The 131,966-nt window shown below is 42.5% G+C and overlaps 2 protein-coding genes and 1 long non-coding RNA gene across 5 annotated transcripts in view; 1 reads left to right on the top strand and 2 right to left on the bottom strand.

The window, feature by feature from the left end:
* Positions 1–23,171: 23,171 nt before the first annotated feature.
* ATOH8 (atonal bHLH transcription factor 8) lies at positions 23,172–77,937 on the bottom strand. Of its 3 annotated transcripts, XM_072994801.2 has the most exons (5): positions 76,669–77,937; positions 44,925–45,116; positions 29,685–29,762; positions 29,376–29,508; positions 23,172–23,605 (listed from the first exon to the last, which is right to left on the bottom strand). In XM_072994801.2, exons 1-3 carry the CDS (start codon positions 77,389–77,391, stop codon positions 29,757–29,759), a joined length of 921 nt encoding a protein of 306 aa, XP_072850902.2. In that variant the 5' UTR covers positions 77,392–77,937; the 3' UTR covers positions 23,172–23,605; positions 29,376–29,508; positions 29,685–29,756. The 3 variants fall into 3 exon arrangements, with proteins under 3 accessions (XP_072850902.2, XP_078246811.1, XP_020652727.3); XM_078390685.1 differs by lacking the exon at positions 29,376–29,508 and having other exon boundaries at positions 29,551–29,762; positions 76,669–77,936; XM_020797068.3 differs by lacking the exon at positions 29,376–29,508 and having other exon boundaries at positions 76,669–77,936.
* On the top strand, positions 23,560–29,209 carry LOC144588234 (uncharacterized). The gene is made up of 2 exons (XR_013543681.1): positions 23,560–27,798; positions 28,078–29,209. It is a non-coding gene; the product is annotated as an uncharacterized LOC144588234 (long non-coding RNA).
* Positions 77,938–104,403: 26,466 nt separating the features above from the next.
* LOC144588123 (uncharacterized) overlaps positions 104,404–131,966 on the bottom strand; it is a 395,823-nt gene continuing 368,260 nt past the window's right edge. The window contains exons 2-3 of the mRNA XM_078390267.1: positions 110,411–112,665; positions 104,404–104,413 (exon numbers count right to left, since the gene is read on the bottom strand). Coding sequence (XP_078246393.1) covers positions 104,404–104,413; positions 110,411–112,476 — 2,076 coding nt within the window. The 5' untranslated portion in view covers positions 112,477–112,665. The remainder of the gene's footprint in view (positions 104,414–110,410; positions 112,666–131,966) is intronic.

The following is a 131,966-nucleotide window of genomic DNA, read 5'->3' as shown; positions in this document are numbered from 1 at the left end:
GCCTTAAACATATCACATTTCTGCCCCAGATAAGTATAGTGTAACAATACTACTAATACTCCTAACTGAATGTTTCTTTCATCCATGGACCTCCACTTAATATTTCTGCCCTTCAAATACAGTAATAATAATTGTGTGCCATCAAGTGAATTCCAACTAAGCAGCTTCATTCTCATGCCCCTTAGTGTCAAATTAGTTCTTAGTGCTTCGGCTGCAACACTGAGCTTCTTGTCACTCGGCATCACATGGGCCATTTGCTTGCTTGATTTCCTCCCTTTGGCCTGATGAACAACTTCAAGGGCTACATGCCATCCAGCAGTGGAGGCTCTGTATCTTTGGAGGTTTCCAGAACTTCAAAAGTAGAAAGCACTCGGAATTGGTTTACCATTTCCTTCTTCTGGGGCTGCTCTAGAAAGGAGCTACTTGCCCAAGGCTACACAGGCTGGCTGTCCTCCTGAGAGGAATTGAATTCCTAACTTCTGGCTCCACAACTAGATGCTTCAGTTCACTGAACTATGGAATAGCTAGATGGAAAAGGGGTCAGGACTTCTGCATCCTTAGTATAAATGTACTCATAATATTTCCTTATTATGTTCTGCATTCTCTTTCTCCAGTCACCCTCCTCCTTCTAATCCTGCTGCTCTGGTTTAACTCCTAAGCCTAGTTCTCAAAGTTCAATGCAGATATCTGCATTTACTCACAGTCATCTTTTCTGACCTTTGTCTCTCTCCTCTCCCTCCTTTGACTTTTTAGTGTCAGAATTTAGATGCTACCTGGAGTAGAGAACAAGGATTTGTTCCAGCTTATGAAACTGTAGAAAGTTAATTGCATACTAATAGCACCATTTAAGGAGTCAATTAAGTTGGAGCAATGTATGACTATCCCAAAGATAAGAATACTGTAACAGATGGTTGATGTCAAATAAGGTTGAAGCAATTCACATCCAAAAGTTATACAGTAAATTTTTAGAGAATGCTGGGAGTTGGCATAAAACAAAACAAAACCAAAAAAATCCTGAAGTGCATAACCATAGCAATAAGTTTCAATAAGTTTTATACTTATGGTAGGCTAGGTAAAGGTAAATGTTCCCCTTGACATTTAGTCCAGTCGTGTCCGACTCTGGGGGGGTGATGCTCATCCCTGTTTCCAAGCCATAGAGCCAGCATTTGTCCGAAGACAGTTTCCGTGGTCACGTGGCCAGCGCGAGTAGACACGGAATGCTGTTACCTTCCCACTGAGGTGGTACCTGTTACATACAGCACTGATGTTACCTGTCTGTCATGGGTTTGGAGGGAAAGTTCCATCCTATGGGGAGTGGAAGGCGGGACATCAGGAGGAGGGGCTGTACTGTATAAATATGTGATGCGTGTGTGGTGAGAAAGAGATGCTGAGACAGACACTGAGAGACACTGGGTTGTGACGAAGCAGCAGCTGGGAAGAAGAAGCTGTTGTGGGAGTCTGTGTGTCAGACAGGGTACTTCTGTGTGTCAGAGTACCAACCTGATAGGTTCAGGGGTCTGTTGGTTAGCCAGAACTGATAGGTTCAGGGTCTGTGCTTCAAGTTAAGGGTTCTGGGTGAACCAAACTGTATGCTTGTATGAGTGAGAATAAGCCACGTTACTTTATCCTATTCACCTGATTGTTTATTTTTCCCTGTGTGTAATTAAATAAACCTTATTCTTTTTATGGTTTAAAAATCCATCCCTGGTCTGTGTGACTTCTTACAGGGAATGGTTGGTGGCAGCTTAGTGAAACTGTGTGGCAGATCCCAGTAGGTCTGGGTTTGTCACATTGATTGGTGTCCAGCGTGTGGGATACGACTGGTCCAGTTGTCCAGTGGTCCAGCAAAGCCTTGGCAAGTGTGCCCAGAGCAAGGGGGGTCTAGTCAGGGACAGTCTGAGGCGCGTAGGTAATCTTCTAGGTGTACCTCACGGGGAGGTGCGCTAGTAGAAGAACGTGCCAACTGGGGAGACTTAGATTAAGGTGCTCTGAGGCAGCCTAGTTTTGGCGGGAAAACGCTGAGGCAAAACTGCGTAGCAACAGCGAGCTAGCTTGCCAGCTGAGAGGCCCAGCAGAGGGGGGTAGGCTCTGACTCGATACTGTTGCAAGTTAGTGCTGAAGAACAGCAGCAATCTCTAGGGAGAGCTGGTTCTGAGGCAAACAGGAAAAAAGTGGTCGTTTTATTTTGAGGCTTGACTTTTTAAAGCAGCCTGTTCTGAGGGGGGATTATGCCCTTGACTCGAAGCCAGATAGCAGACATGAGTGAAGTGAAAGACCCCCAGATTGACCAAGGTTCTGAGGATGAATTTGGCTCAGTGCAAGGTGACAGCACAGGAGAGCAGAACCCAGAACTTAGAAAAATACTCATAGCCCAACAGCATGAACTGAGGGTGAGGGAAATGGAGAACTCAAAGGGGGAGGACTCTATTGAGTTTAGCAAATGGGATCAACAACTAGATCCAACCTTGCAGCAGTGCTTTAAGATGGTTAGCAATTGTCCAGTAACCCCTGAGAACCGTGAGAGATATTATTGTGAAGAAGGCCTTTTATGTAGGGAGATCTTAATAAACTCCACGAAGGAAAAATTGCTTGTAGTTCCTTCTAAATATAGAAAGAAAGTAATGGAAAAATGTCACACAGACACCCTATCGGGACATTTAGGGATGGCAAAGACTAAGCAGAAAATATCCCAGAAGTACTACTGGCCAAAAATGGGAAAAGAAATAAAAGAATTTTGTCAAAGCTGCACCACTTGCCAAATGAAAATAAATAGTGAGGAAAAATCCAAGAGGGATGATGACTGGGATAGGTATATGGAAGAGATGAAAAATATTGACAATATATTTAAGCAAATGGAAAATAGACATATTGAACAACTGAAAGAGAAACAGAGGTCTGGGTTTACTCTATTAAGGCAAGTTTTTAAGGATGCATACGGCATAGATGAGTTTTCTGAGGGAAAAGATTTACAATCCAAAGTGGCAGTGGATATGGTTTATGAGTGTGAAAGAAAGATAAAGCCACAAACTATTCACCAGATAAGAAAGCCCTTAGGTGAGGGGAAATCTGTAGGTAAACCCAAAGAAACCTACAGCAAGTACTCTCAGGGACCAGGGAAAAGCCAGCAAGGGGGAGGGGCCCATGGTGAAGGGAAGCCCTCAGACATGAAACCAAGACCTCAGATTTTGGAGGGAAAACCAAAACAAGATGAGAGAGAATCAAAATACACCAGAAAATGCTATTTCTGTCAGGGAAAGGGTCATCTAATCTCAGAGTGTCAGAAATTAAAGCAGCTAAAAGGAATGGTGCCTCAGGAGTCTAGTGGAACCAAGCCAAAAGCTGTGTTCTGTGTCCAGAAAGAGCAAGGCTCAGTGTCACAGAGGGAGCCTGTTGCCATGGCTACTCAGTCTGGGACAGCTGCCTCTGCTGATCAGGCTGAGGAAAATGGTCCTCTTATAGAGGTAAAACGCTGCTTGCTGGTAAAAACAGATTCTCAGTTGTTTGAGACAGCAGGGGTGGACGTAGGAATACTTGACCGTCAGTATAGGGGGCTGCGGGACACTTGTTCCCAGGTAACCCTGTGCCATCCAGATATCATCCCTAGGGAGTTTATAATCCCAAATGAGAGCATGAAGGTGGCAGGGATTGAGGGGCAGGTAATCTCTCTGCCAGTAGCAGAGGTACCTGTCAACTTTCAAGGCTGGAGGGGAGTTTGGCGGCTAGCGATTTCATCGACTCTGCCAGCAGCCGTGCTCGTGGGAAATGACCTGGCTGAACATGTGAAACGGGTGCTAGTGATTACACGCTCACAAGCCACCACAGGGACAGTTCAGGGGGGTAATGATGAGCCAGAGACGGAGGCAGAGGGGAGTTCAGAAGCTGTGGTGGAAACCTTAACCACAGACAGCAGATTTGGACAGGAGCAAAAGGCAGACGCCACTCTCCAAAAGTGTTTTGAACAGGTGACTGACGCCCAGCTAACACCTGAAACCCCAGTGAGATTTCTGGAGGAAAAGGGGATTTTATATAGAGAAACCCTGAGGAATATCTCAAAAGGGGGAGATGGGATCAGAAGTCAGCTGGTGGTACCTGAAAAGTATCGCCCCATGATCTTACAAAGGGGTCACTCTGACATGTTTGCTGCACACTTAGGGGTGAAAGGGCCTCTTGATTTGATCAAACAAAATTGGGAGCAGGTCACCCAGGATGACCCACAAGACGTTGTGACATACATAGACACCTTGATGAATGACCTAAAGAAAAATCTAGAGCTGGCAGCAGAAAACCTGCAAGCTCAGAAGGTCAGACAGAAAACATGGTATGACCACAAAGCTAGAGAGAGGCACTTTGACCCAGGGGAGGAAGTGCTTTGGCTTAGGCCCTGCAGAGAGAATAAACTGCAGCTCAAATGGGCAGGACCATATAGGGTCATTTCCAAGATGTCAGACCTGAACTACCTTATAGAGCAGGAGGAGAACCAAGCAAGGAGGGTGGTTCATGTGAATGCCCTAAAACCCTACTACAGAGGGGAACAGAGGGTTTTATTCGCGATAAAAGCAGCTGAGAGTGAGGAAGCGGAATTACCCTTCTGGGAGGGTAGAGGGGAAGTAAAATACAACCCAGAGGAGGTAAAGATCAGTCCTGCACTCACCCAAGACCAGCAGCAAGAACTAAAAATGCTGCTTAGTAAATATCAACAGGTGTTTTCCAACAAGCCGGGGATAGTGAAGGGAGTGATGCATCGGATCCACACAGGGGATGCACCCCCGCAGGCAGTATCCCCATACCGAGTAACGGGACCCTATAGGGACAAGGTGCGGAAGGAGCTGGACGAGATGCTGAGGGAGAACATAATCGTCCCCTCTTCTAGTCCTTGGTCCTCTCCGATAGTCCTTGTGGACAAGCCTGATGGGAGCATTAGGTTTTGTGTCGATTACAGGAAATTAAACCGTGTAACCACTCCTGATGCCTACCCAATGCCCAGGCTAGACAACCTGATTGAAACCATAGGGGGTTGTCGGTTCATCTCATCATTGGACCTGGTAAAGGGATATTGGCAATTAAGAATTGATCCCAGGGATCAAGAAAAGACTGCTTTTTGCAGCCCTTTTGGTCTCTATGAGTTTCGAGTCCTGAGCTTTGGTCTCAGAAATGCACCAGCCACATTCCAAAGGCTGATGGACCAGACCTTGGCAGGGCTCAGTGACTTTACAGTGGCCTACATTGACGACATAGGGATCTTCAGTAATACCTGGGAAGATCACCTGATACACCTGGAGTTAGTGCTGCAGAGGTTAAGTGCAGCAGGGCTAACAGTAAAGGCCAACAAGTGTCAGCTGGGTAGCCCAGAAATAAAATACTTGGGTCACATGGTAGGGGGAGGAATGATAAAACCCCTGGAGGCCAAAATAGAAGCTGTTCGTGATTGGCCTAGACCCAACACCAAGAAAAAAGTCAAATCATTTCTTGGGTTGGTGGGCTACTACAGAAAGTTCATCCCGAGGTTTAGCGAGATTGCGGCTCCGCTGACCGATCTGACGAGGAAGAAGGCTGATGACCGCATCCCGTGGACCAGCGACTGTGAGGCGGCGTTCCAGAGGTTGAAGGAGGCGTTAATCAACTATCCTGTCCTGCGTGCTCCAGACTTCGACCGGGAGTTCATCATCTACACCGATGCGTCTAACAGCGGGGTAGGAGCAGTTCTGTGCCAGGAGGATGAGAATGGTGACCAGCATCCAGTGTCCTACCTGAGTAGGAAACTTCAAAAAGGTGAGAGACATTTGGCAACCGTGGAGAAGGAGTGTTTGGCCATAGTCTACGCGATCCAGAAGGCCAAGCCTTACATCTGGGGAAGACATTTTATTCTGTGTACTGACCATTCACCATTGCAATGGTTAAAGACAATGAAAACCCACAATAGCAAACTTATGAGGTGGGCTTTAAACCTACAGGACTATGACTTTGAAGTGAAGGTGGTCAGAGGGTCAGTGAACTGTGTTGCTGACGCCTTATCAAGAAGACCTGAAGAATGAAGACGGCGAAAGAACATGGACTATGTGTATATAATGATGACAAAAGGTAAATGTACCTGGTTTTGAATTTGGTTTGTATGAATAAAGGTAAATTGATGTAATGTATATGGAAAATGTTTAAATGCCTATTTGCTATGGTTAACTTAGAATGTAAGTATAAGTGAGTATAATATGGTATGTATAACTGTTTTTGTGTGTTTTATTCAGGTTGTTTTTTGGTGAAAAGCACCTTAGCTTTCCCCCTACAAAACAACTTATAAAGAGGGGAGGTGTTACATACAGCACTGATGTTACCTGTCTGTCATGGGTTTGGAGGGAAAGTTCCATCCTATGGGGAGTGGAAGGCGGGACATCAGGAGGAGGGGCTGTACTGTATAAATATGTGATGCGTGTGTGGTGAGAAAGAGATGCTGAGAGACACTGGGTTGTGACGAAGCAGCAGCTGGGAAGAAGAAGCTGTTGTGGGAGTCTGTGTGTCAGACAGGGTACTTCTGTGTGTCAGAGTACCAACCTGATAGGTTCAGGGGTCTGTTGGTTAGCCAGAACTGATAGGTTCAGGGTCTGTGCTTCAAGTTAAGGGTTCTGGGTGAACCAAACTGTATGCTTGTATGAGTGAGAATAAGCCACGTTACTTTATCCTATTCACCTGATTGTTTATTTTTCCCTGTGTGTAATTAAATAAACCTTATTCTTTTTATGGTTTAAAAATCCATCCCTGGTCTGTGTGACTTCTTACAGGGAATGGTTGGTGGCAGCTTAGTGAAACTGTGTGGCAGATCCCAGTAGGTCTGGGTTTGTCACAGTACCTACTCGCATTTACATGCTTTCGAACTGCTAGGTTGGCAGGAGCTGAGACGAGTGACGGGAGCTCACTCTGTCGTGTGGATTCGATCTTACGACTGCAGGTCTTCTGACCTTCCAGCACAGAGGCTTCTGTGGTTTAACCTGCAGCACCACTACATTCCCTTAAGGTAGGCTACTGCCTTGTAAATAATGTAATTGTCATTCTCAGTTTCCCATTTCATTTAGATCCTCACTAGAGATGGGAACAAATCAGAAATAATAGTGATTTGTTTTGATTTGTGATTTCTCAAGGTTGATGAATTAGAAATTACAACTTTATGATTTTTTTTATGAATCAGTGAATTGATTTGTCAACTTGTTTTTGATTTTAGAATCTATTAAAACAGCCCCAAAGCAGCTAGAGACACCAAAATTGCAGGGATGCTTCCCCCAACTTTCCTCTACAGTTCCCCCCAAATTTCATGAAGATTGGGTTTTACATATCCACTCATAAAGGGGATCCCCCCAGGAAAATGCCCTTTAGCAGTTGATTTGAGGAAACCCACTCTTCACCAAACTTGGAGGGTTTGTACATGAGAGCCCGTAGAACAGTGGTGTCGAACTGTGGCCCTCCAGATGTTCTTGGCCTTCAACTCCCAGAAATCCTGGCCAGCAGAGGTGGTGGTGAAGGCTTCTGGGAGTTGAAGTCCAAGAACATCTGGAGGGCCACAGTTCGACACCACTGCCGTAGAAGCTTCTCTATGATTCTGGTGTCTCTAGGTGCCAAGATGTACTTATTTTAGATTGAGAAGATAGGTGGGGTTTGAGGGGTCAGGGAGGCCATATATGTGCATATAGAAAATCCCTCATTCAACAGGGGTGGAGGCCTTAGATACAGTTTGTCTCCTAATTATCATGCTGCCCTTTCATCTATCCCCAGAAAGATTAGGACCACACACCAGAAAGGCCACTGTTAATGATCCATGATAATGAGTGGAGAAGGACTGCAGAAGTGGGATTTTCACTCACCCCTTTGTCCTTCTAATGAACCTATTCAGACCAGGGGGAAGTGAAACCAAGGTGGAGGATATATCAGGGGTCTCCTACCAACTCCCTCAGACTAAAGAAGCTACCTGGACGAGTAGTTAAAAGTTTCAACCTAATAGGAGAGAAGTCCAGTTGCCCTGGTACAACTTCCAGGTAACCTCACCTGGATGACTGAGAATCTTCACAGACAAATGGAGGAGGTACAGGAAGAACTGAAGAACCTGGGAAACTGATTTGGATCTAGCATGACCCCACTATTCAGAGATGCTGCATATACAGTTGGAATGGTCATTGTGACATCCAATGTCTGACAGAAGAACAGCAGGAGGAATGTTTTCATATAATCAGCAGGAGCCACAAGGTGGCACTGTAATGCACAATCTAACCATTTTCCAAACCAGCAGAATTTACAGTCTATTAAAGCAAAGATAATGGCTTAGGTAATTCCTTGGATTTCTGTGTCCACCTAATGAGCAAACAGAACGAAGGAAACATTTTTCTTGTAGGAACTACTGAAGTATTAATTTTAGCTTTATGATTTATGGTGTTAAGGATTTTTTTTCTTGTTTTTCTTTTCCACTAAGAATTGAACAAGAAAACAGGCCTTCTGTTGCACTCTTAGTTTTCTGGGTGTCCCAGCTTCCCAATTATGTACATGTTGAAGAAAAATGGGAGGAGCAGATTGAGGGCAAAGGTGTGCACATGACAAAGGCAATCCCTTACATCTCTATGCAGAGCACAAGACTGGACAAGATTTTTTGACAAAGGCGAGTCTGGATCAGAACCTCAACCGCTTGTATCAAATTGAGTGTGACAGATATCATGCGGGAGTTTCTGCAGTGCTTTTATTAACAAAATCATGACATCCAATGGCGTTTAGCAAGAGAAGGCTTCATCTGTGTGTGTTTAGTCATTTAGTCGTGTCCGACTCTTCGTGACCCCATGGACCAGAGCACGCCAGGCCCTCCTGTCTTCTACTGCCTCCCGGAGTTGTGTCAGGTTCATGTTGGTTGCTTCGCAGACACTGTCCAGCCATCTCATCCTCGGTCGTCCCCTTCTCCTCTTGCCATCACACCTTCCTAACATCAAGGTTTTTTCCAAGGACTCTTTTCTTCTCATGAGATGGCCAAAGTACTGGAGCCTCAGCTTCAGGATCTGTCCTTCAAGTGAGCATTCAGGGTTGATTTCCTTTAGAACTGATAGGTTTGTTCTCCTTGCAGTCCAGGGGATTCTCAAGAGCCTCCTCCAGCACCACAATTCAAAGGCATCAATTCTTCGGCGGTCTGCTTTCTTTATGGTCCAGCTCTCGCTTCCATACATCATGACAGGAAAAACCATAGCTTTGACTATTCGGACTTTTGTTGGCAAGGTGATGTCTCTGCTTTTCAAGATGCTGTCAAGATTTGTCATCGCTTTCCTCCCAAGAAGAAGGCGCCTTTTAATTTCAGGGCTGCTGTCTCCATCTGCAGTGATCATGGAGCCCAGGAAGATAAAATTTGACACTGCCTCCATATCTTCCCCTTCTATTTCCCAGGAGGTGATGGGACCAGTGGCCATGATCTTAGTTTTTTTGATGTTGAGTTTCAGACCGTTTTTTGCACTCTCCTCTTTCACTCTCATTACAAGGTTCTTTAATTCCTCCTCACTTTCTGCCATCAGAGTGGTATCATCTGCATATCGGAGGTTGTTGATATTTCTTCCGGCAATCTTAATTCCGGCTTGGGTTTCTTCCAGTCCAGCCTTCCGCATGATGTATTCTGCATATAAGTTAAATAAGCTGGGGGACAATATACAGCCTTGCCGTACTCCTTTCCCAATTTTGAACCACTCAGTTGTTCCATGACCAGTTCTAACTGTTGCTTCCTGTCCCACATATAGGTTTCTCAGGAGATGGCTAAGGTGGTCAGGCTCTCCCATTTCTTTAAGAACTTGCCATAGTTTGCTGTGGTCCACACAGTCAAAGGCTTTCGCATAGTCAATGAAGCAGAAGTAGATATTTTTCTGGAACTCTCTGGCTTTCTCCATAATCCAGCGCAAGTTAGCAATTTGGTCTCGAGTTCCTCTGCCTCTTCGGAATCCAATATAAAGGAAGGCTTCATCTGCTATCCTTAAAATCAGGGACAAATAACACATTATAGGGATTGTGGTGTACATTTCTTTGCAACTTTTTTCGTCAAGTCAAAGCAGCCAGTGGAGACTACAATACAGAGTGGGAGGAATTAAGAAAGAAGCGAGAAGCTTAAGCCCTTCCTTGCTGACACAAGATCACCTTCTTTTTTCAGGCTGCTTTTTGGCCAGTAGGCAAAAAGGGTATAAATGGAGAAAAGCCCCCAACGATTGCCTCTGATTTACAAAAACAAAGAGGAAAAGATGCATGGAAGTGGCAATAGCACATGGACTATGATGTGTTTGTGTGCATGTGCATGTGCCTCATCCCAAAAATTTAGGGGGGAAACTCTCTGCCCTGGTCACGAGCTAACCTCAGATGAAAGATGCATACATGGAACTACAGTTGTGTGAGAAAGGAAGTACAATCCCTTTTAATTCTACAGTTTTACCTATCAGAAAATAATAAAAATCACCTGGTCCTTAGCACGTCTGAAAATTACATAAAGACAACCTCAGATTAACAACAACAACTGGTGACATATGGCACACTGCAATCATTTATTTTACAAAAATAAAGCTGAAATGCAAAAGCCATATGTGAAAAACTAGGTATAGCCTTACTGCTTCCATGGGAATTTAGAGGTTAAGTAGCAGCCAGGTGCTGCTAACCAAATGCCCTTGAGTAATTGATCATCAGCAAATGTGACCACCTCTATAAAAGTCAAAGTTTTAGCAGTTTGCGGGTCTGGAGCATTTGTGTGTGTGTGTTAACACAATGATGAGGAGACACAGCAGCAATGATTAGAGAGAAGCAATTGTTTCTGCCTGTCAATCTGGGAATGGTTAGAATTTTTTTAGAAATTAACGTCCATCGTTCTACAGTGAGGAAGATGGAAAACATTCAAGACAGTTGCCAATCTTCTCAGGAGGGGATGTCCAAGCAAATTCACCCAAAGGTCAGGCCGTGCAATGCTCAGAGAAATTTAAAAAAACCTCAAGAAGTACATCTCAGACTCTACAAGACTGAGTTAGCATGCTAAATGTTAAAGTTCATAACAATGCAATTAGAAATAGACTGAACAAGTACGGTTTGTTTGGAAGGATTGCCAGGAGAAAGACTCTTCTCTCTGAAAAGAACGTGGCAGCATCGCTTAGGTTTGTGTGAGTGGGTTCAACTTTGGGAAAGCCCCATTCCCCTTTTTATTCCCCCCAAAAGGGGGGGGGGATAGGCCTTCTTCATAAATGTTTCTTTTATTTTTAAACACCGGAGAACCATTAACAACAACTTCATTTGGACCAACGGGTCCCTCAGTTTTGCTGCATTCAACATAACAGTCCCTTAACTCAGGTGTCACAAGAGAGTTCACCATTGAGGGTTCCCTCCAAACTGTTTGCGATCTGTGGGTTTTCTCGTGGGCTTCCTCGGACTGGGACATATGGTACCACAACAGGGGTGCTAAGCCCACTCTCCCTCCGTGGGTGTTTCTGGATGCGACATCACCACTGGTTTGGCTCCCTTCTTCCATTTATCTTCCTTCTTGGGAGACACATATATTGTCCATTCTGCTGGTTCTGGTTTCCCCAGCTGCACTGCCAATCCTTCCTTGCCTTGCCTGTTCAGCTCTTCTCCCTCTTTTCCTATCTTACTCCCCTCAGGTCTCACCTTGTGATATTGCTGTTTCCTTTCTATTTCCTCTAGGGGCAGTTTCATTTTAATATGCTCTCTTGTCCAGGGGTCTTACATTTCTAACCAACCCCACCCTAGAGGAATGTCTTCTTCCTTCACCTCCTTTCCTTTCTTTTTCTCCTCCTCCTTTTCTACCTCAGTCTCCCAGTCTAGCTCTTTCCCTTCTTCCTTCTCCTCAGCCCCTGTCACCAGATATCCCTCTACTATTGGCTCCTCCCCTTTCTAGCCCTCCTCTCCTTTCCCGCTCTTTTTCTCCTCTACTCTCAGTTGAGCCACTGCTGGTATCAGCGTATACTCTGTCCCGTATCCCTCTGTTGTGGGTGCTTAAGGGGACGGCTCACACTCCTCTTTTCTGTTGGGAAGTTGTTCCTCCTCACAGTTTGCCAAGTTGTATCTGGACAATCCATAAGACTTATGGAGCAGTGTCCTTTGGACAGATGAGACCAAAGTGGAGATGTTTGGCCATAATGCACAGCGCCACATTTGGTGAAAACCAAACACAGCATATCAGCACAAATACCTCAGATCAACTGTTAAGTACAGTGGTGAAGGGCTGATGATTTGGGCTTGCTTTTCTGCCGTAGGACCTGGGCCCTTTCAGTCATAAGTCGACCATGAACTCCTCTGTACACCAAAGTATTCTAGGGTTAAACGTGAGGCCATCTGCCTGATAGCTAAAGCTTGGCCAAAAATGGATCATGTGGTAGAACAATGATCTCAAGCACAAAAGCAAATCTACATCAGAATAGCTGAAACATAAAGGAATCAAAGTACTGGCAATGGCCCAGTCAAAGTCCAAACCTCGACCTGATAGAAATGCTGTGGTGGGACCTTAAGAGAGTTGTGCAAATGCCTGCAAACCTCAATGAAATGAAGTGATATTCTAAGAAGAGTGGGCAAAAATTCCTCCACAGTGATGTGAGAGAATGATAAAGTCATTCAGAAAACAATTACAGTGGTGCCTCGCTTAGCGATCGCTCCGTTGAGCAATGACATCGCTTTGCGATGGACTTTTGGCCATCACTGGAGCGATCGCTTAGCGATGTCCTCTATGGCTAAAATTCGCTTTGCGATGATTGCAGGGGAGCGATCATGGCAAAGCGAACTTTTTAAAACAGCTGATCGGCGGTTCCAAAATGGCTGCCGCAATAAATGGCCGTTGCTGTTTTGCCTCGCTGTAGAGGCACCCAAAATGGCCGCTGCTATGGAGGAATTTCACTTTAAGGTAAGTTTTTAGCCCATTGGAACGTATCAAATGCGTTTTAATACGTTCCTATGGGCTTTTTAAAATCGCTTAGTGATTAAATCACTTAGCGATGTTTTTTCCTGCTGCTAAAGGTGGTTCTACAAGCTATTGAATCATAAGGTGTACTTCATTTTTCAGACACGGCTTCTCCAATTTGACTTTATTTTTGTTAAATAAATTATGACGTGGTGTAATATGTTATGTGCTGTTGTTCATCTGAGGTTGTATTTACCTCGTTTTCAGACCTGCTAAGGACCAGATGATTTTTATTATGTCCTGATATGTAAAACCATAGAACTGAAAGAGGTTGTTCTTTCTTTTTCACAAGACATGTTACACAGACTTCAAAGGCAAGTGTGGTTGATAAATTTATTAGACCATCACCAAATTACAATTATAAGCTAGTTTTTGATCCCATACAGATCATGGTCATATTGAGTATCCTGAGCTGTGGGTGGTAGAGAAAAAAAAGTTCCAAAGATTGTGGCCAGCTGTACATGCTAGTTTCCCAGGTTAAACCCAGTTTTTAAAATTAGGGATGCAGACTCAGGTCAGAAGTACGATAGGTTTCAGATTTCACCTGTGGTGGAGTGGATTGGAATTGCTCTCACAGTCTTAGAAGAAGTAGCTGTGTTAGTCTGTGCGAACCTATCAGGCAAAATCCAAAGAAACAAAACAAGACAAAAGCATGGGGCACCTTAAAGACTATTATATTTTAATGTGAGCTTTTGTGGACGCCCACTTCATTTTTTCCCATATATTTGAGGAAGTGGACTTGTTCCTGCAAGCTCACTTTAAAATGTAATAGTCTTTGGGATGCCACATGTTTTTGACTTGTTTTGTTTTGTTTCTTTAGATCTCACAAACTCGTAAAACAAAGGCTTGCCAGTCATTCAGCAACCACCACTGCCCATTGCTCTAGTATGCAGAATCAAGTATATCCCTGCTTCTCTGATATTGGGTTGGCCATATTTCTGGGTTCCTATGTTCCCAGCCAAATATGAACTTGTGCTTCAATACAACCTTGGTGCCCAGCCTGATGAAGACTGAAATGGGGTTGAAAGCCGACTTCTGGCTGTACATTTTTAGCGGTCTAATAAACATACCACCCACTCTTGCTGTTGTGTACAAGAATCACACAGCTTCTCCTCCCCCCCCCCCTTTATGTAATACACAATTACTCCTAAAGAGAATGTGGAAGAATTCTACCTTCCTTTCTTATAAGTCTTTGGCTTTTCACATCTCTAATGAACTTGTAAAGTCTTTGACTAACTGTAGTGCCCAAGAGGAAACAGTCACTATCACTTCCTTCCAGTCCAAAATGTTTTAACAATGGGAGGATGTGGTCATAACGAATCCAAAATGAGATGAAAGAGGACTAGGAGTAAGCTGGAGGTGAAGAGTAGAGCTAAGAAACCAATTGTCCTGTTTTAAGTTTCAAGGTTTTCATGGTATTCTTGAAGGCTTTGCTTTGCTAGCTTCAAGGTTTTGTTTAGCTGTTTTCTGTACCAGGCAAGGTAATTCTTGTTAGCATTATCAAAGACAGAAAGCTCCAATTCACCTGTACCACCTTGGTCATCAAGTACTCATTTGGGATTGAAAAGTTAGGTCATTTGAGAGAGGGGTCAGGAAGGCCATATATGTGCATCAAGAAAATCCCTCACTCAACAGGGGTGGAGGCCTTAGATACAATCTGTCTCCTGTTGATCATGCTGCCCTTTATCAGGACCGCACACGAGAAAGACCACTGTTAACAACCGATGACAATGAGTGGAGAAGGACTACGGAAGTGGGATTTTCACTCCCCCCTCCATCCTTTGTCCTTGTAATGAGCCTATTCAGCTCAAGCGGATGTGAAACCAATGTGGAGGATATATCAGGGGTCTCATACCAACTCTCCTCCGACTGAAGAAGCTACTTGGATGAGTAGCGAAACGTTTCAACCTAACAAGAAAGAAGTCCAGTTGCCATGACTCAACTTCCAGACTGCAGACTTGAAATTGCTTCAATGTGACGAGTAATTTATTGGTGGTTGTCCCTGGTGGAAGAAAGCTGAACAAGGATAGGCGAGAAGCTCCAGTTCTGCACTGCAGAGATCCCAATTGCTGCCCTGTATTTCTAGAATTGATCATAGCAAATATCTTAGCCACCTTGTTCTATCTTGGGATCAGAGCTTGAAACACACCACTCGCTTATGATTATGAAAGGAAAGCACGGAGAAGGTGGTTCATACTTGAACGGGAGACCATGAGGGTATACCAAGGGTCTCCAGGCATGACTAGGGAAACATCTTGTTGGAAATCCTGGAGAGGTACTGCCAGTCACAGCCAACGACTCAGCATGAGGATGCCACAGTTTATACATCACCTGATAAAATGTTAATATCATCAGAGGACATTACTTTTTAACAGAGAGAACGCATTTGGCTGGATGTGAGGTTCCCCCCTCCCTGCACATTGACGAGGCAATACTAATATGATGAAACACCATTCAGCAGGAAGCTACTGAGGGAATGTATACACTGAAATAGCAGCCGGATAATTTTTTTCAGCTACATCCAACTTCTGTTAGTTTATCCTTGCACAATCAATATAATGAATGCTTTTATGTGGAGCCTAATTATTTTATATTGCCTTTGCCTATGATTCTTCTTTGAGATGACACTTCCTCTGGCTATTTCTTCCAGAGAACTTTAGAGACAGAAGAGAGTCTGCAAATCAGGCCTAGGAAAATTTCTGGTAAGAGTGTTTTGTTCAACCCACTGTCGACATAGCTTGCTCGTTTGTAGCTCTTTCTTGCACCTGGATCAAGTAAATTTTAGAAGTTTCGTTGGTTCTTCCAAGCAGCTGAAGTATACATGATTCTTTAAAAACAGAGCAAAAGAATCTTGTGATTTCAGAATTTTAACTGCATATATATTGTTTGTGAAAGTATATGCCTTCACATACAATGAATCATGTAATACTGTAAATCAATATTTGGCTTTAAAGAAACACTGTTTCTAGCTGAAGTTTCAATATTATTTAAAGATCCCAAATGTTCTTCATAAAGAATTGAGGGTGTTTTTCTCCAGGAAAAAAAGAATCAGTCCCCCAGCCTTTAAATGGGATATAGCTTTATCCATCACTGAGTTCTTAATTTTCATGGAATTTCTCCCCCTCTCACAGACAGAAGTTGTACATACAGGATTTTAGTATTTCCTCTCTGGCTCCAACCTCAATTTGAAGGACTGTAAAACTCTGACGGGATTCCAGTCCTGCGTGGTTTGCTGGCCTTGGCTATGCAGCAGATTCAAGGCAGGCTGTGCAGTAACAGGCAAGCAGTAAATCTTCACAAGGAGTATTTCCTTTCTTTGCACACTCACCCGCAGACCTGACCCTGTCATTTCAAAATGCCAGTGTCTCTACAAGAAAGATCCACTTAATATTCATTGGAAACCATTGGCCTTTGCTAATGAGCAGAGCACAGTGTGATCACCCTCCTAGACAATAAGCTTGATATATCCAGTGCTAGCTGGGGGCTGAATCAGCTGTAAATGCTTCAAATTAGAGCTTGGGAAAGTTCCTTTTTTTGGACTCTGTGTCCTGTGTCACCCAGTCACATTGGACATACGTTGTAGTTGTTATGTGCCACCAGGTTGCTTCCAACTTACAGTGACCTATCAATAAGCAGTCTCCAAAATGTCCTATCCTCAACTGCTCAGCTCAGCTCAAGCCTGTGGTTTCCTTTTAGGAAGTCAGTCTGTCTCACATTCTGTCTTCCTCTTTTCCTGCTGCCTTCCACCTTTCCCAGCATTACTGTCTTCTTCAGAGAAACCCGTCTTCTCATCATGTCGCCAAAATAGGACAGTCTCAGTTTCAACATTTTTGCCCCTAGAAGTAGTTCAGGCTTGATTTGCTCTAGGGCCTACTTGTTCCTCTTTCTGGCAGTTCAAGGTCTCCACAAAACTATCTTCCAACACCACATTTCAAACGAATCAATCTTTCCCCTGTCAGCTTTCTTAATGCTCTAGCTTTCACACTGATACATAGTGATCAGAAATAGAAGAGTGTGGATGATCCTGGTCTTCATCTCCAGTGACACATCCTTACGCATGATAGTCTTTTCTAATTCCTTCATTGCTGCACTTCTGAGTCTCAGTCTTCTTCTGGTTTTGTGTCTGCTTTTGGATTGATGGTTGAACTAAGATATACAAAATCTTTTATTTCAATTTCTACATTGTCAATGCAAAAGTTGTGTAGTTCTTCTGTAGTAATGATAGTTTCTTCTTAATTTTCTACTTTAGCCCTGCTTTGGTACATTCTTGTTCCACTTTCACTAAAAGTCATCTCAAGTCATTGCTGCTTTCTGCCAATAAGATGGTGTCATCTGCATATCTTTAATTATTGATGTTTTCCCACTAATTTTCTCTCCTCCTTCATCCGAGTCTAATCTGGCTTTCCGTATGATATGTTCTGCATACAGATTGAACATATAAGGAGATAAAATACATCCTTGTCTGATACTTTTACCTATAGGAAACCATTCTGTCACTCCATATTCTCTCCTAATGGTAGCTTCTTGTCCACAATGCAAATTATGCATCAAGACAATCAAGTGTTGAGGGACACCCATTTCTTTCAGAACAAGCCATAGTTTTATATGATTTACACAGTCAAAGGCTTTGCTGTAATCTATAAAGTATAAATGGATCTTCTGAAATTCTTTGTTGCTCTTCAGTAGCCAGTGGATATTTCCAGTATGATTTAAAATGCCTCTTCCTTTTTGAAGGATCATGCACTTCTCACTCTACATCAGATGAAAGACTTCGTTGCAATACCTTGAGCATCACCTTGGTTATATGGGAAATTAGAGCAATAGTTCTATAGATACTGCACTCCTTGGTATTGCATTTCTTAGGGATTTGAGTGTATATTGAATCTTTTCAGTCTGTGGGCCATTGTTTTGTTTTCATATTTGTTGACATAGTCTTGTAAGAATTTTGACAGATTCATTTTCTGTGGCTTGAAACAGTTTTATCAGTATTGTGTCTATCCATAGTGATTTATTTCTTCCGAGTGCTTTCAGAACAGCCTTCACTTCACTTTCTAGAACTGTAGGCTCTTCATCATGGGATTCCTCTTCAAAGGACTCTGACATCCTCTTATCCCTTCTGTATAGGTCTTCAGTATACTGTTTTCACTTTCTCTTTATTTTCTCCTGATCAGACAGTATGCTTCCCTGTTGGTCATTCAGTATTCCTAACCAAGGCTTGAATTTCCCTTTGATTTCTTGGATTTTCTGGAAGACATCTCTTGTTTTCCCCCTTTTGTATCTTCCTCTATTTCTTTAGACTGGTTGTTGCAGTAGTTCTCTTTGTCTCTATATGACAGTCACTGAAAAACTTCATCAGGGTTCTGACCCTACTTCTGTCACTTTTTACTTTTGCTATTTGTCTGCCCTTTGCAATTTTGAGGGACGTGGTGGCGCTGTGGGTTAAACTGCAGAAGCCTGTGCTGCAGGGTCAGAAGACCAAGCAGTCGTAAGATCGAATCCACGTGACGGAGTGAGTGGCCTTCACTTGTCCCATCTCCTGCCAACCTAGCATTTCGAAAGCATGCAAATGTGAGTAGATAGTGACCACCTCGGTGGGAAGGTAACAGCGTTCCGTGTCTAAGTCGCACTGGCCATGTGACCACAGAAGATTGTCTTCGGACAAAACGCTGGCTCTATGGCTTGGAAACGGGGATGAGCACCGCCCCCTAGAGTCGAACACGACTGGACAAATATTGTCAAGGGGAACCTTTACCTTTACCTGCAATTTTAAGTGTTTTTTCCATAATCCATCTAGGTTTTTCCTCTTCTTTTCACTATAGGAATTGTCTTTTTGCTTTCTTCTCTGATAAAATATCTGCCTTCACATTTCTTCTAGTTCATGGTCAACTGAGTTTAGTAATGCAAATCTGTTCTTTGTGTGGATCCTAACTTATTCTGGAATGTTATTCTGATTAATTTTGGCACTATGGTTCTTTTGGTGTTCTTTTTCAGGTTTACTCTAATGTTGGATATTAAGAATTCATGATCAGTACCACAATCCACTCCTGGTTTTGTTTCGGCTGACAGAATACAGCTTCTCCATCTCCTATTTCCAATTATATAGTGTATTTGGTTTGACCATCTGGTGATATCCACGTGTACAGTTCAGTTGCTTAAAGTATGCATTTGCAATAGATTGTTGGGTTCACAGGACTATAAGTCATTCTCCTGCTTCATATCTGTCCCCTAGAATGAATTTTTCAGCATTTGTTTCTGCATTGTTCCCCACTTTTGTATTCAGTTACCTATAATTATAAGCATATTTTGTTTTGATGTGTGATTAATTTCCTATTGGATACTTGGGTAAAACTTTCAATTTCATCTTCTTCACATTAGTAGTTGGAGCATAGGCTTGAATGATGGTTATGTTGATAGACTTCCCATGGAGTCTGATTGATTGTTCGGCCAGATTTTGCATTATAATACCTAACTGCCTCTGTTTTTAATTTCATTTTTGTCTCACTTATAGCAAATGTAATAGAAGTTTTTAAGTATGTGAAATACGTAAAGACTGGTTTTACAAGTGCTGTCCCCCCTCCCACCATCACCTCATGACTTTCTATGGGCAAGCAGGAATTCAAACCCAAGTTTTCTGAGTCAGACTGTCCACTACACCACACTGAGTTTTCGGTCTAAACTTCTAAAATCTCTCTTAAACTTGTCCCAAAGCAATATTTTACATTACAGTTTCACATGCCATATGTTTGCACACAACTTGCAAACTGTATTTACTAGGTTGCATTGCTCTTTGATAAATAATTCCATTGCCACCTGATTTTGGATGTATATCAGTGTGATTACATGATGATCATATCACATGAGTCACGTCCTCCTTTGGTCACCTAGATGAACCTGTTAATCGTTAATTCATTAAACAGGATGCTAGATGGTTGTGATTCTTCCTTACAGTATTCAGTTTGTGACCAATTCCAAATTAAGTCTTTTCTCTGTCGAGAAATAATTTCCAACCCAGAAAATACCACACTGGTAAAAGATTTTGTCAGTAGAGGTCTCACTGTCTGTTGCAAAGTCTCTTGAGATACATTCATTTGGCATCTGGTGGGCACTAGTATCTCTAGACTAGGTTGGAGTGATCGACTAAAAGTGAGTACACTTCCTTATTGCTGCTTATAAAACCACCAACCTCCTAGAGCAGAGGCACAAAATCTTTCTCCTTTGACTCCAACTAGGCAAAACTGTCAGTGGTAGAGGTAGTTCCTTTGGTGCTAACTAGATTACCCCTAATTACTGTGTTGTACATGCTTTTTCATTGATGAGCTATAACCCTGTGCTGTTGTTGGTGAAACAAAAGGAAGGCGCAGTCACAGCAGCAAGCAAAACAGATGGAGAGATGGAACCCGAGAAGGTAGTGTCAGTACATGCTTGCCAGACATTGCTCAGACAGCTGTTAGCACTCTATTGCTAGAAGGCTGGAAGGTGGACAGAAAACCTGGCTTTCCTGCCTCTCCCATTTCTTTCTGAGTGCCCTACTTGCCACCATGCCAATGTGGAAATTGCATTGATCTGGCTGCCCAGGGAATTGTCCACTTAATTATAATAAAACAATTGTTGCTCCATTGTGGCTAGTTTCTGTGAAGATCAATTCAAGGTATATGTTGGCTCATAAGAAGGGACTGTGTGAATGAGTGCTCTGACATCAGAATTCTCTTGAGCAAATTGGCAGAAAATGGAGTGAAGTTGAATAAAAGTTGGAAGTTCGGTCAACTTACCTGCCCAGCAGAAGACTATCCTGCACACCTTCCTTCTGGTTGTCCTAGTTTCTTGTGTAGCATTTTGAGATTGCCTATGTCTTTTATGGAAGCTCATTGTGGAGATAACACACTGTGGCTGTGCATAATGAAATAATTCCTAATCAAAGGAAATAATTTCCATATTTGTCTGCCTTTCCACAATCAGTTTCATTTTCTTTCTTCATAGAGCTGGTGAATATTCATCCCAGCCAAATATTGATAGAATTTTCTATTCCATGAAAAGTTCAAATAGAAAAAAAATCTCTTAGAAAAAGTTGTATTACTTTAATGCCAATGTAAACTCTGATTTTCTTAAACATATTCAGTCATACCTGTTGTCATTATAAACTTCTTCCTGCACTTAGGTTTTACTTGCCTTTCTAGGTTGATGCTACAGGGAATTTCTTTTTATATACTACGGTCATTGTCATCAGTGGAGAGATCTTTTTTTATATAAACTCTTTCTCGTTAGAGTTTTGTGCTATGATGACAGCCGCATTCTAAAATTTGGTTTATAACATATTGGCATCTCTAGTCCTTCTTTTAGTGTTTGTTCTTCATAGATGATGGTTGGAGCTTAGGTTTCTAATAACCCCCCAAACCCAAGATGATACAAAATATAGATCATGCTCCCAGATCCACTGTAACTTAGCAATGGACTTGGCTGAACTCTTTGACTGTGGAAAATACAGTAAAGTTCAGTGAACTATCCATATTCATGCTCAGAGTGAGACTGTAGCCATCCTATAAAAGCCAGACTAGAGATGGCCTGCAACAGCTTCCTTTAAATGAATGTAATATGCAACAAAAATTACAAGTGGCTTTAAGAATGCCCCTTGTACAGTGTTGCATATTCTTAATTCTACTGTATGTCATGGAATCATGGACTTTCATATAGGTGAACGCATGTGGATTTATTGCAAAATAATAAGAATTTCATGAATTGGAACGGCAACCAATGAAGAGGGATCAATGAATTATTACAGCAAATGAGGATGAAGACATAAAACACATGGAGTGAAGAAAACTAGAATCCTTTAGTCATGTAATGAGAAATTAAAAGGACAGATTGTTGCAGGTGATTATTTCAGGTAAAGACACGCAGGAAAAACGTATTGGCTCAAAATCCTTGGGAATGACATAATTGTTTAGAACTGCCAAATCTAAAGTCAGAATGGTCACAACATCTTATCTCAGGTGGGAGTGGAACACCAAGATGGTGACTCTAAATCAGTGATTCCCAACTTTTCAAGTTGCTATCCCCTTTTATAATAGCCAAGGGACCTGTTACCCTGTATATTTGCATTAAAAATACATTTTTAATGGTGGAAAGAAAACACGTTATAATAGAATTTTCAAATTATAATTATAACCCAATATTTAATGTGATGGTTGTACTTGCATCTGGGCAAATAGCTTCGAAATTCATGGCTGTTTGTTAAAGCCACTCCCTCTCTCTGACAGCCTCTTAATGAGCTCTAGGAGGTGGAGGTAACGATGGTGGGTTAAAACTGGGTTTTACTGGATGAGGGTGAAATGTCCCCCAGGAAGGGAACCATCATCCTTTTTGTCCTCTCTTGAGACTCCTCCACCTCAGCCATCCTCCCTAAGATGGTGGCAGCAGTGTGCAGCTGAGGCCACCATCCTTTGACTCCAAGGGGCTTTGGTGGCAGCAGCAGCAGTGGCCTTTTTCATCATCTTCCGCCACTTCTCCTCCAGCCTGCCATGGCTCCTCACCTCTCAACCCTTGCCATGGCCAGCCTGGATCACAGAGACTGCAGATGGGTCCCACCTCTGGCTCTTTCCCCATCCCAGTCCCCTGCCCCAGCCAGCCACCAGAGCCGATGAGGAGCTAATGCCACTGCCGGAGAATGAAAATGCACAATCAGGGCCCCTTAGTGCCCGGGAGCCCCAAAATGGGTAGCAAAGAGAGCTTTCCAGGAGGGGGTTAGAAGCGAGGGAAGGGACAAGGTGCCTGCAGAAAGGAGCAGGTTGAGGGTGATGTGTCCCACTCCTCTGAAAACTACAACCCCCCCCCGAAAACACATTGCAACCCCTTGGGGGGGTCATGACCCACAGGTTGGGAACCAGTGCTCTAAATCAATACAAATATGGATCATTCCTGGCTGGCAGCTGAATGTTGGAAATGACTATTGAGAATCTTGTTTCGAGTTGACATTTTATCAATATCAATAACACATTATCCACATAAGTCATGAATGTCTGTAAACCAACTTGCAATGTGTGACAGGAGAAATTCCATATATGGTAGGAGTCGGGTTAATCAAGAAACAGTAAATGCAGTGTGGACTGGCTATTGATAAATGATTAACTGTGATTTAGCAGTCATCATTATCCCTGAGCCAGTTTGATTACAAAATGCTTGTAGAAAAACAATTAGTATGGTAAGGATGCCACAAAACAGACTGCCTGTTCACAACTTGCAAATTTAAAGTTTTATTTAGTTCACAGTGGTAAAACATCTGTAACATTTAACATGTGTGTATGCCTTCTCTGTTGTTTTTTTAATTTTATATTGTGAAAAGCTTTCTGCATTTAGAACTTTCCTTCTTACATGGAGCAACGATTGTCTCCAGAGGGTGCTGTTAACAAAAAAATGCTAGAGATTTCTCAGCACCACCTTCTTCAACTCCTAGGAAAACTCCAACAACCACAGTTTTTCTCTCATTTCAAGAAGGGCATCTTCAGCTAGCCTCACTTTGTTCATTTGGAGATTCTTCAGGAAGGACATTATACAGTACTGCACTATTAATCTACCATTCCAACATGAAAAGGAAAAGTGGAAGGTATGTAGGAATCCTTCACAGTAGCAAAAGGGAGGCAATGGCATCTGCAGAGTGCAGAAATCTGAATGCTGAAAATTGAGAAGGATATGGTCAGACCCTGGAAGTAACTAGTTGTGTCTCATTATTTTCTTTTATCAATAATGCAGGTACAACTATACGACACTGGCCAGAATCCTATTGCCATTCATTTAAGGTTTGCATAACTTAATGCTGGCTAATTGATGAGATCCTTAGGTGCATCTTGGCAATGTGCTGGTCATTTGTGGAACTGTGCATCTGAGATACATCTCTCCACCTTGGCAGGCAGGTTTACTCAAATGCCAACAGGAGTCCAGCCACTACCTAGCATAGTAACTACACAAGGACGACATCACTTTTTTTGCCTTTTAAATTACATTTAGGACAGGAATGGGTAACTTCTGGATATTTGTGGGCTGCAAATGCCTATACTCGCAACCTTGGAACATTTACTTGTTCCTGCAGTCCCTCACCAAGATATAGTTTTATATAAAACATTTTAAAGCCTCCTTGCACCCTCTAGTACTTTTTACAATTAAAAATCTTTGCAAATAAATGGTTTTCTTTTCTTTTGTTCATTTGTGGAGGCACTGGGGTGGAGTTGCTGGGGACACATTTAGGCTCCTGGGGATGCACAAAGCTCATGGGCCACACTTTGCCTAGGAGAAATATTACATGATTTAAATGCTAGCTCAAGCTGTGCCTTGGGCTGCTGCCTTATGCTCTGTTGTGGGTGTTGAGGCAATTACAAAGTGGGCAGGAGACCGGCTAACAACATGTAACATTCAATTAAAAGAACGGGGGACCCAGCCCCTAACATTTTAGTTATTTCTGGATAATGAAAATAGCAAAAGTTTATTTTTTAAAACATTTACTGGTGTGAGAGTGAGTGATTACTTTTGGTGATCTTGCACTATATCAGGAACTAATTTCTGGTACATGGTAAATTTTCAGGCTCTAAGTATGGCCTTGTTCTTCCAGATTCGTAAGGTCTCCCAGCCGAGAAGGCACAAAGGGCTGGGTCTTCAAATCCATTACATTTTATGAAAATAAAATCATGAATACACTCTACTAATAGAGAAATAATAGAAAGTTTAACTACAAGGCCAATATATGTGGCCATTTGACTAAGATATGACAATCTTTTTTCTTCAGAAGGCCATGTTACTTTGCTGTAACACTGAACCAGATTTTTCATTATTAGCAAATGTGACATGCATTATTTATAAAGCCTGCTTACTCCAAGTGAGTTTCTTCATATCTTTTTTTTACTTCAATTTGAAGTGAAAGATAACAACACAGAATTCAAATGTCTTTGCATTATAAGGGTTTCTTTTTTAACATTTCATTCTTTCAAAATTCAACTTGACTAACAGTTTTAGAATAGTTCTGCTACTTTACACCCTGGCTGAGGGATAAAAGCTTATCCTACACCAGTTCTCTCTCTCTGTCTCTTGTTATAATCTGTGCATGAGTTTACACAATACGAATCCTGCCAAATAAACAGAACAACCAATTTCTTCAAATAAAGAAAATTGGTCCATAACTGTGGAACAAATACTGCTATGGTTGCTCCCCGCTTCAAATACTTGTTTCCCTGTTTCAGACTGAGAGGTTACTTACCTGTAACTCTGGTTCTTCGAGTGGTCATCTGTGAAGTCACACTAATGGGTTTAATCTGCACTTGTGCAGAGGTCTCTGGAATATTCTAGAGCTCAGACATGCATTTGCTAGGACCGCCCCCCCCCCCAGTACACATGGTCTGCCCGTCATGGTGATTACCTCAGTTCCTAAAAAGCCGCTGCCTGAAATAATGAAACAGACATGACGGAAGGAGGGAGGACGAGCGGGAAGTGTGAATTCACAGATGACCACTCAAAGAACCAGAGTTACAGGTAAGTAACCTCTCTTTCTTCTTTGTGGTCTCTGTGAATGCACATTAATGGGTGATTAACAAGCTTATCTCACAGGTGGAGGGATGTCACGGCAAAACCAAAGACAAGACTGCAAGACCAAAAGCCGCATCTGACTTGGCCCTTACATCCAAACGATAATGGGATGCAAATGTTGATGGAGTTGACCAAGTGGCAGCCTTGCAAATATCTGGAACTGGTACACCTCGAAGAAAAGTCATGGAGGTGGTCATTGCCGTGGTGGAGTGAGCCTTGACATCAGTAGGCAGAGGCTTTCGGACAATCTGATAAGTGAGGCGTATAGTCTGCACAATCCATTGTGGGACAGCTTGGGGGACATCTGTGCCCCTCTATGCGGTGGATGAGGTGAAACAAATAGCCATTTAGACTTAGGAAAAGAGGCAGTTCTCTTGACATAAAAGGCAAGGGCCCTTTTCGCATCTAGAAGATGGAGGGATCACTCAACACCCATTGATGGTGACGGGAAGAAGGTAGGCAGGATAATAGGTTGATGGACGTGGAAATCAGAAATGACCTTAGGAAGGAAAGAGATGTCTGGATACAGTGCGACTTTATTTGGATGAAATTGAAGGAATGGAGGGTCTACACGCAGGGCTACCAGTTCCAACGCCCTACAGGCGGATGTGATGGCTACAAGAAACAACACTTTAAAGAAGAGCAAGCGCTCGGAGGAAGTCACAAGAAGTTCAAAGGGCGGCAGTGACAAGTGCCGGAAGACAGTGTGTAGCAGCCACTGTTGTGTCGGAGAGGGCCTGGATGGATGGAGATGAACCACATCTCGTAGAAACCTCTTCAACGTGGGATGCCTGAATAACAAGGCAGCATCTGAATCCTGTGGTTGGTAAGCCACAATAGCAGACATGTAGACCTTGATTGTACATAATGAGAGATGACAGTTGAAAAGATAAGAAAGAAAGGCCAACACTGCTCGGAGGGTAGTCGGAGCCATCGGAAGATCATTCTGACGAGCAAACGTCTGGAAAGCAGATTATTTGTAAGCATAAAGTTGATTTGTGGTTGGTTTCCTGGCATGGGTAAAGATGATGTTTAGGGAGGGAGGATCCTCCAAGCTGTTGGGATTGGAGGTCGGGATGGTAAGTTTGCCCGTGATGCTGGGTGAGAAAGTGAGGAAGGCAAGGTAGATGGATGGATTGAGAGGCCATTGATGTGAGCATTATGAACCAAGGTTGCCTCGGCAACCAGTGGGCGATCAGAATGGCATTCAAGCGGTCCTGTCTCAATTTGACGATGGTCTACAGGAGAAGTGGTATCGGTGGGAAGAGATAAAGGAAGCACGTGGTCCAACTTGCGATGAGAGCATTGCCGAGAGACCCTTGGTCGATGCCCATTCTGGAAAAGTACTGGGTGCATCTGGCATTGATTGCTGTGGCGAAAATGTCTATATCGGGATGATCCCACTTATTGCAAAGTTGGAGAAAAATTGTGTCATCAAGGGACCACTCGTGCATTTGGGAATTCACCCTGCGGAGAGAGTCTGCTAACTGGTTGTGTTGTTTGGCAATGTGGACCGCCATAGGAAAAATGTGGTGATCCAGGCACCACTCCCAAAACTGGACAGCAAGATAGAGGAGGGGTACAGAGTGTGTACCTCCCTGTTTGTTGATGTAGTAGAGTGCTGTCGTATTGTCCATGGTCACCTGGACTGCAGTACCCGTAATGAGTATTTCGAAAGCGTGGAATGCTTTGAAGATCACCAGCAACTTGAGGTTGTTGATGTGGAGAGTCTTTTCGTAAGAGGACCATGTGGCATGAATTCGAAGGTGCTCACAATGTGCACCCCAACCGACGGGGCTGGTATTGGTTGTAATTTGAATTGCCAATTGGAGAGGTGCAAACGGTCACCCAAGGAAAAGATTGGCTGGGGTGATCCACCAAATCAGCTGATATGCAAGCTCAGGAGTGACTTGTAGAAGCATAGTGGGTGGGTTGAAAAGCGGGTCAAAAAGGGATAGGTACCACAATTGTAACAAGCACATTTTCAGTCAGGCATGCTGAATAATGGATGTGGTGGAGGCCATGAGGCCAAGGAGGCATTGTACGTGATAAGCAGCGACCAGTGCGTAAGGCTGGGAGTGGCTGATGAGAGTACATATCTTGATTGCATGTTCTCGAGGGAGAAAAGCCCTCGCGTGATGTGAGTCTCGAACTGCGCCTATGTAAGTGACTCTTTGAGAGGGAATTAGTACTGACTTGTCGACATTCACCTGGAGGCCCAGATCTGCCAGTAAAGAAAGAGTGACAGCAATGTCCTTCAGAACTTGTGCATGTAACTGAGCCACAAGTAACCAGTCATCAATGTACAGAAATTCCTAGGGTGCGAAGGTGCGCTGCTATGGGGAGTATGCATTTTGTAAATACTCACGGAGCGGTGGAGAGGCCGACTGGTAGGGCATTGAATTCATAGGTGGTCTGACTGAGAGAGAAGTAAAGAAATTTGTGGTGGTCCTGTCTGATGGTGATATGAAAATAGGCATAGCTCAGGTCGATGACGGAGAACCAGTCTCCCTCTTGTAGAAGGGGAAGGATGTGTTCTAGAGTCACCATGCGATCTGGCTTACGCTTCTGAGGTTTCTTAGAGTCCACAGCACCAGGCGGGGGTCCAGTGTAGCTCATGGTGACTTGTAAGGATGATGAGCGGTCCCGAGAAAGTGCAGCCATATCAGCCAGAGGGCTTGGCTGATGGATTCGCGGTTGATATCGAGATCAATAGGTTGTTGATCCTGTACGAAAGGATGCTGTACCGGCAGTTGAGAGTTTACAGAAGACTTTTTAGATTTCTTTGGTTTGGTACCAATTGGTTTTGAAGTAGTTTTCGGTGTTGGGGTCAATTGTGATGTCAATCTAGAAGACTTTGACTTAGGCAATTTTGGCTTAGATTTAGGAGTCGGTAACGGGGAATTAGTAACTGAACCAATTGGTGACAGTTGTGAAGCCTGAGTCTCATCCATCTTGGATGGTGGACAAAGAGATTACTTCCACAAGGAAGATTTAAGATGTTGTTGATGGAGCTTGATGGCTTATTTAGTAAAGTTCTTAAAATAGGAGCAGGAGGCTGGCTGATGCGATTCTCCCAAACAAAAAAGACAAGAATCGTGGCCATCAGAAACAGGCAACTTATTTGTGCATTAAGTGCAGCTCTTAAACGGCCCTGTTGGGGTCATAAAAGGTGAAAAGGGAGGGTGAAAGGGGGAATTATGGAAAAAAAGAAAAAAATGGTAAAACGACCGAAAATCACAAGGAGTAACAAAAAAGTATTATAGAACAGTCTATTTCTAAATAAGAACAATGTATTATGCTTCCTCAGGAAAAAGAACCAATCTGCGTGAACGGAGAGCTCAGAAAAGATGAGACCTCAGTGGCGGCAAAAAGGAACTGAGGTAATCACTATGATGGGCGGGCCACATGTACTGGGGGGGCGGTCCCAGCGAACGCATGTTTGAGCTCTAGAATATTCCGGAGACCTCTGTGCAAGCGCAGATTAAACCCATTAGTATGCATTCACAAAGACCATGAAGAAGAACGATAGATATTGATAATCTAAACAAAATTACTAGCAGATCAAGCAGTTTTAATTTGTGCTTGATAATTACACTGTTGAAGGGAGCACTGGGGTCTATCTGCTTCAGAATTGTGATATTTAAGGGGAGGGGGGAAGAGGCCCTGACGCCCCAATCAAAAGAATTAGAAAAGAAAAGTAAATCAAATCTTCATCCAATCTGAGTTGTTTATCTGCTCATTACCTTCAATGGGATGTGCACTATCACTCATCTTCCAATGTATGTAAAATGCACATTTTAATAGTATCTCATTGAAAGAAATCAGTGAGCACCATAGAGGTACATATGAGGATGCATATCTGACTTACGCTGGTGGCTCCTGAAAAACACTAAAGACTTGTGTCCCATAATCTGTGGTTCAAAGAACAGTATAGAAATCCCATCAGATCTTTGGCATCAACAATGAGACTGCGGTACAATATGAACAGAGAGTAATATTTCCTATGGAAGCAAAGGGAAAAGTGCTCAATACATTGCACATACTAAAGTATGATTGGCTTTAAAAGGGAATATAAGAAGAAAACATCTTCATCTTCTCAGAGGATTTTCCCCCACAACCAGCCATTCGCATTGTCAGTCTCCATCTTAAAGAAAGATGTCTTCCAAAAACTGCTTACGGTTTTCAACTGGCCAAGACACACTTTGACAATACAGGAATGGAATACTGCTGAATCCCCGCTGTTTTGTTATCACTCCTAGAAAGAAATGACATTTTATTAGAATGTTTGAGAATAAACAACAAGGAAGGAAGGAGTTGAAATGATATAGGTAGGCTCTAAAATTATTACAATTCTTTTTTTGCCATAGAAAAATGTACAATAATCAGTATGCTTTTATTAAACTGAAGTACAGTATTGCAATCAAGACTCTGCTCACAGAGTATGCTCCCAGTGGGGTCAGGTAGTTGGCTCAAGGTTAGTTTGGCCTTCTATCCTTTGGAGGTTAGTAATTTGAGTACCCAAGCTTACTAGCAAGGACAATATATAGCCTGAATAATTAAACTGTAAACCACCCAGAGAGTGATTTAAATCCTATGGTCAGTATGGGGTGGTATAGAAGCAGCACACATTTGCTTTTTTTTCTTTCCTTTTCCTTTTCCTGTGTAACATACTACATCCTGGAGCTAAAGTTATTTATTTGTTTGTCTGTCTGTCTGTCTGTCTGTCTGTCTGTTTAATTTTAATTTAATTTAAAATATTTCTGTGCTGCCTTTCTCCCCAAAAGGACCCAAGGTGGCTTACATTACTAAAGCAGTATTTAAAAGCTAAAGCAGTGAGTATACAAATACAGTGGTGCCTCGCTTAGCGATCGCTCCGTTGAGCGATGAATTCGCATAGCGAGGGGGTCCGGGCCATCGCTAGAGCATTCGCTCAGCGATGGCCCCTATGGGTTTTTTTCGCTGTGCGATGATCGTTAAGCGGTTCGCTTAACGATTTTCGTATAGCGAAGCTGCGCGGAACAGATGATCAGCAGTTCCAAAATGGCCGGCGGAACTTTTCGTGCAGTGCCCTCCCTTACCGAGGGCGCCAAAATGGCCGCCCCTATGGAGGAGCTTTGCTCAACGGTGAGTTTTGGGGCCCATTGGAACACATTAATCCAAGTTTAATGCGTTTCAATGGGTTTTTTCGTTCCGTTGAGCGATGTTTCCCATAGCGAGGGTTAATCCGGAACGGATTAACCTCGCTATGCGAGGCACCACTGTATTGAAAAAGAATTAAACAAGTGCTATAGTAAAACTCAGGGAGGTAGTGGAAGACAGGAGGGCCTGGCGTGCTCTGGACCATGGAGTCACGAAGAGTCGGACATGACTTAACGACTAAACAACAAATATTAAAAGATTTAAACAAGTACTATATATTAGTCCAAATAAGAGTGGATCAATTACATCAATGGAACTTGCATAACTGTTGACTTGCTGAATCTCTTTTATTCTGTGGGTTTACTCTTGCCAATAGATATATTTCCCTTCTTCCAAAGCAAAGAAAGATACATTCTTATAATGCAAATATGAGGAATCAGGAGAAACCATGCAGTCAAAACATCATCCTTGCATAGACAAAATACTGACATACAATACATCAAATAAATAATTTTCTAGCTCTCTCAGCTTCCCATCCCCAAACTTTAAAAATCAGAATTACTGAACAAAACTTCGAATAAAAATAATCAAGAATATGTTCTCTTTTCTTCCTCAGAACAGTGCACTTAACACAGTGAATGGCCATTTCAATTCAAAGTTTCCTAAAGGCATTATAAAGAATCCAAATGATTAACATTAAAACTAGGAAATATACACACTTCCCTTTATACCTCCTGATTCCAAATGTTTTAGGGCTCCAAAAAATGACAAATGGCAATAATTGAACTGGCCCTGGAAACAATCCAAAAGCCACAGCAGACTGAATAGGAACCTGCTCCCAAGGACGCCTTCTCACACCTTCTGCCAGCAGCATCTAGGATGAGCTGCACATCCTGATCACTTTAAATAGCAGCTACACAAAGAAATCATGGCAAGAGCATGATCTGGGGGTGAGCACCTCACATATTGGCTGGCTGTGCCTAAAACACACAAAATCTGATGTACTAAGCGAAGGTGGGGAAAAGTGTGGCTGGCTGTCCCTACCCCACCCTCCGAGGAAAGGCAGGTCCAAAAGCACTCCCCCCCCAAACCTGCTATTTCAGGGTGACGGTGGGAGTGCAACCCTAGCCAAGACAGGCTGGATTTCCAGATCTGGGCTAATTTCTTATAGCCCTGAATAACCTGTGTTCTGTCTGGAACAAGTCTGACTTTATACAGTGCCTCCAGATACAGAGACTAAAGGTGGGCAAAGCAGGGCTTATTTTCCCTCCTCATTCTCTCTGACAGGATAAATACTAGCCAACAGGAGAACCAACAGAGCTGTGTATGCCTCTTGTCCAGTTACTGCACTGTATCATTTGACAGGCTGACCAACACACTCACAGTCTCCAACCTGGGCTGGACAACGTACTAAAGTGGATTCGGATAAGAAACACTGTAAGTGGTAATATGCAGCACCTAAGAATGTGGTGTTGATTTTCCATGTGCCTTTAGTATCATGATTTTTCCTATGTAAAATGCTAGAAAAAGAAAACCCACATCTGAAAGAATGAAAGATCTGAGAGGAGTGGGCATCTGTTCCAGTGTTCCAAACTGTCCCCTGCCCCGCCTGGCTTATCGTGGTAGGTGGTATTCCTTCCTGCAGAGTACAATGGCTTAGAGCTGAGCTAGTAGCTACTGAACAGGAGCATTGATTTCTTAAGGTGCATGAATAACTTCTAAAGTAGTGGTCCCCAACCTTTTTGACACTGAGGACCGGTTGGGGGGATGGGGTCTGTGCGTGGGGAGCTCATGTGTGAATGTGTGAAGGGGCAGGGGGTGCTCGCACGGAACCTGCACACACAGGTGTGCATGCGCAAAGGGGTGGGGTGCTTGCAGGGGGCTCACGTGCACTTGCGTGTATGCTCAAAGGGGCTGTGTGGGTGGTCTTGCAGGGGGAATGTGTGCGGGGGGACGGGAGATCTGTCTCCGCAGCCCACCAGCCAAGCCCACGGACCACCACCAGGCTGCGGACTGGGGGTTGGGGGGCCCTGTTCTAGAGTTTCCGGCGCTTGTTCAGTCCTCCAAACAGTTGCCTGTTTACCTGGTAGGAAATGGTTGTCTTCAGATACAATTATCTGAGGTGTTAACTCTAACAAGATCTCCTGGACTGCTGCAGAAACCCCTGGCTGTGTACTAACAAACACAAAGCTAATGAGCAACAAACTCATGACAACTTCATAGAAATAAATAAGGAACAACTATTTATGCCTCGTAACATAAATATAAACCCACATGGTACAAACAAGAGGCTTTTGGTTCCTTCCTCCTTCAGGTTCCTGTACTAACCAGAGCTGGGTCTATTTGAAGTTTGGAATCCAGCAGGAACAGAGAATAGGAGTAATGCATGTTACATGTGCACAAGAACATGCCAACTATTTTGTTCTTGGGCAACAGACCCATCCCCCCACCTTAACAAGAAATACTCCATGGGGACTGCCAATAGAAGGCATAAGCAATCTGCCTGGGTGCTTTTAATTCTAGCCATTGGGTTGTTTTTTTCCCCATTTGTCCCAAGGAACATAAAGATGCTTTTTAAAAAAAATCAAAAACTGTGCATGGCACAACCCAGTTTGGAAGAATGTGGCAGAGTTCACCCATTTTTCCTGCAACATTCAAGCTTCTTTATCAATGGGACCTATGCTACCATGGATCTTGTCTTGTAGACATTTTGGGCCCACTATTAAATGCTTAAAAAAATAATCATGCACCATCAAGCCATTTCTAATTTATGGCAAACTTTTCCAGGGTTTTCAAGGTACTAAATACTCAGAATTGGTTTACCATTCCCTTTTTCTGTAGGTATCCTTGGACGGTGCAGCTTGCCCAAGGCCACATAAGCTGGCTCTACTTGCAGGAGGCACGGTGAGGAATCAAACTTCCAACCTACGGCTCTGCAGCCAGATATTTAAGCCACTGAGCTATCCAGCTCAGCTATCTAGTTTACACGATCCAGCCAGTTTAAAGGTCCAGTAATGTTTAGGAGTAAACCCTACCAAACTCTATGGGACTTATTTTTGAGAGTATACATATGGATGCTACTGTAAGGCTGAAAACGTACAGGTATTTACTAAAGAATAAGGCCCGCATAACAAAAGGCTTATTTCTGAATAAACCTGCAAAGGACTGTGGGGCATGCTTTAACAATTTCAGTGGGATTTATTCCCAACAACCTTCTCCCCAGATTGATTCCTTTAAGTGTTAGGCAGCACTCACTATTCAACTTACATGGTATCAGCATAGCTGTTGCCATGCTCATAGTGCCCCATTTTCCAGGAATGTTTGGAATTTTGAAAACATGCCATCACAAAATGGCCACCATGGGTGTGTGAAGGATGCCCATTCATTAGATGGCTGCTATGGTGGGTAACTAGCCTCAACATATCTAGTTCCCACAAAGGCAAACTAGTGAGGCTAAAAGATAACATGCCCAAGAATATGACTACGAGGTAGAGGTGGGATCATGTTGAGCCCCAGGATACGAAGTCAGTCATTTGAATTCATAATTTGCATTCCAACAGAACACGCCAATGCACTGTCAGTTCAATCCCAAACACTCAATAAAGCTAATCTATTCCACCAAATGTATGTCTCAAAGGAAGATCACCTCAAATCACACAAGTATCCCACACACCACATATCAAGCACAGAAGACTTTCTGCTTAACTCTTTGGACAGTATCCCATGGCCTCAACATACATTGAAACATCAATTGCATAAGTATCTCCTCTGCCCTGGCAGGCTTCTCATTGTATGAACAGTTGGGCAATTGATCTTACAACCAGTGCGAGAATGGGAACATATCAGAAAGCCTGCCAGAGTGGCAGTGATGCTGATGTGATTCCTCTTCTGATTTGCATTTAGTCAACAGGATGCTGGCTTTATACCTTCTTCTTTTACAGATATACACTGGAAAAATTTTCAGTGATCTTCCAAGTCTTAGAATCATAGAATCACAGAACAATAGAGTTGGAAGGGGTCTGTAAGGCTACTGGGTTCAATGCCTGCCCAGTGCACGAATGAATGCCTGCCCAATGCACAGATGACTGTCTAACTTTCTCTGAATCCCTTCAGTGTTGGAGTGCTCACAACCATATAGTCGTAAGATCTTTTGGATTCCCTGTTTTTTTACTGTTCTTTTGTACAAGAAACTGCCAAACTCTGTACAGTTCCATGACCTTTTCAGGAAAAAATATCATTTTATGCACTGATTGTAACAATTCTCCACAGACTGGTGTTTCTTCTGGGTAAAAAAATGAAGACAAAATATCTAAGAAAACCCACACAATCTCCTGTAAGATTTCTCAGAGGGAAAAAGGATCTTAGTGTGTGATTAAACAGTGGGGAGGCTATAGTTTGATCTGTTCAGTATTTGAATCACTGCAGCTGCCCAGATGACAATTTGCAGGAGTCAGCAAAGCAAAGGCAAACAGCCCTATTTGCATGACACTACAACAGCAGAGAGATACGGAGTGCAGTGCAGTGGACAGGGTGACAGACTAAGATTCAGGAGAACTGGATTTGAATCCTTACTAAGCCATAGAAAATCATCTGGGGTTTTATCCTTATCCTATCAATATGATAGACTACACAGGGAAGCCATCGAAATCCACAAACACCAGCACAGCTTCAACAAAAAACAAGAAAGTCTAAAAATCAACAAAACCTGGCTCCCAGCACTGAAAAATGCAGCCTGCAAAAAGGGTCAACGAACTCTACCCAGCCACGAGGACCGGTGATTGCTGCATACAAAAGACCAGCTAACGACATCCATTAATCACAGTAACAGATCATCTCTCCCTGTTATCACAATACACCCAATAACATAAAACACCCTGATCACAGGAATCGCCTATTCTCCTGAAAAGACGAAAACTTGATTCCACGGCTACAAATACTCAAGAATCCCACACACTGCACCAGAGCACAGAGTTCTAGCTCTGTCCTCTGAAGATGTCGGCCACAGAAACTGGTGAAAAGTTAGGAAGAAAAACCTCCAAAACATGGCCAGACCACCCAAAAAACCTACAACAACCATGATTATATTTTCTTGAAAAGATCTGAATGGTGCAAACAGTAAGTTGAAAGCCTGCAATGAATAGATGAGGCTTAAGTTAACAAAGCCTATATGGGAGTAGATGTTGCCAGAAGTACTTAAATTCTGAAGCTTCCCAAGCCCTTCTTAGCACTTAGGCTGCAATCTTATGCAGTTACTTTAAAATGAGCCAAATAAAAATTTTTGACACTTGCTCCCAAGTAAAATTGCATGGGTTCAAGATTCATGGCCATTTCTTAGAATTCTGAACTTTCTGAAAATGCTTAGAAAAATCACAAATTCAACCAAACACAGGAGAGAACAGAATATGCATCTCTGCACCACAGTTTCAGTGCCTTTGAACATTTATTGCACACGACACCCTTCTCTTGTCTTATAATAACCAAAACTTTGCATCCTTGCAAAGAAGTGTCAAAGGAACATTTGATTTTGAATGTTAAAAAGTATTGTATTCTTTATGCTTTATTTTCTTGCACTCTAAAATCCAAACAAGAGCAACAAAGTAATGTAACACCAGTGGTGCTTAACAACCATTCTTTTACATTATAATCCTTTTATTTTTAATTCTCTACAATAGCATGAATATACATATTTGTAATTAAAAAACAGAAAGAAATCACAGCAGAAAGCTTTTATTGAACTGCAACTGTTCTGCTGTTATTTATAAGCCCGCTTCCTTTCTCACAAAGAGACCTTTTGCAGGGCTTCCCCCCCTCCTGCCTCCCTAACAGCTGCTCTCAATGTTGTATCCTGAGTGATGATGAGGTTCTGAAAGTGTTTTTTTGGAACAGATGGCTAGGAGAGTGCTGGGGAATGTGCCAGCAGAAAGCTGGGGATGTGCCAAATCCTGCAGTGACTGAGTGCTTTGGGTTCCAGCTCGCGTGCCTTTCCCCTGCCCTCTGCCCTGAGTGGCGCCAGCAGGACTTCCCAACTAGCACTCTGAACATCTGGAGTCTGCGACTGCCAGGAGAGCAAGAGGCGGGGGAGGGGGAGGGAGGAAAACCCTCCCTGCTCCAGCTCTGCTTCCATCTACTCAACAACGTTACTCACTAGCAGAACAACTAATCAAAACCAAAAAGGAGCACTTGTGTGTCTCTGTGTGTGTGTGTGTGTGCCTGTGTGTGTTGTATATGCACACACACACACACACACCCTGACACACACACTTGCAAGTTAACCAGCTGCAGGTCAACAACCTCTCCCTACCGCTAGTCACTGTTATGTTCAGAAAACTAATGAACCAAGCAATATTATCTTTCAAGTACTGGAGTCAGAGTGGCTGGATGGTGGGGAGGAGGGGAAGCCGGTTCTCTCTGTGTTTCTAAAGCAGTCCCTGCAGATGAAGGACTGTAACTTACATAATGTACTTTCTGAGAGTCACATTCTACTCTTTTATTGGTCAGAGGGTTTTGTTTTGTCTCTCTCTCTCTCTCTCTCTCTCTCTCACACACACACACACACACACAGGGCTATCTCTATATTATATCTATAGCTGCCCAGAGACCTTTGGGTAGTGTGGGCAGCATATAAATTAATTAAATAAATAAATATTCTGATCTTGTTACGTATGGTGTGTATTTGTGTTTGTACAGTAAGCTTCCATGGCTAAATGACAATTCGAGCCCAGGAATCCTGACTACTAGTCCATCACTCTATCTGCTACACCACACCAGGTATCTGTTCCATGTGGATGACATCATTCTTTCATGAGTCAAACTTATGGTGGGTTCATCGCAGGTATGTGTCTATGCTTTTTAAAATGTTCACATAAAACACTAACGAGCCCTAGTTTAATTAAGTTTTCCAGACATCTCTACATGAGTCAAGGTACAGATAGCCTTAAGTTTAAAACTCTCACACAGTTTGCTGTGGGGAGTCCAAGTGTAATAATACAGTGGTGCCTCGCTAGACAGTTACCCTGCATGACAGTTTTTTCGCTAGACATTGACTTTTTGCGATCGCTATAGTGATTCACAAAACAGTGATTCCTATGGGGGAAGTTCACTGGACAATGTTTGGTCCCTGCTTCGCAAACTGATTTCCGCTAGACGACGATTTTGACAGCTCACTCTGCACTCACAAAACAGGTGTTTTCGGGACCTATGCTTCACAAGACAGCTATTTAAACAGCTGATCGGCGGTTCACAAAGCGGCTTTCCTATGGCTGATCTTTGCTAGACAACGACGATTCTTCCCCACTGGAACACATTAAACAGGTTTCAATGCATTCCAATGGGGAAATGTTTTTTGCTAGACAATGATTTCGCTAAACAGCGATTTCAGTGGAATGGATTGTCATTGTCTAGCGAGGTACCACTGTACTGTCTTCTGTAGGAATCCTAATGTTTAAACATCCAAAGGGTCTGTGCTTGTTCCTGAATGATACTATGCAACTATCTCAATGCGTACCTTAAAGAGCTCAAGCAGAAAGAGAAGTCAAAAGAGCATGGGCCTACAGAAATAGTCCATCCACATGGGGCACAAGTCCTTTTACCATAGTGCTACAATGGCAGTATGGTTAGTACCACCAGCAAGAACTGGAGGACTGGAGCAGCAATTTCAGTTGGTTTGAAGTGGTTCAAGTGTGTGTGCATGGGCCTGGGCAATGGATTCAGAACTTTTCTGTTACGCAGTCTAATTATCTAAAAGATTTGCATGAGCAAAAAAAGAGAAACAATCATTAGAACTGTATGGCCTTGCTTCACTAGCTCCTTTCCCACTGCAGCTCCAGGCTTCAAATAATTCCAATACCCCCATATGAAATTTCAATGGCCACCATTCTGTGTCCGATCATGTCAGAGTTACAATGTTCTGGTTACTTCCAGAATAGAGTACTGTACTGTGTATGAAGTTGTCCTTGAAAAGTATCTGAAAACCACAGTAGGTATAAAATGCAGCAGCCAGATAGAGGAGAGCCTTCATCTTGTGGGGTTAGAACATAGGGGCTCAGGACTGACTCGTCAATGGCACCCAGACTGTAGAATACAGGAGACCCAGCTTGACTACCCTGTGATATGCCATCGAATGGCAGGTCGAGGCAGTTCATGGAAACATTTGCAAACTGAAAATAATAGCTTTAGTGATATGGCTGGTGTTTAGAGCTTACTGATTACTATTCCTGTAAACCAACTGTTTATTGAGATTTTTAATTGTCTTGAAGATTTCCTTACACCTCAACTGTAAGTTGGCCTTTCGAACAGGACCAAAAACAAGCGTATGTTAGAAAGATTGTATTGCAGAGGTCATGCTTTTTTCAGATCATATAGATACTGTACCTTGTCTACCTATAAGAAGCACTTGTGGAGTGAGGAAGAGGCTGGAGAAGAGTTCACTGGCAGAGCACCTGCTTTGCACATAAAAGGACCTAATCTAGGTAGAACTGGGAAACATCCTGGAAAGCAGGTGCCAGTAGTCAATACAGACAATACTGAGCTAGATGCTCTAAAGCAACTTCCTATGTTTCCGTACACGTGCTGAAGGTTTACTTATTCATATATTTGTCTCTTTCTTATCCCTTTTATCTGCATCTTCTAGGACTTTGTCTTTAATAATCATTTCATATATAACTGCTCATGAGTGTTATGAAAAATAAACTCAATTGCTATTTGCTTCTCTGTTCAGGTTCTTATCTCTGCGTCAGAGCCATAACAAGCCGTTTTGGTGCTAGGGTTTTGCTGCCCTTTGGGATAAGTTTGGGTCACACAGGATTGGCCTATGTAGGGAGAGGCTGGGAAGGAATGCCTGGGTCTAAGCACCTGAGTGGCCTTACTGGCTCCACACTGAATTTGCCCGTGTTGTGTTTGGTTCTGTCCAAGGAAGAATGGATGGAGGCAATCAGGGGAGAGGTTCATGTCCCTCCAAACTATCAAAGAGTGGGTTTGTGCTCTTCCAGCAGCAAATTTGAGTGATCTCTAAATTTCAGTGCCCTGGATCAAAGCCCTGTCACTTGCCCGGCCTTCTACCAATCAGCTGTTAGTGGAAATAGGTAATTCTGGCTCATCTTTGAATGAAGTATGACAGAGACTATTCATTTATTCCAAATACAGAAGAGCAGTGGAAATTTCCTTGCCTTCAGTGGGGAGTGTTTGTCATACATTTCCATAATCCCCAACTTGCTTGGACCAGAAGACTGGACTGAGAACAGCATCTTTTCTAAACAGATGGATTTCCCCCCCTGTAAATGTATATAAATGTAATGAGTACATTCTATGAGTACGTTTACTGAATACTGTACATGTACTTACATTTATTTACTCACATACATAAACACACACACACACTATATATGTGTGTGTGTATATATATATATATATATATAGAGAGAGAGAGAGAGAGAGAGAGAGAGAGAGAGAGACAGAGACAGAGACAGAGACAGAGAGACAGAGAGAGGGTGAAGAGTGCCCCTGTTTTCAAAATATGCATACATTTGTGTGTGTGTGTGTGTGTGTGTGTGTGTGTGTGTGTAAATGGGCACTCTTCATCCTTAAGATATATATACACATGTGTGTGTGTCTTTCTCTCTGTGTATATATACAGATAAATATTTTAAGAATGAAGAGTGCCTCTGTTTTCAATTTAGGGATACAGAATGTGTTGGCTAATGCTGTTTTCATAATTTCCTTGGTGGAAGAACCAGCATTCCTATTCTCATATTTGGAATAAATTATGCCTGTCAAGGTAGCAAAATCAAGTAAAAATAGACATTCTTCATGTTTAATTGCTCGTGCTATATTTGTGTAAAACACACATGAGGGGGAAAAAGAGAGTGACTTCCCTAACTACCCAGGCACACTATTAAACCGTGACAGAATTCACTATTCGAGCACTGCAGGAAGCGGGGAGGGAGCACAACATTCCTCCACTCTATCCTTTGTAACAGCAATACTGTATTGGAATGGGGGATGGACAGAGAGGGAGAAAGACATGACTTCCCAAGCCAGGAGGAACAACAGAAGGTTGAGCATCCTAAACAAAAGGAAAGGCTAACCACAACTGGGTAAATCTAACATCTGGAGCTCCTGTCTGTCAGAACAAGCTCCAACCAGCTACTTTGAAAAGTGTGAACAGCTTGCTATGTCATGGAAAACTAGAACAAGTCTTAAAGAGAGAGAGGAAGCAGAGGGAGGGAGTAGACTACTGGGCTGCACATTGCAGTTGGGTGGGCTTGGTGGGGACAGATTATTCTCGTTCACTGAATCTTTCAAGGGTGCAGGAGACCACACCACAACTGATAATTTCCTGAAGTCAAGTGGTGAGTAGCAGCTTACAAATCCCAAACACAGGGAATGTGTCACTTGCAAGGGGAAAGAAAGCATTTATTTCCTTGAACATCACATTCCAGTTCTAAGACACTGTCTCAGCACTGACATCCTGTGTGTCCTGTACAATTAATGATAAAACTGATCTACTTCGCATTACAGCCACAAAAAATTATAGAAGAGGTTCATTTAAATATAGTATTCTTGGGATGGACCTATCTTTTACACTAATTTGTTTTGAAAAGACTGTTGTAATTAACCAGCAAATCCAGTGTCAATACTACCACCAGCCTTGTCCCTTGCTCTGTGCTTCAGACATTTTATTTGACTTTCTTATTTTCAAAGTATCATGCACACATTTATTTAGTTAAGGGTACATTTGTTCTATTGCCATCATCATCATCATCATCATCATTAATTCCTTCTCTTCCTCTTTGGAATTATTTATTTAAAGCTACAAAACTGGTGGGAAGACCATTCTCTGTTGTCATGGGCTGAAACAAATCAGTCACCACCCAACTTCTTCCAGCTGTAAATGGACAGAATTTTCTAATCTTGATTCTATTCAAACCTTTCTCACCGACCCCTATCCTGTTATAACAATTAAGGTACCAGAAAGCCCCTGACAGAAAAGAAGTGCTGTGTTTATTTATAAGCTAGATTCCTAAAAATTATTTGCTGAGATAAACAAACAAACAAACAAACAACACTGTAGTGCACAAACGATTGTTCTTAGTAGGGTGAAGACTAAAGTACTTCTTCAGCTTTGCTATCCATTTGTCCATTATTATGAAGCTGATTTATTACCCTGCACGAAAACCAGATCTTGAATGCAGACAGGAAGTTCACTTGAAGTTTACAGATCTCTTTTTGTCATAAAACCCTGAGCATAGGCATCAATCTCTCTCCTAATTTACCCATGTCACTTTCCGGGAGGAAAGCTGGCAGAATGCTTGGTCTCCTCTTTAACACAGCTTGATGATGATTTTGGCTAACTGCTTCAGAGTTAAAGCAACCTGAAGGAAGGCAATGCATGATTAGTTTGATGATTGTTTACTTAAGAGATTCCATTGTGTTATCAGTTCATATCATTGTTCTTAAGATTTGTAGCTAAAGTGATCTCTAGGGCCCAGCCTCATGACAATGTGAGGTTAGAATGGCATAGCAGACTGGTGCTGGGTAAATGCAGGTTCAAATTCCCACTAACTCAGGGCCTCACCAGACAAGATGCTGATTCTAAATGCAGTGCACCCTTAAGCACAAAAGCCTGCTTATTCTAACATACGCTTCCATCAAGTTGCATTTTGTTTTGTAAGTAATCGCCTGGCTTTGTTTGCATATTTGATGTTTCAAGTAGATAGCACTGAAATAATTTTATCTGACCATCACAGAAGTGACCTCTGTGAGTACGTTAAACTGAGGAGGCCATATATCACCTTGTCAGCTCACAGAGTTATTGCAATGATAAAAATGGGGTGGGTGATCATTTATGCCAGTTTGAGAAACTGGGAGAAAAAGTAGTACTGTATTTCAATGTACTCAACAAATTGTTCAAGGCTCCAAATAATTGCCTGAGTCTTCCTGAAGGCTGTTAAGCCTCTTTCAGTCTCCTTTCTACCTTAGAATGGTGGCAGTAAGTTTGCACAATGACTACTTTCCTTCATAATCATCTTCATGTATTTCTTGCCCCCTGTGAGCTCAATTTGAGCACAAAGGTAAAAGCATGGGGAGAAACTGCAGCTCTAGGATAGTGGACGATGCAGCCCTCCCTGGTCAAAGAAGAGGGACAATTCAGTTAAAAACAGTTGCATTTTTTTCTAATAATCTCCAGGAAGCAGACAAGCTTTTTTGTCTTCTACAGTGGACTCTTGACTTACAGATGGCTTGACTTACAGACTTTTTGACTTACAGACTTTTTGAGTTACAGACTTCTCTGGCCGCAAAATTTAGGTTTGACTTGCAGACTGAGATTTGACTTACAGACCAGAAAAAAACCAAAATGGAACAAAAACAGCCTGTTACGGGATTAATCGGTTTTCAATGCACTGTAGGTCAATGGAGACTTGACTTACAGACTTTTTGACTTGAGAACCGCCTTCCAATATGGATTAAGTTCTCAAGTCAAGACCCCACTGTACTCTTTCTCTCTCGTTTGGCACAAAACAGTTATCTTGTAATTTGAGAAAAGGTGGAAGCATTCTGGGGAAATACAAGAGGGCAACAATTCAATGTCAATGACCAAAATCCCATTGCTTAGCGTAGCAATTCACAACTAGAGTAGGCCTATTCAACCAGTGGCCATTTGTTAGTAAACTCCTCCATAAATTCCATTGATTCAAATGAATCCATGTAGGGACGTGGTGGCACTGCAGGTTAACCACAGAAGCCTCTGTGCTGCAAGGTCAGAAGACATCCGTCATAAGATCAAATCAACACCACAGAGTGAGCTCCCGTCGCTAGTCTCAGCTCCTGCCAACCTAGCAGTTCGAAAACATGTAATAATGTGAGTAGATAAATAGGGACCACCTCGGTGGGAAGGTAATGGCGTTCCATGTCTAGTCGCGCTGACCACGTGACCACAGAAACTATCTACGGACAAAACGCTGGCTCTACAGCTTGGAAACGGGGATGAGCACTGCACCTTAGAGTCAGACACGACTGGACTAAATGTCAAGGGGAACCTTTACCTAGGCTAAAGTAAGAGGAAGCGACTCCCTAAATCCCCATTGATTCAATGGGCCTATTCCACTGCCATTTACTACATTAAGCAACAAGATTTTGACCAATATAGATAAAAGCATGTGAAAAAAATTATGGCTATTTGTACAGCCATCCTCCAGGTTGCATACATGGAAGCCATTCCTTCCAGCCATGAAAACTTGATGGTGCTTAATAGCATACCATTGCATACTCTCTCTGTTTAATGTGCTTTCCCTTTTATTAGTTGTTTGACAAGTACTCCCAGCTTCAGTCACCATAAATCTTTAATTTCCCTTTCCAAGTACTGAGTTTTGATTATCTAGCCTATGTTACTGTAATTACCTTTTTCAGTCTCCCTGCTGTTTCCAACAGAGAGAAGCCATTCAAGCAGGCCATTCTGAGGACAGCAGGGAGCCCTTGGGCAGGAGACAAGCACTCAGTGCTATTCTGCTAACCTCTGCAAGGCCTCATATAAAAGTGGGAGTATAAAAGTGCTGTTGAGGTAACTTCTGGGTTTGGAACTTTAGGTAATGTGAACCACTGGAGCCTGTCATGTGTACAAATCTCACTGTGGGAAACAGGGTGGTGTTAAAAATTGCAGTTTTTTTTTTAATTTTATTTATATCCCGCCTATCTAGTCGCGAAGACTACTCTAGGCGGCTTACAGCAAAGTTAAAATACAATAAAAATAAAAAAGTTGCAACAAGAGCAAGTATAAGTTGAATAAATAAAGTACGGTAGCTGTTTAGCTATAGGATACCCCTTCCTTGTCTTTTGCTTTCCCCCTTACAAAACTGACAGATTAAGGAAAAAAAACACTTGAGTGACTGGGGATTTGTGGATGTATGGATGTGTTATAAGAATATCGTTTTTTTCTAAGATGAGCCAGAGATGTCTATGTTAATTATTACAGCAGAATAACTGTTACTGAAACAATTTGATTCAAACAATAATATTTTCATATTCAAACATAAAAAGGAATGAGAGTAAAGAAAAGAGAAGAATCCTTTTAGATATTAAAGGAAATTTGAAATGATTATTTCAAATGTAACATCTTTTTACATTTTCTTTACATTATAAAGACTTAAGAGTGGAGAAAGCCTTAAGCACAAGAGATAAATACTGTAACAGGAAAAAGATGCAGCAAATCTTCATTAAGTGAGGAACTAAAGGAGTTGCCCATTCAGTTTTAACTGGTTGTTTTCTCTTCTCCTTTGAAACATACCTTCCTTTTTTTAGACCTTCCTTCGGCTTGCAAGGTCCTAGTGCACTGCTCCACACATTCCGAGAAGCTCATGTTACTGTGGTCAGCACTGTAATCCAGGTCGGCTAGTCTCGCCAAGGAGAGGATATAGTTACATGCTATCCTCAGGATGGCCAGTTTGGATAACTTCTGTCCATAGGAATAGCAGGGAACCTAGAAAGGGCAATGAAAAGAAATACATTAGCCAAGATCATCACAAGTCAGTGCTTAGAAAGGATAACTAAGGCTAACAACACAATTTCCTTACTAGCATCTGCTACAAATGAAAGGTAAAGGTTCCCTTTGACATTTTTAGTCCAGTCGTGTCTGCTAGGGAGCAGTCCTCATCCTGTTTTTCAAATCGTAGAGCCAGCGCTTGTCCGAAGACAGTTTCCATTGCCACGTGGCCAGCATGACTAGGGAACGCTGTTTTACCTTCCCACCGAGATGATACCTATTTATCTACTCACATTTACAGTAAATGCTTTTGAACTGCTAGGTTGGCGAGGAGCTGGGACAAAGTGACGGGAGCTTACTCTGTTGCGTGGATTCAATCTTACGACTGCTGGTCTTCTGACCCTGCAGCACAGAGGCTTCTGCGGTTTAGCCTGCAGCGCCACCACATCCCCTACAAATGAAAACTAGACTGCAATTAAGTCTTGTCATGTGGAAACTGACCATGAGATTCTGTATGGAATACAAGTGTTGCAACAAAGGGACTTATGGTAATCACTATCTAGTACAGAGCCCGACTGAGGGATTTCTTTGTGAATCTGTAGTGAAACAATGGTATTGGGAAATGGGAGAGCAGATTTTCCAGACTAGAGTATCAAGAATCTGTAGTAAGCACACCAATGGTGAAAACATCCATGTTATTTTCATTTTGTTTTCTTTTTAAAGTGTCCCTACTGTTTCCATTTCATTTCTATCCCCATATCATGCATTTAACATGAAATGACCTGCATATTTTGGGTCCCTTTGTTTAATTTTTCTAATATCCTAAAACAACCCTTGAAAACAAAAGCTAGAGATATGAGCAGCAAGGCAACAGAGAGCCAATCAAATTAATCTACCCAAAGCAGACAGCAATACATAAGTCATCATCATGAAACCTATGTAGAGTACACTTGTTTATATTTATCACGATCATCATTACCACCACCACCATTGAAAACATGCAGACAAGGCCTGCTGCCCAAAATAAAATGCACAGTTGTCCCCCATGCCATGAAATAATTAAAGGAGGAACCCAAATAAAGGAAAAGATACAGTAGAGCCCTCCAACCAAAGCCCTGGGGAATTTTTTCTCTCTCCCACTGGATGACTTGTCTTGAGTCCAGCACCAGCAGCACAAAAGGAATGAGTGGGGAGAATCCCCACAATAATTAGTAAATACAAAAGGGGGGAGGTATCCAAGAGGGAGGAAAGTGGAGAGCAATCCAAAGAGCAAGCAACTCAGCAGCAGCAAGACCAGAACAAACAACTAAAGCCAAAGAGCACTCCCAGCTGCTTCCCTGGTTCTTTTAGAGGTTCATAATTATTTGTTGAAACATCAGTCAAGCCACTAAGTCACAATAAGGAGAAACACAGGAGGGAAAATGAAAAAGAGAAAGGAAATTGTTGCTGTCTGAGCTATCATTCTTATGAAATGTTTTCTTACAAGTTCCCTATAAGTCTCCAAAAATGGGGTGGGGGAGGGAAAGGCTTATTCTCTTGGAGGTATCATTTGTTGCCAAGAAATGTCCCATGCCTACTCTGTAGTATGCAGATTGTTGTTGTTTAAGTCATGTCCCACTCTTCATGACCCCATGGACTAGAGCATACCAGGCCCTCCTGTCTTCCACTGCCTCCTGGAGTTGGGTCAAATTCATGTTGGTAGCTTCGATGACACTGTCCAACCATCTCGTCCTCTGTTGTCCCCTTCTCCTCTTGCCTTCACACTTTCTTAACATCAGGGTTTTTTTCCAAGGACTCTTTTCTTCTCATGAGATGGCCAAAGTATTGGAGCTGCAGCTTCAGTATCTATCCTTCCAGTGAGCATTCAGGGTTGATTTCCTTTAGAATTAATAAGTTTGTTTTCCTTGCAGTCCAGGGGACTCTCAAGAGTCTCCTCCAGCACCACAATTCAAAAGCATCAATTTTTTGGCAGTCAGCCTTCTTTATGGTCCAGCTGACACTTCCACAGTATGCAGATTAGACATCCTTAAAGCAATACAAATGTAAGGGACTCCTGGAACTGCCTCACTAAAATGAATAGGTGGCTTCAGAGCAATTATTGCACAGCTCTTACACAGCTCCCATTCATGGCAATGAGGTTTCTATCCCAGGTCAGGATGGGTTGAACCCACAGGCGCATGAGAGTTCATAAGGCTTCCACTGACGAATGTCTGGCTGTGGTTTGTGTGCTCCAGACCTCATCCCTATATAAGCAAGGCCTGGAGCCAGAGCATAAGAGACAGGTGACTACTGCTGAGCAGGAGATTCCAATGTTGGGATCCTACCACGGAAAAGACCTTTTCCTTCACAAGGCAAACCTATACATGAAAGAACCTCAGCCAATGATTTCTATGTATGGACAGCAGGAAGATTTGGAGTGGCATGAAATTTCAGTTTAAACTGTTAGGGGAGGAAGATTTTGTGCCTCTGATAACAACCCATGTCAACTGACTGCAGATCCTGTTTCCCTTTGGGAAGCGGAGATACCATGTACTGTCCCATATCAGGCAGCAAAGATGTCTTGTCCAACCTTAATAGTACAAGAGGAGGCAACTCTGATGCAGTGGGTGATTATGTTCAGCCCCCTCCCCAGCTGTGCCATTTCTAAACACTCTGGAAATCACCAAAACCCACAATGGCAGCTGTTCTGGGTGCTCATGACAAACACATGTGGGCTTATGGAGGGGAGGAAAAAACTACGGTGGTGCCACCTGGGAACAAAGCACTGAACTGGGAGCTATCAACTATGCTTTAAAGCTCAGATTAGCCTGTTTTGGAAACCGCAGTGTGGCCTTCCTTTCCAGCCTGCAGCTGCAGACATCTGCTGACTGCTGCAGAAGCCACAAAGTCTCTAGATAAGTTGATGCCATTATGAAGCTTTCAACTGTAATTTCACTGAAGGGAGACTGAAAGAGGAATCACTGCTCATGGTCTCCTCATTCATTCCACTTTCACCTCCATGTGTTTTTCAAAAGGCTGTTCAGCATGTTTAACCAATGGAAACGGACACGACAAAAGAAGTATGTTAAACAAAACTTCTTGCATCACTTTCAGTTCTCTTTAAAAACTATTGTTTGTGACTGTCTGTATTTAGGTGATAATCCTACACACTCTGATCTAAATTCCTCTCCTTATTGGCAAAATGGAAATCCCTGCTAGCATTGCTACACGTGCATGCAGTTGTGCTGCTGGGCCTGTGGGATTGTATGGTTATGGACTTGTGCAACACATATCTCATGGAGCAACTTTGGAAAAAGCACCATTGCTTGGACAAACAGGCATCACATAAGCATAGTGACACAACTGGCATAGTGGCTAAGCAGAGAGTAAGTCCCATTGGAGTCAGTGGGGCTTATATCTGAATAGACATATATAGGTTTGCAGTTTTTATTGGTATTAACAGCTGAACAACTGAGTCTACAAAATAAAAGATTGAGGAATGCAGATTTTACTTGGCTACAAAAGACATTTTTTAAACTGCTGATCATAACTGAATGTTTAAATATATAAACCACCAGCTAAGTGGAAACCTCTTTAGCTCTACTAACAACTACTAACATCCCCTTCTGTTGCAGCCATTTAGACTACTTTTTGGTGGAGGACTGCACACCTAGTGCATGGAGGTGTGACCACATGGGTTTCAAGTGTCCACATGTCACACAGCTCCCCTTCTCTCACATTTTGCTGCCATGGTAACTTCCTTTTTATCCACATTTGTTCCTAGCTTTAAGTTCCTCCTCAACTCCCACATTTAGTAAGCGTAATAGCACTAAATAGATTTGATCGTGTTATCCCCAAGGATGTTGGCAAATCTCTGAGTCCCAAATTCATGTCCGAGTCTCTGGGTCCAAGTCTCAAGACTTGAGTCTGAGTCTCAAGTCCATGCTTGGAGAATTCTGGGAGTTGTAGTCCTCGGTCCACACCTCCCTGGTCTTTCTTGAGGTGGACTCCGCTTCCTTCTCTCCATTTATGCCACATAGTCTCCCTTTTTTAAAAAATGACCCCTTCTCAGCCTCCATGCCCCCCCCCGTCTTTATGCCTTAGGGAGACCTAGGGAGAAAACAGTCTCCCCAGAGAACAGACTATAATGCCTGCCAGCCCATCCCCTTTTCCAACCCCTCCACACTTACTTTCTGCATCTCCATGGTAAAGGTAGTTCCAGAAGAGAGGAGCAAGCAAGTGAGGGAAGGTGGCGGGACTCCCTAAGGAGATACGAGGTGGAGAAAAGGAAAGAGAGACACACACCCCTTTAACCTGTTAAGGTTCTGGGAGCATCCACACAAGACCTTCAGTGGCAGCAGCCAGCCCAAGAATGTGCATCAGGCAAGTCCCGTCCATAACTTGTCTCTACCACCTTACCTTGCCTCAGTTTGTCTTGGCATGAGCATGTGTCCTGAGACCCAGGGAGGGGAGGCTAACCTAAAGAACCATTCTTCCAAACCATATTGAGACTTGAAAATGCAACTCTAGTTGTGAGTTGAGTCCGAGTCTTATTTAAAAAAACAAAGAAACAAACCCTGAGTTGATTCAGTGGTACAATTTAAGTCAGACTCAACAGCGAGTCAGAAGTCACAAGTCCCCATCCCTGGTGAGCACTATAAGATTGCTTTATAGTGCTAAACTAGAACGATATTAAAAGGCAATTTACAAATTGAATTGCAATTGTATTCCTTGCCAGTGCAAGCACAGGCAAGAAAAAGGAGCAGGGTTCACCCCCACACCACTCTGCACTCTGTGCATCATCAATAATGTCATTTGGATACACTTGGGAATTGCCCTGAAGAGCTAACATAGGTGATCTCACAAGCCAAAAGTAAGGTACAGTGGTGCCTCGCTTAACAATTGCCCCACATTACGACAAATCCACTTTACGATGATCTTTTTGCGATCGCAATTGCGATCACAAAACGATGGTCTAAATGGGGGAATTTTGCTTAGCGATGATCGGTTTCCTGCTTCAGGAACCGATTTTCGCTTTACAACGATCAGAAACAGCTGCTCGTTGGGTTTTCAAAATGGCCGCTTGGGGGCTTAAAATGGCTCCCCGCTGTGCCTAGGGACGGATTCCTCGCTATACAGGCAGCGAAAATGGCCACCGTATGGAGGATCTTCACTGGACTGTGAGTTTTTACCCCACTGGAACGCATTGAACGGGTTTCAATGCATTTCAATTGGGTTTTTAATTTCGCTTTATGATGTTTTCGCTTAACTGCGATTTTCCTGGAATGGATTATCGTTGTTAAGCGAGGCACCATTGTAAAATAACTTGAGTGGAAGTGCTACAAAAACCTATAGGCCCTGACAGAGAAACAAAATATACTAGAGATAGGTACGACTTAAAGCTAAGAAGAATGAGTATAAAAAGACAGCGTACATAATTGAAAGACAATATTAAAGCTAAAACAACAAATGTACAATTTTTTAAAAGGAACAAACAAATACCACTTTAAAGATGGTAAACACAAGTAGTACTAAAGACCCATACAGAGCAGTAATGCATAACAATCCATCTAAATGTCACACTCATTTAGCCAGTCACTGAGGTTGCCTGAAGAGAAAGGTCTTTGTCTGCTTCCAAAAGGATAGTAAAGATGGGGCCAGTCTGGCCTCCTGTGGGAGGGAGTTCCAAAGTCAGGAGGCAACAATAGAGAAGGCCCTCTCCTGTGTCCCCATCAGATGCACCTGTGAACGTGGTGGGACTGAGAGAAAGGTTTCTCCTAATGATCTTAACACATGAACTGGCTCATAATGGGAGACATGATCTTTGAGAGAGCTTGGACCCAGGCCATTTAGGGCTTCATAGGTTAAGACCAGCACTTTGAATTGTGTCCTGATGACAAACCTTGGCAGCATCCTAAAAAGCAGAGACATCACCTTGCCAACAAAAGTCCGCATAGTCAAAGCTATGGTTTTCTCTGTAGTGATGTATGGAAGTGAGTGCTGGACCATAAAGAAAGCTGACCGCCGAAGAATTGATGCTTTTGAATTGTGGTGCTGGAGGAGGCTCTTGAGAGTCCCCTGGACTGCAAGGAGAACAAACCCATCAATTCTAAAGGAAATCAAGCCTGAGTGCTCACTGGAAGGACAGATCCTGAAGCTGAGGCTCCAATACTTTGGCCATCTCATGAGAAGAGAAGACTCCTTGGAAAAGACCTTGATGTTGGGAAAGTGTGAAGGCAAGAGGAGAAGGGGATGATAGAGGATGAGATGGTTGGACAGTGTCATCGAAGCTACCAACATGAATTTGACCCAACTCCGGGAGGCAGTGGAAGACAGGAGGATCTGGCATGCTCTGGTCCATGGGGTCACGAAGAGTTGGACACGACTAAACGACTAAACAACAACGACTACTTGTTTGTCTTTAACTCCACCTCCCCTTTCTTTTATCTCTGTGAGATGGAGTAGGGATCTGGTGTAAATACCATTTCTGACACTACCTAATAAATTCACAAGCTGTGGGTCTGATGGCAATTTATATATATATATACAGTATATTAATTGTATTTTAATTGTTCTAAATTGTATTGTATTTTAATTGTTGTAAGCCGCCCAGAGACCTTTGGGTAGTGTGGGCGGCATATAAATTAAATAAATTAAATAAATAATAAACAATTTGTCATGCCGTATGGCGTAGGGGTGGAACTGCTGCTTGGGGAAAAACAAATCTACAGTCCACTTGGAATTATGGAACAACTTTCACCATTCTTTGGATGCTGGCCAATAAATATGCAACTTCAAAAGCTATAGAAATCATCACATGGTGTTATGTGCAAAATTTCTTATAAAACAAAAATAAACAACTTCCTGGGAACAAATGAAACTGTTACAGAGAAGTTTCAGTTTCTCAAAAACAATAGTAACATGATAATGATGCAGGGAGGCTTAGTTGTTTGATGATCACCTTTGCAATCAATACGGGTGATTGTTGTTGTTGTTTAGTCCTTAAGTCTTGTCCGACTTTTCGTGACTCCATGGACCAGAGCACAATAGGCCCGCCTGTCTTCCACTGCCTCCCGGAGTTGGGTCAAATTCATGTTGGTATCCTCGATGACACTGTCCAGCTATCTCGTCCTCTGTTGTCCCCTTCTCCTCTTGCCGTCACACTTTCCCAACATCTGGGTCTTTTCCAGCAAGTCTTCTCTTCTCATGAGAAGGCCAAAGTATTTGAGCCTCAGCTTCAGGATCTGTCCTTCCAGTGAGCACTCAGGGTTGATTTCCTTCAGAATAGATAGGTTTACTCTCCTTGCAGTCCAGGGGACTCTCAAGAGCCTCCTCCAGCATCACACATCAATTCTTTGACGGTCAGCTTTCTTTATGGTCCAGCTCTCACTTCCATACATCACGACAGGAAAAACCATAGCTTTGACTATGTGGATTTTTGTTGGCTAGGTGATGTCTCTGCTTTTTAAGATGCTATCTAGGTTTGTCATTGCTTTCCTCCCAAGAAGCAGGCGTCTTTTAATTTTGTGGCTGCTGTCTCCATCTGCAGTGATCATGGAGCCCAAGAAAGTAAAATCTGTCACAGCCTCCATATCTTCCCCTTCTATTTCCCAGGAGGTGATGAGACCAGTGGCCATGATCTTGGTTTTTTTTTTTATGTTGAGCTTCAGACTGTTTTTTGCGCTCTCCTCTTTCGCCCTCATTACAAGGTTCCTTAATTCCTCCTCACTTTCTGCCATCAGAGTGGTATCATCTGCATTTTAGAGGTTGTTGATATTTCTTCTAGAAATCTTAATTCCAACTTGGGATTCCTCCAGTTCGGCCTTTCACATAACATATTCTGAATATAAGTTAAATAAGCAGGGGGACAATATACAGCCTTGTCGTACTCCTTTCCCAATTTTGAACCAATCTGTTGTTCCATATCCAGTTCTAACTGTAGCTTCCTGTCCCACGTACAGGTTTCTCAGGAGATAGATAAGGTGGTCAGGCACTCCCATTTCTTTAAGGACTTGCCATAGTTTGTTGTGGTCCACACAGTCAAAGGCTTTTGCATAGTCAATGAAGCAGAAGTACAGTATATGTTTTTCTGGAACTCTCTGGCTTTCTCCATAATCCAGCACATGTTAGCAATTTTGGTATCTAGTTCCTCTGCCCCTTCGAAATCCAGCTTGTACTTCTGGGAGTTCTCGGTCCACATACTGAAGCCTACCTTGGAGGATCTTGAACATAACCTTGCTAGCATGTAAAATGACTGCAATTGTATGGTATTTGGAGCATTCTTCAGCACTGCCTTACTTTGGGATTGGGATGTAGATCTTTTCCAATCCTCTGGCCACTGTTGAGTTTTCCAAACTTGTTGGCATATTGAATGTAGCACCTTAACAGCATCATCTTTTTAGATTTTAAATAGTTCGACTGGAATGCCATCACCTCCACTGGCCTTGTTGTTACCCATGATTTCTAAGGCCCACTTGACTTCACTCTCCAGGATGTCTGGCTCAAGGTCAGCAACCACACTACCTGGATTGTCCAGGGCATCCAGAACTTTCTGGTATAATTCCTCTGTGTATTCTTGCCACCTCTTCTTAATATCTTCTGCTTCTGTGAGGTCCCTACTATTTTTGTCCATTATCATCATCTTTGCACAAAATGTTCCTTTAATATCTCCAATTTTTCTGAAAAGATCTCTGGTTTTTCCTTTCCTATTATTTTCCTCTATTTCTTTGCATTGTTCATTTAAGAAGGCCCTCCTGCCTTCTCCTTGCTATTCTTTGGAAGTCTGCATTCAATTTTCTTTAAATTTCCCTATCTCCCTTGCATGGCGTGCTCTGGTCCATGGGGTCACGAACAGTCAGACACAACTAAACGACTAGACGACGATCTCCCTTGCATTTTGTTTCTCTTCTCTTTTCTGCTATTTGTAAGGCCTTGTTCAACAGCCTCTTTGCTTGCATTTCCTTTTCTTTAAGATGCTTTTTGTTGCTGCCTCCTGTACAATGTTACGAGCCTCTATCCAAAGTTCTTCAGACACTCTGTCCACCAAATCGAGTTCCTTAAATCTGTTCTTCACTTCCACTGTGTATTCATAAGGGATTTGGTTTAGATTATACCTGACTAGCCCAGTGGTTTTTGCTATTCTCTTCAGTTTAAGCTTGAATTTTGCTATGAGAAGCTGATGATCAGAACCATATCAGCTCCAGGTCTTGTTTTTGCTGACTGTATAGAGCTTCTCCATCTTTGGCTGCAGAGAATATAATCAACCTGATTACGGTATTGCCCATCTGGTGATTTCCATGTGTAGAGTCGCCTCTTGTGTTGTTGGAAAAGGGTGTTTGTGATGACCAGCTTGTTCTCTTGACAAAACTCTATTAGCCTTTGTCCTGCTTCGTTTTGAACTCTAAGGCCAAACATCCCTGTTGTTCCTTTAATCTCTTGACTCCCTACTTTAGCATTCCAACAGCTGATTACTATTTCCCAAAACTACCAGCCATCTTGTCTGAGTGCCTGCCATTTTTGGGCTTCATTTTAAATTAAACAACCAAACTTTTTAAAAGTAACTGAAATGTTTGGCATAATAAAAAAAGATTAAAATTGTTCTGGAATCTGTGGCATTTTTAAGTTTTAACTTATAAACCACCAAGAGTAGTGTGTGGACCAATGAGGCAATCAATCAATCAATCAATCAATCAATCAATCAATCAATCAATCAATCAATCAATCAATCAATCAAATACAAACTGCACAATACACATTTGGATGCAAGCCCCCCAACTTAAATAAGAAGTAAGAATATGGCAAACATAAATTAGCTTAATTCTGGCAATAAGGACAGAATTTTTAAAAAATGAACCACTCTTTATATAATAGCATTTAGAAGCGTTGAGTTTGAACTTGAATTAACAAGGTCACATATATGTCTGCTGTACTGTATGCTTGGAGCAAATTGCAGTCTACATTTATGGTCCTACACATCCTTAATTTGGCTGGGAGTAACCATCATTAATGCTAGTGGGGTTACCTTTTGAGCTAAGTTAGTAACATCTTACTTCCTGAGATTTTACAGATAAGCCTGAGTAAGGGGTGTGTTTTTCTGATATAACAGAGGCAGGTCAGGGCAGGGCAAGCAGAGACTCATTCTGAGTAGTCAATTATGACAGCAGGTACAAGGAGAATCTAGGTAAAGGTAAAGGTTCCCCTTGACATTTAGTCCAGTTGTGTCCGACTCTAAGGCACGGTGCTCATCCCCGTTTCCATACAGTAGAGCCAGCATTTGTCCGAGGACAGTTTCCGTGGTCACGTAGCCAGCGCAACTAGACACGGAATGCCGCTACCTTCCCACCATGGTGGTACCTATTTAGCAAGCATCCTGAGATCCACCAATCCTTATGATTGCATGAATGGTCATCAGAAAGTAGATGTAAAATGTATGTAATCACTTCTCTTGAGTTAACAAACCTGTGGTTGAATGCTACAATAAGCCATGCTTTTAGCTTATGGAGAAGACGGCTAAATGCTGCCCAAGCAGGACCAGCTAAATAAACTATAGATCTTCCAGTCATTATTTGTTTATTGTGACATCCAAAGGACTTTTTTCTTCTTAAACATATCACAGTCATAACTCAGGAACAAGCTGTGGCTTGAATTCTAAAGAATTCTAGTTCACCATGTTACTCAACTGTACCCAATTACATATTGGTCTTTTTCAAAACTTCCTGTGTCCAATTGAACACAGAATATGTGTAGATGTGAATGAGGCACCTACAGTGCTACAGACAGTAGTTTTAAAGATATGAAACATGGCAAATTATTAACACAGAGGGAGACCAAATTCAGCAGTTTCAGGGGATGATTTCAGCCTCAGGATCCTGCTATGAATGGCACTATGTGTCTCTTGCTACTAGGTGCCACTGAAATTATGCAGCAAAAAAGCAACTGAATGCCCCCCTTCTGTTTTGGCAAAAACTGCTTTTAAAATTATGCCTGCGGGAGTCCATGCCATTGTTTCAGAGGACAATTGTGTTTCCCAGAGGCTTTGGAGAACGTGATTGTCTTCCAAAAGCAGAAATCCTTACTTTTCTTGCTCGTGCACCACTGAAATTTGGCAGACATTCCTAAGGATGGCTGCATATTTCTGAAAAATATCTTGTCTTGCCTGAGTTACTATTAAAATCTTCAGGATACATTATTCTAAGCAACATAGATCTATGGATTGACTTGGCATATGGGGAAACCCAGAAATGGAAACATATTTTAAGGTTGGTTAATTGATTTTGTCCTGTCGACTTCAACTGTACTTGGTTGCCAGAAGCAGCCAAAGAAATTTTGCTGCCTGAAGATAAATAGCAAATGCCCCTCTCTTGTCCCAGTCAAGGTGCAAAATAACCAAGGCTGACCAAGTTATATCAACTGCTGACAAAGGGAATGCATGAGTGCCTCCCTCAAGGAGTAAAAATGCAGTAGTAATAAAGCAAATCACTAATAACTTGTTGCCATTTCTTCACACTCCAAAACAAATGCCTTGCTCTGCTGAAATATAGAGCAAGCCTGATACCCAGCAGTCAACCTTTTGCCTTGATATTCACTCTAGACTATGTAATGAATCTCAAGACACAAAAACTTGTTGCATTTGACAGTAGTAGCAATTCAGTAGCATCTCCATCAGTTTCTGATCTGGTGCATAAAGAGAGTATTTTCTGTCCTGTTCTGAGTAATTGCTCAGAATTTGGAGAATTTGAAAGGCAACACCACAATCATAAATGAAACACAAATGAAGGCGCTTTTTTTTTGCAACTGTCTTTCTGTCTTCTAAGGATATTAAATTTCCTTAGACCAGTCCCAATCTCTTAGCCTTGTCTACTTCATGCAGCTTTTATGCAGAGCTAAAAAATGTTGCTGCACCTCTTAGGGCGTAACCACACAAAAGTCTGCCACAGATTGATATGAACTTTTCCATACTGCAGCATGGCATTCAAAAAGCTGCTATGGTTTGCACAGAAATGTTTAATTAACTCGGGAATATGTGTTCCAAGTGTTTGCACTTCACACATCCCCCCCTTCTCCCTACTCCTCTCTGCATCAGTCACTACCATCTTACCCAGACAAGTGACAGGCATCCCACCCATTCGGTGAACTCACTTCTGTGACTGCTGTTGCATGTGTAGTGATACTCAACAGGAGTAGCCAATTATTTAATACAGGGCTTCTTTTTACTGTACACAGGAACACAGGTAGCCATTCTACACAGTATGATTATTGGCCCATTTAGCCTAGTATTGTCAAATCTCACTGGCAGTTTTCCAAGGTTTTAAGCAGGATTCTTTTTTAGCCACACTTAGAAATCCTTCATGGCTTGCTGCCTTGTCGTGGCGAGGGGGCTTGAGTAACTCAGAGAAGCTATGGGCTATGCCGTGCAGGGCCACCCAAGATGGACAGGTCATAGTGGAGAGTTCTGACTAAACGCAATCCACCTGGGGTAGGAACCGGCAAATCCACTCCAGTATCTTTGCCAAGAATGCCCCATGATCAGAAACAAAAGGCTAAAAGATATGACGCTGGAAGATGGGACCCTCAGGTCAAAAGGCGTCCAACATGCTACTGAGGAAGAGCGGAGGACAAGTACAAGGAGCTCCAGAGCTGATGAAGTGGATGGGCCAAAGCCGAAAGGACGCTCAGCTGTGGACACACCTGGAAGTGAAAGGAAAGTCTGATGCTGCAAAGAAAAATACTGCATAGGAACCTGGAATGTAAGATCTATGAACCTTGGGAAGCTGGAGGTGGTCAAACAGGAGATGGCAAGAATAAACATCGACATTCTGGGCATCAGTGAACTAAAATGGATGGGAATGGGTGATTTCAACTCAGATGATTATCATGTCTACTATTGTGGGCAAGAATCCCGTAGAAGGAATGGAGTAGCCCTCACAGTCAACAAAAGAGTGGGAAAAGCCGTAATGGGATATAATCTCAAAAATGATAGAATGATGTCAATACGTATCCAAGGCAGACCTTTCAACATCACAATAATCCAAGTTTATGCACCAATCTCCATTGCTGAGGAGACTGAAATTGAACAATTTTATGAAGATTTACAACACCTTCTAGAACTGACACCGAAGAAGGATGTTCTTCTCATTATAGGGGACTGGAATGCTAAGGTAGGGAGTCAAGAGATAAAAGGAACAACAGGGAAGTTTGGTCTTGGAGTTCAAAACGAAGCAGGGCAAAGGCTAATAGAGTTTTGTCAAGAGAACAAGCTGGTCATCACAAACACCCTTTTCCAACAACACAAGAGGCGACTCTACACATGGAAATCACCAGATGGGCAACATCGAAATCAGATTGACTATATTCTCTGCAGCCAAAGATAGAGAAGCTCTATACAGTCAGCAAAAACAAGACCTGGAGCTGATTGTGGCTCTGATCATCAGCTTCTCATAGCAAAATTCAAGCTTAAACTGAAGAAAGTAGGAAAAACCACTGGGCCAGTCAGGTATAATCTAAACCAAATCCCTTACGAATACACAGTAGAAGTGAAGAACAGATTTAAGGAACTAGATTTGGTGGACAGAGTGCCTGAAGAATGTTGGATAGAGGCTCGTAACATTGTACAGGAGGCAGCAACAAAAACCATCCCAAAGAAAAGGAAATGCAAGAAAGCAAAGTGGCTGTCCAACGAGGCCTTACAAATAGCAGAAAAGAGAAGGGAAACAAAATGCAGGGGAGATAGGGAAAGTTACAGAAAATTGAATGCAGACTTCCAAAGAATAGCAAGGAGAGACAAGAGGGCCTTCTTAAATGAACAATGCAAAGAAATAGAGGAAAATAACAGAAAAGGAAAAACCAGAGATCTGTTCAGGAAAATTGGAGATATTAGAGGAACATTTTGTGCAAAGATGGACATGATAAAAGACAAAAATGGAAGGGACCTCACAGAAGCAGAAGACATCAAGAAGAGGTGGCAAGAATACACAGAGGAATTATATCAGAAAGTTTTGGATATCCCGGACAACCCAGACAATATAGTTGCTGACCTAGAGCCAGACATCCTGGAGAGTGAGGTCAAGTGGGCCTTAGAAAGCCTGGCTAACAACAAGGCCAGTGGAGGTGATGGCATTCCAGTCGAACTATTTAAAATCCTAAAGGATGATGCTGTTAAGGTGCTACATTCAATATGCCAACAAGTTTGGAAAACTCAACAGTGGCCAGAGGACTGGAAAAGATCAGTCTACATCCCAATACCAAAGAAGGGCAGTGCCAAAGAAGGCTCCAACTACCGGACAATTGCACTCATCTCACACGCCAGCAAGGTTATGCTCAAAATCATACAAGGTAGGCTTCAGCAGTATGTGGACCAAGAACTCCCAGAAGTACAAGCGGGATTCCGAAGGGGCAGAGGAACTCGAGACCAAATTGCTAACATGCGCTGGATTATGGAGAAAGCCAGAGAGTTCCAGAAAAAGATCTACTTCTGCTTCATTGACTATGCAAAAGCCTTTGACTGTGTGGCCAAAGCAAACTATGGCAAGTCCTAAAAGAAATGGGCGTGCCTGACCACCTTATCCATCTCCTAACCTATATGTGGGACAGGAAGCAACAGTTAGAACTGGATATGGAACAATGGATTGGTTCAAAATTGGGAAAGGAGTACGACAAGGCTGCATATTGTCACCCTGCTTATTTAACTTATATGCAGAATACATCATGCGGAAGGCTGGACTGGAGGAATCCCAAGCTGGAATTAAGATTGCAGGAAGAAATATCAACAACCTCCGATATGCAGATGATACCACTCTGATGGCGGAAAGTGAGGAGGAACTAAAGAACCTTGTAATGAGGGTGAAAGACGAGAGTGCAATAAACGGTCTGAAACTCAACATCAAAAAAACTAAGATCATGGCCACTGGTCCCATCACCTCCTGGGAAATAGAAGGGGAAGATATGGAGGCAGTGACAGATTTTACTTTCTTGGGCTCCATGATCACTGCAGATGGAGACAGCAGCCCCGAAATTAAAAGACGCCTGCTTCTTGGGAGGAAAGCAATGACAAACCTTGACAGCATCTTAAAAAGCAGAGACATCACCTTGCCAACAAAAGTCCGAATAGTCAAAGCTATGGTTTTTCCTGTAGTGTTGTATGGAAGTGAGAGCTGGACCATAAAGAAAGCTGACCGCCGAAGAATTGATGCCTTTGAATTGTGGTGCTGGAGGAGACTCTTGAGAGCTCCCTGGACTGCAAAGAGAACAAACCTATCAATTCTAAAGGAAATCAACCCCAAGTGCTCATTGGAAGGACAGATCCTGAAGCTGAGGCTCCAGTACTTTGGCCATCTCATGAGAAGAGAAGACTCCTTGGAAAAGACTTTGATGTTGGCAAAGTGTGAAGGCAAGAGGAGAAGGGGACGACAGAAGATGAGATGGCTGGACAGTGTAATCGAAGCAACCAACATGAATTTGACACAACTCCGGGAGGCGCTGGAAGATAGGAGGGCCTGGCGTGCTCTGGTCCATGGGGTCACGAAGAGTCGGACACGACTAAACGACTGAACACACAGAAATCCTTACTGTTACCCTGCTGACCTCTCATCGAAGCACTAAAGCACCTCCAACCCCACTGAGCTTTCAAAATCAAGATGGCATGATGTGATTCTAAGTTACATGGAGCAAAAGAGACATACAGTGTCTCATATGTCCCTAAAAGGTACATCGATGCTGTGGGTATGCACGAGGAAGAAAAAAAACACTCTTTAGAAAATTCTGCAAAGCTTTTCATGCTGAACTGAGAATGTAGAAAAATAAATATAGCCAATAAGATAGGATATGTGAGCTCTTCAGCAAAATTAAGTTATGGATTGAGGTCTGGTGAGCCCTGCCTCAAAGGAAACCCCAACCACACCCTTGGCAAGTCTCAGAACTTATTCCAACTCTCACATTTTCAGAAAGCTTTACTGAAAGGAATGTGTTATTCTAAAACAGTCCCAGCAGGGCAAATCTGTTTTGGTTGGATGGTATATTAGTGTGTATTTCTTTGTCCAGTGACAATCAAGTAAGAAAGAAATTAATACTTTTCTATCTATTCCTTGTTTTGGACAACATTCTTCAAATGGGTGCCTTCTTTGTGTGAACTACAACTCCCATCATCCCCAGCCAGCATCACTGCCTTTTAAAATATATTTACTGCTGCTGGCTGCCATTAGCATTAAATCTGGTGGATGGATACATCAGAAAATGCAGAGTGAGTGAAATTATATTCTTCATTGATAGAAGATCCATGCACAAGTTTTGAGAGCGCATGAGCAAGAATTTGCAAAAGAGAGTCCCCGATTTTCACACAATAGCAAGGAGCTTAGTGTCATCTTCATAGTGATTTCCTAGACCAGCAGAACTTCTGAGACTATGGGGCAGAGTAGATTATCATATCACAAGATAGCTGCCATATGGTGTGAGAAATAATTAAAGTTTTCTGGGAGCCTAGATGTCCCCTGCTTTGCCTTTCGTTCTTCTGTATGGACCACTCCTAGAGCCTTAATTCTTTTCAGGCATTCTCTGCTGTGGATAGATTTGTTTTTGTTACATGTCATCAGGCTGCTTCCAACTTATCATAAGTCTTATGAATTACTGGCCACCAAAGGCTCCTAAGAGTAGCACCTTACTCTGGTGCTGCAAACTAAAGGTCTTCTTTCTTTCTTTCTTTTTTTAATTAACTCAACTGACCTCTTATTTGGCTTTCCTGTTTTCCACTGCCTTCCAACTTTCCTAACATTTACTGTAACTCTCATGGTATGTCCAAGATATGATAGCTTCAGTTTAATCATTTTAGCTTCTCGTAAGAGTACGGGCTTGATTTGATTTTTTTTTTTAATTTGGCTTTCTGTAGTATATGTAAAGCTACCCTCCAAAGCATTTCAGTTATTTTTTTTCTTGTCAGGGTCATCATTATCCTGCTTCCGCGTTTATAGACAGTAACTGGAACACCATTACAGATGACCTTGTCCTTGGTCTCCAGCAACACACTCTTATACTAGGGGATCTTTTCTAAGACCTTCATAACAGTCATTCCAGGTCTCAGCTTCATTCTGATTTCTTAGCCACTGCCTCCTGTTTGAAAGGTGGAGCAGAAGATCTTTAACAATTTTGACTTTTTCATTGTTAATGTTAAAGTTGAGTAGTTCTTCTTTAGTCTTTTCTTCTTTTTCTTCATGTAATCTTGCTTTCACGTTAATTTACACCTCTCATAATTTCCTCCCTTGAGTTAAATTTAAAATTTCCAATCCTATTATGTCAAAGTTCCTTAGGTTAGACTTTAAAAAGTGATTTGTTACCTATTTTCTTATAGTGTATGCTAGACATGGGTAGAAAATTAATCTAGAAAACTGATCATGTCTGATGCAATTCTAAGGTACGAATGAATGAGGTAAGTCTGCTGAAAATACCTCAAGACAGAAGGAAGCATTCATAAGAAACAGAACTGCTTTCCAGGACAACAACCCAACACAACTCCTTTCCAACCTGGAGGCTCAAGATAGCTTCAAATTATACAGAATATACTGTCTCCAGCAAGGCCCTCCAGAGAGAACTCAATAAGGATAATTGTAATGATGGAACAAGAGTCTTATGTCAACTTTACAATATTTTGCTTTATTTGTAAAGTAAATCTTAAGCATGAGATGAAAGGAATGGGGAGTGCTAAGTTACCTCACACACAAACGAATCACAACAAAACAGAACTGTGTTTTTCCAGCAGCTCCAGCCAGTTTCAGGTCAAAATAGGCAAGGGGCACTCTTAAATCACACTGATTTATGCTGCTAAAAGAATAAGCAAGAGTTCAAGCTGCAGGACCAAATTCATCTTTCATTAAGGAAAGGTAATCACTCAGCTATCACTACAGTAAAGCCACCAACACACACAATACTTCCAGAATATTAGAAAAACCACCAGCTATTCAGCACATGAAACGATGCACTTAGCCAGTGGGACAATATTGCAATTAGCCAAAATCTCTTTTATCTCATTTTATTGGCATATTATAAGTTTATACACAGATTGCTATGAAGTGTTTAACGTGGTCAAAAATAAATATGTCATTGGCTTAAATCCACTTGGTATGACTCTGCTAAGTAAATGGTGATGATATCATCACTCAGTGATATTAATCTTTATTTTATATTAATTTAAAATGTCCTGTCTCTCCTTTCAAGTTCTGAGGCTCCCTGGCTTGATGGTATGCATTGGCCATAACAGTACTGTGATTTGGTGAACTTGGGCATTCATGATGGGTCTGTCTCCACCTCTCTTTCCATGGGTCCCTGCCAAGGCTGTCTGGAGGGTACAGGGTGGCTCCCTTCTATCAGGCATTAACAAGAAGAGAATTCTCCATTAGATCCCAGAATCTGTGAGATCCAGCTAGGCAGGAAGAAGAGAAAGGCAGGAAAAAGCCCACCATGGAAATCGGCTGCCAGGAGAAGAATATAAGGGAGGCAGAAGAATATAAGGGAGGCAGAACTGTCCCAGTGGCAGTCAGCAGGAAGAAGGCAGTGAGGTGGAAGACTGGGCAGATGCTCCAGAGTGGAGTGGGGAAGAGCTAGACCCTGCAAGGTATGCTGGCTTTGCAGCATCCAAGGGTAGTACTTCCTTGGGTTTCTTCCTCCCCTATTACCAGCTAAGTTCACCATAAAGGATCTTGTGGAGCCTCAAAAGTCTGTAACTAAACCAAGGGTTGCTCCTGGAACCAAGAAGAAAGGTCGGGTTGAATGGGCGGACTTGACTCTGGTCCAACAGCATCATTTGCACCACAATCGATAGTTCAAACATTTATGCCAGTTGGTGAAGGACATTAGGGAAGGGAGACTAAAGGTTTCTAAGCTTTGAGTGTCAGCTGAACTACATGGATGAGAGGTGTGATGAAGATCTCTCCTCCATCCCATGAGAAAAGACTCTATGGACTAACAGCAATTCCATATGAAGAGGACTGAATGGTAGAATCATTGCATATATAGTCCATATTAAACATATGTTTATTGGTTGACTACTGAATATGATGAATGATACTGGGGTATTGTTTGTAGTTCCCATCCCTCTCCCTCCAAGGCATACCCATTCACAAGTACTCACTTTTTCCTGTCCTAAGTCAATTTCTGGTCAATTTAATAAGATGACTCCGAGTTCTAGCACTATGAACTATGGACGAGTCTTTCTCTCCTTCCTCTACTCTCTCCACAACACTTAGTTTTATAAGCTTGTATATTACGGCCTATAGTTTGGCCTTTCTTTTTGAGGAAGAACTTTGATGACTTGATCATTTTTGGTGGCTCCTTTTCATTCCCTTTCCCTCGAACCTCAATGATTTGCTCCATGGTGCCAAAGTAGGACACTTATGTATGCAGTTTCTCCCTTGATTCCACTGACTGAGTCCTTTCCATGTTCCACTATCTAGCACATCAGAAGGGGACATTTCTTCAAGAGTCTCAACTCTTTCCCCTGTTTCCTTGAGAATTGTTAAGTTGTGTATGTGATACTGAACTAGGTAGCATCAATAGAATCTGATGAAGTAGAGTCCTTCATCCTATCATTATATCCCCTCCCCTTGTTACATTAAATAAAAGGGAGGGGGAGTAAGTTCTATCTTGAAGAGGCCTTCACTTCAGGTATGAATGATACAGACATCCTTTTGAAATGTTCTATCCACTTTCTTTTGCAGTTTCTTATTGCTCCTATGGTCTGTTGTTTTTCTTTCTTCTGAGTCACTAGTCATTTTAATAATCTTCATGCTTCCGGAAGGAATTTGACTCTTCTCTTCTTAGGATTCTTACAGGAAACTCTTCAATTTTAAACACTTTGTTCTCCTGAAATTAAATGTGACTGTATTAAACTTTATAGGCAGGCAGTCTTTCACGAGTATGTGAAATTATATAGTTTTGTGGTCACTGATTTCCAGTAGTTTGATATAACACATCTTTATCTACATACTGGGCCCCTCTCAGTACTAAATACAGTGGGGTCTTGACTTGAGAACTTAATCCGTATTGGAAGGCGGTTCTCAAGTCAAAAAGTCTGTAGGTCAGGTCTCCATTGACCTACAGTGCATTGAAAACCGATTAATCCCGTAACAGGCCGTTTTTGTTCCATTTTGGTTTTTTTCTGGTCTGTAAGTCAATTCTCAGGCTGCAAGTCAAACCTAAATTTTGCTGCCAGAGAAGTCTGTAACTCAAAAAGTCTGTAAGTCAAGCCGTCTGTAAGTCAAGGGTCCACTGTAAAGAATCATTTTTCCACTTGTCCATCCTGTGATCGAGTGTACTAAGGCACAATAATTTACATGCCCCAGTTACATCTTGGCTGGATTAACGTATCATGCTCTACGTGGGGCTGCCTTTGGAAAGTGTTTGGAAACTCCATCAAGTCCAAAATGCCACAGCCAGATATTTACCTGGGGCTGGTTACACAGGGAACATATAACTCCTCGTTACAGCAGCTCCACTGGCTGCTGACCCATTTCTGGACACAGTTCAAAATGTCAGTTTTAACCTACAAAACCCTAAACAGCTTGAACCCAAACTGTCTAAAAGTCTGTATCTCCCTTTGTGGGCCTACCTGGGTATTAAGATCATCTGGGGAAGCCTTTTTCGCAGTCCTACCATTTGGTGAGGACACGGGAGAGGGCCTCATTGGTCACTGGTGGATTTCCCTCCCATGTGAAGCCAGGTTGGCCCCATCTTTGCTATCCTTCCACAAGCCGACAAAGACTTTTCTCTTTAGGCAGGCTTTTCTTTAAATGACTGGCTGACCAAGAATATTTTTTTAAAGGGATTATTTTATTCTGTTGTTTTACTTGTGTTTTTAGTATTATTCTTATTATGAGTTTTAATATATTTGTTTAATGCTTTTAAAAGATTGTAATAATTGCTATTTAGCTTGTAACTTTGTTTCTTTTAATACTTTAACACCTTGGATCCTTTACGAAAAAATCGGTATAGAAAGAAAGAAAGAAAGAAAGAAAGAAAGAAAGAAAGAAAGAAAGAAAGAAAGAAAGAAAGAAAGAAATGAAACGAAACGATACAGTACGATACGATACGATACGATATGATATGACATTTCCTAGCGGTAACAACTGTCTGATGAACATGAATGTCTGATTTCCTATTGAATCTGAGGGTAACTGAACATATAGCCTTTTCATTTTGTGCACTCTTTGAATTCTTGCTCCACTTTATAATATAAAAAGGGGGAATTTCCCCAGTGAATTCACTCTGGAGGCATTGCAGAATTGTTCCTTTCTTCAGTGCATCCTCTTTAAATGGAGCCACCTAGGAGATTAGAGTAGCAGCCCTCTAGCTCACCAAGCGGAGAAATGTAACTCCATGTGAATTTGCTAGTTTCATAATCCCCAGGTGAATTATACTGTTCTGCAGCTGGATATCTCAGTGAGTTAGTTACCTGGCTGCAGAGCCAGAGATTGGGAGTTCAATTCCTCACTGTACCTCTAGGGAGAAAAGCCAGCTAGGTTGGCCTTGGGCAACCTGCACAGTCCCAGGGCACCTCCTTCTCAGGACTCCCTACCTAGAAAACCCTGCAAAGGGTCACCAAAACTTAGAATTGACTTGACAGCACACAATTATTTATTAGATAAATTTAATGCAGAACATCTCCCATAATAGTGATAAACATGTTATTGAAATAAGGCAAATATGGTATTGATGGAATAGCACATACTTACACACATCTCTAGGCTATTTCCATGGCTCAAGTATACTGGTGTGTTGTTAAATGCAAAGACTTTCAGGCTGCTTCTCAAACTAAGAAACCCAATTTGATGTTGTACACTACCTAAAACCACAGTTCAACACAGTTAACGACAATTAAACCCATGGAGGTGAGTGGGCTTAAGCACACTTGGCTTTGTGTCAGGCTACAACCTAAACCAAACTTGATACTTTTTGTGGATGGTTCATATTTTGTGATCTGTGTCCATAATATGCTCTCGGAGCATTTTCTTCAAACCCTCTTTCTGATGCTCAATGCCAAATGAATGCATTCAGGATTAAGGTTCAAATTTATCTTTACTAGAGTAAATCTTTTCCCTTTAAGAAAGCAAAAGGCAAAATCCTCTTGCATAAAAATGATGCCCACAAAAGCTGATGATGTCATCAACCACGGGGTTTCATTGCTCATTAAAATTTTCTTATTCCACTCCTTTAACTTTTGATGCTTCCTTCTCCCCAAAAATTATCCCTAAGATGAGGGCCATTAGCAGCAATTTTCAGGCACTAAAGCTTCCCCACTCTGTCCTGAGGCTCCCAAAGGCTTCCCTGGATCAAAAGGGATCCCAAGGGAGCCTTGGAACCTGGGGTGGGGTGGACAAAGGAATCTTTTAACTGAGCAATAAAAGCCTGTGGCTGATGATGTAATCAGCTTCCATGGGTATAACTTTAGACATGAGGATTTTGGCCAATAATTCTTTAGGAAATCTTTCATAAATCTTGAAGAAATCTTTTTAAAATCACCACCTCTGCTGAATCTTTGTTGCTATTGTCATTTTTTAACTTTTGATTTAGCACTAATTGAAAGCTTCCGACTGGGAGCCTCTTCCTGAAGAAACCCACTACACATACACTTCTGGCCTCTTTGAAATCAGCATTTGAAAAACACAGCTATTTAAAAGATCTGGGGAAAAATCTTGCAGGAATATTAAATACATGAGCTTCTCTGCTTGATCTTTGTTTCTGAATTCATAGTTTGGTGGTAGCTGAAACTTTTGGTCAAGAAGTTGTTGCTACCTAAACTCCATCTTCTGTACGAAGTGCTATTAGGGGGGGAAAGTCCTTTTAAAGTATTTGTTTGTTATTGTTTTTTAATATACCACACTTCTCCTTATATAAGTTTTAAAAAGAGCAGAAAGTAGCATTTAAAAGTATTGGATTACCTGAAATAAGGAGGTTGAATGAGGGGGGAAATACTGATAGTATCAATACAGAATCTCATACTTTAAAAAGAATTTTAGATCATGAAACTCACTGAGTTGGGTCTATCATTGTTTTTCACAGTATTGATTTGAGGATGAAGTGGGGAGATGCCCCATCCACCACTCTGAGCACAGTGAAAGAAAGAAAAATATAAGCTCTACTGATACTACTACTACCATTACTACTACTAATAATAAATAAATATGGCATCAAAAAAGGAGGACAAAATATTTTAGCATGTAGCTAAGAGCAGTGCCAAGGATAAAGAAAGTTAAATTGAAAAGCAGAAATATAATGTATTATATTATTGTTCATTTGTAATCCCTGCTAAGGAAAACTGAACATTAATAATCCATTTCTGAGCTCTGTAATTTCAAATATAATCATTACTGAGTTCATCTGCAGCAATATTTTTAATGCTGTGATTGTTTTGTCTCACCGTAAGGTCCACATTTTCTCAAGTTTAAAGGTGGCAAGTTGAGGTGACTCTCAGGCTTTGCTTTTGCTTTTGTTTCTCCTGCTGCTTCCCAGCTAAGCAGGATGAGAAGGATGCAAGAGGACAGAGCTTAGCTGTGTGCATCCTCTTTACTTCCTGAATTGGCTGGCTAGCAAGAAAGCTACTGTCTTCAGTATTTCAGGGAAAGGCAGCCAGCTGTTGAAGAGACTTGTCATATGATGACAAAGAAGGAACGGGAAACAACTTTGAAATGAGCAACACATAAGCCTGAAGCAGTGTATAACTTTCTCCCAGCCAATAACAAGCATTAGCCGCTGTAAGACCTGCCAGTCCCTTTTGACCTTATTGGAAGGACTGTAGAAGCCTCCTGCTAAACAGAAACAAATTAAGAGCCACCTTACAACTTAATATCTCAAAGGTATCAGATTGACTTTACCCTTCTTTAAGCCTTTTCTGCATGACTGACAAGGACAAATAAGAACATTAACAATACTATTAGTCTTAGTCTTATTTAATCACACATTTTCCCTCTCATCCACACAACCTTATTTCAATTTATCCAGTCCTTTTTTTGTGGAACTTTCTAGTCTTTTAAAAACTTACAGAAGAAGGGTGGTATATAAATAAACACACATACCCTAAATCAGGGCTTCTTCCTAAAATCACTTTGTACAGAAGATAGATATTAAGCAGCAACAGCTTCTCCATCAAAAGCTTTCAGGTAACACCATGTAGATGACACTGGTGAAGACAAAACAAATAAGACTCCCTCCAACTGTGGATTTGCTAAATAGCTAGCCCCTTTGAAGGGGGAGGTGGTCTTGCTCCATAGAAGATGTGTGGGTCAGCTGAAAGAGCAATGGAGCGAGCAATGAACCCAGTAATGAACCCACGCAACCAGTGCGGAAGATGCATTGATTCCTGTTAACTCTATCAAGACCGTTTTTCACACTCAGTGTTTCTCTGCCTTATTGGGCGTACATATGCAACAGGCTTACAGTTCAATTTAATAACAAATCCCTATCCTCAGATGGTCCTGGGAAGCTTGTGAAGAAATATAGATACATCTATAACAGAATTCTCAGCACCTCAGACAATTACAATTTTGCAGGTGATTATAAGGACAGTTACAATGTTACCAACTGAAAGGTATTCAGTTTTTCCCTCTTCAGTGTTGGAGTTTGCTGCGTGGAAAAGGTCTAGGGGAAAGACCTTTATGGACTGGGGTGAATGTCAACTGTCCGGCAGTAACCAATCATTCCCTCTTCTGAATTCAAAGAGAGCTCCACCTCTCTGCTGAGTGTTTTCTCCCTCTCGAGTCTGTTGTGGTCTGCTGCTGAAAGCAGTCATGTTTGTCAGTTTGCTGTTTGATCTGTGGATCTATAAGTAATGAAACCATTTATTCTTTCTCCTACTAATGTCTCGGAGGGAGTAACTGAGACTGTAAGTGCCAATTAGTGAGAAAGGAGTGGACTACTCTGAGAAACTTGAAGCTATTCTGCTAATCCTTGCAGTTCTGCTGCACAGCTAGAGGAATTTCACTAAAATTTCAAAACTTGGCAACATTCAATCCAACCTTATGTCAAGAAAAAAAAAAAGCCAGGAGTAGCAGTGGGAAAACAACATGAATACAAACAGTAAAGACTGTTCATCAGAAATATTCCCCGGTTGCAACTGGACATCTGCACAATAAAAGGATGGCCTAGAAGTATTCTTAATCAATTGGAAAAGCCTGATACAGGCCTGATGTAAAACTTGTAAGGCTGTAATGCAGTGGTTTGGGAACTTTTTCCACCTGTGTACCCCTTGGTAGCCCATTTCCATAAATTGTACCCCTCCACCGTTCATCAAAATAACAAAACAGGACATTGATTCATTTCTTATGCCAGCCCACCCCACTCCCCACTCCCCACCTGGCTCCTTTCCCAACCCTCCCCCACCTTCTTTCCTTTCTCAAAGTAACTGGCACAGTACAACCCACAGAAGCCACAACATTGTCGCACCAGTCCCTCTTCTTTTCCATGCCAGTCCCACTTTGTTCCACAAGCCCCACTCTCATAGAATCATAGAGTTGAAAGGAGCCTATAAAGTCTAACCCCATGCTCAATCTAAATCAATGCAGATCTGACAGATGGTTGTCCAGGTTTTTTTTAATGCCTCCAGCATTGGAACCCTCACCATCTTCCAAGGTAATTGGTTCCATTGTTGTACTGCTCTAACAGTTAAGATATTTTTCCTGATAGTCAGCCTAAATTGGACTTCCTGTAGCTGGAGCCCATTATTGATTGATTGATTGATTGATTGATTGATTGATTGATTTGATTTTTACCCCGCCCCTCTAGACCATGCATTCTGAAAGAATTAAACACAGATCCTGCCTCTCATCTGTGTGACTGCCTTTCAAGTGTTTGAAATGTGCTATCATATCTCCCCTCAGTCTTCTTTTCTCAAGGCTAAATATGCCCATTTCTTTCAGTCTTTCCTCATAGGGCTTGGTTTCCATTCCCCTGATCATCCTTGCTGCCCTCCTCTGAACTTGCTCCAGTTTGTTCACATCCTTCTTAAAATGTGGTGTCCAGAACTAGACACAGTACTTGAGACGAGGCTTAACCAGTACCAAATAGAGCGGGACTAGTACCTCACAGGATTTGGAGACTATACTTTTCTTGATGCATCCTAAAATAGCATTTGTCTTATTTGCAGTCAAATCACACTGTTGGCTTATATTCAGCTTGTGATCTACAACAATTCCATGATCCTTCTCATTTGTAGTATTATTGAGCCAAGTATCTTCATCTTGTAACTTGTTTTTCCCCCCAGATGTAGAATTTTTTTCACTTATCCCTATTAAATTTCATTCGGTTGTTTTCAGTTCAGTGCTCAAGCCTATTGAGATATTTTTGAATTTTGTTCCTGTCTTCCAAGACATTAACTATTCCACCCAATTCAGGTTTCATCTGCATCCCATGCACACACACCTATCCAAGCCATGAACAAAAATGCTGAAGAGCACCGCAACCAGGACTAAGTCTTGTGGTACTCCATTTGTTACCTCCTCCCAGTTTGAGGAGGAGCCATTGATCAGCACTTTCTCAGTACAATTCCCTAACCAACCATGTATCCACCCGACAGTTGACATAGAATAGCTTTGACACTTTTTCTTTTCTCTGTCTTTTGCTATGCATCTACCTGAAGAATGCTTTTTGTTGCTTTTGGTGTCTCTTGCTAACCTCCGTTCATTCTCAGCTTTTGCCTTCCTAACATCATCCCTGCAATTCTTTGTGACTCTCAGGAATCAGAAGCCCCAAAACACAGCCCCAAACAGCTTCCACCCCTTTGGCAAGGAGAGTCTCAACCCCATACAACCATTCTCTCAGCCTGAGTGTGGGGACTGAAAGTAGGGAACGATTGTGTTGCAGGTCCTGCTTCCCTCCCCACCACACAGGCCTTGGCACTGAGGAGAACAACGAAGGCAGGGGACCAATGAAGTTCCTGACATTGCAACAGCCACTTCAATCTACTGGCATTGTGTTTTTCCACCCCCAATCCTGAAGCACCTCCAAACGCACCTGGTGCTCCGCTTTCTGCAGCTCATTCAAGAATCCCAAAACAAGACGCGCCAGCTTCCCCCTAAGTGAGTGGTTCCCAACCTAGGATGGCCCAGATGTTTTTGGACTGCTATTCTCAGAAACCCCAGCCAGAACAGCTGGTGGTGAAAACTTCTGGGAAGTACAGCCCAAGAACACCTGGGTTATCCAAGGTTGGGAACCGCTAACCTAAGCTAAAGACTGATAGGGCAGCTGCAGTTCTGACACACAGTGGGAGAATGGAAAGTCAGTCCAGCCGGCCCTATCTCACAGTAACAACTGAATCTGCCTTTTACCTATCAAACAGGAGCCAACCAATGAAGAAATTGAATTTGAGCAGAGATGAAATGGACCCACCCATTGAGGACGGTGAAGGGCTCTGGATGCTTGTCAGGAAGCATTCACACGTTTTGACTGAATGCCAAACCATACTGTTTACCTCCCATTCCACCAGTCTCCACTTGTGTAGGTCTTTTTTTGTCATTATGCCATTTCCCCCCCCCACATACCCCTAAATGTCCTGGCTTATATCCCTGGGGGGTAACACATACTCCAGGCTGGGAACCACTTCTGTAATACTGTGTATAGATTTGGCCATTTGCATTGTTTAAAACAGGGATGGGGAAATGGCAGCTGGCAGGCTATGTGAAGGAGCTATTTTTGCAGCCCATCAAGTGACCTGAAGTCCCCTTTAAGTCACCCTCTTCTGCTTCTGACAGCATCCAGGACCAGCAGTTTTTACATTAGGCATTTAGAGGGATCCTCAAAGAGCCCATCCCCAAACCTCCCCTCCCCCAGCTAACAGTGCCTATTTTGGCAATTTCTGTTTTATTTTGTTTCCTCTGAACGAGTTATTTTTTATCCATTGCTAGGCCTGAGGTGGCCCATAGCAGAGCCAAAGGCTTACATTTCGACTCTCAGCCTTCTGTAGTTGCATACCATCTGAGTTTAAATAGGTATTTTCTGACACAAAAGGGTTCATCCCATTTGAGGAGTGCAGCAACAAAGCCACTGGGCCATGTACAAAACTTTAAAGGAACCCATACGTGGGTTATATTTCTCCCAGGGCCCCTTCGTGGTTAACAAACACCCCAATTACTTCTCCCCCAAAGTACTTATGAATATTAGTGTACTGTACTTAGAAAGCAAGTAGCATAGATGCAGCTAAATGATGGGAGGGGTTTGGGTTTTTCTTTCTTCTTTCTTGTTGCCAGGTAGCTAACCACTTTGGTTGTATCAAAAAATGAAGCAAATAACTGTCTCTTGCTAAAGTTTGCCTGAAGCAAAACTTCAGGTGGAGGGCCTGCTCAGACAACACATCTGTAGACATTTCTAGGGAAGTTAAATCACTTTGATAAGCTTAGTAAAATTTCTCAGGGGAGTTTTGCACATTGCTAGTTACAGAATGTAAAAATGTCATCAGTTGATGGCCTGAAGGGCTAGCTTTGCTTCTGACACTTTGCCAGAAAAAGTAAATAAGCAGGGTGGGAAAATCAACAGTGTAGGGTTTTCTATTGAGAAAAACATTGGTTTCTGTCAAAAAGGTTACATTTCTATAAGACTGAGATGGAAGACTGAGCCATTACTGGGGTTATAAATGGCACTCAATGAAAATGTATCTGTTCTTCTCTTTGAAGTGAGTTCTGCACTCTTTTGAGAATGCCCAGAATTTGGGGGCGGGGCGGGGGGGCGGGAAGCCATCAGTAGTTGGCACTGAATGGCTACACATCTAGCAACATCCAAATGCTACAGCAGTATTTCAAGTGCATTTAAAATACGTATTTATTTAAAAAGATAAAGTAATGTGCATACATGTCACTCTAGGAAGGAAAGAAAAAAGAAACATAAAGCATGAAAAGTATGAAATAATTTTTTTGCTTTAACTGTGCTCGTGTATAAGGCAAATTGCAAGGTCAGTCCACAGGTGGGCTCTAGCCAGAAAAGAAGTAGCCGCTGTGATAGCTCTTGACAACTGTCCCTGCTAAGCCAAGTAGTGGTATGTAGTGAATTATACTGACAAAGAGCATTTTTCTTAGTGGCTTTTCACATTCTTTATTCTTCATTCCAATATGGTATCAACATATTATAGGGCCAGATATAATGTATGATCAACCTTAAGGTACTTTTACGGCTCACTGTTTTGAAACAAAAGAAAATCCTCTTCAATTAAAGAGAGAAAGAAAGGGAGAAAGAAGACCCAAATTTTTGAATCCTCTGCTTCAAGTCTCACAGGAGGCAAATATGTCTTTAAAAACAACAACCCGTGTTTCTGACACCAGATTAAACTTCAGAACAATATGATAGTCAGTATGGCCACCAATCCTACCTTTAGCACATGTGATTCTCTTACAGAGCATCCACCCTGAAAACTTTGTTTTCTATGACTAAAACTTTACTATGGTTCCAGTTTAGTCTTTTAAAATGTTGGTTAAGCAATGGATAGTGTAGTTATTATCCTGCGATTCATTGTTTCTACTTATATCTGGTTCATTCTGTGGAAGGTTAAATATATGAAACTCCCATACCACAAATCTCCCATTTAAGCACAGGATGGGACTTTCAATGATGCTTCAGAATTTCATGCTCCAAATCTAACCAAAAACCCCTTGGGATGAACACAACCAAATCACCATTCCTGCTACTTCCTGCTATAACAGCTGAAAAACCAACCAAGCTTGTTTGTGTGTGTAGGACAGTAGGACACTAATGACCCTATGCAAGCTTGTCACAGTATCTCACAGTACCTCTGCGTGGCCATTCATCTAAACAATGTTAGATACTCAGTTTGATAGGGAATAAAGATGTCTGACACTCTAAATCTTCGGCTACCTTCTGAGAAAAATGCTGTAGTGCTATTGTAAAATGTAGGAGGCATCCTTCAGTCTCGAGAGACTATGGTATCATGCCCTGTATGGAGGACTTGGAACAGCGTCTAGTGTGGCTGAGAAGGCCAATTCGAGGGTGACAATCTCTTCCACACTGAAGACAAATCCAATCTGTCCCCTGTCCAGCTCCCTGGTTTTGCTGCTTTTGTGACTTCCTCTTTGCCTCGGCCTGCTGGACAAGGATCTCTTCAAATTGGGAGAGGCCGTGATGCAACGCCTGCCTCCAGGCTGAATATTGTAAAATATGCTTTCTGAAAATGTCTGGAAGGTGTTAAGTTCATATGTGACCAATATGATGAACTTTTCAATGATGTTTAAGACTGCCTCTTATCTGTGTTGCAATACAGCAGTCTTAGAAAACATTCATTTCAAAGTAAGCCTCTTTCTTTCAGTAAGACTTACCTTTAAGATGTGTTTTCAGGACTACCACCTTAAAGCTTTGATTCCACAACTGTTCAGTCTTTCAGACTGACCCCAAAATCTTGCAGCTTTGACAAGATTTTGCCTTTCCTCAGGGATTACTAGTTGGTCTGTCAATTTGCCTTCTCGGTCTATCCTATCCCTGCATTTAACAGTCCATGAAGCCAGTGTGGTGGCAGCACAGGACTTGAAAACAAATACACTTAGATTTCAGAGCTTCAGGGCTTTCCCTTTGGGAGAAAAAAATGTTATAAGCACAGAGCTGGGTAACCGACAGGAAAGTGTATTTGATTAACAGGAAAATATAATTTACGCTCGGCATGAGACCCGTGTGAACTTTTGATAATAGCAGCATTTCATCCAAGTTCACTTTTTTTGGCAGGGGGTGGAGGAAAAGGCAGTTACAGCTCATGCAAAATCACATGGTGCCAAGTAATTAGCTGCATACCATTCATTGTTTAAGGATCCTAGCAGAGAACCCAATGTTCCTTCCGAGTTTTCTACCCAACCAAAGCAGCCCCTTCCCTGTAACCTGATCATGAGATTAGGAATTAAGACCCAAATCTTGTGCATAGAAGGCAGAGTGGCCTTTCCATCAAGTTCCCTCCTGTAAAATTCAATGACAATATTTCCTTCTCAAGCTAGCAGTGTTGCCCAGCCTCAGCATCTCATTCCATTCAAAGGCAAACTTGGTAAGGAGGAATGAGTTGAAAACAAGTTGGCCCCCACTGGCCATACAATCTGAATCAGGGAGTCCCGGTTAGAGATTCAAACAGAGATGGGACAGGTTCTCAGTGCCCTTAAAGCAGCCTTGGTGGAGAAAGCAACAGGTCCGATCCAGGGAGCACAACTCATTGGTAAGCCTTACGGGCCCCTGGAGCCAGTAAGACGGGTCATTTCAACTGGACTCGCCCACAAAAGCTGCCCACTGTCGCGCGCTGTGGTCTGAACGCTGCCCTTATATAGGACGCGGCTCAGCTGTGGAACTGACAATGTAAGAATCGAGAAAAGAGTTCCTCTGAGAATACGGAGAGCACATTTGTCCCTGCTTGGTTTCCAGAGCGCACGAGAGGACCCCCAGGCAGGGTCCAGTCTCTGCCCCTCATCTCAAAATTGTCGCTCTCCCACCTCGAAACTTGACGCCAGGAATGGGAAGACTAAGGGGGGGGCTCGAGAGAGCGCCCCCCAAATTCTGGGCAGAGGCGCCCCTCCCCTCGCCCCCCCCGCCTACTTGGGCCCCCGAGCCGCCACCCGGGCAGGCTTACCTGCTTCCTCAGGGCCTCAAAGGCGGCGCTGATGGTGTGCACCCGGGTCCTCTCGCGGGCGTTGGCCAGCAGGCGCCTGGTCTGCTGGATGGCTTTGATCTCCGACGAGACCCCGGCCGCCTCCCCCGGCCGTTTCCTAGGCGATAGAGAGGCATCGGGATTGCCGCTGTAAATTACGTGGGAAACCGAAGAGTAGGAACTTTCCAGTGGTCGCTGCTGCTGCTGCTGTTGCTGCTGCTGCTGCTGCAGCTCGGGCGGCGCGGGCGGCGGACACACCATGATCCTGGACTGCAAGCTGTGATCCGGAAAAGCCTGGCTTTCTGCCCCGTTCAGACCGACCGACCGGAGACACGTGTCTTTCCTCACGGGCTGCTGGTGGGATGCGAGGAGTCCAGCGGGAAAAACGTGTTTCCTCATATCTACCACCACCCCGCCGCCGCCGCCGCCGCCTCTGCCTTCCAGGCGGTCGGGGGCGGGCGGTGTGGCCGCGGCCCCCTCGGGAGCGCCCACCGTGCCCTCCGGGCGAGATCCCCCCTCGGCCCCCGCGGTCCCGCCGAGCACGTGCTCGTGGCCCTTGGAGCCCACCTGGAAACTCCGGCAGGCGCCGAGCGGGGTCTTGGCGGGCTCTTTGCTCTTCCGCTTGAGCTTCTTGATGCCGCCCAGTTCCCTCAGGCAGAGGCGCTTCCACCGCGCCTCCTCTTCCACCAGCTGCATGTTCTTCATGGTGGATGGAGTTCGTGGTTCTCCCCCTCACGCCGCGGTCCTTGTCCCTCAGGCGGCCCCGAGGCTCCCACCCAGCGAGTCACTCACTCGCCCGCCCTCCCCAGCGCCGCTGCCCCCCTCCCGCTCGCTCCCTCGCTCGCTCCCGGGAGACCGCCGCCTGCCTGCCTGCCTGCCTGCCCGCCCGCCCGCCGGGGCTGTTGCTCGCTGCTTTGGCGGCGGCGGGGCTTTGCCGAGCAGCTGCCGCCCTTCCAAGCCCGGCTCTGCGAGAGACCGTGGTGGGAGCAGCAGGCGGCTCAGAATGTCATCTGAAGTCCCTGCCGCATTGCCAGCATTTTTGGGGAAGGCACGCCGAGCGACCCATCTGTGTTTGTTTAGCCTCAGTTTACACAGAAGCCCCTGTTAGCGAGATCAGTCGGCGGGCCGCCTGCCTGTTCCAAGGAGCCCGCCTGCCTGCCGGCCTCGCACAGCCCGGAGACTTTCCAGCTTGTGCAAACCGCACTCGGGAGCGTCTTTAAAGGAACAGGAAGCGTTTTCCGAAGCAGCTGCGCTGCCAATCTCTCTCGCTCTCCCCCCCCCGACCGACTCCCTCCCCGGCCCGCCACAACACTTTTGTATCCCCGGCTCTGGCTTTCATTCCTGTGCATGATCTTCTGTGTCTTCATCCCACACGCACCAGCACACGCCTCGGCTTTGAAACGGCGCCCCGGGTTACACTTGGAAAGCCTTGCTCATCCTCATAGAAGGACTGCTCAGGGCTGCACGACACGAGTACGCAGTCAGGAGGCGGCGTTCACACGCACACCCAAGAGCCTCTCCTGAATCGTCTCCCCTTTCGACCCACTTGCGGAGGACTTTACATTATTCTTCTACACCACATCCTGACAGTTCATTTATATGCAAAGTGAGAAAGAGGTAACATATTCGTCCAAGCTCAGATGACTGTTTAAAGATTAAAGCCCTCAACAAACAGCCTTGCAGTTTACAAATGATCTGCACTTAGGAAGAAGCAGTGAGGTGACCACTAGAGACATTTATTGATTGATTGATTGATTGATTGATTGATTGATTTATTTATTTATTTATTTATTTGATTTCTATACTGCTCACCTAGAACGCATCTACTCTGGGCGGTTTACATATAACATAAAATAAAGTAACGTAAAAGCCAAGTTAATCACAGAGTCCAAGATGGGGAAAGGAAGAGAAGAAGAAGAAATAGAGAGAGAGAAAGGGGGAAATAGGCTAGAGATGGGTACAAACCGAAATATGAACCAGAAAAACCCACAAACTGGTTGGTGGTTTAGTTCACAAATCCTGTAAAGAAACCGTTTTGCTGAAATGAAACAAAGCACTGAACTACCCCCCCTCCCTTTCATTTTGTTTGGCATCAGTCATAGCCGGGCAGAATGGGATGTGCTCCCACCCACTGCCCCCATTGCCTCCTGTAGTGTTCACTCTGCTCATTAATATTTATGTTGAGATTTGCATGCACCAATAGGAGTTGGTGAGGGGCAGAGAGTTAGAGCAGGCGGTTGAGAGTGGAGAAAGATGGTTGTTTGGTTGAGAGTTAACGACATTGACTGGACTGTTATCACTTGTAACAATAAACAATTTCTACTTGGTTCTTAAATGATAAGTTGCCTGGAACGCTGTCATTAATAATGAATAAAGTTGATGTGATCAACTGGTGGCAGCTTGTGCCTTTGCTTGGTGAAACAACCAAGGGACAGGCAGAAACGTGACAAATTTGTGGCATAGTAGTCAGATCTGAAACAATTCAGTGTGAAATTGAATTTTCTTGAGTCTGGATGGAAAGGGGGTTAGATATGTGTCATAGGAAGTGGTTACCCATTAGAGTCTTGTGGAAGACTTAGTTTTGGGGCTTCTGAACCAAGTCTGAGGAATCCCAAGAAGAGGTCCTTTTGGCTCTTGTGAGGGAAAAGAATCAGTATGATTTAATAAGAAATTGTTTATGCTGCCCAAACGAAGTAAAAAGTTGGTTATGGAGGCACAGGTTGAGCTCCAGAATTCTGAGGGAAATGGGAACCCTTAAATTCAAAGTGAAGATGAAAGTTAGGCACCTGTAATGATTGCCTCAGAAGGAGAAAGTATCCAAAGCTCTCAAGATTTTGAAAGATGGAAGCTGGTAAAGGAATTTAAACTGAAGGAACTAGCTATGAAAAACCAATTAGAGTTGGAGGATCTAGCTATGAAAAACAATTAGAATTGGAAAAAAAAATCAGAGATCTTGAAAGGAAAAGGGAATTTGAGCAAGAAACCAGGCAGAGAAATGCGGTTCCAAACTGAGATGAAGAAATGGAAATAGCTGCCTATAACAAGAAGAAGAAGAAGAAGAAGAAGAAGAAGAAGAAGAAGAAGAAGAAGAAGAAGAAGAAGAAGAAGAAGAATTCCAGTGTGGGAAATCCCTCAAAGTAAAGATCTAAAGAAATTTCCCCAATATCAGAAAGGAAATTGTCCTGAATCTTTCCTGATTTCCTTTGAGAGAGCTTGCTGGGACTTCAGAGTTAAATATGATGAGAGGATGATAATTTTAAGGTCACAGATAGGAGTTTTATCTGAGATCTATTAACAGATGCATCTTGAACAAGTTAGAGATTTTGAGGCTTACTGAAAGATGGTGTATTCTGGATCTGGGATTCATTCAGAGCATCTCAGGAGAAAAATTCGATCAATTTCAAAGAAACCTGAGGAGTCTTTTGCTCAACTTGGGGCACATTTAACTCAGTATCTTGATAAGTGGCTAGAGCAGGAACAGGTCACCTACTTAGACCAAATGAGAAATGTGTTTGGACTAGTACAATTTTATTCAATTTCAGCAGGGGAATTGCGTTATCTTGTCAAGGGGAAGGATCCTTAAAATGCAACAGACGTCTGAGTATGCTGATTTTATTAGTGGGATCAAAGATCTTTGATTCTCTGAGGTAAAAACTGACAGAAAAGTTTGGGACATCAGTAAGAAAGCATCCTCATCCAGTAAGAATTACCTCAGTCATGCTGAAGTTGGGGAAAGCCACTTTAAAGCAAGACTTTCATTCTCAGAGCAAAGTCTACTGAGATTGAATAATAATCCTGAGGGAAAAGCTGATAAATCCCTTTACTCTGAAGATAGGGCAGATAAATGATGTTATACTTGTGGTAAAGAAGGACATTTTTGGTCCTAATGTGAACCTCATAAAAATAAAAAATTCGGTCAGCTTAGAAAAGTATTTTGCCTTCAGCCATTGGCTGTTGAAGCCTCTAACAACTGCACTGTTGCTAAGGAAACAGACTTGGCAGAGAGCCCAGAGCTTCCCAAGGGCAGAATGATACAGTGTTATTTAATCCAGTGTGACCAAGACGTACTGGAAAGCTTTGGAGAAATGATTTTAGTCAATGGAAAAAAGTATCTAGGCATTAGAGACTCATGTTCTCAAGTAACTTTCTGTCACCCAGACATAATTCCTAAAGAAAATATGTTGGAACAGGAGAGAATTACCTTTAAAAAGCAAAAAGCAAAGCAAAACGTGCTGCTTATATACTGCCCCATAGCGCTTCAAGCACTCTCTGGGCAGTTTACAAGTTAATTATGTAGGCTACACATTGCTCCCCCGGAAGATGGATACTCATTTTACTGACCTCAGAAGGATAGAAGGCTGAGTCAACCTAGGGATAAGGGATAAGTTCAGATTTTGTAGTATTGCCAATGGCTACAGTAGCATTGAATTACCATGGGTGGTCTGGTATATGGAAAGTAGCTGTGTCAGACCAAATCCCAGTTCCTTGTCTGATTGGTTTGGATCTCTCAAACATGTGCACAGTATTTGCATGGTAACCCACTCTCAGGGGAGGCAGATTGTAGCTGCTGAGGAAAGCATGGGCATCCTGACCATTGAAACTCTCACTGAAAGACCTGGTTTAGGGGACCACCCTGAAATAAGGGAGACTGCTGATTTGGTGCTGATGAAAAATCCTAATACAGTGGACCCTTGACTTACGAAATTAATCCATATTGGAATGGTGGCTGCAGGTCGAAAAGTCTGTAGGTCAAGGCTCCATTGACCTACAATGCATTGAAAACTGATTAATCCGTAACCAGCCGTTTTTGTTCCATTTTGGTTTTTTTTTTTCCCCAGTCTGTAGGTCGATTCTCTGGCTGCAAGTTGAACCTAAATTTTGTGGCCAGAGAAGTCTGTAACTCGAAAAGTCTGTCAGTGGAGCCGTCTGTAAGTCGAGGGTCCACTTTAATTCCTCCCTTATTGTGTAACAAAAGGAAGATAGCACCTTAAATAATTGCTTTGAAAAAGTTAAGGAGAATCCCATTCCACTGTTCCCTGAACATCCAGAGGGGTATTGTGTGTACCAAGACCTATTGTATAGGGAGGTTTTAATGGCACCTTTTAGGATGGAGAAGGGCCCCACAGCTAATTGTCCTTGTTAAATACCGAGAAAAGATTCTGGAAACAGCACACAAATGTATTTGGAGCACACATGGGCATTTCTCATGTTAAGCAAAGGGTCACACAGAATTTTTATTGGCCAGGGATGGGGCAGCAAATTAAGAAATATTGCCAAACCTGTGATACTTGCCAGAAGCGAGATACTGGAAATGACAAAACTAGAGCTAAACTATGCCCATTGCCTGTTATCTCAACCATTATTGATTTTGCCACAAGATACTCAGAATCCACCCCCCTAAGAAAGAGACGGAAACTGTGGCAGATGTGTTAATTAGTTATATGTGCCAAATGAGTTTTGCGTCAGGAATAATAACAGATTTAGGAAGTTCCTTTACTTCCAAACTAATGAAGAGACTATGGAAGGCCTGTAGAATTTCCCATGTGATGTCATCTCCTTACCAACCCCAAAGGAATGGGTTAGTGGGAAAATTTAATGGAACATTAATGAGAATGATACGTGCATATGTGGCAGAGAACCAAAATGATTGGTATAATGAATTACAACCACTGCTATATGCTTATCGAAATATTCCCCAAGAAAGCACAGGTTTTAATCCTTTTGAACTTTTGTTTGGTCATAAAGTAAAAGGGCCTTTAGATTTGTTATGACAGGACTGGGAAGATTATAAAGAAAGGGACCCTGAGTCATTTGTAGAATACATGGATAATTTAATGAACGCCTTACAAAGATCCCTAGAGATAGCTGGGGAAAACTTAATGGGGGCACAAGGTAGACAGAAAAGTTGGTACGACAAAAAAGCCTGAGAAAGAACATTTGATTCAGGAGAAGAAGTACTAATGTTGAGACCCACAAAAGGAAATAAGTTGCAGTGTCTCGAAAATAAATGGGGTCAATTATATTCTCCAAAGGGAAGATGAAGGCCGTAAAGCAGTCCATGTCAACACATTAAAACCCTATTGTAGGAAAGAAAACTGGGTTCTTTATACTGTCAGGGAAGACCCAGAAGAGAAGCAAAAAATTGATATGCTGGGAAGGCGGGGAGGGGGAATTAAAAATAACCCTAAAGACGCGGTCCTTAACCCAGCTCTATCATCAAAACAAAAAGAAGAGATGTGTACTCTCCGGCAGAAATATGGGTCAGTATTTTCACACAAACCCAGAATTGCAAAAGGGGTAGTGCATAAAATAAACACTGGGACGCCCAACCCATAGCCATTACTCCTTTCAGAGTAACAGGTCCCTATATAGAAAAGATTCACACAGAGCTGAGTGAGATGCTAAAAGCTAATATTATTATACCATCCATGAGTCCTTGGGCTGCTCCTATAGTCTTAGTTGAGAAACCAGATGGGAGAGTCAGATTCTGTGTGGATTAGTGAAAACTAAATCATATTACCAAGGCAGATGCCTACCCTATGCCTTGCCTGGACAACCTTATTGAAACAATAGGGAAATGTCCATATTTTGGATTTGACTAAAGGATTTTGGCAAGTACCCATTGATTCTAAAGACTGAGAAAACAGATTTTCACAGTCCTTTAGGATTAAATGAATTTTGAATCATGAGTTTTGGGTTAAAAAATGCACCAGCTACGTTTTCAAAGGCTGGTATGGCCTGAGAGAGTTTACTATGGCTTACATGGATGACATAAGTATTTTTAGCCAGACCTGTGATGAACATAAATCCCATCTAGAGGTTGTGTTGCAAAGGTTATGTGGTGCCAGTTTGTCAGTGAAAACAGCTAAATGTCAAATTGGGAACTCTGAAATAAGGTACCTAGGGCATCTAGTCGGAGAGGGAATGATCAAACCCCTAGATGAAAATATAGAAGCTATTGACACTTGGCCCACCCCAACTTCTAAAAAGAAAATCTGAGCATTCCTTTGGGTTAGCTGGATATTATAGATGTTTTGTCCTGAAATTTAGTGAGGTGGCTGCTCCGCTAACAAGCTTAACTTTTAGAATTGTCTCTTTTCGTTGTTTTATATTATTTTTATGGTTGTTAGCCGCCTAGAGTGGTCCGTTTGGACCAGATAGGCGGGGTATAAATCAAATAAATAAATAAATAAATAAATAAATAAATAAATAAATAAATAAATAAATAAATAAATAAATAAATAAATAAATAAAAGAAGCAAGCTGAAAACATCCAGTGAACATTAGAGTGCCAAGTAGCCTTTGATCATCTGAAGAGAGTGCTGACTTCAAAACCTGTCCTTATTGCACCGGACTTTGACTGTGACTTCATCATTTACACGGATGCATCAAATGTGGGACTGGGAACTGTGCTGTGCCAAACAGATGACAGTGGGAGTCTACTTACATCAGCAAGAGACTCCAACCTGGTGAGAAACATTTATCCACCATTGAAAAAGAATGTCTAGCTATTGTATGGACATTGCAAAAACTGAAGCCCTACATTTGGGGAAGGAAATTCATCCTCTGCACTGACCATTCCCATTTGGTGTGGCTAAGAACTACAAAATCTAATAGCAGCAAACTTACAAGATGGGTGCTGATCTTGCAAGACTTTGATTTTGAAATCTGCAGTGTGAAAGGATCTCAGAATGTGGTCGCGGATGGTTTGTCTAGGAGGCCAGATGACTAGAGAAAATTCCCTTTTTTTGAGTTCAGTGTTAACTGTTTTGTTTGTGTAATAGTTATGTGATATGCTTGAAGTGCAAAATTTGCTTGGATGTTAATAAACTAAGAGGTACGTACAGTGATAGTAAAAATAATAGTAAGTATCCTTAGTAATGGAAGTTAATATTTGCATTCTTCCATGAACCTTTGTTTATGAGGGCAAACTGTGAAGTTTCCCCTCTTAAAACAAACTAATTAAGGGGGGGAGGAATGTAGTGTTCACCCTGCTCGTTAATATTTATATTGAGATTTGCATGCACCAATAGGAGTTTGGTGAGGGGTGGAGTTAAGTGGGGTGAAGAAAAGGAGAGAGAGTGAGAGTTAGAGTAGGTGGTTGAGAGTGGAGAAAGAAGGTTGTTTAACTGAGAGTTAACAACATTGACTGGACTGTTATCACGTGTAACAATAAACAATTTCTACTTGGTTCTTAAATGATATGTTGCCTGGACCTCTGTCATTAATAGTGAATAAAGTTGATGTGATCAACTGGTAGCAGCTGAACCACACGTAGCTTGTGCCTTTACTTGGTGAAACAACCAAGGGACAGGCGGGAATGTTACACCTCCCTATTTGGCCCTGATGCTGTCACTGCTACTGACTTCTCCACCGCCATCCTGAGAGGCAGCAGGCCCAGCTGCTGGCACAGAAGTCAGCCCACTGCTTCTGTGCCTGCCACCCAACTGATAGGCCAGCACATGAGCAGAGGCAGCAGGCCAGCTCCTCAAAGTTAGACCTGACACCTCTATGCATGGGCCTGCCTGAACTAGGACCAGATAGGGAGGTGATGGGGTCAGTGGGAAGGAGGTGGGCAGGTGGCAGAAGGGAGGACCAAGTGGGTTTCCTTCCGCCCAGGCACAAACTGGAAAAATGAATTGCAAACTGGTTAGTTTTCATGGGGGTTCGTGATGGTTCCTGGTTAGCCATGGACCGTGAACCAGCCTAATCTATCATTTTTCCAGTTTGTGGCCACCTTTTGGCTAAAAGCATATGTTTAAAACAAAAATAGAAAGTGATGTGTTCCAAAAGGATCTCCCTTAATTGGGAGGAATGGGTAAGGTGAATGTGTAAGGAAGTATTTGGATGGGATAAGAATATTCTGCTTTCACGTATAGGCACTTAGGGCACTCTGTGGTTGGAGCAAGATGAGTCCTTTACCCCACTGAGTTGGCAGTTCTTCACCACACAAGGGATTGGGAGGTTAAGGTGGATAAGTCAAGCAGAAGTTCCCTGTGCAGAGGTCGAGAAAAACACACACCAAAAAACACAAATTCCACATTGGGGATTATGAGAGAAGGAATGAAAAATAAAGCTGCCAACTCTGTGGTGCAGCCACACTAAGGTTGAAATCCTATGCTCACCTGATTTGTAAGTTGCACGGAACAGAGTAGGGCTTACTCTGAGTGGAGAGCCATGGTATTGCACCTTGAGAATGCTGGGCACTGTTCAGGCCATTGCACATCAGAAAGAATATGATTCAATTGGAAGAGATGCAGAAAAGGGAAAAACAAAATGGTCTGATGGCAGGGACAACTCCCCTATGGGGAAAAATTTAACAACATTTGCTTTGCTGCCAGCCTGCTACTCTTTCTCCAGGGGTAGCTGAGAGTCTGAGGTGTGTGTGTGTGTGTGTGTGTGTGTGTATGTGTGTGTCCGTCCCTCACACTGAAATGGTAGGGGAGGAGCTGCCCTGCTCAAGCCATGAAGTCTCCTAGCTTGTATTTTCCCTAAATTTAATTGAGAATGCCTTGCCATGTGTTCTCCTTGCCCCGCATACATCTTTGCAGACTTCAGTACCTGCACTGCTCACAGCTGTTGCTACCTTGAATGTTTGTATACGTGCTAGTATGTAGCAGCTGAGTGTCATGTACCTCTCAGCCTTATTATTCAGTATTCCCAGCACCTGTTGTCCCCCATTGCCAATACATGCATTTTCACCATTTTGATCTCTATCAAAATTGTCCAGACATACACTTCATCCAGTCCCTACGCACCTGGCTAGCCCAGATGAGACAGATACTTGTCCCATGGCCCAGCTACCCTGCTCCTCTCTCTCTCTCTCTCTCTCTCTCTCTCTCTCTCTCTCTCTCTGTTTGTTTTGTTGTTGTTGTTTGTTTTGTTTTTTGTTTTTTCTTTCTCCTTTGCTTTATTTTTTTCTTATTTACTTTTTCTTTTCTTTGGGTATGACGAGGTCGTCTGGGGAGAGAGGTTTCTTGTTCGTATTCCCTTTCTTTTTAAAGTTTAAATTTTTAAGTTGTTTATTTGATTATTGTTTAATTTAAATGTGTATTTTTATGTTATGGTTTAGATTAATTTTGTTGACCTTGTTACCACTGTATTGTTTACTTTTATTAATTTGGTATATTTTTGGTCTTTTCTTTTTCTTTTCTCTTGTTTGACATGGAGGGGAAGGCTTACCCCCCCCCCCAGCAGGGGTCCTTTGAACATCCGAGTGATTACAGGTAGAGAGAGGTATGGCGATGACACAGTTCCTACTCATTTCAGAAGAACGGTGAACAGATGTTCTGGCACTGTGACCAACTGTCAGTCTTGAGGTAGTCAGATCAGCCGTCCTTCCACTCTAAATCTGGTGCTGTTGAATGCCAAGTCTGTATCCAACAAATCCCAGATTATCCAAGACCTTATTCTGGAGGAGGATGCAGACCTGAGATTTGGATGGGCGGGGAAGGGGGAGTTCCCTTGACTCTTGCCTGTCCTCCTGGTTATGCAGTCCAGCACCAGGGTAGACTGGAGGGGCGGGGGGGGGAGTAGCCATTGTTTATAGAAACACTCTGGAGGTTGTTAGGTGCTATATGGTAGTAAAGCCGGGTCTGGAGGCCCTCCACAGGTCTACTGGGGCCAGGTATGGTATTGGGATCTTGCTGGCTTACCACGCTTCCCGCAACCCAACCCTTTCCTTACCAGAGCTGGCGGACTTTGTCTCTGCGGCACTGTTGGAATCACCGAGGCTTCTGGTCTTGGGTGCTTTCAACATCCATGCGGATGCAGAAATTTCTGATCCTGCTCTTGAGTTCTTGGAAACCATGGCTTCCTTGGACATGTCCCAACATGTTAATGGTCCCACCCATGTGGGTGGTCACATGCTAGACCTGGTGTTCTCCACTGAACAGAGTGAGTGTGGTCTGATGGTAACTGACCTTGTGTTGGTTCCCTTGTCATGGTCAGATCACCACCTAATAAAATGTAACCTCTCAGTTGCTCTCCCTCCCCACAGGGAGCAAAGACCTATCTTAATGGTCTCCCCTTGAAGGCTACAGGATCCTATAGGATTCCAGGACTCTATGAGAGGGATTCTGGCTGATCTGACTGGCACTCCTGTCAAGGCTCTGGTTGATGGCTGGCTTGCTGCCACCACTAGGGCTATTGACACGATCACTCCTAAATGCCCTCTCCGGCACAGAGCTTGGCCTGCGCCCTGGTTTAACCAGGAGCTGCAAACTATGGAGCAAAACAAGAGGAGACTAGAGTGCATTTGGAGATGGAACCCAATGGATTATAATCAGAAAGCTGTCAGGGTCATGACTAACCACTACCTTACTAAGGTGAGGGCTGCCAGTTGAGTTCACTTTGCTGTCTGGATAAGCAAAGCTTCAAATCAGCAGGTGGAACTTTTCCATATAATTCGCAATCTATCCAGAATTGGTCTAAGTGATGGGCCTCCGACTAGTATTTCACCTGACAGTCTGCACCATTTTTAAAATCTAAAGTGGAGATCATCTGCTGGGAGCTCTCTCCTTTTTTGAACACAGTAGATCGAGCAGAGACGTCCAGTGCTCCGCCTTGCCCGATGAGACTCAATGTCTTTCAGCCTTTATGAAACATAGATATTTTTTACTTTAATAAAAAGAAACATCCCTTTAATATAGTCCTGTTCTTATTGCTTGGTAGTTATTGCCTTGGAACCCACCATTTCTCCAACTTTCCTAATTCCTTATAATGCCGTTTTGTGCATTTCTTCATTTTCTCTCTCGTAATTTAAGGTCACAATTTAATGCCATCCTAGCTAAGAGATTGGGTGTTATTTAAAAAATAATAATTTATTAGAAGTAACCACAATTTCCTATTCAAGCACCAGAGACCACTCTGCCACTTGTATTTCAGACATATAAAAAAAGAAAAGCTGATGATTAGCATAGGCAGTTGAATATTTAAACAAACTCTGTTGTGTGGAAGTGTTTTTGATCTAGTGGTGGGTTTGTTTGTTTTTTGGCCCTCGAAAGTGTGGAACATATATAATGTGGCTCTCACTCTGAAAAGTTTGGAGACCTCTGATCTAGATTATGAAAATTCACAATTTATGGGATAAGTGTTTTTTCTTCTGCTGCTGCTTCAGAAAGCTTTTTTCACTTTTTTCTTCTGCTGCAGAGAGCTTTGGGGTGAATCGTGCTGCATCTCAGGCATCCTCACACTCCCTAGACATCCATTTCCATTTGTGATCAATTTAGAAATGTGTTAAAGCATATTTCTAAAAAAGCCATACTCACCTAAATACTGGCGTTACAGAGCAAAGACAGGAGTTCAAGTCACAGGACCAGCGGGTATCTCAACATATAGCTTGTCTATGAAAACAAGACTGGGAGTCTATCCTGTATTTCAGACTTTAATTTTTAATTATCATGCCACACATTGCAACACTAGTGTTAACTGTATGCCAGCATAAGCATTTTCAAGTTTCTGTTTTCGAAAGATATAAGATTTAAACATTTAATTTGAATTTCTGTTGTGATATATATAAAAGCATATAGTCAAAATATGGGACAAGCAGTATTTTATTCCTATTTTTTTCTGAAGTATTGAGACATCATTAAAAATCATTAGCAACTTGGCATATGAAACAGTTTTGCCAGTCTCAAATACATATATTTTTATATATCTTTTCAAAGTGGATTTATAAATATCAGCAGACTGAAAATAGATTCATAGAAGACTACACATTTATTATGAATCAAAATGCATTTCTCTTCTGTCAGGAAAAGCCTTGCAGAATTGTTTAATGACCATAAAAATGTATGGAGAGAGTTGCTAGAAAATGTAAAGCTGGTGGTCTCTCACTGGTGGTTTTTAAAGCCGTTTGGAGACTTGGAAAGCACATGCAGGCAGGATTACAGGGTAATTCACTTGGAACAGGGGTTGGCTGGTGAAATGAGGTAACAAATGAGTCTTTTCCCACCTAACACACGATGCAGAGGAACCCACATCCTTCAGCCTCGCCAGCAGCCAGCGGTGTCTGTTCCTCTCTGATGAAAAGCTTGGCTATAGCCCCAGGGATCAGCATCCAAAATGTACAGTGAAAATAACAAAAACCAAAACTGCATACTGTCATAGATTAAGCAGGATATTTTCAAACAGGATGCAAGAAAAGTTGGGGCACATGTGCTCAGCATGTTGCTGTGAGAGAGAATACCCAGTGGTGAGCTGTATGTGAATCATTCTTGTGGTGCCATTGCAAAGTGAGCAAATACTGTCAAGAGTGGAATTATTAGAAAGGATTAGGAGACACTTTTCTTGCTCTTCTCTACCCTGGTAAGACCTCCTCTGGCTATTTTTTTGCTACAAGACTTCTTATTGCCCAAGACAGAAGCAGAAATCCAAGAGGTTCACTGGTTTTCTAGTAGGAGTTGTTGTTGCAATCAAAACAGACCCCCAGACATGTTTTTTCTTTATTTAGTTTATAACCCAGCTTCCCACCCTAAATGACTTTGTTCTTCTTTCTGTTACCTTTCTGTTCCTTACTTTTAAACTTTCTGCCATCATACGTTTATGCTACTTCTAGCCACCTCTTTCATGGGGCAAGTCTTAGAGCTTGTTGATGAGGATTACATATCAAGCTAACAGCATCAACAAGGCCACAACATTAGATGCTTTCTTTCAGAGCCAGCTGAAACAATAATATTTTCTAGGCCCAACCTGTAATCTATAGTATATCTGCACTGCATCCTACACCCATCCACAAGAGAGGGTAAACATGGCATAGCACTTGCCCAGGTTGATTCATGTGAACACATGAAAAATCACTTATTTTCTCATCAGTTAACCACCTCACCCAAACACAAAGCAATTGCCAGGACTGTTATTTAGATTTTCAAACTCGCTTGGTGCCACAAATTAATCAAAATCACTTAGTGAGAACAAGAAGACTCACATTATTCTGAGGAAATGGATATAGATTCATAAAAATTTACATAGAAATAAAATGGTTAGTCTTTAAAGTGCTTTAGTATTTTGGTTTCTTCCTCCTTTCCCCCCTGTTCTTTGTCATCACATTATAGATCAGAGATTCTTAACTTTTCTTTACCATGAACTCTTACCATGGATTCTTAACTTTTCTTTATCACAGGCCACCAAGTCTTAACTCAAGATTTAAATTGGAAATTTGGAAAAGGAAACACCCACGTGACATGACAGAACGATGACTGATGGATTTATCATCTGGAATAAAGTGTTTTCATAACTGGGATTACAAGAACTAGAAAAGGTGGCAAAAGAAAAATCAACACAGAACAATGACCACAGGATGGAAGACAAATGGTAGGTGGAGGCAGATGCAGGAGTGGAAGAAAATGTATCAATAGAAAACCAACTTATGGAACATCCCCAAAACTATGAGTTGACAGGATGGCAGACATCACCAAGGGAAAAAAATAGTAACCCATATTAGCCAAAACACAAAAAGCAAGGGCTCCTCATTTTGCCCTAGTGACAAAGTAAACCAGTAAAAGACCTACTGACAGATGCAAATGTAGTAATCAGAACAACCCTAACCAACACACTAAAGGAAATAAACCAGCTAATGTATAGCATAGCTACTAAAGTTATTAAACCGTGGAACTTGGTTACAAGCTGCAAAAAAGACAGAAAATTCCTAGCACTCCAAAATGGAAAATTCGGGTGGAAAGAAAAATAAATGAATTATGTGCAGCAACTTAAAACATTAGCAACTTAAAACACTTGAAAGATTCAAAACTTAAAAATGAAAAAGTAAAAGCCAGACTGTGCAAAATAAAACCTATAAAACAATTCTGTGAAATATTGGAGTGTATCTGATCCAGATGAGCTGCACGAATTTTGGTTAAAGCATCTAACAAGTCTCCATCAACATATAGCAGTGCAATTTAATTGCAGCGGTACCTCGATTTACAAACTTAATCTGTATTGGAACGGCGTTCGTATGTTGAAAAGTTCGTAAGTCAAGGCAAACTTTTCCATAGGAATGCATTGAAATCCATGTAATCCGTACCTGCTCTTTTTCGTTCGTATGTCGAGGCACTGTTCTTAGGTAGAAGCATTAGTTGCCATAGGAACTAATGAAAAGCCGGTTAATCTGTACTCTACCACTAGGGGGAGAATTTTTAATTTTTTTTCTTCTTTTGACCTAAGATGAACTTAGGTCAAAAAAAGGGCAGGAAAGGGTTTTTTAAAAATTTTCTTTTGTTCGTAAGTCGAAGCAATTTTTTGCAAACGGAGCCCTTTGTAACTCAAATCGTTCGCAAGTGGGAATGTTCGTAAGTCGAGGTACCACTGTACTTACTTCAAAATTCTGCAACTGAAGATTGGATAACAACAGCCAACTCATTTCTGATAATAGAACATCATCAAAAGGGCAGTGTACCCACTAATTAGTGAGCAATTACATTCCTTCCAACAATGTTTAAGCTCCTCACAGGAATACTTGCAAGATGAATATATAATTACTTAACTGAAAACTCCCTATACCCAACTGAACAGAAAAGGAACTTTAAAAAGTCAAGAGGCATGGAAGCTCAGCTACTTATTGATAAAATGGTACTGAAGAATGCAAAAAGATGGAAAACAAACCTTAACATGGCCTGGACAGACTATAAAAAGGTATTCGACTCATTGCCACACAGCTGGATTAACACCTGCCTAAAAATGTTTGGGATTAGTAAAAACATGGAAAAATGGTAAACCATCTTAATGGCCCATGGTGAAGAAATTGGGGAAGATAGCATCAAAAGAGAAATATTTCAGGGGGGTTCTTTGTCACCACTGCTGTTTAACATCTCGCTAATTCCCATTTTAATAATTTTAAATAAAACTGGATTGGGCTACCATATTTCACAACAAGCTGGAAAAATCAATAATCTCTTATACATGCATGACCTAAAATATATGCAAAAAGTTCCAGAGAGAAAGAATCACTGCTAAACACTGTAAGAATATTTAATGAAGATATTCAAGTGAAATTTGGAATTGACAAATGTGCAGCACTATACAATGTGTTAAGATCCAAAAAACTAGATGGAATAGTGTTTAAAAATGACAACATTATAAAATCACTATCAAGTGATGAAAATTATAAATACTTTGGAATACTAGAAGGAGATAACATTCTGCATACAAAAATTAAAGAACAGAGAGAAAGGGAATATATCAAAAGACTGTGGAAAACATTAAAATCTGGATTAAATGGTAGAAATACAATCAAAACCATAAACACATGGGAAGTTTCAGTAATTAGATATCCAGCTGGAATAATAGATTGGACTCAAAATTAATTAGAATTGGATTGAAAAACACAGAAACTAATGAACATGCATCATGCTATACATCCAAAAAGTGATGTGAACAGATAATATATACCACAAAAAAATGGAGGCCATGGATTACTGTAAATAGAGCAGTTAGCAGAGGAGGAAAAAAGAAGCCTAAATGATTATATTAATACAAATAGAGAAAAATTACTTAAGGTGGTAAAAATGGAGAATATTTTAAAAACAACAAAAACAAAGGATCAATATAAGAAACAACAATTTGAAAATAAATCAAACAGAAAAATAAACCACGACATGGACAACACCTGAGAAATACTGATGGAAAATATGATAACAATTCAACATGGGCATGGCTAAAACTGGGGACCCTTAAGAAAGACACCAAAGGCTTGATTTTTGTTGCAAGAGAACAATCACTCCAAATATGTTTTTTGTTTTATTGTTTTTAAATCTGTAAACTTCCCAGAGTAAACCTTTGGTCTAGATGGGTGGGATAGAAATCAAATTAATTAATTAATTAATTAATGTGGAGGTGGAAGGTTAGAAAAGCCAAGTTTTACAGAAACAAGCAAGGGAAATTAAGATTTTGTTCTACACTTCCTTTTCTTTCTTTCTTTCTTTCTTTCTTTCTTTCTTTCTTTCTTTCTTTCTTTCTTTCTTTCTTTCTTTCTTTCTTTCTTTCTTTCTTTCTTTCTTTCTTTCTTTCTTTCTTTCTTTCTTTCTTTCTTTCTTTCTTTCTATTTTAACTGCAAAAGATTGTAACATTTCTTCAAGCTTTTTCAACCTCCTCCTGTGAGGACATCAACCCACTCCCCAGGTCCATTGACCATAGTTTAAGAACCTATATTACAGATGGTGAATGAGTTCTCTGAAGAAAATTCTTTATCTCCGACCAGTAGCTTACTAGTGTAAAACACAATGACTCTGTTCTGTATGTGTGTAATTGAATGGACCTGGTAGCTAACCATGTACACTAAAGTTGTAAATCCCCTTGCTGTAGGAATTGTGAGGAACTTATAAGGTAAAGCAATGCTTTTAAAGTACTGTGGAGAGCTCACCTTTACATCTTGTCACTGGTCTTCTTCTACTCACAACTGAAATCTAAAATGAGTGTGTTGAGATGTAGTGTCAGTGTTGCACCTCCATTGTGAAAGTGCCTAAAACTGCAGTAAGGAATTCAGGCTAACACAAAGAGAGAAGGGATTCATCTTCATGTGTCCATGATTGCCAAGCCCACTCCCCCCCCCCCAAGTCAGCATTTCGGGATTTAACCTGCAGCAGCATTTGTTCTTAAACCCCTGTAAATAGAAGAAGAACTCAGTACTGACAGTGACATGTCAAAGGAATGATGTTGTTCATATTGTTCATAATCAGAAATTAGCAGAGTGGTATCAGACCTCTGTCCCTGGCTGCTGTTACCAGAGAGGCCCTGGGACTGACACAGGTACACACGCTTCTAGGTGGCAGACACAGCTTGCAAAATGCAGCTGGCATTTAGTGTCACCTTTGATCTACCACAATGTCTGGAATGTCATTTGCAGCCTGATAGTGCATATTGGCCTGAGTCACACACAGGAGACTCATCCAGATGCATCTTATCTTCTTAGACTAGTAGATGAGAGAACGCTGTGGATGGAATATGTTTTGAGGTCAGGAAGGCTTTCCACATGGCCCCCCATAATATTCTTGTGGCCAAGCTGGTAAAATCCAGGCTAGATGTCCAAAGATTAATAGTAATAATCTTAGAACTGCAGAGCTGTGGAAGGGACCCTATGGGTCATTGAGCCCAACCTCTGTAAAGGAAGAACAGCATGTATGCACAATCTGAAATGATAGGACATTTTGGAGGTTATTAATCCATAAAATCATCAGATACTGGAGACAACTTATTGCAATATAACAACAATTCTCCTTTGATCAGAATTCACGTGGAATACTGTGTCCAGTTCTGATATTTGTGTACTTGCCTTTGGATTTTTAGGCATACACTAGGGATATTTCCCTCTGAAAGTTGGTTTCTATTTACTATAGTAGAAGAATTCACAGAATCTTGTAAATCAAACCCATGAGCGTAAGTATACTGGATAGCTGTGAGTGTTTAGAAAGCTTATGCAACATGTGAACAACTCAAGACCACATGTCACTAGAAATTGTGCCTATTAATACAAAATCCTATCAGTCTCATCAGAGCAAGTCACCCCCTAGTGGCTAGGTCAGGCTATGTCTCTTTAGGTTAGGTAAAGGTAAAGGTAAAGGTTCCCCTTGACAATTTTTGTCCAGTTGTGTTCGACTCTAGGGGGCGGTGCTCATCCCCGCTTCCAAGCCATAGAGCCAGCGTTTTGTCCGAAGACAATCTTCTGTGGTCACATGGCCAGTGCGACTTAGACACGGAACATTGCTTCCTTCCCACCGAGGTGGTCCCTATTTATCTACTTGCATTTGCATGCTTTCGAACCACTAGGTTGGCGGGAGCTGGGACAAGTGACGGGCGCTTACTCCGTCACGTGGATTCAATCTTACGACTGCTTGGTCTTCTGACCCTGCAGCACAGGCTTCTGCGGTTTAGCCCGCAGCGCCACCACGTCCCAGGTTAGGTAAATACCTCTAATTGTCATGTCTCACCTTGTTGAGACAGCTTCAGAAGAGGGGAAGGCGAGATGGATCAATGGACTCGCCCAGTGTTCCTTGTTGTGTGCTTTTTGCTGTGTTCTGTCTACATTCCTCTCTCATCTCTGGCATATTACTTGTCAAAAGTGAATTTCCATCTTTGTACATCAGTCCAGAATAAAACAGCATCATTCTTAGCAGTCGTGAGTTCTACACCAGAAACATTTATGTCTCTTTGATGTCAGTTTTGGTCTGGCTTCCTTCCTGCTTCTCCTGAAGGTGTTGAATTTAATGTAGGTACAGAGCATTTTCTTAAGGCATCTTTATCCTCAGTTGCAGTAGATCCCTGGGTTAGAGAAAGAGAGAGAATTGCTCTTAAACCAGTTTAGGTCCGTGGTGTAGATATGGCCACAAGGCAGGACCGTTCATCCAAGGTGGGAACATCACTAAACAGAGTATTGAAAAGTTTCCTGTAGGTTTGAGCCTTGCATACCTCTTTTCTTCTTCTTTTCTCCTGAATCCTAGGCTATTAAGGATCTGTGCAAGACGAAGAAATTGACAACACAACCACCAATTTAAAAAAAGAAGAGAAAAGAAGACTGAAGGCATCCAGTTGCTTCCAGGCAACTTGCCAGTGATTGAGTGACCTGCTGCTTCCTCTCCCTATTACATTCCACTGGCATGCCTGTTGCCCTGACTGACGCCAGCCTCCCAGCTCACCCCCAAAGCAAACATTTCCAATTGGCACTGTTGCCTTGTTTTTCTGAGGAACCCATTCATGGTTCCTTTAAATGTTTGACTCCTTTAGAGGGGTTTGTGTGTATGAGTGTGTGTGTCTGTGTCTATCTGTGTATCTCTGTGTGTGTGTGTGTGTGTGTGTGTGTCTGTGTGTGTGAGTGAAGGTTTGTGAGCAGAAACCACAGGGAGATACTGTCTCATGGGTAATTTCCACCACCCCCGCCTGGTTTTCTGAAAAAGTTTTGTAATCTGTTTCAAGTATTTGTTGAAGTACTTGAATATCTCTTGCTTAAAAGAGTTGTTCTGCCTCTAATTCAGAGATAATTGTTGCCGGAGGGAAATAGCTCTTTCCGTCTTGCTCACCAAAACGTGATTAGCTACAATAAGCTGGATACAAACAAACACAAACAAATATTTTTGAGCAACACAAAACTGCGTGCACACAAAACTCAGTGGATTTTATAGAAATTGAGTGTTGTTAGATTCTCTTTTGAGCATGCTGAGTTTTCCCACTTAGAGGCAACACAAATATATACATACATATTTAGATTTTAAATCTGCTGGGGTTCCATTTTGCTTTTGAATATTATTGACATTGCTTTTTTTTTTACACCCTGGAAAGAATGACTCCAGCAGGAACACAGCGTTCTTGCCTGCCCAGAGGGAGTAAAGGGACAGCCCTGGCTCCTTTCTGGCGAGGGCAGATGAACATGACCAAGTCGGGAAGGGAGCCAAATGCTGTTTACCAAAAGGCAGCTGAGAGGATGTGTGGCCGAAGAGGGTATCTCTTGGAATGGCTGTAGCAAAACTGCAACAGGGCAAGAAGGACACTTGTCTCATGTAGAACCTGCTCTGGACAGAGGTACAAGAGCAACAACAGAGAGAAAGCAATACAGCAGCAACTGTAAAAATAAATGTTAAACTTTCTAACATTTCCTATTGAATCTGGAACAAATAGACATGTTTCCACTGTCGCAGATTAATTATCAGATGTCAGCTTCTTGGGAGGCTTAATTGGCAGGGCAGTGTCGCTGCAGCTTCCTATTGTCACTGAACTTTGTTATTATTCATTGTTTTTTTTTTTTTTTTGCTTGCCATTCTTTGGTTCAAAAAATCTCAGAAATGTTCACATCATAATTAAACAAATTATTCAAACATATAACAAGCACAACAATCTAAGGATATGACTATCAACAGGGAAAGCATAACTTGGTCTGCTGTGATTTGCTCTTGTGAAAATCAGGTTTCCACAGATGAAACTGCTGCAGCCATCCAACCGAGAATTTTCAAGAGTCAGTAGGGGCAGAGGCAGAGAGCTCAGTTTGCACAAAGCTCCAACAATAGAAGCTGCCTTAAGGTGCTAACAAGGTGTTAATTGTCAGCTTGCAACTTTCTTTTAAAAATGTTATCCTAATTGCCCTAGTGATCATGCATGTTTTAATACTGAATCAAACACCTCCTTTTCTTTTTTAAAACTGTTTTAGTGTCAATGGGACCTCAGCTGAGAGAAACTGACACCTCAGTAAGCACCCCTTTGCATCAGGCAGTCGAACTGGCAGAAAGTGGGCAAAAGCAATGTCAACCAGATCAGTACCAATTTCAACTACCCCTTCTGACTGAACCAAAAAATATATAATTCAAAAGAAATTATTTCACACTAGCCTTCCTTGCATTGAACTTTACATCAGGTTGTCAGAGTATTTTGATTCAAATTCATCTGTGCCCAGTCTGTTGCAAATTGCAGGATGAATGGCCAATGTAGTCACTCCCTTAAACAAGCAAAAGTGATTGCTTCAGTGGTGAACTCAGAGTTAAAAAACGTAATTACATTAAACTACTTGCAGCCTAATGCAAGCGAAGCACATTCTGTCTTGCACTATAGTTTGTCGGGAAGAAGAATGTGAGAGAAATGTGTGTCTGAGCAGCCACTGCCTGATTGGACAGTAGTTGCCCCCCCTTCACTTCTGGACTCACAGAAGAGTAGCAGAAGTCCATCTGAATTGGTAATTTCAGCAGCAGGAGTAAGTCAGAACTATTGCAAAATTAAGGAAGAATGACTATAGGAAGCTTTCTACAGTCCTATTCATGAAGGGTGATTTTCCTGTCCCACTACCATAATGTTTCATGACAGTGCTGCTCTAATATTCAGTGAAGCTATGCATTTTACTTTCTGAACTTCTTATTCTTTAAAATAAAACCCAATATGTAATATTAGATAATGTGCTTTTTATTAATCTTTGATTGTGTGCATGTACATTTGCTTACGAGTGCTTTCATTTCCTATGACAATTATGTGCTCGGATGTTTAAGAATTGCTTTCAGTTGAATAAGAAACATCTGGGGTAATGGCTTCTTATTTTTAAAATATTGGCCTTTAGTTAAACTGATACTATTCTCTCTAACATCTTGATTACACATTTAATGAAGATAAACAACAATTCCCATGGTATGTGGTTAGTTAGCTGCTGAGATCATCGGTTGCTTTAATTATGATGTCACAATCCAAGACCATGATGTTCAAATCTTTCAACATTTTCCATCTGGATGAAATGCCAGCATCAAGAGACAGGGCCATGCATCAAAGACGGCAATAACCATGAGTATTGAATAACTTCTTTGGGGAAAAGAACATGAACTTCCTAATTTTTAGTCCTCCCAAATATTTTTTGCTTAATGAATAAGGATCATATCTGTCTTGAACCTTGAGCAGGCTTTGAACTTTCCTCTTAAAACAGTTATTTTTTTACTACAATTCATGGTACCACCATTATTGCTTTTGCTGTGGTTTTTTTATGTCAGATTTTTGTGTGTGTATTTGTACATATATGTATCTGTACATTCCTGCTTCCATGTCTTCAGTATCTGACCCAGAAACACTGAATCTTACTGAATTACTACTGCCTAAATTCCCATTGTGCATGTGGAGCTGTGAAATGGGGATGGCATGACCAAGAGTGGCAAATCACCATGGATTAAAGGTTTCCGTTAACTATTTCAGAATGCATGTGACTTCATTGCATTGTGTGCGATTCACATGCACCCTGAAATTGCCTTTCATCAGTGACAAACTTTATAAAATCTCCCACCCCACCTCACCCCTCTTTTCTTCATCTTCACCAAGAGTTTGGACATCTATACAATGTGGATATTTTGGGGGTCTTGCTTTTATTGAGTAAGCTGAGCATTATTCCTGCTGTGAGTATGGAATGGACATTGCAGTGGCAAGTCCATAATGATGTTGTGAATCATTACTACCTAAATGTATCAAAGTGGACAGAATCCTGTTCTGCTTTTCAGCTTGCACCACAATCCATTGCACAAATGGTCTGAAATGTGAAGATCTTGTGTAAGGAGATATCCAATACCTCCCTAGGCAAGCAAAACCCCTACTGGGTTCAACAGGTGGTCTGTTCTATCTCTGGTTGCACAACTGAGATCAAGGGGAGGCATGCCAGGGGAATGTTATGCTCTGTCAGTGTTCAGCAGGATTCTGTTCAGTCTGCCTAGTATCAGTGTATTTTGTTGGACCCTGGCCAATCAATTTCAGTCATTCCAAGGATCTGAATGTTCATCCTCCTCATTGTGGATTTTGTTGTGTCTTGTACTTACTTCATATATTCCAAGTTTCTAATCTGAATTTCAGCCCAGAGATTTTCAGCACCCTCTGGTAATCTAAACCAGTGGTCCCCAACCTTTTTAAGACCAGGGACCAGTTTTGTTGAAGACCATTTCCCCAAGGACCGGGATGGTGATGGGCATCCATGCATGCGTGTGTGCAGGGAGCATGTATGTGTGTGTGTGTGTGCATGTGTGTGTGTGTGTGAGGGGGGAGGGGCATCTGTGTGTGCATGTGGGGAGTGTGCCCGGGGGGTAGGCGTGCACACAGGGGTGGGTGGGCATCTGTGCATTCAGGTGGCTAGGTGTGTACGCATTCATGAGTTCATGCGGCTGGGCCAGAGTGCTTGCACATACATGCATACACACATGTTCCTTTGGCTCTTGAATATCTGTCTCGGCAGCCCAATCATTCAAAGGCCACGGACTGGTACCAGTCTGCGGCCTGGGAGTTGGGGACCCCTGATATAAATAATTCCTAGGACTGATGGCTTTTTTACATTTTTGTCTAGCTATGAGAAATATATTCACATGACCATCCATGTAATTCAAGTTCAAAGTAATACCACATTTGAATTACTACTAAAGAGATTGTATACATGGAGATCCACACAAGACAGTATGAACAACAGTATTGTAAGGAATAAAATATTCTTGTTAACCAGAGGTACTAAGACAGGGTTATTTTGATGAAAACAGATCTTGGAGCAGATGTAAGTTCAGATCATAATCCTATCATCACTGTTATTGTTGTTATTATGTGTCATCAGAACTGACTTATAGTGAACCTAATGGAGTTTTCAAGCTAACTGAAGTATTTAAGTAGTGGTTTTGCCTGTTTCACTACTACCACAACTCCATGAATTTCCATCCATGACAGAGCCAAGGAAGTGAATCCAGGTCTCCTGAGTCCTAGTCCATTACTTTATCCACTGCAGGTAAAAGCAAAATAGAAATATATTTTAAAAAAAGACAAAATGTGGTGACTCCTTAAAGACCTGTTTTTATATTTTTAAATGTGCATTTTCATGGACAAGTCCACTTCATCAGACATAAGAGAAAGAGATTTAGCATGGTAAATATTTATACACGTTTTTGTTGTTTAGTCGTTAAGTTGTGTCCAACTCTTCGTGATCCCATGGACCAGAGCATGCCAGGCCCTCCTCTCTTTCACTGCTTTCTGGAGTTTGGTCAATACATACATAGCATCAAATTTTATATATCAGAATACAGAGATCATGGTTGTTTGTTTAAAAAGTCAGTGGGTGTTAACATTATTTGATAATATCTTTGATATGCATGTCCTTCATTGACGTTTGTGCTGTAAATAATTTGAGAACATCTGTCATAAAATAACAATAATAGATAACATGAATGTTAACAATAATAGAGAAACATAAATGTTAATTAGATGGGTTGTTTACAGATGAACTCCCCTCCCCCCAAGCTTTCCTTTTTAATCAGTTGCAATAGTGTATGAATTTCCCTAGGCTATGGTAAGAGCAGGGAAAATAATTTGTTTTACTTTTTGAAGTTTCTAAGATGGATCTATTAAGAGGGGGGATATGTGGGAAATGCAGCACAATACAATATCTGTAGTGCTTGTAAAAGGAACAGCAGGTAAGTTTGGTCTTGGAGCTCATAAAGAAGCAGGGCAAAGGCTAATAGAGTTTTGTCAAGAGAACAAGCTGGTCATCACAAAAACTCTTTTCCAGCAATACAATAGGCAACTCTGCACATGGACATCACCAGATGGGCAATACAGAAATCAGATTGTTTATATTCTCTGAAGCCAAAGATGGAGAAGCTCTATATAGTCAGCAAAAACAAGACCTGAAGCTCTGATCATCAGCATCTTATAGCAAAACTCAAGCTTAAACTGAAGAAAGTAGGAAAAAATCACTGGGCTAAACAGGTATAATCTAAACCAAATCCCTTATGAATACACAGTGAAAGTGAAGAAGAGGTTTAAGGAACTAGATTTGGTGGACAGAGTGCCAGAAGAACTATGGATGGAGGCTTGTAACATTGTACAGGAGGCAGCAAAAAAATAATAATAATCCTAAAGCAAAGAAAATGCAAGAAAGCAAAGTGGCTGTCCAACGAGGCCTTACGGATAACAGAGAAGAGAAGGGAAACAAAATGCAAGGGAGATAGGGAAAGTTAAAGAAAATTGAATGCAGACTTCCAAAGAATAGCAAGGAGAGACAGGAGGGCCTTCTTAAATGAACAGTGCAAAGATATAGAGGAAAATAATACAAAGGGAAAAACCAGAGATCTGTTCAAGAAAATTGGAGATATTAAAGGAACATTTTGTGCAAAGATGGGCATGATAAAGGATAAAATTGATAGAGCTTATGTGGGAAAGCTTAGTGGCGGGGCTTCTGAACGCAGATTAGGGGGAACTAAAGATAGGGAACTTACTCTAAAGGAAAAAATTCCTTTTTATTTACCTCAGGATTTGAGACCCAGTGGCTAGCTTGAAATCCAAGGCTCTGAGCGATAAAGGAGCACTGGTGGATAAAAAGTGGAAGCCAGGGTCTGAGCGGATCAGAGGTGATAGGAAAATAAAAAGCAGAGGCTTGAAAATAGAATTTGTTTTGTATCTGGAGGCAAGAAGGTTGTCTCAGACAAAGAAACATAGTGACTGACATGGTGCCAGAAAAAGTGTAGCCATCTTTAGCTGCCAATTGGGAGCTACATAGTACCCCAGAAAAATACTGGTAAAAGAAAACAACAGTAAAATTGTTTTAAAAAGAGGCCTCACTAATTCAGCAATAGAAATCAGTTCCTTTTATTAAGAAAGTGCATACTTATGTCACCCAAAAGAACTAAAAAGCCAGTAATGGAGGAAATTGATCCTCAAGAGTCGAGGGGAATGGGAATGGAAATGGAAACCCTCAAATTCAGAGTGAGGAAGAACCTGAGGGACCTGTATTGATTGCCTCAGAGAGAGAACGTGTTCTAAGTTCCCAAAATTGTGAAAAGTGGAAGAGGGAACAGGAATTTAGGCTCAAGGAACTAGAAATTCGAGCCAGGGCTGAAGAGAAAGCTCAGGAACTACAGCTCAGGGAATTAGAGATTAAGGAGAGAGAGAAGGCTGAGGCCAGACAAAAGGAAATAGATTTTGAAATAGGGAAAGAAAGGGCCAGAGAAAAGGAGAGGGCTGAGGGCAGATAAATGGCATTTGAGCAAGAAAAAAGACAAATGTGATTTTAAATAGAGATGAAAAGATTGGAAATTGTTGCTCAAAATAGTAACAAGAATAATAACAGCTCTAGCGATGGAAATCTCTCAAAGATCAATCTAAAGAAATTTCCCCAATATAAGAAAGGAGATTGCCCTGAATCTTTCTTCATTTCATTTGAGAGAGTGTGCTGGGATTTTGAGATTAAAGATGATGAAAAGATGATAATTTTGACATCACAAATAAGTGGAGATTTAGCTGAGCTTTATTCTCAGATGCCACTGGAGCAGGCTAGAGATTTTGAGACCTATAGAAAAATTGTATATTCTAGATTTGGCATAAATGCAGAACACCTAAGAAGAAAATTTCGTTCCCTTACCAAAAAGCCTGAAGAATCTTATGCCTAAGTGGGGGCTAAATTGATTCAATGTTTGGACAAATAGCTGGAATGTGAAAATATCACTTCTCTAGACCAAATGAAAATGTGGTTGGTTTACAACAATTTTATTCTAATTTGCCTGGGGAGTTGCGTTATTTGTTCAAGGGCAAAAATCCTAAAAATGTATTAGAAGCATCTGAAAATGCTGATTGCATTAGTGAGATTCGAGACCCCAAGTTTTCTGAAGTAAAAATTGGTAGAAAAGTGTGGGATGACAGGAGGAGAGACACCCCCCCAGGGGAGATTACCTCAGAAGTACCCAAGCTACTGGAAGCCATTTTAGAGACAAGCCCTCATCCAGAGAGCAGAGTCACCTGAAACATAATAGCTCTGAGGGAAAGGTTAACAAGGCCCTTTATTTTGAACCCAAGGCAAGTAAACAATGTTGTGCTTGTGAAGAAAAAGGTCATTTTTGGGCTCAGTGTAAGACTCAAAAGACTAGGGATGTTAACCAGCATAAAGGGGGAAATTCCAGTCATCCTAAAAAGGTGTTTTGTGTACAGCATAATGGAACAGCTAATACTGCAGTGGAAGCTAGCCGTGGAACTGTTGCCATAGCAACACAAGTAACAGAAGGATCAGAGATCCAAGACTTTCCTGTGGCCAGGGTTGTCCAGTGCTTTCTGACAGAAAGTAATCTGAATATTTTACATAGCTCAGGTGATGTTGTCTATGTTGATAATATTAAGTATCTAGCACTCAAAGATTCTTGTTCACAAGTTACAATATGTCACCCTGATATAATCCCTAAGGACAGGCTAAGGAAGTTCCACTGATCCCTGAAAACCCTGAAAGGTATCTTGTAAAAAAAAGGCCTGTTATATAGAGGGGTTCTAGTGAATCCTATGAGGAGAGGGGAGAGCATACACAGACAGCTGTTAGTGTATTTTAAATATATAGAGAAAATTTTAGAAAAGGCACAGGAAGATATGTTTTCAGCCCATTTGGGGATCTCACGTACTAAGCAAAGTATTGCGCAGAACTTCTATTGGCCCAGGATGGGAAAGCAGGTTAAGCTATATTGCCAGAGCTGTGACACCTGCCAAAGACAGGGTACTGGAAATGATAAAACAAAGGCTAAGCTGTGCCCATTGCCAGTCATCTCGACCCCTTTTCAACGAATAGGCCTAGGTATAGTGGGACCCCTACCCAAAGTTACCAAGTGTGGGAATAGATTAATTTTATCAATTATTGATTATGCCATGAGGCTGTACCTTTGCGGAATATTGAAACTGAGACAATGCCCTAATTATATGTGTCATATGGGTTTCACTTCTGAGATAATTACAGATTTGGGGACTTCATTCACTTCTGAATTAATGAAGAGATTGTGGCAAGTCTACGGCATTACCCACATCACATCATCCAAAAGATCTCCTATATGGAGAATTAGTGCAGGGAAAGAGCCCCAGAGGGAGACCACAGCTGCAATACAAGGATATCTGCAAGTGGGATCTGAAGGCTTTAAAAATGGACCTCAAAAGATGGGAAACTTTGACATCTGAGTGTTCAGCCTGGAGGCAGGCGGTGCATCACAGCCTCTCCCAATTTGAAGAGACACTTGTTCAGCAGGCCAAGAGGCAGGCCAAGAACCAGCAAAATCAGGGAGCTGGACAGGGAACAGATTGTATTTGTCTTCAGTGTGGGAAGAGAATGTCACTCTAGAATTGGCCTCCTCAGCCACACTAGATGCTGTTCCAAGACCTCTATTCAGAGCATGTTACCATAGTCTCTCGAGACTGAAGAATACCTATTAGAATCTCTCCCAGCAACCATAGCACAAGTTATGTGCTCATCTTCTGGGATCCTGTGGAATTCCAGAAGAAGAGCACTTCTTGAAAACTAATCATAAGAATTGGTTTGTGTTTGGGTAAAAAGTGTTTAACTGATATAACAAAAATAAGTCAGTTTCTGGGATTTGCCATTGCTTGATATCACTTTATGAATGAGTACAAGAGAGGATCCTGTAGACCATTTTGGCTGCTGCCATTGATATTGATATTCAGACTGTGCTTTGCTATGTAAAGCTTGGCATTCTTTTTCCTGCTAGTAACGTGGGCACAATATCATGCAGCAATACTGGGCCATTTCCTGATGTTTTGAAATGTGGAAAGAGAAACACAATATTCCATATTCATAAATCAGAGGTTTTTTTTTTTTTAAAAGAATTGCATTATTCATAGACAAATAAGGAGATAATGTCCGGAAGGAGAAGGTTAGGAGTTCTATCACAAGCTCAAATATACATCCAGGTGTTTTTAAAAAATATTTGTTTTAAATGCTTGGATATATAGGGCAGCCCTGTTTTGGCAGCCTCTTCATACAGTCAATATAACAAATAGCTTGTTTCAAACACTCACACAATGCACATGGTGGCTGCAATTGCAGCCTGGGTATCTGAAAATGTCACCGCACACAAGAACTAGTCTCTACAGCTGGCTTCATGGAGAAGGTGGGAGAGCTCCAGGACCTTTGACAGCCATTTCTATTGATACCTGCATAGCTCATCTAACTGAAGCACCAGGCAACTGGATCTAGTCACCCCTTTAACAGTGGCTTGACATCAGAGTTTCTCTGAGACATTATAGGAGGTTGGAAATGTGTTTATAGTGCTGTCCTTTCATTGAAGAAAGTCTGCCTGGGCTCACTGAAGGGCATCACCCAAATCCACTCAAATCAGGGACTGATGGTGATCTGATGATTTGTAGATGATGATACCTTGTGATCTGGTCACTTACAAGTCCTTTGAGTCTGCCCAACATTACTCCATTTTTAGGAAGGATTCTTAACAATGTTGAAGTGCATTGATAATGACAGCTTGTTTTAAAGCACTATTTTCTTTCCTTTTTGTTGGGCCTGAACTGTATAAATGGGAGTAAGCCCTACTGAAAAGAATAGGATTTAGACACATGCTGTCTAAAATTCTGTTCCTTAGTGTAAGAAGTTGCAATTAGCATAGGGCCACTGAATTAATAGGGGTTGGTGAGTCAATTTGTCCATAAATTCCATAGATTGACTCTTGTTTTGACTTACCATAGTATGCATCAGGACTTTAGCCCTCGGATGGCACTGTTTTACAGGTAATCAGCTAAGTTTTTTCTTAAATTTGGTGACAGACCTACTTTTATTGGATTGAATTACATTTGCAAGAGAGGCTGCAATCAGACTACAGAAATGCTCCTCTTTTTTCTCGTGTCTTCTGATTCCTGTGCAGTCGCACATTGTGGTCACATGGCCTCTATCAAGTGATAGCAGTGCATACCTATTTAACTGTTCTGCCTTTTAAAGGATCAATTAGATGTGGTATCTGTTACATACAGCACTGATGGTACCTGTCTGTCATGGGTTTGGAGGGAAAGTTCCATCCTATGGGGAGTGGAAGGCAGGACATCAGGGGGAGGAGCTGTACTGTATATATATGTGGAGCTGATGGAAGAAGCTGGTGTGGGAGTCTGTGTGTCAGACTGAGTACAACTGTGTGTCAGTTTGTACATACCTGATAGGTTCAGGTTTCTTTATAGGTAGCCAGAACTGATAGGTTCAGGGTCTGTGCTTTACTTTAAAGGGTTCTGTGTGAACCAAACTGTTGTATGTCTATGTTTGGGACTTTGCCACGTTACAGTATCTTATTTACTTGATCTTTTTATTTACCCTGTTTGTTATTTAAATAAACCTTGTTCTTTTGTTTGTTAAAAATCCATTCCTGGTCTGTGTGACTCCTTATAGGGAATGGTTGGTGGCAGCTTAGTTAAAGGGTGGTATACTCCAGTAGGTCTGGGGTTGTCACATTGATTGGTGTCCAGCGTGTGGGATACGACTGTGACAAACCCAGACCTACTGGGATATGCCACAGTTTCACTAAGCTGCCACCAACCATTCCCTATAAGAAGTCACACAAACCAGGGATGGATTTTTAACAAATAAAAGAACAAGGTTTATTAAATAACACACAGGAAAAATAAAAGGATCAAGTGAATAAGATACAGTAACGTGGCTTAGTCTCAATCATACATCCACACAGTTTGGTTCACACAGAACACTTAACTTGAAGCACAGACCCTGAACCTATCAGTCCTGGCTAACCATACAGACACCTGAACCTATCAGGTTGGTACTGACTGACACACAGTAGTACCCTGTCTGACACACAGACTCCCACTCAAGCTTCTTCTCTCAGCTCTACTCCAGCTTCTCCCACACACGCTCCACACATATATACAGTAGAGCCCCTCCTCCTGATGTCCCACCTTCCACTCCCCATAGGATGGAACTTTCCCTCCAAACCCATGACAGACAGGTAACATCAGTGCTGTATGTAACACCTCCCCTCTTTATAAGTTGTTTTGTAGGGGGAAAGCTAAGGTGCTTTTCACCAAAAAAACAACCTGGACCCAAAACAAACAAAAACAGTCATATAATAACATACAATACCATACTTACTTATACTTACACTCTATTAGGCATTTAAACATTTACCATTAACAATACATCAAGTTACCTTTATTCATACAAACCAACATGTTTAATAAACAGACACATTTAACCTTTTGGTCACCAAAATATATACATAGTCCATGTTTCTTTCGCCGTCTTCATTCTTCGGGTCTTCTTGACAAGGCGTCAGCAACACAGTTCATTGACCCTCTGACCACCTTCACTTCAAAGTCATAGTCTTGCAGGTTTAAAGCCCACCTCATAAGTTTACTATTGTGGGTTTTCATTGTCTTTAACCATTGCAGTGGTGAATGGTCAGTGCACAGGATAAAATGTCTTCCCCAGATGTAAGGCTTGGCCTTCTGGATCGCGTAGACTATGGCCAGGCACTCCTTCTCCACGGTTGCCAAATGTCTCTCACCTTTCTGGAGTTTCCTACTCAGGTAGGACACTGGATGCTGGTCACCATTCTCATCCTCCTGGCAAAGAACTGCTCCTACCCCGCTGTTAGACGCATCGGCGTAGATGATGAACTCCCGGTCGAAGTCTGGAGCACGCAGCACTGGATAGTTGATGAGCGCCTCCTTCAACCTCCGGAACGCCTCCTCACAGTCGCTGGTCCACGGGATGCGGTCATCAGCCTTCTTCCTCGTCAGATCGGTCAGCGGAGCCGCAATCTCGCTAAACCTCGGGATGAACTTTCTGTAGTAGCCCACCAACCCAAGAAATGATTTGACTTTTTTCTTGGTGTTGGGTCTGGGCCAATCACGAACTGCTTCTATCTTGGCCTCGAGGGGTTTTATCACTCCTCCCCCTACTATGTGACCCAAGTATTTTATTTCTGGGCTACCCAGCTGACACTTGCTCGCCTTTACTGTTAGCCCTGCTGCACTTAACCTCTGCAGCACTAACTCCAGGTGTTTCAGGTGATCTTCCCAGGTATTACTGAAGATCCCTATGTCGTCAATGTAGGCCACAGTAAAGTCACTGAGCCCTGCCAAGGTCTGGTCCATCAGCCTTTGGAATGTGGCTGGTGCATTTCTGAGACCAAAGCTCAGGACTCGAAACTCATAGAGACCAAAAGGGCTGCAAAAGGCGGTCTTTTCTTGATCCCTGGGATCAATCCTTAATTGCCAATATCCCTTTACCAGGTCCAATGATGAGATGAACCGACAACCCCCTATGGTTTCAATCAGGTTGTCTAGCCTGGGCATTGGGTAGGCATCAGGAGTGGTTACGCGGTTTAATTTCCGGTAATCTACACAAAACCTAATGCTCCCATCAGGCTTGTCCACTAGGACTATCGGAGAGGACCAAGGACTAGAAGAGGGGACGATTATGTTTTCCCTAAGCATCTCGTCCAGCTCCTTCCGCACCTTGTCCCTATAGGGTCCCGTTACTCGGTATGGGGATACTGCCTGCGGGGGTGCATCCCCTGTGTGGATCCGATGCATCACTCCCTTCACTATCCCCGGCTTGTTGGAAAACACCTGTTGATATTTAATGAGCAGCATTTTTAGTTCTTGCTGCTGGTCTTGGGTGAGTGCAGGACTGATCTTTACCTCCTCTGGGTTGTATTTTACTTCCCCTCTACCCTCCCAGAAGGGTAATTCAGCTTCCTCATTCTCAGCTGCTTTTATCGCAAATAAAACCCTCTGTTCCCCTCTGTAGTAGGGTTTTAGGGCATTCACATGAACCACCCTCCTTGCTTGGTTCTCCTCCTGCTCTATAAGGTAGTTCAGGTCTGACATCTTGGAAATGACCCTATATGGTCCTGCCCATTTGAGCTGCAGTTTGTTCTCTCTGCAGGGCCTAAGCCAAAGCACTTCCTCCCCTGGGTCAAAGTGCCTCTCTCTAGCTTTGTGGTCATACCATGTTTTCTGTCTGACCTTCTGAGCTTGCAGGTTTTCTGCTGCCAGCTCTAGGTTTCTCTTTAGGTCATTCATCAAGGTGTCTATGTATGTCACAACGTCTTGTGGGTCATCCTGGGTGATCTGCTCCCAATTTTGTTTGATCAGATCAAGGGGCCCTTTCACCCTTCTCCCAAATAAAAGTTCAAACGGACTGAACCCGGTACTGGCTTGTGGCACTGATCGATAAGCAAACAAAAGGGATTGCAGCTTCTGGTCCCAATTGTTTGGATTCTCTGCCAAGTAAGCCCTAATCATGCGCATCAGAGTCCCATTGAACTTCTCCGTTAACCCATTACTTTCGGGGTGATAGGCAGTGGTTTCCTTGTGCTTAATTCCACAGATTTGCCATAACCGTTTCATGAGCTTCGATGTGAACGATGCGCCCAAATCTGTGATTATTTCTGAGGCAAATCCCATCCTGGACATATACCCCACCAAGGCATCTGCCACTGTGTTAGTTTCAATGTTAGTCAAGGGAATGGCTTCAGGGTACCTCGTGGCATGGTCCACAATGGTGAGAATGAACCGGTTCCCCCTCTTTGTGGCCTTGGGCAAAGGTCCCACAATATCCACCCCTATGCATTTGAACGGAGTGTCAATCACAGGCAAAGGGCACAACTTTGCTTTGGTCCTGTCGCGGCTATTCCCCTGCCTTTGACACACATCACATTGTTTACAGAACTCCCTGATCTGCTTCCCTATGTCAGGCCAGTAAAAATTCTGTGTGATTCTCTGCTGTGTTTTGTTCACCCCTAAGTGTGCAGCAAACATGTCAGAGTGCCCCCTTTGTAAGATCATGGGGCGATACTTTTCAGGTACCACTAGCTGACTTCGGATGCCATCTCCCCCTTTTGAGATATTCCTCAGGGTCTCTCTATACAAAATCCCCTTTTTCTCTCGAAATCTCACTGGGGTTTCAGGTGTTAGCTGGGCGTCAGTCACCTGTTCAAAACACTTTTGGAGAGTGGCGTCTGCCTTTTGCTCTTGGCCAAATCGGCTGTCTGTGGTTAAGGTTTCCACCACAGCTTCTGAACTCCCCTCTGCTTCCGTCTCTGGCTCATCAGTACCCCCCTGAACTGTCCCCGCGGTGGCTTGTGAACGTGTAATCACTAGCACCCGTTTCACATGTTCAGCCAGGTCATTTCCCACGAGCACGGCTGCTGGCAGAGTCGATGAAATCGCTAGCCGCCAAACTCCCCTCCAGCCTTGAAAGTTCACAGGTACCTCAGCTACTGGCAGTGAGATCACCTGCCCCTCAATCCCTGCCACCTTCATGCTCTCATTTGGGATTATATATTCCCTAGGAATAATATCTGGATGGCACAGGGTCACCTGGGAACAAGTGTCCCTCAACCCCCGATACTGATGGTCAAGTATTCCTACGTCCACCCCTGATGTTTCAAACAACTGAGAATCTGTTCTCACGAGCAAGCAGCGCTTGACCTCCACAAGAGGACCATTTTCCTCAGCCTGATCAGCAGATGTAACTGTTCCAGATTGAGTAGCCATGGCAACAGGCTCCCTCAGTGACAAGGGGCTTTGCTCTTTCTGGACACAGAACACAGCTTTTGGCTTGGTTCCACTCGAATCCTGAGGCACAATTCCTTTTAGCTGCTTTAATTTCTCACACTCTGAGATTAGATGGCCCTTTCCCTGACAGAAATAACATTTTCTGCTGTATTTTGAGTCTTTCTCATCTTGTTTTGATTTTCCCTCCAAAATCTGAGGTCTTGGTTTCATGTCTGAGGGCTTCCCTTCACCATGGGCCCCTCCCCCTTGCTGGCTTTTCCCTGGTCCCTGAGAGTACTTGCTGTAGGTTTCTTTAGGTTTCCCCATCGATTTCCCCTCACCCAAGGGCTTTCTTATTTGGGAAATAAAATCTGCGATCTCGGCTGCTTCTGCCACAGATTTCGGTTTCCTTTCCCTCACCTGGAATTTCAGTTCCCCATGCAGGACTGAATAGAACTGTTCCAGCGCTATCAAGTCTTTGAGCTGCTGAAAGGTCTCTGTCCCCTCCTGAGATAGCCATTTCTCTAGCAGCCTCACCAATTGGGCCCCCACTTGGGTAAAAGTCTGCTCTGGTTTCTTGGTGATTGACCTGAATCTTTGCCTCAGCTGTTCCGCATTTATCCCATGTCGGGCAAACACCAGTTTTTTAAACTCTGCAAAATCTTTCATCAGTTCCTCTGGCATCTCTGCATAGACTTCTGCAAGGCTGCCACTGATTAAAGATCGCATGATGGTCATCTTCTCAGTTTCCCTTACTGAGAAGTCCACAAACGCTCTTTCCACGAGGGAAAAGAACACCTCAGGACAATCTCCCTTGTGGTACACAGGGAATTTCTTCAGGTCAGCTTTAGACAATTGGCCTCCCTCGGAATCCCTATTGTTATTATTGTTCTGATTCATCAGTTCCAATTTTCTTAACTCAAACGCCATTTTCTCTCTCTGCAATTCCAATTCAAATTGTCTTTGCCTCTCCCTTTCCCTTTCCTGTTTCTCTTCCTTTTCCATTTCCAATCGTCTCATCCTCAGTTCATGCTGTTGGGCTATGAGCATTTTCCTGAGTTCTGGGTTCTGTTCTCCCGTGCTCTCATCCTGCACTGAGCCAAATTCATCCTCAGAACCTTGGTCCACCTAGGGTTCCCTCACTTCACCCATTTCTGCCATTTGGCTTCGAGTCAAGGGCATAATCCCCCCCCCAGAACAGGCTGCTTTCAAAAGTCAAGCCTCAAAATAAAGCGACCACTTTTTTTTTCTTTTGCCTCAGAACCAGCTTTCTATAGATTACTGCTGTTCTTCAGCACTAACTTGCAACAGTTGCGAGCCAGAGTCTACCCCCCTCTGCTAGGCCTCGCAGCAGGCAGGCTAGATCACTGTTACTTTACAGTTTTGCCTCAGCTTTTTTCCCGCCAAAACAGGCTGCCTCAGAGCTCCCTAATCTAGTCCCCAGTTGGCACGTTCTTCCACTAGCGCACCTCCCCGTGAGGTACACCTAGAAGATTACCTACGCGCCCTCAGATTGTCCCTGACTAGACCCCCCTTGCTCTGGGCACACTTGCCAAGGCTTTGCTGTACCACTGGACAACTGGACCAGTCGTATCCCACACGCTGGACACCAATCAATGTGACAAACCCAGACCTACTGGGATATGCCACAGTTTCACTAAGCTGCCACCAACCATTCCCTATTAGAAGTCACACAGACCAGGGATGGATTTTTAACAAATAAAAGAACAAGGTTTATTAAATAACACACAGGAAAAATAAAAGGATCAAGTGAATAAGATACAGTAACGTGGCTTAGTCTCAATCATACATCCACACAGTTTGGTTCACACAGAACACTTAACTTGAAGCACAGACCCTGAACCTATCAGTCCTGGCTAACCATACAGACACCTGAACCTATCAGGTTGGTACTGACTGACACACAGTAGTACCCTGTCTGACACACAGACTCCCACTCAAGCTTCTTCTCTCAGCTCTACTCCAGCTTCTCCCACACACGCTCCACACATATATACAGTACAGCCCCTCCTCCTGATGTCCCACCTTCCACTCCCCATAGGATGGAACTTTCCCTCCAAACCCATGACAGACAGGTAACATCAGTGCTGTATGTAACAACGACTGGTCCAGTTGTCCAGTGGTCCAGCAAAGCCTTGGCAAGTGTGCCCAGAGCAAGGGGGGTCTAGTCAGGGAAAATCTGAGAGCGCGTAGGTAATCTTCTAGGCTTACCTCACGGGGAGGTGCACTAGTGGAAGAACGTGCACACTCAGATTGGGGACTAGATTAGGGAGCTCTGAGGCAACCCGTTTTGGCGGGAAAAGGCTGAGGCAAAGCTGTGTGAAGTAACAGTGATCTAGCCTGTCTGCTGAGATGCCTAGCAGAGGGGGGGTGGATTCTGCCTGGCAACAGTTGCAAGTTAGTGCTGAAGGAACAGCAGCAATCTATAGAAGGCTGTTTCTGAGGCAAAAAGGAAAAAAGTCGTCGCTTTATTTTGAGGCTTGACTTTTGAAGGCAGCCTGTTCTGTGGGGGGATTATGCCCTTGACTCGAAGCCAAATGGCAGAAATGGGTGAAGTAAGAGAGCCACAGGTAGACCAGGGTTCTGAGGAAGAATTTGGCTCAGTGCAGGATGAGAGCACGGGAGAACAGAACCCAGAACTCAGAAGAATGCTCCTAGCCCAACAGCATGAACTGAGGGTGAGGGAAATGGAGGAAAGATTAGAGAGAGAAAGAATGGAGGAAAGGGAGAAACAAAGACAATTTGAATTAGAGAGAGAGAGAGAGAGAATGGAAAGAGAAGAAAGATTAGAGAGAGAGAAAATTGCTCTGGAAAAAGAAAGAATGGTGTTTGAGTTAAGAAAATTGGAAATGATGAACCAGAACAACAATAACAATAGGGATTCTGAGGTGGGCCAATTGTCTAAAACTGACCTGAAGAAATTCCCTGTGTACCACAAGGGAGATTGCCCTGAGGTGTTCTTTTCCCTCGTGGAAAGAGCGTTTGTGGACTTCTCAGTAAGGGAAACTGAGAAGATGACCATTATGCGATCTTTAATCAGTGGCAGCCTGGCAGAAGTCTATGCAGAGATGCCAGTGGAATTGCTGAAAGACTTCGCTGAGTTTAAAAAACTGGTGTTTGCCAGACATGGGATAAATGCGGAACAGCTGAGGCAAAGATTCAGGTCACTCACAAAGAAACCAGAGCAGACTTTTACCCAAGTGGGGGCCCAACTGGTGAGGCTGCTAGAGAAATGGCTGTCTCAGGAGGGGACAGAGACCTTCCAGCAGCTCAAAGACCTGATAGCGCTGGAACAGTTTTATTCAGTCCTGCATGGGGAACTGAAGTTCCAGGTGAGGGAGAGGAAACCGAAATCTGTGACAGAGGCGGCAGAGATCGCAGATTTTATTTACCAAATAAGAAAGCCCTTAGGTGCTGAGGGGAAATCTGTAGGTAAACCCAAAGAAACCTACAGCAAGTACTCTCAGGGACCAGGGAAAAACCAGCAAGGGGGAGGGGCCCATGTTGAAGGGAAGCCGTCAGACATGAAACCACCAAGACCTCAGATTTCGGAGGGAAAACCAAAACCAGATGAGAAAGACTCAAAATACAGCAGAAAATGTTATTTCTGTCAAGGAAAGGGCCATCTAATCTCAGAGTGTGAGAAATTAAAACAGCTAAAGGGAAATTTGCCTCATGATTTGAGTGGAACCAAGCCAAAAGCTGTGTTCTGTGTCCAGACAGAGCAAAGCTCCTTGCCACTGAGGGAGCCTGTTGCCATGGCTACTCAATCTGGAACAGTTACATCTGCTGATCAGGCTGGGGAAAATGGTCCTCTTGTGGAGGTCAAGCGCTGCTTACTAGTGAGAACAGATTCACAATTGTTTGAGACTGCAGGGGTGGACGTAGGAATACTTGACCATCAGTATAGGGGGCTAAGGGATACTTGTTCCCAGGTGACCCTGTGCCATCCAGATATTATTCCTAGGGAATATATCATCCCAAATGAGAGCTTGAAGGTGGCAGGGATTGAGGGACAGGTGATCTCACTGCCAGTAGCTGAGGTACCTGTGAGCTTTCAAGGCTGGAGGGGAGTTTGGCGCCTAGCGATTTCATCGACTCTGCCAGCAGCCGTGCTCGTGGGAAATGACCTGGCTGAACATGTGAAACGGGTGCTAGTGATTACACGCTCACAAGCCACCACGGGGGCAGTTCAGGGGGGTACTGTCGAGCCCGAGACGGAAGCAGATGAGGGTAGTTCCGAAGCTGTGGTGGAAACCTTAACCACAGACAGCAAATTTGGCCAAGAGCAAAAGGCAGACGCCACTCTCCAAAAGTGTTTTGAACAGGTGACAGACACCCAGCTAACACCTGAAACCACAGCGAGATTTCGTGAGAAAAAGGGAATTTTATATAGAGAGACCCTGAGGAATATCTCAAAAGGGGGAGATGGGATCAGAAGTCAGCTAGTGGTACCTGAAAAGTATCGCCCCATGATCTTACAAAGGGGGCACTCTGACATGTTTGCTGCGCACTTAGGGGTGAACAAAACACAGCAGAGAATCACACAAAATTTTTACTGGCCTGAAATAGGGAAGCAGATCAAGGAGTTCTGTAAACAATGTGATGTGTGTCAGAGGCAGGGGAATAACCGTGACAGGACCAAAGCGAAGTTGTGCCCTTTGCCTGTGATTGACACCCCGTTCAAATGTATAGGAGTGGATATTGTGGGACCTTTGCCCAAGGCCACAAAGAGGGGGAACCGGTTCATTCTCACCATTGTGGACCATGCCACGAGGTACCCTGAAGCCATTCCCTTGACTAACATTGAAACTAACACAGTGGCAGATGCCTTGGTGGGGTATATGTCCAGGATGGGATTTGCCTCAGAAATAATCACAGATTTGGGCACATCGTTTACATCGAAGCTCATGAAACGGTTATGGCAAATCTGTGGAATTAAACACAAGGAAACCACTGCCTATCACCCCGAAAGTAATGGGTTAACGGAGAAGTTCAATGGGACTCTGATGCGCATGATTAGGGCTTACTTGGCAGAGAATCCAAACAATTGGGACCAGAAGCTGCAATCCCTTTTGTTTGCTTATCGATCAGTGCCACAAGCCAGTACCGGGTTCAGTCCGTTTGAACTTTTGTTTGGGAGAAGGGTGAAAGGGCCACTTGATTTAATCAAACAAAATTGGGAGCAGATCACCCAGGATGACCCACAAGACGTTGTGACATATATAGACTCTTTAATGAATGACCTGAAGAGAAACCTAGAGCTAGCAGCAGAAAACCTGCAAGCTCAGAAGGTCAGACAGAAAACCTGGTATGACCAGAAAGCCAGGGAGAGGCACTTTAACCCAGGGGAGGAAGTGCTTTGGCTTAGGCCCTGCAAAGAGAACAAACTGCAGCTCAAATGGGCAGGACCATATAGGGTCATTTCCAAGATGTCAGATCTGAACTACCTTATAGAGCAGGAGGAACACCAAGCGAGGAGGGTGGTACATGTGAATGCCCTAAAACCCTACTACAGAGGGGAACAGAGGGTTTTATTTGCAATAAAAGCAGCTGAGAGTGAGGAAGCTGAATTACCCTTCTGGGAGGGTAGAGGGGAAGTAAAATACAACCCAGAGGAGGTAAAGATCAGTCCTGCACTCACCCAAGACCAGCAGCAAGAACTAAAAGTGCTGCTCACCAAATATCAAAAGGTGTTTTCAACTAAGCCAGGGATAGTGAAGGGAGTGATGCATCGGATCCATACAGGGGATGCAACCCCACAAGCAGTATCCCCATACCGAGTGATGGGACCCTATAGGGACAAGGTGCGGAAGGAGCTGGATGAGATGCTTAGGGAGAACATAATCGTCCCCTCTTCTAGTCCTTGGTCCTCTCCGATAGTCCTAGTGGACAAGCCTGATGGGAGCATTAGGTTTTGTGTAGATTACCGGAAATTAAACCGCGTAACCACTCCTGATGCCTACCCAATGCCCAGGCTAGACAACCTGATTGAAACCATAGGGGGTTGTCGGTTCATTTCATCATTGGACCTAGTAAAGGGATACTGGCAATTAAGGATTGATCCCAGGGATCAAGAAAAGACCGCATTTTGCAGCCCTTTTGGTCTCTATGAGTTTAGAGTCCTAAGTTTTGGTCTCAGAAATGCACCAGCCACATTCCAAAGGCTGATGGACCAGACCTTAGCAGGGCTCAGTGACTTTACTGTGGCCTACATTGACGATATAGGGATCTTCAGCAATACCTGGGAGGATCACCTGAAACACCTGGAGATAGTGCTGCAGAGATTAAGTGCAGCAGGGCTAACAGTAAAGGCAAGCAAGTGTCAGCTGGGTAGCCCAGAAATAAAATACTTGGGTCACGTAGTAGGGGGAGGAGTGATCAAACCCCTAGAGGCCAAAATAGAAGCCGTTCGTGATTGGCCCAGACCCAACACCAAGAAAAAAGTCAAATCATTTCTTGGGTTGGTGGGCTACTACAGAAAGTTCATCCCAAGGTTTAGCGAGATAGCGACTCCGCTGACTGATCTGACGCGGAAGAAGACTGATTACCGCATCCCGTGGACCAGCGACTGTGAGGAGGCGTTCCGGAGGTTGAAGGAGGCGCTCATCAATTATCCAGTGCTGCGTGCTCCAGACTTCGACCGGGAGTTCATCATCTACACCGATGCGTCTAACAGCGGGGTAGGAGCAGTTCTTTGCCAGGAGGATGAAAATGGTGACCAGCATCCAGTGTCCTACCTGAGTAGGAAACTCCAGAAAGGTGAGAGACATTTGGCAACCGTGGAGAAGGAGTGCTTGGCCATAGTATACGCGATTCAAAAGGCCAAACCTTACATCTGGAGAAGACATTTTGTTCTGTGCACTGACCACTCACCACTGCTGTGGTTAAAGACAATGAAAACCCATAATAGTAAACTTATGAGGTGGGCTTTAAACCTGCAAGATTATGACTTTGAAGTGAAGGTGGTCAGAGGGTCAATGAACTGTGTTGCTGACGCCTTGTCAAGAAGACCCGAAGAGTGAAGACGGCGAAGAAACATGGACTATATATATTTTAGTGACCAAAAGTTAAATGTACCTGTTTATTAAACATGTTTGGTTTGTATTAATAAAGGTGACTTAATGTATTGTAAATGTTAATGTTTAAATGCCTAATTGATATGTTTAACCTAGAGTGTAAGTATGAGTAAGTATGGTATTGTGTTATTGTATAACTGTTTTTGTGTCTTTTGATCCTGGTTGTTTTTTTGAGAAAAGCACTTTAGCTTTTCCCCTACAAAACAACTTATAAAGAGGGGAGGTGTTACATACAGCACTGATGGTACCTGTCTGTCATGGGTTTGGAGGGAAAGTTCCATCCTATGGGGAGTGGAAGGCGGGACATCAGGGGGAGGAGCTGTACTGTATATATATGTGGAGCTGATGGAAGAAGCTGGTGTGGGAGTCTGTGTGTCAGAATGAGTACAACTGTGTGTCAGTTTGTACATACCTGATAGGTTCAGGTTTCTTTATAGGTAGCCAGAACTGATAGGTTCAGGGTCTGTGCTTTACTTTAAAGGGTTCTGTGTGAACCAAACTGTTGTATGTCTATGTTTGGGACTTTGCCACGTTACAGTATCTTATTTACTTGATCTTTTTATTTACCCTGTTTGTTATTTAAATAAACCTTGTTCTTTTGTTTGTTAAAAATCCATTCCTGGTCTGTGTGACTCCTTATAGGGAAGGGTTGGTGGCAGCTTAGTTAAAGGGTGGTATACTCCAGTAGGTCTGGGGTTGTCACAGTATCTAATTTACTGTTTGTCCTCATGCAGGACACATTTCTTCTTTTTTTCTTTCTGGTTTTTTTAAGCTTCTTTCTGTCTCCCTTCCCCTCTTTTTTTTAAAAAGAAACTTGTGTAGGTACATTGCTGTGTCAGCCCTGGGGTGCCCCCAAACCAGCCAGGAGCAACACTGAAGCTTTTCTTTTCCGAGCCAACGGTGGTGGTGCTCTTTCAGCTCTGACTCCAGCTCCTTCATGCTTCTTTGCTTCTTGTTCCGCCCCGCACCCCTTGCCAATTCCCCCTGCTCTGCTGTCACTGCAGCTCAAGGGAGTTGTGAGTAGAAAAATTTGGGAACCACTGCAGTAAGAGGACTGACGCTCCACATGCTTCCTTTAGGCCATACCTGGAGGACTTTGAGGGAGTGTCCTACTATTCTTCCTGTCCCCTCTACTTCTCCAATAGCTTTCAACTTGCACCCCATTGACCCTCTTCTCTCTTTCCTTTTACAAGCCTCAAGTGCACCAAGCCCTGTTTTAGAGAACCATACCAGCGTGCTGACATTACACTTTGAGACTTGTTGAAAAAAAGACAAATAAGTCAGACGGTAGCTGTTGAGAGATGTGGACCCGCACGCCAGATGTATAGGAAATAAATTGATTTAGGAGTACGCTTTCCATGGAATGCAGGTAGTCTTGTGTAATGAAGTGTGGAACAAAAACAGTAGTAGCCTCCTGGTCGGCTGGATTTGATGTGGAGATAGCACGGAGGGGGAACAAAATAATCAATAATGGCCTTGCGTTGTTTGAAACCCCTCCTCCCAAAAAAGATGAAAAATTCACAGGGAGTAATTCAGACACATTTTGTAACTCTGACGGCAGCTAGAGGGTAATTGAGAATTTATTTCAGACACTTCTCTAGATTTCGTATTTCATGACCAAGAGGAAATAGAAGATTTGATTGCCAGGCTCATGTTAAAAGTGTTCTCCAGCACCATCTAGTGTTTTACTCTCATCCAGTGATTAGATCTCTCACCATTTACGCAGCTTCTTAGCAACAATATTTTAACAAACCTTTTCCCAATGTGTATATCTGTCTTATCAGGTATAGGGAGGGATTTTAAAAATGGTAAAATTTTACTTCAGCATTGATGTCTTCCAATAGGAAGTAACTCAGCAGAAACCCTTCATGTGAAGCAAAATTTCAAAGTTATGCAGAGCGAATGCATTCAAAATTAGAGATGGGCACGATCCATGCTTCAGTATGGTACATTGGATGAGGCCCACAGGTCTTGCATGGGTGCCCTGGATTTCCCACCCTGCCTCTTCCCGTGGTCACCCACTCAGAGGCAGTGCCTTGGGCTTTCCCACCCTCCTCTGGGTGGGTCCCCCAGGAGAAGGCAGGGTAGGGAATCTGGGACACCTGTACAACACCTGTAGACCTGATGAACCACACTGAACCGATGAAACACGGTCATCTCTATTCAAAAAATGAGGAGGGCAAGTTCCAAGTTTGTCCTTGCAAATATTTTGGCCTAGGAAACTTAAACAGCTTGGAGAGTGGTGAAATGATTACGGGAATAGTAGCCTAATACAACTTGTGGGACAACTCTATATCAGAAATAGATTGTTTAGTACCCTTAGAAACTGAATGGCAAATGTGGACACTTGTATTCTTTCTTACCATACATAGGTGATGTTAGAAAAATAATACTCGCTTTATAAGATCCCTGAGTTCATGCAAAGTAATTGGTGTGACGATCACCCCATGTCACTCATGCCATTCATAGTCATGAGCTGATTTGCATGAACCTATGAGAAGACTGGAGAGGTGGAGTCAGCAGCTACATGAGGTTTGGTGGGAGAAGGAGAAGTCAGATAGGGCTGGTTAGTCAGCGAGAGAGGGAACAGATGCTGAGTGATAAGGCTGGTAAAGAAAATAGGTAGAGAAGGTGGTAATGATATTGCAAGGGAAAAGAAATATGTACTGAGAGAACTATTAATGATTTGCTTGTGTATAATGTGTATCTGAAGGACTTCTGTTATTATTCAATCTGCTTCAATTCAATAAATAAGTTCTGTTTGTGTTCACAAGACAAGTGTCCTGACAAACGTCATTTATACTGTGAATTGAGGTAATCCACTGGTGGCAGTGAGAGGAAAACGCGACGTGAGCCTTTGTGACAGAAAGACAAGCAGGGGTCACAAGGGTGAACGCCACAACTGGAATATCTAATAAATGTTAAGTAAATCCAACATTTTATATTTATTCCCTCCTATTCAGATACAATTATAAAATGCCTACAGAGATGGGCACCAACAACCATTTTATTGAAGTTAAAAAAAACACCTTACTGAAATATATATAGTTTTTCAAATTTTACATAAATGTATAGAAAGAAAATGATAGGCCCTCATATGGGATCATTTTTCTTCTGATGAGAGTCTTCATCTCCTCTAACAGCCTTCATTATCTGTTAAGGGAGAAAAAAAAGCCATGAAATCAGCACATCCCAGAGAAAGAGGTGGCCTGAGTTTTACGCGTTGACCGTCTCAGCAGTGAATCTTCTCTGCCTAATGCTCATTGCTACCCCTCTTTCCCGACAGTAACATATTCCCATTTGAAGTAAACTTTCACATCAGAGTAAATCTTCCAGAAAATGGAAGGTTGCTGTTCCAAGGATAAAAACAAGTCTGGAAGGGGCATCAGCAAATGGAGACATGGATCTTGCTCACTAAACTGGATTATTATTAGCTATTAGCATTTTCTCAGGATCACACTGAAAGTTCTCCTGTGCCATCCTTTTCCCTTAAATTAGAGTATTCTTGTAATTGCTTGTTGTGCTTCATGAATGTCTCTAGAATTACATCATAGTTCCAGAATTCATCATTTTGTCATTGAGTTGTGGGTTTATTTCAGTAAGGCAAAAAATTCCATTTATCTAATTTTCTTCTGTGAATTCATAAACATAAATTGACAGAAGTAATTAACAAACAAGAACCAAAAGCACACCCAAACATCATAATTCCTTTCCTTACTTGACTGCAAATCATTTCTTAGTTCTGCCGTTTTCTGCAATTGCTGTCACTTCTGCAGGCAAAACTCACAACAAAGTGAAGAGAAGCATCTGTTTGTCTATCTATATCTGTTTTTATAGTTATGCTGACAGCCAGTGTGTTTGTTGTAGAGGATTGAATGTCAGGCCAGCATTCTGGACACATCCGTTAAAAAAAAATATCTCTGAATGGAAACTCATTGGGGAGTGGCAATGGTAAAACTGCTTCTTAAATATCTCACAAACCTTGAAAATCCTACTAGGGTTATCCAAAGTGATTTCTAAGGCCTAACGAGGCCTTAGAAATAGCAGAGAGGAGAAGGGAAGCAAAATGCAAGGGAGATAGGGAAAGTTACAGAAACTTGAATTCAGACTTCCAAAGAATAGCAAGGAGAGACAAGAGGGCCTTCTTAAATGAACAATGCAAAGAAATAGAGGAAGATAACAGAAAAGGAAAGACCAGAGATCTGTTCAGGAAAATTGGACATATTAGAGGAACATTTTGCGCAAAGATGAACATGATAAAAGACAAAAATGGGAGGGACCTAACAGAAGCAGAAGACGTCAAGAAGAGGTGGCAAGAATACACAGAGGAATTATATCAGAAAGATGTGGATATCCCGGACAACCCAGACAATGTAGTTGCTGACCTTGAGCCAGACATCCTGGAGAGCGAAGTCAAGTGGGCCTTAGAAAGCCTGGCTAACAACAAGGCCAGTGGAGGTGATGGCATTCCAGTTGAACTATTTAAGATCTTGAAAGATGATGCTGTTAAGGTGCTACATTCAATATGCCAGCAAGTTTGGAAAACTCAACAGTGGCCAGAGGATTGGAAAAGATCAGTCTACATCCCAGTCCCAAAGAAAGGCAGTGCCAAAGAATGCTCCAACTACCGTACAATTGCACTCATTTCGCACACTAGCAAGGTTATGCTCAAAATCCTACAAGGTAGGCTTCAGCAGTATGTGGACCGAGAACTCCCAGAAGTACAAGCTGGATTCCGAAGAGGCAGAGGAACTCGAGACCAAATTGCTAACTTGCGCTGGATTATGGAGAAAGCCAGAGAGTTCCAGAAAAATATCTACTTCTGCTTCATTGACTATGCCAAAGCCTTTGACTGTGTGGACCACAGCAAACTATGGCAAGTTCTTAAAGAAATGGGAGTGCCTGACCACTTTATCTGTCTCCTGAGAAACCTATATGTGGGACAGGAAGCAACAGTTAGAACTGGTCATGGAACAACTGAGTGGTTCAAAATTGGGAAAGGAGTACGGCAAGGCTGTATATTGTCCCCCAGCTTATTTAACTTATATGCAGAATACATCATGCGGAAGGCTGGACTGGAAGAAACCCAAGCCGGAATTAAGATTGCCGGAAGAAATATCAACAACCTCCGATATGCAGATGATACCACTCTGATGGCAGAAAGTGAGGAGGAATTAAAGAACCTTGTAATGAGAGTGAAAGAGGAGAGTGCAAAAAACGGTCTGAAACTCAACATCAAAAAAACTAAGATCATGGCCACTGGTCCCATCACCTCCTGGGAAATAGAAGGGGAAGATATGGAGGCAGTGTCAAATTTTATCTTCCTGGGCTCCATGATCACTGCAGATGGAGACAGCAGCCCTGAAATTAAAAGGCGCCTTCTTCTTGGGAGGAAAGCGATGACAAATCTGGACAGCATCTTGAAAAGCAGAGACATCACCTTGCCAACAAAAGTCCGAATAGTCAAAGCTATGGTTTTTCCTGTCGTGATGTATGGAAGTGAGAGCTGGACCATAAAGAAAGCAGACCGCCGAAGAATTGATGCCTTTGAATTGTGGTGCTGGAGGAGGCTCTTGAGAATCCCCTGGACTGCAAGGAGAACAAACCTATCAGTTCTAAAGGAAATCAACCCTGAGTGCTCACTGGAAGGACAGATCCTGAAGCTGAGGCTCCAGTACTTTGGCCATCTAATGAGAAGAAAAGACTCCCTGGAAAAGACCCTGATGTTGGGAAAGTGTGATGGCAAGAGGAGAAGGGGACGACCGAGGATGAGATGGCTGGACAGTGTCTGCGAAGCAACCAACATGAACCTGACACAACTCCGGGAGGCAGTAGAAGACAGGAGGGCCTGGCGTGCTCTGGTCCATGGGGTCACGAAGAGTCGGACACGACTAAACGACTAAACACACAAGTGATTTGACCACACGTAGTAACAATATTTATAACAATATCTAACAAAATGAAGAAGTATATACATTTGTTGGATCAATTGATGCATTTTGAGGTAGTTACACTTTCTTCCCTGATGCATACACCATCCCCATGAAAGATGGCTTCAGGGCAGCAAAGTAGTATTCCTCATAGAAATGAGTTGTCAGTTTTCTATAACTACTCATGTAGTACGTAGTTATAAACACTATGGGACGTGGTGGTGCTGTGAGTTAAACTGCAGAAGCCTCTGTACTGCAAGGTCAGAAGACCTGCAGTTGTAAGATCGAATCCATGCAACAGAGTGAGCCCCTGTCGCTTGTCCCAGCTCCCGCCAACCTAGCAGTTCGAAAGCATGCAAAATGCAAAATGCGAGTAGATAAATAGGTACCACCTCGGTGGGAAGGTAACAGCGTTCCATGTCTAGTCGCGCTGGCCACGTGACCACGGAAGATTGTCTTCGGACAAAACGCTAACTCTACGGGTTGGAAATGGAGATGAGCACCGTCCCCTAGAGTTGGACACGACTAGACAAATTGTCAAGGGGAACCTTTACCTTTACTTTTACTCACTTGGAAGGGACCAGAGAACACATAACTGCTGGATAACTCAGTGGTTTAGGCATCTGGCCACAGAGCGAGAGGTTGGGAGTTTGATTCCCCTCTGTGCCTCCTTGACAGGGGCTGGACTTGATGATCCATTGGGTCCCTTCCTGCTCTGTAGTTCTAAAATCCGATTAGATTCTTCTAGAGTCAGACCTTTCCTGAAGAGAATCACCAGGGGGCACTCTTCGAGCAGTGTTTTCTCAATGACTTTCATGTTGGACGACCTGACCTATTTACTGGGAAAATATTAAACATAATTTAAAAAAAAAGCATCATAGACCATTTTCCGTCACCTGTATATTATCCTTGCTTTACTGGGCTCCCTCTGACTCGTGAAATACTTTCTTCTTCTTTTTAAAGAGAAGAACATTTATATGGTGCACCTAAAATGAAAACGAAACATTTAGCCAACCCTCTATAACATTTTTATTGGGTAGTTAGGTCAGTGGAACAGGCAATAAATTGTAAAGATTTCTGGCAGCTCACTGTTGGCTCACATCCTCTATAAGTGGCTATTGAGTGATGTCATAATCCGTCCAAAAATCTCTTTGCTTACAAACAGTGTTGGAGGAAACTATGTCATGTGCTTAGTTTGTAAAGTACAGTAATAGCATAACATTTGTGATCAGAATTGTCTCAATCTGAAATGACATTTTGAACTCCTACAACAGTCAAATTCTTTCTTGCTTTCACCTCTTTTCCAAGAAATCAGGGCAAAGCCTGATTCATACACATGAGAAGGTGTTGGCTGGGGAGATGTTTGCACTCATGATTCATAGTGATCTATTTGCAACATCTGATGAACAGGCGAAGACAAACAACCTCTGGCTACCCAAGTCACTTTGTCCCACTGGTGTAATCATGCTTGAAGTGTGCAATGACTGGGAAGGATTTTTTTTCTTTTAAAAGTTACCCAGAGTTTAAAACACTCAGCAAACCTTTTGCACTGAGGATCATGTAGACATGGTCTAGAGGGGTGGGGTAAAAATCCAATAAATAAATAAATAAATAAATAAAGAGATCATTGTAAAGCGAGAGGAGTGGATCCAAGAGACTGTCATGGACAAGAGTGTGTTCGTCTTTACTGCTTGGTTTAGTGTTGTTGTGTGTCTTTGGAAAGCAAGAGCATGTATGTGTGCTTGTGTGTGTTTTATGGGAAAAAGAAAACAATTTGAGCTTCACTTTTCCCAGCATACACAATAGTGGATTCCCAGAAGAGGAGCTCGACAGAAGGGTTCCAGTCCAAGTTGACACTGCCTCTCTGTTCCTAAAGAAGGCTAAGTCAGAGCACCAATAGAGGGGAAATTACTTTCAGATCAAACGCAGATCCAAATTTAGATTCTAGCTTCTTAAGCTACAGCTAATTGGAACAATTCTTCAAATCATATACAAAAAATACATACATAAAGTAAATAATAACTAAACAAATAATTGTTTTTGCTAAAAAAGAGAGAAAAGGCTCTTGAGACACTTCTTAGGATAACAAATTTTATTTGGCAAAAGTGTTTGTTGACTGCAGCCCACTGCAGCAAATGCATGGAATGTTATCTGAGTAGGCAGATATTTATACATGTGATTGGGTGGAAGGAGAATACAAATATAAAAAGTACAATCACTAATGATTATTTTAACAGTAGGTATTCATCAAGCAATCATTGGGAGGTGACTTTAAGCATAGCTAGGCAGATTTACAGATGTATGGTACTAAAAGGTAATCAGTGTGGTGTAGTAGACAGAGTGATGGGCTTGGACTCTGGAGACCTGGTTTTGAATCCCTGCTTAGACATGGAAACTTACTGGAGGAGTGACACTGGTAAAACCACTTCTTAAATATCTCACTCACCTGGAAAGCCCTGAAAGAAGTGGGCTTGTTTAGCCTTGAGAAAAGAAGACTGAGGAGAGATACGATAGCAGGTTTCAAACACTGGAAAGATAGTCTTACAGAGGAGAGGCAGGATTTGTTCTTGATCATCCCACAGTGCAGTACACGTAATGATGGGCTAAAGTTGTCAGAAGCCAGATTTCAGCCGAGTATCAGGAAAAACCTGTTAACTGTTATAGCAGTACAACAATGGAACCAATGATCTTGGACAGTGGTGAGTGCTCCCATACTGGAGACGTTCAAGAGAGAGTTAGCCAGCCATGTGTCAGATATACGTTAACTTGGATTCCTGCACTCAGTAGGGAATCAGACTTGATGGCCTTTGAGGTCCTTTCCAATTCCATTATTCTGCGGTATGATTCTATAAAATAGCTTCAACCTCTTTCATGACCCAGCAGGTGGCAGTATTTGGTTAGGTATAGTGCCTGCTCGTTATTGCCACAATGAAACTGGAGGAGAATTTCTTCATACCCACTAATCTCTCTCTCTCTCTGTTTATACATAGACATATATGTCTGTATATATTTTCCAGGCTTATTGCTTCTGTTGCTTTTTCCATTTTATTAAATAGAAGCAGCTGTCAACCTAGGTAAGTTTTTAAGGCACATCTAGATTTTTAAAAAATTCCAAAAGTGTACTACATGTATTTTGTTCAATCAAGATAAAAAGATTCAGAAAGCAAAAATTTTAATTTGATCTATGTATCCTTTGAGAAATTACGTTCATTCCTGACTTTTCAATGTGTTTAGAGACAAAAAGATTAGTTGCTTCATCTTTGTGCTAGGAATCAATTAACCGGGAATTGTCCATGTCCCCATTTGCAGTTGAATAGAGTGAGCCAGTCAGAAGCAAAAAGCCTAGTCAGGGCTTAATACTGGTTTTGTTCCTCTTGTTGGGTTTTCATATTTGTATGTTTGAGCTTCTGCATTGTTTTTTCTATACACACCACCAAGAATAGTGATGTGCACTAATGGGGTGGCAAATGAATGAATGAATGAATGAATGAATGAATGAATGAATGAATGGTAAAATGTTATTAATTAAGAGTTATTTCCAAACAGAGCTTGAACACCCAGGGCTGGCTGAAAGTGGAGAACATCCCACTCTAGACCTGAACAAGGGGTACCGAGGGCCAGATCTAGCCGACTGCTTGTTTTCTTCCAGCCTATAGCTGTATTTTGAAAATCTCAACCCTGTATGATCATCAAGCTCCACTCTCCAAAAAAAAAACACCTCAGTTCCTTCTTCTATGTTGTAGCCCTTTCTCTGCTTGTAATGCAGTTATTTTTAACCTTGCATCCCCAGGTGTTCTTGGACTAAAACTCCCAGAAGCTTTCACCACTAGTTGTGCAGGCCAGGACCTCTGGGAGGCTAAATCCTTCAAAAAAAAAAAAGGTTGAATAATGTAGGGGGCTAGCACACAGCCCTGTCTGACCCCCCGCCCCCGTTTGTTAAAATTTGCTTGGACAAGTATCCAAATGGTTTGAGTCATTAGACATCGCTTGAAGAACATGCATTAAAATGAGAACTTAAATCTGGAAGGCAGAAAATAGTAAAAAGAGCAATTTGGAATTTTGAGATGGCAATATGTATACAATGGATATTAATATGTCATTGTTTCTCCTCTACCCCCTAACCTCAATCCCTTTTTCCTTCCTGTTACCCTTTGTTAAAAAAAAATAACATATTTTTTAAAAAAAGATCTGGGAGCTTTTTCAGATTTTAAATTAGTAATTAATCCCCTTATCTCTTCAATTGTAACCTGAGGCCATTCTGGTAGGTCATGAATTAACAAATTAATATCAGACGTGTGGGCACTGCTTCTCTTGTGGAAAAATGTTGGATCCATAAGTGAGAAGGGACAACAAAAGGCTCCCACCTTTCTGACCGAAAGTAACTGGCCCTGAAGTCCCAAAAGAGTTTAGTATTTTTAAAGCTATATAGACTGAATTAGTCAGTGCCATTGATCTTGAGTATGACGTGTTCATTTCTCCTTTATCTGTGTTTTAAATTGGCTCTTGGATGCAAAGTAATAAACTAGTAACTCTAGAGTCGGCAATGTTCTATATTGCCCATATATCTCCCGATTATGTCCTTTCAATGTCTTGGCATTCCTTGTCAAACCAGCTCCTATTATGAGAAAGAGCTTTAGTTGCTGCCTGTCCATGCTCTGGTTTCTCTTCAGAGCGTTTAACTCTTTCACAATAGTAAAAAAACCCGAACCTTCTATCCAACTCAAAAAGAAGCTGAAGCCAAAAAGGGATCAGTCCTTGAGTTAACCCTGATATGCAGCCTGAACTTGTGTGCATTTATTCAGAAATAATTCCACTTACAGTGGAGGTAAGGTCAGGCAAGACAATAGTGCATTCAAAATGAGTTAGTTTCACGTCGGACCTCTTGAAATCTGTTTGGCTTTATTAGGATTCAATCAGTTTAAATCCAAGTAATCTGTCCTAACTAACTGGATTACAGGAGGGATTAAAGACCAGAGCCAAAGTCAGTTAGTTGACAACAACCGCCTGCAAGGCCTCCAGCAGTTTTCAGTGTTTGCCACCTGCCTTTTTGGCCACAGGGGCATGACTGGGCATTAAATGGACCAGGAGGAAGAAGAAAAAAAGGACTCACTATATATGTGAGTCTGTGTTTCAAACAGTATTGCAGCCAGTGAAAATTAAAACAATGGTGGCCAGAACCCTTTTGCTAGTCTCAGCTAGAGTAAACCCACTGATTCAATGAGATTAACATTAAATGTTGATTTACCATTTCACATTTGATTCATTGGGTCCATATTAGCCAGTCAATGCTGAGGTGTTGCCACTGCATTACTTCTGTTTTTCAGTCTGTTGTTTTCTTGAAATAGGGCCTGATGAAAATTCCAGTTGACAGAACCGGGAGCCTGGCTCCTGGGCCTTGTGGTATCTTATCCATATCCTCAGGGGATCAGTTATAAAATATGGCCACAGTGGTACACAACTGGCTCCTCCAGGAGAAAGACCAGCATGGAGGTTAAGGAGGGATGACTGAGAAGCTGCTGATGCCACCACTGCCACTCCCAGAACTTGTCATCACAGTTGTTTGCCTCATTCTGACTAAAAATATGTCTGGCCCTGCTGAATAGGTCTGAGAATAATCAGCACCTTATTGGAGATTGCCTTGTGCTCCACTGTGGAAGAAAGGTGGGATGCCAAGGTAAAAAATACAACAAACTTCAAATCTTAAGGTAGGTGTGTTTTATTTCAAGCACACTGCCTTGGAAATTTTTCTAGATCAACAAATGGGAGAGGAGTCAACCAACCAACCAACCAATTAACCTTCACTTCCGCAGAAGCCTCTTCTAATCAGAATGGTCACTGGGATGTGGGAGGGCCACTGACCACACACCAGTTGTACAACCACTATTTGGGATTAATTTGTTTTATGAAGACATGAGTGCATAACTGTGGCCTTTCAGATATTGCTGGACTGCAACTTCTGTCATCCCTCATCACAGGGCATACTGGTTAGGACTAATGGGAACTGCAGTCCAACGTCTGGAGGGCCACCATGAGGCAAAAACTGATTTGGGGAAAGTTCAGAAGGAAACATGGAAACATATGTAAAGTGTATACACTAGGAGACCAAAATGATTGCCTTTTTTGTACAGGTATGTGACAAACTATTTGGAATAAACCAGAGAACATTGGTTTTAAAGTCTTAAAGTTGGTGCTACACATACTGTATAGTTTGGGCATCTTCGCTTTTCAGAAGTGAAGTGGAGGGAAATCTCACCCATGTGTTGATTGGCAGCAATTCTTCCTCTCTTGAATCAAGGTCAATGCACACCAGGAACTCCTATAAAATATGGAGGCAGGAGGTTGTACAGGAGAATTACACATACACTACTGTACATTGATGTATGTGTTAAGTATATAATATATTTACAGTGGAAAAATGTAGCCAGTTGTAGGTTCCCACCACATGTGGTGGGAACCTACAATATCTATTGTTATTTGCCTTCAGCGTACATGACAATATACATATTTTGTCCTTATAATTTCCTTGCAACAAATGAACAATGAGGGATAAAACAGCAGCTACATTTACTGGAAACCACAATGAACTAATAACCCAGCAGCCGAGCATATAGCAAAGTACTGTAATTAGATAACATAATCCAGAGTTCCATAGCCATACGCTGGGTGTGTTGGTGCATGTATATTGACCTTGCAACTACTTTTGCAGCTAGCAGCTCTGTTTGGGTACAATATATGATGATGCTTTCATGCATGTTGTCATACTGGCTGTATGCAGGCACACCCAGAGGCTGAAAGGTTCTATAATTGGATTCCTGCCTTGAGCAGGGGATTGGACTCAATGGCCTTATCAGCCCCGTCCACCTCCATCATTCTATGATTTTATGACAGTTCCTGGATGTGCATGTCAGCATGCTACCTGAAAGCTTGTTCACTCTCTCCATACTCTTTTGTATGCTAATGAGGATGACTGACAGTGTTCCTTGATCAGAAAAATTCAACTGTCCTGAAAGGAATGTGATCACAGGAATGAAAGAACATGCAGATCACCAGGAAGAATTAAAAACTTTGTGAAATAGGGCCTGATGAAATAGGGCCTGAAATTTATTGGGTGGTAATATAATCCAAACTCTTGCCATTCTTAATATCAGTTGTCAACTTGGTTGAGTGCCTTTCAGTCCCTACTACCCAGCACAGGTCCAGTCCGACAGTCTTCCTGAAACTCCCACCACCACCATTCCTTCTCCTCCTCCTCACCATTGTCAAATTTTTACGCAGTGGCGCTCTCCCTCTGGATCAAAAGGGATGAGCAAATGAATGAGAGTAGCAGTGAGAAGTAGGAAGAATGCGGTTGTCACAATCTGCTCGCTTTGTGACTCTTTGTTTTGGACAGAGCAGTGCCGAGGAAGAACCATGAAAGCAATTGGTGACAACCACTTCATAACGGTTAGAGCAGTACAACAATGGAACCAGTTACCTTGGGAGGCTCCAATGCTGGAAGTATTCAAGAGAA

The sequence above is a fragment of the Pogona vitticeps genome, chromosome 3, assembly GCF_051106095.1.
Source record: "Pogona vitticeps strain Pit_001003342236 chromosome 3, PviZW2.1, whole genome shotgun sequence".
NCBI lineage: Eukaryota > Metazoa > Chordata > Lepidosauria > Squamata > Agamidae > Pogona > Pogona vitticeps.
This window is presented reverse-complemented; position numbering and strand designations above follow the sequence as displayed.

Coding starts and splice junctions, on each gene's coding strand:
- ATOH8 (XM_072994801.2), bottom strand. CDS start 77,391: ATGAAGAACATGCAGCTGGTGGAAGAGGAGGCGCGGTGGAAGCGCCTC. Junction 45,117..76,668: donor TTGAGGCCCTGAGGAAGCAG/GTAAGCCTGCCC, acceptor TGCCCTTTCTAG/GTTCCCTGCTATTCCTATGG.